The sequence below is a fragment of the Heteronotia binoei genome, chromosome 2 (genome assembly GCF_032191835.1).
Source record: "Heteronotia binoei isolate CCM8104 ecotype False Entrance Well chromosome 2, APGP_CSIRO_Hbin_v1, whole genome shotgun sequence".
Lineage (NCBI taxonomy): Eukaryota > Metazoa > Chordata > Lepidosauria > Squamata > Gekkonidae > Heteronotia > Heteronotia binoei.
In genome coordinates, this window is record NC_083224.1 from 171346802 (window position 1) to 171467281 (window position 120480).

The window sequence follows — 120480 nt, forward strand, 5'->3', positions numbered from 1 at the left end:
ACGAAGGGATAATTCCAGCCACCTTAAGGGAGTGTTGATGAGGCCCATCCTTAAGAAATCCTCCTTGGGCCCATGAAATGTATACAGTTGTTAGCTGGTTGCAAATAATAGGGGCAAAGCGCTTAAGCAAGAGGTAACAATGCAACTCCAAGTTTTCTTTGATAAAATAGATTATCTGGAACTAATTCAGACCATGAGCACAGTATATGCTTGTGGAGATTGCAGGGTGTCAATATTTTAAATAAATATGTTGTCATAGCTCATGACACTGTATGTGTGGGATGGAACTAGTCACCATGGGGATCCATTACAAGTTGAAACTGGGCCCAAAGGAATCAGGTTAGGGCACCATCTTCATCCATTCCATAGCCAAATCTTGTCATTTATTCTGGATATCCACTAGGCTTCCCAATCCCCAGGTCCCAGCGGGGGATCCCCCGGTTTTACAGGCTTCGCCCCTCCCCCAGCCAGCTGGCCGGCAGGGGAAGCCCCTCCCCCACAGCCATTATGCACCTCCATGAACAATTCCCATAGGGAATGATGGGGAATTGATCTGTGGGTATGGGGGGCTCTGGGGGGGCTGTTTTTTGTGGTAGAGACACCAAATTTTCAGTATAGCATCTAGTGCATCTCCCCAAAATACCCCCCAAGTTTCAAAAGGATTGGACTAGGGGGTCCAATTCTACGAGCCCCAAAAGAAGGTGCCCCTATCTTTCATTATTTTCTATGGAAGGAAGGCATTTTAAAAGGTGTGCTGTCCCTTTAAATGTGATGGCCAGAACTCCCTTGGAGTTCAATTCTGCTTATCACACCCTTGCTCCTGGCTCCGCCCCAAGGTCTCCTGGCTCCACCCCCAAAGTCTCCTGGCTCCACTCCCAAAGTCCCCAGATATTTCTTGAAGTGGACTTGGCAACCCTAATATCCACTGCTTTACCCAGACTAGATGAAAAGGTGAAACAGAGTTTTGTGTCATTCCAATACTTATGATATCTTAGCCCAAGTCTCCAGGCAAGCTGTCTTGGAGATTTCATGGAGATGTTAAATAGCACTAGAGGAAAATGAAACATTGGGGAACTCCATAGTATAAATACCACTGAGCATAACAATAGTCCCAATTTATTTCTGGAACTGATACTTCAGGCAGGAACAGGAAGAGGGGACCACTGCAGGGCTTCCCAGCCCTAAGTCCCAATTGACTAGGTGGTCCAAAGGAATGCTATGACTGAAAATCTAACAGAATCAGTAGGACTATATTCTATTGACAAATCAGCAAATTATTGCACCATTATACGGATATTGTCCTGTAATATTCTGGGCCTGGGTCATCCTGTTTGTGAGATATCTTCCGATTAGGTTCTCTCAAGAAGTGGAGGCCACTCACAAAGGTTGGCTTAATGCTTATCATGAAATGATAGCAATGCTGGGTCCTTCTCCATTTTTATTTCCTGCAACCCCTTGCTCCTCCCTCTCAGCTCTCTGTATCTATGTACACTTGTGCAGCTATCATTTTCTAAAATCTGTACTAAGTACACCAAACAATGAACATAGATGTGTGTACATGTGTGCGCATGCACACTTATCCATGCTGAATGCTGGTCTGATAGTTTGGCAGAGCCATTCTAAGCAGAGTTATACCCTTCTAAATCCATTGAAGCCAATGGGCTGAAGAAGGGTGTAAGTATATCTGGGATTACACTGTTGATCTCACAATCAAACAGAGCACAGTGTACCATATTATAGGCACATTTCCCGTCAAGGTCCCAAGAGTATGCTGTAAATCAGCTTAAAAGCTAAATTTTGCAACAACAGATAGAGCAGATAAACCCAAGAGAGAGAGAGACCTTTTATTCTGGAAGGCCAGACACAGTAAGCTTTCTAGGAGAGCACATTCTAGTCTTTCACTGGCAACACAGGAACATAAACACGCTGTCTCTCTTGTGACCTGAGTGCCGAAAAGAAGTAGTTCTATCCCACACAAGAAAAACACCCATCTATCTTTTGATGTATAAAACAAAAGAGCCCTTTCCTCCCCCTCTCAAACACACACACACAGAGTCCAGTGTATCTAACACAAACAACCATCTTGTTGCTTTGATTCCTTAAGAGGGAGGTAAGTCTTAAGAAAGAGGTCATAAAAATAGTTTGAGGATGCCATGAAAGAAGAGGCAGACTTCTAGAGACAGCTGTGAATCTAGGTGTGAATCTAGGGTTACCAGGTTGCCAGCTCCAGGTTAGAAAACTCCTGGAGATTTGGGAATGGAGCCTGGGAAGGGCAGGGACCTCCACAGGGTACAATACCATGGATTCCACCCTCCACACATCCATTTTCTTCAGATGAATCAATCTCTTTAGCTTGGAGATGAGCAGCAATTCGTGGGGAACCCCAGGTCCCACCTGGAGGCTGGCATCCCAAATGTGAATCTAAGACCCAGAGTTCCACTAATATCCCCCGGGACCTATTGGCCATGGCAAACAGCAGCTGGACCATTGCATAGGATCCAAGCAATAATTTCTATACTCTGTACTAGAAGGCTTACTTTGTATCATAATGAGGGAAAGAAAAAAAAGTCAGTCCATTTATATACTCAATTGACTTACTCTCTTGAGTCCTCCTTGGGGCACCTGGAGCGAATATGGATATGGCCTTTCCCCACTTACTGATCCTGTGTGCCTACCTCTTGTCCCAGTTCCAGCTGCTTATTTCCACAGATGGTCAGCAAAGCACACTCCTCTCATAACTTTCCTCCCAGGCTCACGGCCAACTTGTGCTCCTTCTCTGCAGAAGGCCATTCTCAGAGAAGTTCAGAGCATAGGTTAGGCAGCAACAGAGCATATCCCTGGAGACCCCCTTTGACTCCTCTTTGGCCCTGAGCCACTTGCTCTCTGGCCTGTGAGAGAGGCTCCCAGAGCTCAAAAGGACAGGATTAATGGCCCGAAGAGACCAGTTAGTTGTCCTGGTGAGCAAGCCAATGGAGAGTTTCTAAGTAGCTTCACCTCCTCTGTTTTCTGTCTATTTGCTGACTGTCTGAGAAGCACTAAGGCCTGAAATCTTTACACTACAGTGCACTGGATCAATTTCACCAAGGGGTTTCTGATTCCCCTTAATAGGAGTCAATCACCCTCATGGAGGCCATGAGTAAGTTTACTACATTCAGGTACCTCAGGCTTCTTTCTCACTGTGGTGGTAAACTGACATCACAGCCCATTCCATAGACTGCAGCTGGAGTCTCAGGTAGGGTTGCCAATCCCCAGGTGGGGGCAGGGTATCCCCCAGTTTGGAGGCCCTCCCCCCGCTTCAGGGTCATCAGAAAGCGGGGGGAGGGGAGGGAAATGTCTGCTGGGTACTCATTATTCCCTATGGAGACTTATTCCCATAGGAAATAATGGAGAATTGATCTGCAGGTATCTGGGGCTCTGTGGGCCGTTTTTTGAGGTAGAGGCACCAAATTTTCAGCATAGCATCCAGTGGCTCTCCCCAAAATACTCCCTGAGTTTCAAAAAGATTGGACCAGGGGGTGTAATTCTATGAGCCCCCAAAGAAGGTGACCCTATCCTTCATTATTTCCTATGGAAGGAAGGCACTGAAAAGGTGTGCGGTCCCTTGAAATGTGATGGCCAGAACTCCCTTTGTAGTTCAATTATGCTTGTCACAACTTTGCTCCTGGCTCCACCCCAATGTCTCCTGGCTCCACCCCCAAAGTCCCCAGATATTTCTTGATTTGGACTTGGCAACCCTAGTCTCAGGACTGAAAATTCCTTGATACAGAAAATTCTCCTCTATGTAAAAAAACTGACATTTCAAGGAGAAGGATTCTTGTTTAGGATATCTGGTGTGCTAGTTTTCTATGTTTTGGAGAAGTTTCCAGTATACAAGCTCCCTCTCCCACCGCGCAATCCAAAGTGGTATAGCCAAAGGAAGATTTGCCACTCAAGTTACAACTGGGCCAGAGGAGTGATTTCTCACAGAATTTCAGTCCTGAGCTATAGTCATAGCCAAGTTTTACCTACAGTATGTTATTGCTCAGATTGCAGGTATCCAAAGACTGGTCTACAGATAAAGCAAGATAATTCTGAAGTGGTAGGATGGATTTACAATTCAGCCTCTAGGGGGAGGAGGTTACATAGGGTTGCTAGCTAGCTCTGGGTTGGAAAATACTTGGGAAGTGTTGGACCCTGGGCAGGTGGGGTCTAGGAAAGTCCACTCTCTCCAGGCAGCCTTTTCTCTAGGAGAACTGATCTCTGTGGTCCGGAGATGTAATAGCGGGAGATCTCCAAGCCTCACCTGGAGGCGGCTGTCAACTCTAAATGCCTCTCCATGTCAAAACTACTCTTCCAGGGTTTTTTTTTTTTTTTAATTACAACCCTAACACTGCTCCTTTCCCCCTCCATCATAGAATGGCCCACCAGAAGGGGGTAGGCAGACCAGGAGGCTCCCAGTTGAAGGCCTGGCTAATCCTCACATGAAGCCATCTCCTGAGCTTCCTAACCTGAGTAGGCAGTGAGCTCAACCACTGTGGATTTCAAAGGGATAATTATTCCAATGCTGTGTGACATGGTTTAAAAATTCTGACTCTGCAGCTCTGTGAAGAACTGTGGTTTTCAATGCGCGCAGTCCCCAGGGCCAAGTTTTCTAGAACAACTGGCAAGTTTTCCAGGCAGTAGATACATGGCTGGCACACTCACATCCACATGCACACTCAAGAACCTCTAATTTGGAATCCCTTTGAGATTTGTTTGTTTACTCAGGGATGCTTTCATTCATTTTCCCACAAAGTCCAAGAGATTGCTAGGGACAAGTGCTGTCGACTGCTTGGGGGAATGAAATTCCCTTCTGTTTTCAACAACCTGATGAGATTGTTAGAAATCTGACCATAGCAGGGGCTCAAATCTAAACTAATCCCTATGAGATCCATATCCTCTTATAGTGGGGGTATTAATAGAGGTGTTAATAGATCCACTTTCCCCCCAATATTAGAAACCAGCTGTCCTCACAACTTGCTCCTTTATGGTTGGGGCATCTCTGTAGAGGTCAGTACATCTAATGCCAGGAAGCAGGGTTTGCCTCCACTTCAGTGATATCCTTACATGTAGCTTAGCTGTATTTTTTTTTTCATGGAAGAGGCATCCTTTCATAGCTTGAGGCATTAAAAGTTTAAGAATCATGAAAGGGGTTTGAGGGAGGCATCGAGTTCCATGGTGTACACATATAGCCCTTTCATGCTAGTGCTGCTTCTAGTTCTAGCAATGCTTCTGATAAACAGAGTAGCAGTCAGGGCTGGCTATGGTTGCCAGGTCCCTTGGACCTGCTGGTGGGGGGGGGGGGGGTGAAATGAACTTCTTGGGAGCGGGGAGGAATGTTGAAAATAAATGTAAGCATGTCAAGGATGTTGGCAGGGCCGGATTGCCCACTAGGCGAATTAGGTGATCACCTAGGGCACAGAATTGGACAGCACCCCCCCCCCCACACACACACACATCCAGAGTCTCTGGGAGGTGCGGGCTGTGGGCCTTTCTTCCTGCTTTTGCACCCTGGGGTGCACCCTGAGAAAATGAACAATAAATGAAGTAGATACCAACATAGATGCAAGTGTAGATGATGTCAAAAGGCCACTGAGAAGATCTACTAGAATAAGAAAACCATGGAAATGTGTGTGTGTTTTCCCCATGATAGCTTATAATTATTCCATAAACGAGATATGATGACGATATACTATGTTTAGCAAAACCTGATTTAATTCATATGAGGGTATTTGTTGTTGTTATGTTGGGGTGTATAAGAAAATTAGAAGAATCTGTTACCAGGATATAACTATCATCTTTATGTTCAAAAAAACCAATGCCTACCATGGTAACAGTAATTCTTTATTTGCAATCAGAGGTCATCTGTTCTTGGTAGTGGAAAGTGATGCCAAGTTGCAGCTAACTTACTGTGAGTGACCTAGCAGGGATTTCAAGGCAAGAGACCAGGAGAAGGGGGTTAGCCGTTGCCTTACTCTACACTGAACTGTCTTGGTGGTCTCCCACCCAAGTTCTAACCAGGGCTGATCGCGCATAGCTTCCAAGATATGACAAGATATGCTTCCAAGATATGACCTGGGCTAGCCATGTCAGGGCCATCTAGTATTAAAGATTAAAGAATATTTTTGAAATATTCAGCAATTTCCTCTGTGTTTATATTGATCTGCAGTCAGTACATAATGAATCTTCCTCCCTGAGGCACGACTCTGCCCCAGCTGACTGAACTGGTTTGTGGGAGAAAGGGGGAAAACTAGATTTGTTCCCTCTCAAATAGATTTGCCCTAATCTATCTACATAGTCCTTTTTTTCTTCTTCTTCTGTACCTTCATTATGCTACAGCAGGATAGTAGCATGCACCAAAGAGAAGGAAAACATGGAACTGCCTTATACAGAGTCAGACTACCTGGTCAAAACTGAGAGCCAATTTGGTGTGGTGGTTAAGAGCGGTGAACTCTAACCTGGAAAACTGGGCTTGATTGTCCACTCCTCCACATGCACCTGCTGGGTGATCTTGAGTCAGTCACAGTTCTCTCAGGGCTGTTTTCTCAAGAGCAGTTCTCTCATAGCTCTCAGCCCTACCCACTTCACAGGGTGTCCATTGTGGGGGGAGGAAGGGAGGGAGATTGTAAGCCACTCTGAGACTTCGAGTGAAGAAGATGGGGTTGGGGATGACATGGACTGGTCTTTAAGTCTGCATGTGAAGCAGATGTCTGTCACTGAGTTATAGTTCTTCATCACATGAAGCTGCCTTATTCTGAGTCAGGGTTCCCTTATTCTAAGTCAGGGTTCCCCCAGTGTGGGGAGGGGGGTTAGGGTTGCAAGATCCAGGTTGGGAAACTCCTGGAGATTTGGGGATGGAGCCTGGGGAGGACAGGGATCTCAGGGGTTATAATGCCATTTAGCCCACCCTCTAAAGTATCCATTTTCTCCAGGGAAACTGATCTCTGTAATCTGGAGATGAGCTTGAATTCTGGGGGAACCCTAGGCCCCACCTGAAGGCTGGCGTCCTTGTTAGTCATTCTAGGCCAATATTGTCTGCTTTCATTGGAAGTGGCTCTCCCGAGTATCAGATAGAAATCTTTCAAATCACCTGCTACTTGAGCGTTTTAACTATAGATGTGGAATTTGAACCTGGGATCCTTTTGCATAACAAGCAGATGCTCTACCTCTGAGCTGCATCATCTATACTGGTAACCAGCATCTTTAAGCCAATGGAACCCCCGAAACAGCATCCTATTGAGCTCATAATGCTTCTCTACAGAGAAGGTTATTTTGTTATCACACTGAATTGACCTTCGATAGTAGTAAGAGTAGTAAAATTTATTGCATGGCCATTGGCCATGTCAAGTTAAAAACAGCTTACACATTAAAACAACTCACAGCACTAGCATTTGAATTGAATTTAGATTATAGCGCCCTGAATTGCCCTACAATAAGAGTTCCATGTTTCATTCTTTCTTTAGAAAGAAACCTATCAAACAGCCTGTTTTATTGTATTGCCAAGCAAGGAGCAGTTTTGTAGAACATCTAATTCCTGGAAATTTGGATTGTGTGTGAAACGTTTTTAAGAAATTGTGCTTGAGACTTTGAGACTTGGCTTCTGTTTATTTCTTCAATACAATAGCCATAATTCAAACCGTCAGCTGATGCATATGAAACCAATGTTACTTTGGCACCGCTAGTGACAAGTTGTAGGAGTTCCTAGTGATAGTGCTTTTGTGAATGTTTGGGTCAGAGCTATCTCTGGGGACCACCCAGTTGGGGTCATTAAAATGTATTTATTTATGGCAAGTTATTACAGGTTTATGGGGTCATCCCTAATCATGTCATCAGCCCCTGGATGGCCACTTTTTCCTCTTTAAAAGTTTGTCCAGAAGTCTGAACTCTTGCATTAAATGAAACTGAGCACAATCCTATTCTGGTTTTCAAAAGCCACACAATGGAAAAGGTCACAGAAACAACAATGATGAACAAGAGTGATTTATGTTGAATTCCTTTGTGAAGAAGCTGGAAGCTCTGGAAAAAGCCATCTCGAGTCCCATGATTTGCAAAAAATAACCATATAATAGATGATAGCCTATGGAGCGTTCGTCTCTGCATTTTTCATGCTTCGCTAAAGCAGTTGCCTAACAAAACTACACAAAAGGACAAACACTGCAAAGAAGAGTGAGACACACTTTATTTAATGCTGGATTAAAGTGAAGTAAATATTTGGTCATCTTTCATCCATAGCTACAGCCACACAATCCATGTGAAATTCACAGCAAGAATTAGCGCACTCTAGCAAATAATACATGAATTTCCCTAAGGGCTCAAGCAAATTCCACCGGGACAACGCAAGTTTCACTAGGACCTTCCCGAGCATACCCCACCACCAGCCCTGTTGAAATGAACTGGAGACTCACTAAAGAGCAACACGCCCAAATTCAATGGGGGGAGGGTCTGTGCCCGAGAAGTTTTAAGTGGCCCCTGCCCAGAATGAGTATATATGAGCCTGTATCTGACACTGGAGAAATAAAATGAATACAACTACTACTATTATTGAATAATAAACATAGGATAAATAAACCACTTCACTGGACATTGAACTGTCATGATCCCACCATCTCTATAGCAGGTTCCAAATTATACATCTGGCATTCTTCTCTCTCTCATTCCTGAAAGAGTAAATGAAGTATGAGTAGATTGCTCAATGGCCCCTGATTAGAAAAGAAAGAATTTTGTTTGGCAGGGCTCCTGTGGCACAAAGAGGTTTAAAAGCACTGGAGGAATTGGAACACTATTGAAAGGTTACTTTGGTTGCATTTGCTGTAACAGAACTGAAGAATGATGCATGTTTTCAAATGCGAGTCAAGGTAGACCCCTTGACTGCTGATGGCAGTGCGATATGTCAGAAGTTTAACTTTGGTTTCCCCTTCCAAACCTGTCCTGCTTTCTGTTCTGGTGCCATGCAAAATGGTCTGTCAGTAGCCAAATCCATACACTGGAAGAATGCCACTGTGGTAATCCATAGCTCTGTCAGAAAGGCCCATCGCTAATTATCTGTCAAAACAAGGAAGAGGAAGGAGTTTCCCTTCACTACCTCCCAGCTCAATCAGGAGACACTCAACCCCATTGACGTGGAACAGTGATTCCCCAACATGACACCCATGGACACTATGGCGCCCATCAGTGCGTTTCCCAACACCCACTTGCTTTTCTTCCAAAGTATCTCATCTCCAAATCAAAGAGCCAGTCCTTGATTTCTTTCATGTCACTGGAATAGGAAGAGCCTGAGAGGCATCACCTTTCTCTCTGTAGGGATCACACACTTAGAAACAACTATCTCCATCATCAAAGGATGCTTGGCTTGGAGTCTCCCAACATTTTGAGAGTGAGCCTTCCTCTCAAGGCAGCAATGCTGTAGTTGGCTGCATCTCCCCCATGGCAGCCATTTTGTGGTGGCATCCACTACCTGTTCTCAAAATTCTGATAATGCCCACAGGTTCAACAAAATTCATGTGAAGAGTATTTTTGTTGCACACAATGATGTAGTTTGCAGGAAGCTGACCCAGGGAACATTTCACAATTCTGTCTTTACTGGTAACACCCATAGATCTTGAGAGAAACAGACCTGTACAGTTCTCAAGGCATGTGATCTTGAAACTATTCTCCATGGTTTCTCAACTATTGGTTCAGATCTGAAACTCTGAGTCAGTGCAGAGCTTACCATCCCTGCCACAGAGGTTGTGAAATGCTAGGACTTCTTGAAAATATATTATATCAGTGTCCCAAGCATGCAAAATAGTTACCAAGATGTGTTTTACTGCTCACTTTGGGGATCTTTTCCTGTTTGAATAGGGTTTGATCCCCCACTCCTCCACATGAAGCCAGATGGGTGACCTTGGGTCAGTAACAGTTCCTTCAGCCCTTCAAAAAAGGAAAGGAAAGGTCCCCTGTGCAAGCACCAGTCGTTTCCGACTCTGGGGTGACGTTGCTTTCACGTTTTCACAGCAGACTTTTTATGGGGTGGTTTGCCATTGCCTTTCCCAGTCTTTTACACTTTCCCCCCAGCTATAGCTATACTATAGCTATAGCTATACTCCTAGCTATACTACACCACTGCCATACGATATTAACAGTAATAATTATTAGGCACACTGCAGCCTTTCTTGGATGGATAATGGCTGGTTGACCCCACAATTCCTGATTCAGTTCTATTGAAAGCTCTGCTTTCTGTTTGGGATAGGAAAGACCTATCGGGGGGGGGGGGGGTTGCTATACAGAATGTTTGCCCCAAGCCCATTTCTCTCATATGTCTTTCCCCTCCAAATCTAAAGAGCCAAATGCAGGTTCTCAGGGCTTTTCTTGTAGAAAACACCCAGCAGGAACTCATTTGCATATTAGGCCACACTCCCTGATGTCATCATTGTTTCACACAGGGCTTTTCTTGTAGAAAAAACCCAGCAGGTACTCATTTGCATATTAGGCCACACACCCTGACACCAAGCTAGCTGGAACTGTGTCCCTGTGCATTTCTGCTCAAAAAAAGCCCTGGTTCTTCTGTAGACTCCATTGAATTGAATCGATCCCTGAAAGGAGAACCTTTTATCTATAGTCCCCTGGCTACAACTATTCCAGGGCTTCTTTAATTCAACACCATCCTACCTAGAGTGAGCCAGGCTCCTGAGTGACCATTGAGAATAATATAATAAATTGGTGGGGATGGGAGCTGGTTTTTATACCCCCCCCCCGCTTGTCTCTAACCTCAGAAGTCCCAAAGCAACTTACAGTCATATTCCCTTCCTCCCCCTACAACAGGCAACATGCGAGAGAGGTGGGGCTGAGAAAGTTCTGAAAGAACTGTGGCTAGCTCTAGAGTGCTTATTATGTTGCAGTAGACCCCAAAGCTCTGAGCTTTCTTCAGGAAACCATCATATGACATCTTGTCCATTGTTACAGAGGTGCCGTGGATGTCATTTGGGGGGGATATTAAAAAATAAATTAATCAGTCAAGTAATCTCTTCTTGGGAAAAAAATGCTTCAGCCATGCACTATATTTTTATACCGTTATCATGGAAACAAAGTGTAAATAGCCAGGAGTTATTTTTACTACTCTTATTAAAAAGTTCCTTGAGCCTTTTGTGTGTTTTGTTATGTTTCATGGCCTTCATGTTCAGCGAACTCCTCTTCCAGAACCAAATGTGAGAACGCTATTATCACCTCAGATGAAGATACAAAAGAGATCTTGTCTAAGTAGCACTTACATATGGTCCCGTCAGCAAAACTTGCTGACCAAACACAGGGAAAACCATCTTGATCACATATTGGCAGTTCCCGGAGTACTGTTTGTCCATCCCCCACCCCCACAGAAAAGGGTCCACAGTGGTAATTCAGACTTTCCCACCACATTTCTTTCAGCAAGTCCCCCATCCCCACCCCAGTATCAGGGGAAGGCTGCTGAAACAGGCTGAAACATTGGCCAAAACCAAGATTAATCAATCTTCCATTGTCAGATCTTTCATCAGAAAAGAATGAAAATAGCTTGGCCTACAGAGCAGTTGCGCTGGGAATTTCCTTTCACAATGTCTGCTTGAAAGGCCACATAGCACAGACCCATAATTAAGAGGAACACAAATTTGTTTATTAAGAAATTTAAGGACTCTTAATTGGAAAACATTCAGACTGATGGAGTTCTCCAACTCTTAGGTTTAGTACCTGAGTGTATTTAATAGTTTAAAATCTGTGCTTCTAAGCTATTTGGCTTCAACATGGGAATTCCTTTGCTTATTAGGCCACACACCCCTGATGTAGCCAATCCTCCAAGAGCTTACAGAGCTCTTATTACAGGGCCTACTGTAAGCTCTTGGAAGATTGGCTACATCAGGGGTGTGTGGACTGATATGCAGTTTCTGCTACAAAAAAAAGCCCTGAGCTTGACTATGGGTGGGCTCAGGGTAGAATCTGGAACTTAAAGGATGGTGCTTAGCTGGAAGATTATGGGGTTAGAGTCTGTTGAGACAGTGTGGAACTCAGCTGAGCCTGGTGCAGCATTCCTCAGTGAAATGGACAATGAGCAAAGAAGAAGAACTGGTTTTTATACCACCCCCCGCCCCGACTGGTCTCTACCCTCAGAAGTCCCAAAGCAACTTACAATCATATTCCCTTCCTCTTCCTACAAAAGGCAACATGTGAGAGAGGTGGAGCTGAGAAAGTACTGAGAGAACTATGGCTAGCTCAAGGCCACCTAGCAGGCTTCATGTGGAGGAGTGGGGAATCAGACCGGGTTCTCCAGGTTAGAGTCTGCCACTCTTAACCACTATACCACAGTGGCTCTCAAGTGCAGCATAGTGGTTATGAGAGCTATGCAACATGGCAGCATTCACATTTAGTTTACCTTGCCTGTAAAAAGGGATGAAAGTTGTAGTATTGGAAAGATGTAGTAGGTTGTAGCTGATGGGCATGTTGATTCTGGAGTGGAGTGTCATGGGCCAGTGAGCCAAAGTTCTCAAATCAATGGGGAAAACTCAAGCCTTGATCTCAAGCCTTTACTCAAGCCTTTGATCTCAAGATTTCACTCCTTCCCCTGGAAACACTGAGAAAAAGGAGGTGCTGACATTCACAACCCTATATGGAAGGGTTCCCTAAGGACATTCTCTTGCATGAAGATCCATTAAGATGAAGAACATGGTGCTACCTGTGCTTAAAGGAGGGGTGACCAACCTGACTGTGAGAATTATCAGATAAAAAGTTGTGTGACATGGAACACCTGTCAATGTGAAAGTGGCACTGATACAAAAGGCTTTTCGCAGAGGAGATAAGTCACATGAAGCCTTTTTCTGTAGCCAGCCTGAACCTGTGAGAGCTCCAAGTCCTCTTGGTGGGAAATGGCTCTTTTTGTAACTCAAAATAGAACTTAGTTCTACTCCCTTCAGACTCCACAGGGTGCAGCCAATGGGGCCACTAAGTAAATATTTTTAAGCATAAATTAAACTTGATTCAAATAAACCAAATGTATAAGAAAAATAGACCAGCCAGAGTTTGTATTTTCTTTTCATCCTGAATTTGAAAGGGTTTTGGCAACCGGTGTTTGCCAGTTTAATGCTTTTCACTTTTGAGTTCATTTTGTTATCTTATCAATTTGCCCAGATATTACAGATTGGGAAAACAGAAAATAAATAGCTTTACATTTAAAATATTCATTAAAAAAGGAAAAGAAAGAAAGGTTAGACGTACATTTCATACCCCAATCTTCTTTGCATCTGAAGTAACTCAGGATACAGGAACAAACCAAGGATGGGAGGAATGTTATGGAAAATGGGATAAGACTTGCCCAGATATGCATCACATGCACCCAAAACAGGTGCTATGTGTACAATTCCCTGTAAGCAGAATCCACCAGACAAAGGTGTGTGCACATAACCCCTTTCAGGTACCATTTGACTGTACCATTTGACTGCTTGGAACAACAAACTGGAGATTGTATTTACAGTGCAATCCCACACAGAATTACCCCATTCTAAATCCAATGAAGTCAATGGGCTTTAAAGGGTGTTACTCCGTTTAGGATTGCATTGTTCGTGTCTGTTTCCCTTGCTGAACAACTGATCAGTGCCAGTCAAAATACAGTACATCCCTGCATGTACAGAGAAAGCTGGGGAGAGAAATGCTATGTGATGATTGTTCCATTTGCACTGAAATCTCTTGGAATTCAGATCCATTAACTTCCATCAGCTCTTATTATATATATATTCCTTATCCATTTCAGTTTCACACAGAGGGAAAATTTCTAGACGATGGCGTTACTTGTATTCCAATAACATTTTTGTCATGGGATGAAAGATATGGGCTGAAAATATCGGTTTGGCAGGACTGCTATAGAGAGAGAGAGGGAATACAACAAGATATTGTTGCAAGGATTCCGATCTGAGAAGCAGAACACTGGGTGCATGACATTAGGCTGTGTGAAGACACTGGAGGCTATGCAGGGCCTTCAAGGAAATTATAACCTCAATACAGCAGCTAATGCACGAAACAAAAGCAGATAATGTGGCTGGGTTGCTAAACAAGTCACACTGTTTGGGCACAGATGTTTGACTTACTCTTCTCCCAGCCTCTGTCACCAAACGGGAGTGTTTTAGTAACTGTTATTTGGAGAAGGGTATCACTTGCACATCCTCTTCCCTTAACTCTGCCACTGCATGTTGGAGAAACATCAGCCACTGCCTGAGTAGCTGAAATGCTCTTCCTTCACCCTCTTGACAGTATGACAGGTCTGCCTGATGGTGGCCCTACTAACAGTGCAGTCCAACACAGAGTTGCACCCTTCTGTGTCCATTCAAATCAATGGGCTCAGGACAGAACTCTGTGTAGGATTGCACTGTTAGCCGAACACAACAAGAAGAGCTCAAAAAACCCCTTGGTTTTGCTCCCTGCTAGGCTTGCCAGCCTCCAGATGGGGTCTGGAGTTCTCATAGGGCTGCCAACCTTTAGGTGGAAGCTGGAGATCTCTTAGAATTGCAATTGACCTCCACACTCCATCGAACGCTTATTTATTTAAAATATTTATTCCACTTCTCCTGGAGAAAATGAGTGCTTTGGAAAATGGACTGCATGGCAATCTATACTACCAATGACCCTCCCCTCTCTAAATCCCATTCTCCCAGGCTCCACCCTCAAATCTTCAGATGTTTCCAAACCTGGCTGGAGTTGACAACTCCAAGTTCTCATGGAATTACAACTGATCTCCAGGCCACAAAGATCAGTCCCCTGGAGGAAATGGCGGCTTCTAAGGATGGGTTCTGTGGCATCACAACTGTATTGAGCTTTCTCCCTTCCCCAGTCTCTGCACCACCAGGCACTGCCCCCAAATCTTCAGGATTTTCACAAGCCAGAGATGGCAAACCTCTCTTCCTGCTTGGAACTATCAACACAAGGCATTTCTCGAGCACACGACTGGGGTAAAGGGACTCTCCAACTTGCTTCGAAAGTTCTTGGTGGGCCACTGGCCTGCAGATGGCCAGGAGGAAGCTGAACCCCAGCCATACTAAAAACCAGAGCTTTTTTTTTTAGCAGGAACACACAGGAACGCAGTTTCAGCTGGCTTGGTGTCAAGGGGAGTAACCTAATATGCAAATGAGTTCCTGCTAGGCTTTTGTGGAACAATAGTGATGTCAGGAGTGTGGCCTAATATGCAAATGAGTTCCTGCTGGGCTTTTCCTATCAAAAAAGCCCTGCAGGGTTGTGCCTGGGCTCAGGTAGGACCAGTGGCAACAGCATAAATAACATTTGCCAGCAGTGTTGGCCATGTCTGAGTTGAGCAGCCCCCGTAGAGCTTCCTGGCCCAGCAGCTGTATTTGGAACTAGTTGTATTAGGCTTGCTAGGTCCCTTCAGCCAGCAGCGGGGATAGAGTTGCCAGATTCAGATTGGAAAACTGCTGGAGATTTGAGATGCAGGCTAGGGAGGACAGCGAACTCAGTGGGATAAAATGGCATACAGTCCATCTTCCAAAGAATCCATTTGCTCTCTGCTGACTGGAAATGAGCTGTAATTCTGAGGGATCCCCAGATCTCACCTGGAGGCTGGCATCTCTCATACAGGCCTGTGCTAATTGATGGGGAGAGCAGGAATGGAGAGAGAACATTAAAAGGGAATCATCTGGAGTGGGAAATGCTCCAAAACAGTGAAGGCAGGACTTTTAACAACACAGCCCTTTGAGCTTTTATCAGCTACAATACATATATAAAGCAAGAGCAACTACCAAGATAAAAAAACAGAAACAAAACCGGTTATTTGGAGGAAGCAAGGGCCCTGCTTAGAGGTGGGTGTGCCAGTGCCTTGCACAGCTTTGCAGCATTGCTACTTGATTAACTCTTGATATATATCCGAGCGCACGTATCTGGGCAGGGAATCCTTCTCCATCAGTGTGAAGATTCTCTTCTGGGCCAGGTCAAAGGTACTCCCAGAGGGCTCCACCAAGTTCTTCTTAGTCACGGATTTGGTGAAGTGGTCAATGTTCACCTGGTTAAGAGGGAAGAAAAATTATACCCGTGGAAATCACATTTGCCATAGTCTCTCATCAGAGGGTGCCCACATATCTCTTACAGCAGAGCAAATTTGGAATTGGTAGCAACACCATACATAGATCCAGGGCTTTTTTTCCTGGAAAAAGAGATGCCAGAATTCTCAAGAGGGAAATGAAGGAGAAACACACAGAATTCTTTGAAAAAATATTATTTTCATGCAGGACTTTTTTTGTAGCAAGAACTCCTTTGCATATTAGGCTACACCCTGCTGTAGCCAATCCTCCAAGAGCTTACAGTAGACCCTGTAAGAAGAGCCCTGCAAGCTGCCGAAGGATTGGCTACATCAGGGGCATGTACCCTAATATGCAAAGGAGTTCCTGCTACCAAAAAAGCCCTGTTTCCATGCACTATGGATTTACCTCTACTTTAAAGCAGTTCCCAGACTTTAGACATGTCACCAACTTTCTCAGTTCTTTTTCGGGTCTTGCTTTTGGTGCCTAATGCCGAATTATGATCTTGAAGCAACCATGTTTTAACTTACTTTGTTGGATCAAGGACTGTCATGATCCCCTGGTGCCCCTCGTGAACTTTTAGACTTTTTTTCTTTTTAAAAAAATTGTTTCCACAAAGAGGTTCTGGATCTCCATTCCAGTGCATTCCCCCAGAAAAAAACCCCCTGCATAGATCCAGTCGGAGACTGCAAATGACAACTGCAGTATATACAGATCATCACACATTCAACATCTGGAACACAAATCTGAAATAGTTGAGCTTCTGGATGTGGCACTGAGAGGCTGGAGGAGGGCAAGGAGCCTTTAAGGGTCACAAAGGAGAGCATAGGTGAGAGCCATAGGCCATTGGCCCCAGGTATAGGTGGAAGGGCACAGGCTGGGAAGAAGTTGGCTGTTAGGGGATAGAGTCGTATGGTCAGGGGAGTGGGTGCCTTTTGGGTGGAGAAGTCCCCAAGCCCAGCAGGGTAGGAGCTTCACCTAGACTGCACAAGTGCTCGGCTGAAGTCTGGGGAAGATTTAAGGACAGCCATGGAGGGAAGTTGGGTGGTGCAAGGTGGGAACAACAAATGCCTAAAAATGTGAGAGACAAGGATGAGCACACAGGTTAGGAACGGGACAAGAGGTAGCCAGGAAAGGGAGTGCTATGTACTGCCCTGGGGAAGCCCTGCTAGCTATAAAAGTTCTTGAATAAGGAGTTTGTTCCTGCCACCTATCCTGTGTCCATGTTGTCCTCCTGTTGGGAATGGAGAGCCATCTGTGACCAAGCCTGGCGAAGTTGCCTGCCCTCTCCTTGCAAGTAGTGTATGGGAATGTGGAATGCAGCCTGGAGACTACACTGGGTATAAATATTGCCATTTGAGGTCTAAATTCCAGATGTTGATTTTTTGCTATAAGCAGACAGTAATAAACTAGATGAAGTAAACTGAAGCTGAATCTAGACATGATGGAGGTGTTTTTGGTCAATTCTTGGTCAGATCAAGAATCTGAACAATCAGAACTGTTCTAGATGGGGTTGCTTTGAAAGAACTTCATGTATTAGGGGTGCTGTTAGATCCATGCTTCCAACAGAAGACTGAGATCTCCATAACGCTTTGCATCTTTGCCCAGCTGGTTCACCAGTTAACAGCACTTCCTTAATAAACGTGGTCCAGCTATAATGACTTTGGCTGTCATCGCACCCCAGTTAGACAATTGCAATGTGGTCTGTGTGGAGCTGCCCTTGAAGTCAGTTGGGAAGTATCAACTAATGCACAATGCAACAGCAAGTTGACTGTGTGGCACAAATTTCAGAATATGTTATTTTACTAGTGCTAAAGAATTCACATTGGCTCTCTGGCTCTTCAAAACTCAAGGTAATGGTTATGTTGTTTAAAACCCTATGTGTTCTATGATAGGATATTGGAAATTCTTCCTGGTTCCTGTGGTCATCATCTGAAGCCTACTCATGTGACACCATTATCTGAAATAAGATGGTGTGAGATAGGCCATTTTCTGTACCTTGACTGTAAAACACCTTTCAAAACATATTCAGCTGGCAGTGAGTGTGCTAAATGTCTGTTGTCAACTAAAGATGTTATTTGTTTATTCAGACTCTCTGCCAGCTATTTGTAAAAATACAATTTTAACACATCATTCCTTGCAATATTATTTTTTTTAAATTCCTGTCAGCTGCATTAGGCATCTTTTGTGGAGAGAGCAAGATAGAAATTACAATAATGAACAAATAAAAAAATTGTTCCCACAGAGTTCTGCTTGCATATGGACTGGATTTGTATATGAGGTTGCCAATTTCAGGCTGGGAATTTCCTGGGTATTTGGGAGGTGAAGCCTGGGGGCCAGGGTTTGGGGCAAGGAGAGAGCTCAGCATAGGGTTTCAAGGTGCCTTACTTCTGCTGGTGAGGGGCTTTGGGGGGCATTCTGGGAGGTGGGGATGATGTTACATGACATCCCCAGCACTATGACATTACCCGGAAGTGATGTTATCATGCCAGAAATGTTACATGGGAAACTCTGGTATTTGAGTGAAACACTTATGGCTTTTTGCCTCAAAACCACAGAGTTTGCCGAAATACCAAAGCATCCCCAAGTGTGACAATATCACTCCCAGATGGTGTTGTGTCGGGGGTGGTACTTCTGGTTTTAATGGAAGTGGCCCAAAAACATCATTTGGGGGTAGGATTTCTCCCCAACAGCCAGCTGGCCAGCAGCAGAGAACACCTGCCCTAAATTGGGAGTTCCTCTGCCCAGACCTGAGATCCCTAACAAGGTACAATGCCATAGAGTCTATCCTCCAAAGCAGCTGTTTCCTCCAGGGGAACTGATATCTCTATTCTGGAGGTCAGTTGTAATTCAGGAAGATCAGCAGACCCCATCTGGAGATTGGCAACCCTATTTGTGTATAATAATTTGTGTATTTCCTTGCATGAGGGAGCCCTTGCTTGTTTGGTACTCAGTAGGTATGCTTGCGCTCTGCAGAGCTAGGGGTACAATAGTCCATTAAACTGGCTTGTGTGTTTTCCCTTTCATCACTACTCACTGACCTCTTTGGGAGCCTCACTTTGGATAAACTCTTCATAGATATTCTTGGCTTTCTCAGCCATTTTGGCTGGTGATTTGATTTTCTTATAATCTTCACAAGCGATCCAGAACTCAATGTTCTCCTCACTGAACTCAGACTGGAGAAAGTTCCGGAAGCTGGCAAGTCCATCTGCCGAGAAAATGAAAGTTCACCACTTTTAAATCATTCGTTGACCATGGTCCCATCAGATTAGAAATGCTTTGTTCTCCAGCATACAAAATGTAGCGTTCCCCAGAGCCATACAGAATAATCCAAACAACAGCAACAATATAATCTATTTCCTAAGAGCCAATAAAAGGGTCATAAAATACTAAATTAGCTTTCTGAGTTTCATGAACTTGACAGCTTCAAATGACTCCTGGCTTTACAATTTCAGAAGGGAGGCTGGCCACTTCTTCTTGTCCTGTTATGGATTTAGCGCAATCTGAACTCTTTTCCACTGGACACAAATTAATTTAGTCTACAAACAGAATCTTGAGATACCATCTTGGCTGTCACACTACACATGGGAAAGAATGTCTTTCATCCACAAGAACTCTGTGAAACTCAAAAGCTTGTTTGCTATTTGTGACTCTCAGTTGATCTTAATAAAAAAGGTGTGGCACTACTATTTTCCTAATAGATTGACACTGCTAGATTGACACTGATAGATTGATAGATGGATTCCTAATAGATTGACACTATTTTCCTAATAGATTGACACTCTCTCTCACTATTTTTGTATTTTTATGTGCATTGTGTGTGAGCGTGTGTGTGTGGTGCACCTGGAAGTCATGGCGACCTCTGGTAACTGACTTCTACTAGGGGCATGGAGGATATTCAGAGAAGTGGCTGAATAAGGCCTACCCCTGCCCCCAACTTCTGGTATTCCAAAGAGGTCACCCATCCAAGTGCTTGCCAGAATTGACCCTTACCACTTGGGATATTTTGGATCTGGAATATGAATTAAAGTCCTGAGGAAATCTCACCTCAAAAGGCTAGATTCGAGTCCAGCAGCACCTTAGGGACCAACAAGGTTTTCAGGGTAGGAGCTTTTGAGAGTCAGTCCTCCCATCGTCAGACATGAGTAGAAATGGAGATCTCCTGCAGAGCAACACAACTATTCTCCAAAACTACCATCTCAGAAAGGTTCGACTGGCTTACTTCATTGGCAAATGTCGATATTGTGAGGACCAAACTAGACATGACGCTTGCCACAAATCCCCAACCTGTTTCACCAAGTGGTGTGTCACTGGGGAACTATGGTTTCCAAGTGCACTGGGGCCCAATTCAGCCTTCCCACCTGAGCTGTTTTCCTGAGCCAACAAGGTCATGGGAGAGCCTCCTTCCACCACTGTAATGTAGCCCTTCACAGCCATTCTGGGTCCAGAGAACAGCACAAGGGGAGCCTGAAGTCCCTAATCCCCCATGCTATGCTGAATCAGGCCTCAGTGTGCTTGGGAACGTACATTCCTAACATCACAACCATCTATAAGTCAAGTTGGGGAAATCTGACCTGACTTGTGGCAGATACCACATCGGGTTTTGGCCCTAAGTATCATAGCCTCCTTTAGAGATGCCTTTGTTGTTTGAGGAGGCGCTTTGTGGCAACTGATGCAAAGTATGGATGCCCTGAGGTGCTGCTTCATGTCTCTAGCAGTTCTCCCTGACTGAGGAATTCCTGCATTGTGCAAGGAATTCCTGCATTGTGCTGCTTCATGTCTCTAGCAGGTTCTCCCTGACTGAGGAATTCCTGCATTGTGCAAGGGGCTGGACTAGATGACCCTGGAGATACCTTCCAACTCTATAATTCTATTATTCTAAGGACTGCAAGTCAGTGTTGGAGCATCCGCTTATATGCAGAAAGTGACAGGTTCAATTCACATATTTCTAGTTAAAAAACAAGTAGGAAGCAAGTGATGTGAAAGGCCATTACTGGAGAGCCGCTGTGAGTCAGAATACCTAATGGTAACCCAGACAGACCAGTGGCTCAGCTCTGTATGAGGCAGCTTCATATGCTCATAAATTAGCAATACCTAATCCTACTCCCTTAACATTTCACAGGGTTCCCTGAGAAGAATGACCTGATACAAACCTTCAGCTGGGGAAGCTCAAAAATGCTATAATGGAACAGTGATGCAAGTCACTTCCCTCCACACAGTTTCTTTCTGTTATCAAACGGCCCTCATTGCGAGAACCCGATTACATGGGATGTCTAGTTTGTTAGAGTTCTCCTCCTTTAAAAATGGAACCACATAACTTCGGGCGACTGCGCATTCACACCACTTAAGCTCCAGTTGATGCCATGTGATGGAAGGAAAGGAAAGGTCGCCTGTGCAAGCACCAGTTGTTTCTGACTCTGGGGTGATGCTTCTTTCACAATGTTTTCATGGCAGACTTTTTATGGGGTGGTTTGCTATTGCCTTCCCCAGTCATCTACACTTCCCCCCCAGCAAGCTGGAAGCAGAAGCTCAAACAGCCCTCTCCACTGTGTTATTGCAGCACATGGGAGGGGCTGTTGTTCAGTGGTAAGGCATCTATTTGGCATGCAAAAGGTCCCAGGTTCTACCCCTAATATCTTCAGTTAAAAGGACAAGGCAGTAGGGGAGGTGAAAGATCTCTGCCTGAGACCCTGGAGAGCTGCTGCCAATCTGAGTAGACAATGATGACTTTGATGAACCAAGGGTCTGATTCAGTATAAGGCAGTTTTACGAGTGTGTTCATCCCACACAGACACATACCCAGACACACACACACAAACCCTTCCCCAAACCCAACAACTGTTAAACCACTTGTAGTATGCAATATCAGCCTTTTTCAGTCATTATGTTTACCACGCAAATGGAGAGAACATGCTACATGCCGTGCTCTGAGATACATGCAATCATCATTTTAGTGGTTTAGCCTGCAACTGTTCTAACAGTCTACAGGGATGAATGCTAGTGGGAGAGATCCATAGCAGACTCACAAGGATTTTGAAGAAGTTTCTCCAGAGAGTTACGCCACTGCCAAGCTTCCTCAGGAGAAGGTCTGCAGAGACAAAGAAGAGGGGTGGGGAAAGAAAGTAAACCCTTAAAACAACAAAAACAGTGAAACAGAAGGCAGCCCCTGATGAAACACAGAGGACTTCTTTCAGTGCTTAAGTGTCTCCCCCTGAACTAGGGTTAAGAATAATATAACACTTCATGGACATTATTTTCTCATAATTATTACAACAATTATGTACGGTACATCAGCGTAGAGTTGGCCCTTATATGTGTGGTAATTATATTTGTGCTAATTTGGCCCTTATATTTGTGGTAATTGTGGGCATTTGCAAATTGCTCAGTAGGTAGTTTTAGCCAAAGAGGAGCAGTGGCTCAGCACAAGAGTATCTTCCTCGCATGCAGAACGTCACAGGTTCAGGCCCTGTTTGGTTTAAAGAACAAAGTAGGAGTCTAATAGTACCTGTAAGACCAACAAAGTTTTATTCAGAATGTAAGCTTTCGTATTCTGAATAAAACTTTGTTGGTCTTAAAGGTGCCACTAGACTCCTACTTTGTTCTGTTGCTAAATTTAGACCAACACAGCTGCCCACTTGGATCTTGCTTTAGTTGTTTTTCTTCCCCTCTTTCTGTTCCCAGTTTCTCAAGCTCCTCTGCCCATTTCAGCTCACACTGGCCGTTTTCCCACTCACCTTTTACTGGCGCCACGACCATCCTGACGCCGGCGAATCTGCCTGGATTTTGCATCAGAAGCTCCGGCGCTCCCAGAAGCGCCGGCTACTTCCGTCGCTAAGCCAGCGCAAACGGAAATCGCAAAGATGCAGGAAAACGTTTGCGCTGGCTTAGCGACGGAAAGCGCCGGCGCTTCTGGGAGCGCCAGCGCTTCTGTTGCGAAATCCAGGCAGATTCGCCGGCGTCAGGATGGTCGTGGCGCCAGTAAAAGGTGAGTGGGAAAACGGCCACTGTGTTATGTCTTGAAACATAAGCTGATGTACCACAAGCAATCGCTACAGAGGCGACCCCGCAGGTCCCCGGATGTAGCTCGCTAGATGCCCCGCCCATCAAGATCTGTGGCAGGAAGTTTGACTGGTCGGGATTGGACTGGTCAGACTGGGGGGCAGTTCCGGGGAATGTATATAAGCGGGACCGGTTAGACTGGGGGGCAGTTCCGGGGAATGTATATAAGCGGGACCCGGCCCGCGTGCTCCCTCTCTTGTAATGTACCACTGAATAAAGCATGTTGCCTTCAAACCGTCTCGCAACTCAGTACATTACACACTGCTTATCTCCTGAGCTTTCAGGGCAGGTGGGCATGACTGCCCTTGCAAGGACAGGAGCTTCTCTTCTGGCACCCTCTGCATCCTCTTTGTGCCAAGCAGATCAACTGGCCTCCATTTACTTATCCCCCCACCCCCTTATCTACAGTCTGCCTTTCAGATATAGAGGCAACGGAAAACACAATTTGAAACAAAAATTCCAGAAGAATGATGCTACTTGAAATCAGCCAGTGGAAATGCATCAACAAAGCCAGTAATAAAGCTCATTGTTTATTTCTTTTAAATGTAGAATTTAAAAGGATTGCTGTTGCCAGCACTGTCCTCAGTGACCCAAACGATCTGATTTCTGGAGGGCTGCTCACATCAACCGGCAGGATAAACAAGCTCTGTAGCAGCTGTGGAATTAAAGAGATGACCCAAAGCCAAACAGATATGTGCGTAGACTGAACTGCACATTACACTTGATGTGAGGCTGCTTCCTAAAATAGCATCCCTGAGGTGTTTTTTTTTAAAATTAAGATATTCATACCCCACTATTTCTTTTGTATCTCAGGCTTGTTTACAATCCCAAAATTAAAAGCAAATAAAATACAACCATGAAGAAGGAGAGGTGGTTTTTATACCCTGCTTTTCTTGACCTTAAGGCGTTTCAATTTAAAGCAGCTTACAATTGCCTTCCCTTCCTCACAGGCACCTTGTGAGGAGGGACTGAGAGAACTATGACTGGTCCAAGGTCACCCAGCAGGCTTTGTGTGAAGGAGAAGGGGGGAATCAAAATTACAGTCCCCCGCTTTTAAGCACTACACCACACTGATTTTCTTTAAAGATCCCATTAGCCCTCTACACAAAAGATCCCATTAGCCCTCTACACAAAAGCCTGCAGTCTGCACTCCATTAAAAGTCCTCACAAGTACAAAGGCTTTATCTTTCCTCCTAGAAGCTCCGATATGATGTCTACCCTCACTCTGCCAGGGAGGGTGCTCACTCCACAGTGTTTCAAATGGAGAAGGAGGTAGGTCTAACAGTGATGCCAGTAGGGTTGCCAGGCTCCAGGTGGGGCCTGGAGATCTCCTGCTTTAGAACTGATCTCTAGCTGATCTCCCTGGAGAAAATGGCTTTATTGAAGGATGGACTTCAATAAAGGACTCCTCTCCTCTTCCATCTAGGGTTGCCAATCCCCAGGTGGGGGCAGGGGATCCCCCGGTTTGGAGGCCCTCCCCCCGTGTCAGGGTCATCAGAAAGTGGGGGGAGGGGAGGGAAATGTCTGCTGGGAACTTTATTATTCCCTAGGGAGATTTATTCCCATAGAAAATAATGAAGAATCGATCCACGGGTATCTGGGGCTCTGGGGGCGAGGCTGTTTTTTGAGGTAGAGGCACCAAATTTTCAGTATAGCATCTAGTGCCTCTCCCCAAAGTACCCCCCAAGTTTCAAAAATTCTAATGAATGAGTTCCAATTCTATGAGCCCCCAAAGAAGGTGCCCCTATCCTTCAATATTTCCTATGGAAGGAAGGCATTGAAAAAGTGTGCCGTCCCTTTAAATGTGATGGCCAGAACTCCCTTTGGAATTCAATTATGCTTGTCACAGCCTTGATCTTGGCTCCACCCCTAATGTCTCCTGGCTCCACCCCCAAAGTCCCCAGATATTTCTTAAATTGGACTTGGCAACCCTACTCCCATCCCAAACCCCACCCTCTCCTGGACCCACCCCCAAAGTCTCCAGATATTTCCCAACACAGACTTGGCAATCCTAGATAGCAGCTTCCAGATGGGAACTGGGGATCCCCTGGAATTACAGCTCACAGAGATCTGTTCCCCTGGACCCAATGGATGTTTGGAGGGTGAATTCTATGGCATTGTACCCTACTGATATCCCTGTCCTCCCCAGGCTCTTTCCCCAAATCTCCAGGAGCTTCCCAACCTGGACCTGGCAACCTGACCTTCCCTCATCCCCTGTCAATAGCCAGGAGGGAACCTGTTAGCCGTAGCAGGAAATGATCCATCTCCATCCATATTCTCCATCTCCTGCCCAGTTATTCATTCTTTAACCAGAAGGTCAAAAAGGTTTCCTGTGTTCTTTCCCTGCTTTCAGAGCTGAGTCTGTCCTTCTCACAAACCCTTCTCAAGTTCCCATGGCCTATTCAGGATTGCAGTGAAAGATGCCCTTTGTCTCAGGCGAGGCAGGCCACAGCATTCTGACAGCAAAGTGGGTAATTACCTGACCTTAGGGACTTGAAATTAACTGATTTTTTTTTTTAAAAGAAAGAAAGCCATATATAGAAAAGGAAAAACGCATGAAGACACTATCACTCAAACTGGGGGGAGAAACAAGGCCCCAGGCATGTTTTGTGCTGACTCAAAAAGTTAAATGTGTGTCTCTGAGTCCATCCTCCCAAGCAGGGGTGGCCAAACTTGCTTAACGTAAGAGCCACATAGAATAACCGTCAGATATCTGAGAGCTGCAAGTCATGAACGTTAGATTTTGAGGGAAGGAAGGAAGGAAAATGGAGAGGGAGGAGGGAAGGAGAGGTTGAAAGAAAACAATTTTAAATGCCTTCTCCAAGCCAGCTGACAGAGCATGGGGGCTTCGAGAGCCACACAATGTGTGTGAAAGAGCCTCATGTGGCTCCTGAGCTGCACTTTGGCCACCCCTGCTCTAAAGCATTCATTTTATCCAGGGGAACTGATCTCTGTAGTTAGGAAATGAGCTGTAATTCCAGGAGATCCCCCAGGTCCTGGAGGACAGCATCCCTAGTACCATCTGATGAAGTGAAATCTGATCCACCTAGAATGAGCCCCATGAATGTCCTTTTTCATTATACACTCAAATTCACATATATTGCCCCCAAACGCTTGAGAGGGAGTAATGTAATTAAAAGTGTGTGTGAACTGTATTGGTTTTCAGCTAGCTGAACTAACTAGGCCGTGCCAATCATTTGTCAGGCATGTGTGCAGAAAGTGGCTTGAGGCTTCCAGGCAGAAGCTAGACTGCCATCTGTTGGAATTACCCTGGCTTTGAATTTCCAGCACTGAGCAGAGACTGGACAAGATGGCCTACAAAGCCCCTTCCAAGTCCAGAATGAAAAAGGATGTCAGAAGCAGTGCAGCCTGCTTCACTTTCCTACAGTTTCCTATCAAGAGATGATCTAGTTGGTACCTGAATAAGGGCTGAACTAGGTGACATGTATGACACAAGTTGGCTTGGAGTCCTCAAGTTGTGGGCCTTAGCCTGCAGTTCCACACAACACTGGGGACCTAATGTTCCCAAAATGTGCCAGGGCCTGATTCAGTTCAGGAGTGGGATATGGGGAGGAGGAGCTTCAGACTTCCTTCCCATTTTCCTGAGTTGAAACAGCCACAAAGAGGGCTTGTTCTTCCTGCTATGGGGCTCTACGTGTACTGACTGCAGCGTGTAGCATCTACCACAACAAGGCAATCAGGCCATTTCAGTTTAGGAAAATGACATAACAGGAGAGACTGAAGGCTGTCCTTCCCCCATGCCACACCTTCGAGGCAAATCAGGCCTGGAGCAGTGGAGCACTTGTGAATTTCAGTTCTCTGATGTTCGTTGTGACTGCAAGTCAGATCAGGGGATCCCCAACCCAACTCATGTCATATGTATCATCTGGTTGTGTCCTAAGATGAAAAGTTCCAGGTCTCAAATGTTAGCCATCCTTTCTGCAAACGGAGTTACACTTCCAAGGGAATAAGGGTGGGGGAGGGTGATCCTAAATCTTTGTCTTGTTACTAACTTTCAGACTCTATTTCCCATTTCTAAAACATACTCTTCAATGTTGTTTTGAAGACCACCAAGAAAAGGACCATCAGTCTTTAAAATAACAACAGTATGGCCCTTTGCAGAGGAAGATTTTCAGGGGTCCAGGATGGGGTTTCAATAAATGGACACAAATCTGACATCAGGAATTACAGAACTGAGAAACCTGTTGGAGAACACTTAAACCTTCCTAAGCATTCAGTGAGTGACCTCAAAGTAGCTGTTTTTCTGCAAAAGGAACTTCAAGAGCAGAATGGAGAGAGAAATTGCTGAATTACAAATTATCATGAAACTTGGAACAAACACCTTCCCGGGACTGAACAGGGATATTGGTTTTTTATCTCATTACATATGCTAAACCAACTCTCACTGAGTATAGCTGTGCACAGGGGTCATTTTGTAGAAATATAGGTGGTGGAGCTTATGCAGCTGCACATATATTCAATGGACAAGGAGGTGGAACTCTCAGAAGGAGGAGTGGAACTCTCAGAAAGGTTCAGGAGCTCTGCTCCTGTGAGCTCCCACTGAATCTGAGGCCTGGCTGTGCATCCTCAGTGTTCCAATGTATTTCTCTTTTAGAACAGTGTATCAGAATAATGTTTTTTTGTGTTGACATGCTCAAATGAGGGATGTGGGCTGTTTGTCTCATTACATATACTAAGCCACCTTCCACTATACTTTAATGCATCCTGTTTTTCTAATGGCTAACTTATATTATTTCTCTTTTAGAACAGTGTATCAGAATATTTGGGGGTTTTGTTTTTGTATTGACATACTCAAATGGGGGATATTGGCTGTCTGTCTTATTGCATATACTAACCCATCCTCTACTGTATTTTAATGTCTTCCTTTTTTTCTAATGGCAAACTATAAAGGATGTTCTAACCTCTTGAGAAACCATGCCCTTGATTTAAACTAACAAAGCCAGAATGTTACCTAGATTTATGGCACTTCGCACCTACAACAGTAGTCTGCTTTTTATCACCTTCCAGTGTTTTTTCAGCTCTGCTTTGTTCTAACACTAACAAACACAGATTCCTATTTGTGAGTCATTAAATCTGGTAAAAACATTCCCATGATTCAACATACCAGCTCACTGCCCACTTATATTAAGAATTGCTGCTTGCCATTCCCATTTTGTCTGATGAAGTCTGCTTAAGAGCATACGAAAGCTTACATTCTGTATAAAACTTAGTTGGTCTTAAAGGTACACTTGTCTACTGTTTTGTTCAATTGCCTATATAGTTATTCACATTACTTTTAATTATTTTTACCCTGGGCACTCAGCCTCAGTATCTTTAGAAAACTGAAAGGAGTCCTATGACACCTTAAAGACTGACTTTATTCTACTGTAAACGTTTGTGGATTAGAGACTTGAGCTGACCAAAATAAAACCGTGAACTTTAGTCCACAAAAGTTTACACTAGAAAAAAATCTTATTAGACTATTTATTTTTGCTGCAAAAGACTTACAAAGCTACTTTTCTGGAATGATACTCCTGAGGTATAGAAATCTGCCTCTCCATATAGAGTTGGCAGTTTGGGACTGGGAAATTAATCTACAATTTCTGGAGCAGAGGACAGTTATCTACTGAGAGAGTTTTGTCGACATCCTGAATGCACATGATTGGGTTTTCTGTTCTGGTCTGATTTGAATTTTCTGCATCTCTTTTTGCAATATTATGGTAGAAGGGTGTTGTTTTTGAAATCGTTCTTTAATATTGTGGAATAATTTGCAGAATATAGAAAGTTTTTTTCTAATTTGCTATCGAGGTTTGGTTTACACTGAGGCATTTGCTTTCTTTTTTTTTACTTTCATCATTCATATCCATGTTTCTCGCTTGGTTGCTTAACACCTAGAAGTTGGCAACCCTATTTCTGCATGACTTGCAAAATGAAGAACAAATTACAAAAAAACCCAGAAGAATAAATTATGAAACCGCAGACGATTCTGGCAGATATTTTCAGTTTGCTAAAAGCCGGATGCTGCAATTAGTACAACTGTTCCAAAGAGTACATACAGCCTTGCTTATATCAAGAGAAACTGTAGTCTCAGATATGATCTCCCTCCACAGAATAAATCACTCCAGCAGGTCTGGTGGAAAAAAACCCTTCCCAGCCAGCATCAGACGATGTGAGGCGACTGTTTCCCTTGCTACAAGAAGAACTGTTGCCTCACTCAGAACTGCTCATCCTAATTTGTCCCTAATAGCTGTCAAAAGGAATAGGGCAATATCCATCTAATGGTTGGTAAAACACAGCTAATAACAGCTGTGCTAGTCATAAGGCAATCTCCAGATCGACCTCTCTGCAAAGCAAAGCCTTCTCAAAATATAATTGGAAACAGATTCGAGGACAATAAAGCCCAGCTAAGACACCCCCCTCACACAATGAGCCCCCCCTTCCTTTTCCCTTCAGAGAATCAGATGCTGCTGGTGTTTGCTCTGTTCCAATTCCTGGAACTAATTTGCCTCCAGGACAGAGAGGGGACTGTTTTCTCACAGATATAAATGACAGTGATTAGATCAGCAGACCACAGCACTTTGCAAGGGGTCCAAGATGAGCACAGGTGGAACTGTCCTCTCGAATATTCGGCAGCAATTTGTTTCCCTGCAGTTGCTTTCATGCGCTGCTGCTGTCTCTCTCCTCTCCCCCATGCATCTTATGAGTTTCTTCTTTTATAAACCCTTTCTGCAATTTTACTCAGGAGTGGAGCTCTATGGTCAAATTTTTGAGCCAAGAATCCCGTGATAAGCACTGAAAATCATAAAATCAATTGAACAAATATTTTTGTTCCCCTCCCCTTTTTGTAAAATGAACTTAACTCCCTCATGGATCATTGAGATATTTAATTTCCAGATTCAATGCTCAGTTTAACAGTCTGTTAATTTCTGCATTAATCCACCAGTGGGACAGGATGGGATTATAACACACACATACAACCTCTGCTTGGCACATGTGGAAATGGATGTGAGCAAAAACCTTCAGAGCCAGTGTGATACGGTGGCTGGAATGATGGTTTTAGAGCAAGGAGATTTATAGATTCAAGCCATGCTCTCTCTCTCCCTCAAGCTAAATTATCTCAGAAGTTGCTGTATGAACAAAATGGGAGGGAAATAATCATCTGTGTTGCCCTGAGATCCTTGGGAGAAGCATAACAATATGCCATGTTTTCTTTGCTGGGTCTACAGTAGTCTAACACAAGAAAGGTTAATCACTTATGCTTTGTTTCCACATCTCTGTCTCCACGCCAAAAACAGCTTCAGCTGCTATTCTTCCACAAGCCGCTACTAAAGACATAGGTGCAAGACCAGTAAAATGACAGCAACCTGAGGCCTGATCACAAACCATACTTAAGGGGAACAAACATGTACCCTCAGGTAACCAGCTGTGCTTCCTAGTCTGTATGCATAGGTAAGTGGCCAGCACAGGCCTGCATAGAAAACCAGTGAAATCAGAATGCAGAAATGGTACCTATACTTTGTACCATGCAATCCTAGACAAAGGTACTTCCTTTTAAATAAGGGGTATCAAACTAATTTGTTACGAGGGCCAGATCTGACATAAATGAGACCTTGTTGGGCCGGGCCAGGTGTGCCATAAAATGTAATGCCAGGTAGTGGAGATATAAACTTTATAAAGGACAACACAATTAAAGATTTTTTAAAAACATAAAATAAAACATGCTTAAAAGATAGCAGTCTTGTAATATTCTGTTTATTTAACAAATGACGGTGAGTTGCTCAAGGGCCTGATTGGAGCCTTCTGGGGGCTTGGTCCAGCCAACCGGCCACACGTTTGACACCCCTGTTCTAAATCCATTAAAGTCTATAGTCCCTGGAGGAACAACTAACAGGGTGCAGAAGCCAAGGTTTTCCCAGATGTTTCCTCTAGCACTGGTATTCAGGTATTTGCTGCCCCTGAAGGCAGAGGTTCCCTTCAATCACCATGGCTGAAGGCCTCCATAAAATCTAATTTCAAGTAGGCAGTGTTGAAAAAGACAATACTCTGCATAGGAGTTTTTGCCCATCAGTGAAGACAACCTTGATCTGGCTGAACCAATAGTCTGACTCAGTATAAAGCAGCTTCATCTGTCAGGAAGTACAATTAATTCATGCATATCTGTCACAGAGAAGGCAAGATTTACAACCACAAAGATTATAGATAGACAAGTTTATTGCCATGGGAATATACTGAAGTGCATATCTTACTAGTGACTTCCTTAAAAGGCCTTCAAAAGGAAGAACAGTCAACTGGGCCTTAGTGCTTGTTGCAAGTAACTACTTCAAATATATATCTTTAAAAAGTCAATGGCTGCATTCTTACTTCTGAGCCTTTGCTGGCTTCTCCGGTTTCTCCGGGTAAGGGATGATCAGGTCAATAGCAGATTCGGGCTTCTGGAGGAGTGTGCCCAACTTGCTCTTGATCTCCTTGGCCCTGGAGGGAGAGAAAACATTTTAAGTGTGGTTTACTAATAGCTGGGTTGAGAAAAATACACCTTTTGAGCTATACTTATTTGAATATCTAAGCAGAACGTTTCCGTTTCCTGCCTCATAAATAATCAGTACCTCTGCTGAGACAACTTTGAAATATTTCCCTTGAGTTTATTTTATTCTGGTTCCAAAAAAGACCTTGTCCCTCACCACACAGTCTTCACCAACCTTCCTCCCCCCATCTTTGGTGGGACAAAATCATGTAATTTATGTACCACCTTCCTTTTTATTTTATAGAACAAATTTTGAGCCCATTAAGACCACCAAAAGTTTATTCAAGGTATATATACAGGCAGAGGCCTCCTCATTGGTGAACAGCAAATTAGCAAATAACTTAACAAAAATATTTTTGACATATGCAAAGATTAGACAGCAATTATAAACTAAGATTATAGGTTACAATATGTTTGGATTTAATTTCTAGGGAAATGGAGCAATAAATATTTCACAACAGGAGACTCATGTGTAAAAGTATCCTTCTTAATTGTTCAGAGTATTTCATCAGACAAGCCTTTTTTGGCATGTTCAGAGTAATGGGACTCTGTTGTTATACTCCATTCATCTCCTCTCGAGCATGGAGTTAGCTAAGAGCATCCCTTCCTTCGAGGTGAGGTGCAGTGTTATGTCAGAGAAACACATTCCAATAGTCATTGCATTACATTACATTCACTATTCCAACATACTATTCCAAAAAAGAAATATACTAAAATACAGAGGATGTTTAGCCCTTTTTAGTGAGAATACATAGGTAAGGATTGAATTAGTTTAGCATATGTAATGAGATAATAAACCAATATCCTTGTTAAGTCCTTGGGGGGGCATTGTTCTGAGTTTTGTAATAACTTTGTAATAACAGTAATTTCCCTTTCCAGTCTGCTCCTAATGTTCTTTTGCAATAATGTAATAAGGCACAGCTACAGAGGCTAGCTGTGAAGTTGGCAACCATAACATAAATACAACATTTTAAAAAATCCCTTCGGTCACAATGGTTTAGTCAAGCCACAAAAATGCCTGAAAACTAGAAACATTATATGTGTATGTGTGACAATCCCCAAATGCTAAAAATACTAGGTGAAGAAATTCCTTCATTCACACACAATAAAAACCAGTCTTACTAACAATAATTTATTTCTGTATCTAGTTAAAGCATTTATAGCCCATAATTCCACCAGAAAGACGCCAAAGACATCTATTAAACCATAAAAACCAGATTCACGTAGTATAAGAATATGGTTAAATAAATCAAACCTAATGTAACATACGTAAATTAAGCCAAAAAACCAAAAAGATATTATGAAGTATCAGCAAACTAAAAGTATGTACCCTCAAGGGACTGACCAAGAGAGAGATCTTGGGGTCGTGGTAGATAACTCACTGAAAATGTCAAGACAGTGTGCGTCTGCAATAAAAAAGGCCAACGCCATGCTGGGAATTATTAGGAAGGGAATTGAAAACAAATCAGCCAGTATCATAATGCCCCTGTATAAATCGATGGTGCGATCTCATTTGGAATACTGTGTACAATTCTGGTCACTGCACCTCAAAAAGGATATTATAGCATTGCAAAAAGTCCAGAAAAGAGCAACTAGAATGATAAAAGGTTTGGAACACTTTCCCTATGAAGAAAGGTTAAAATGCTTGGGGCTCTTTAGCTTGGAGAAACGTCGACTGCGGGGTGACATGATAGAGGTTTACAAGATTATGCATGGGATGGAGAAAATAGAGAAAGAAGTACCGTATTTTTCGCTCCATATACTTTTCTCCCTTTCTCACAATACAAGAAATCGTGGGTATTTGATGAAATTGCTGAGCAGTCAGGTTAAAACGGATAAAAGGAAGTACTTCTTCACCCAAAGTGTGATTAACATGTGGAATTCACTGCCACAGGAGGTGGTGGTGGCTACAAGCATAGCCAGCTTCAAGAGTGGGTTAGATAAAAATATGGAGCAGAGGTCCATCAGTGGCTATTAGACACATTGTGTGTGTGTGTGTGTGTATTGGCCACTGTGTGACACAGAGTGTTGGACTGGATGAGCCATTGGCCTGATTCAACATGGCTTCTCTTATGTTCTTTTGCCAGCTCTAGGTTGGGAAAAACCTGGAGATTTTCGAGGTGGAGGCTGGGGACAGTGTTGTTTGGGAGAGGAGGGACCTCAGCAGGGTATAATTCCATAGAGTCCACCCTCCAAAGCAGCCATTTGCTCCAGGGGAACTGTTCTTGGTTGTCTGGAAGTCAACTGAAATAGTAGGGGACCTCCAGATGCCACTGGGAGGCTGGCAACCCTGTAAGAAAAGAATGGAAGTTTTGTCTGTCCCCAGCATTTGTTGCTTAGAAATGTACTTCCTCTGTACACAAGGACTCTGTTTACCTACCCTGACTCTATAACAAAGATTTGCTATTAGGTATGTGCTGTGAGGAAAAATTCCTACTTCCACATGGATATATTCCTCCCATCTATGGGTGAGGGGGGGGAGACATTTTCTTTATGTTTGCAAGGAAGTTCTAACACATCCTTGTCAGAAAAAGAAGGGTTTTTGATTTGTCTTCTCTAGGAATTTCAAAGAATGTAATATATTAAAGACCCTTTGAAAAGTCTCCCCCATTAGTCACTAGCCCTCTCCTCAAGTCTTTCCCTTTTTCTCCCCTTTCATATACAGGAAGTCACACAGTTCTCAAGACTGACCGTTGTGTTCTTGACTTTTGGGGCCCGGGAGCCAAAGCCTTACTCATCCGTACAGCAGCAGCTGCTTAGGCCATTGCTATAATCAGTGGTTCCAAGAAATCCATTCACTTGACCTGGGAAAAGGCCTTTTTTATAGGCCAAAGGGTGGCTAAATCCCCATGCTCTCTTTTGACCGAGGTGTCTCTGGGGTAAGGAGAAGATTCAAATTCTAATTGTACAGGAATAGCGGAGCCAAACTGCACCTCCCCCCTCCCTTATATGAGAAAGAATCTCGTTTTCATCTTGGAAGACAGAGACAAACAGCAACAAAAGACTTCAAGCCAACAGGATTGTGGTATTTTAGCAGACAATAATAGGAATTTATTGTCCTTAAAAAAAATGCTTCTCTGACTATTTTTGCTTCACTGTGGGAGGTTCTCAGATCCGTCCTCTGAACATCAAGAGAAAAACTACTAGTAGAGTCTTCACAAGGATAATTAAACCTTTGTTCCCAGGGAGACAATAAAATCTTTTCGCTACTGTGCTAGTGTTCTCTGCAAAGGGACTGCTCATATGGAAAAGGAGTGTCTTGTGAAATACAAATTTGTTCTCAACCTCCAGGTGGGCCCCAGAGTTCTCCTGAGATTCCAGTGGATCTCCAGGTTACAGAGGACTGTTCCCCAGAGAACGTGATACCCTTAAAGGCCACACTCTATGGCATCACATCTCCACTCCCTCAACCTTCCGGACCGTTCTCTCCCTAGGCACTGCCCCCAAATCTCCAGGAATTTCCCAAACTGGAATTGGCAATCCCAGCTGGTAAAGGCTAGACACAGGCTTAACCTTGAACTATTTCTAAAACTAGGGATTGGCACAAACAACCCACCCCACACATCTGAGGTTGCCAGGTTGTTCTTGGCCAACGGAACGGGATACAGCAGTAGGGCTGCCAGCTCCAGGTTGGGAAACTCCTGGGGATTTGGGGATGGAGCCTGGGGAGGACAGGAACCTCAGTGGGGTAAAAAGCCATAGAGTTCACCCTTCAAAGCATCCATTTTCTCCAGAGGAACCTAATCCCTATTGTTTGGAGATGAGCTGTAATTCTGGGGAATCCCCAGATCGCATCTGGAGGCTGGCATCTCTATTTCCAGCTCCATTTATTCCTCCTTGAAAATTCTCAGATTTTATTTATCTGGCTAGAAAAAGATGTCCGCCCCCCCGCTTGCTGGAAAAAAAAAATCCTGTTAGGCAATTTGTAAAAAGGACACATCCAGATGCATAGTCCCAGGCTATAAGAAAGCAAGAACGTGTGAGCCTGTGCTCAGATCTGTTCTCTCTGCCTCTTTTAATGGTAAAGATCTAAGAGAACATGTTAATTTCTGTTCCTCACACTTTGGGATCTTAATGCTTTGAAGGTATGTATTTGCTTACTGGCTTCGTTTAAAACATTTCCCCCTTTCACTGAGGTTTCCAAACAATATTATAGCGCTGAGGTGGTGGCTCAGCCTTAGAGCACCCGCTTTCCATGTGGGAGGCCCTTGTTTCACCCTTGATTATCTTAAATCAGACAAAGGAAAAAAATGGGATTGACTGGTAGGTAGGATTCTTTTTTTGTTGTTCAGTCACACAGTTGAGTCTGACTCTTTGCAACCCCATGGACAAGGTCACACCAGGCCCTCTTTAATTCTTTAATTGAAGCTTAATGTGGGCGGTTGAACCTGTTTCATAGCATGGATTGTAGGGCTGCTACCCTCCAGGTAGGGCCTGTAGATCTCCTGGAATTATACCTTATCTCCAGGTGACAGAGATCAGTTCCCGTGGAGAAAATGACTGCTTTGGAGGGTGGACTCTATGGGCGTTATACACAGCTGAAATCCCTCCTCTCTCCAAACCTCACCCTCTGTTGGCTCCACTCCCAACATCTCCAGGAATTTAGCAACCTGGAGCAGGCAACCCAAATGGATAGAAATATTTTCAATAAACAAATAATATGTAAATGGCAGGGAGGTGAATAGCCTGGCGATTTGCTTCAGATGCAACTGTTATTTAAGGGACAGATTTAAAAGCTGGCAGGTGACGTGAAGAGTCGCTGGAGGGCTGCTTTCAATCTGAGTTGACAATACTGACCTGGACAGACCTTGAGCCTGACTCAGTAAAAAGCAGCTTCATCTCTTGCTCTGCACATAACATGCCCGGGGCTTTTTTTGAGCAGGAACACTATTCCGGCTGGCTTGGTGCCTGGGGGTGTGGCCTAATATGCAAATGAGTTACTGCTGGGCTTTTTCTACAAAAAATGGTGGTATCAGGGGTGTGTGGCCTAATATGCAAATTAGTTCACGTTGGGCTTTTTATAGAAAAAGAAAAAAAGCTCTGAACATGCCATCGTCACCACTGACTTCTGGCAACCACAAGAGGCTCTCCAGGCAAGTGAAAAGCAGAGGGAGCTTGGCATTGCCTTCCTCTATAGAGTCTGCCTTGGTGGTCTCCCATCCAAGTAGTAACCCTGCTTAGTTTCCAGGGCTTGATGAGACTGGGCTATATGTCACCTTCCCTCCTTGGCTGTTGTTACGTAAGATGAGTTATGAAAGAGGTAGTTCCTCAATGACATCTCCTTGCAAAAGCACAGCTCCTCTGCAATGAATCACTTGACACAATATAAGCTTTGCAAACTAATTAGAAATAATAACAATGAAGCCAGACTATGGTCTTACTGTTAGTAGCATAGCAATTGTGGATACAGCAAAAGTGTGTGAGAAGACTAGAATGTTTTCCTGGGGATTCCCAAGAAGCCAGCCAAGTAGATTGCACAGCTGGCTTCTATCTTGGGGTTGTGGTAGATAACTCACTGAAAATGTCAAGACAGTGTGCGTCTGCAATAAAAAAGGCCAACGCCATGCTGGGAATTATTAGGAAGGGAATTGAAAACAAATCAGCCAGTATCATAATGCCCCTGTATAAATCGATGGTGCGGTCTCATTTGGAGTACTGTGTGCAGTTCTGGTCGCCGCACCTCAAAAAGGATATTATAGCATTGGAGAAAGTCCAGAGAAGGGCAACTAGAATGATTAAAGGGCTGGAGCACTCTCCCTATGAAGAAAGGTTGAAACGCTTGGGACTCTTTAGCTTGGAGAAACGTCGACTGCGGGGTGACATGATAGAGGTTTACAAGATAATGCATGGGATGGAGAAAGTAGAGAAAGAAGTACTTTTCTCCCTTTCTCATAATACAAGAACTCGTGGGCATTCGATGAAATTGCTGAGCAGACAGGTTAAAACGGATAAAAGGAAGTACTTCTTCACCCAAAGGGTGATTAACATGTGGAATTCACTGCCACAGGAGGTGGTGGCGGCCACAAGTATAGCCACCTTCAAGAAGGGTTTAGATAAATATATGGAGCACAGGTCCATCAGTGGCTATTAGCCACAGTGTATGCGTGTATATAAAATTTTTTGCCGCTGTGTGACAGAGTGTTGGACTTGATGGGCCGTTGGCCTGATCCAACATGGCTTCTCTTATGTTCTTATGTTCTTATTATACCCACACTGTGGAAGCCCTGATTGGAACCCAGGAAATCACTCTGTTAGGTGGCTGAATAATCCTTGGAGAAAGGATAGTCAGACACCTTGGGAATTAAAGGGCTCTGTCATAACATGGTCCCTAAACAGAGGTGAGCCAATGTGGTGTACTGGGCAGAGTTACAAACTTGACCCTAGGATGGCAACTCAACCACAAATCTCAAGGGCCAAAGATGGAAGAAACTATGAGAGTGGTGCTTGGATCAGGGCCTTAGTACTGAAAGAGGAAGGTTAACCCTTCCCTCTCCCCCAAATACTATTTACCCCATAAGGAGAAATAGAAGGTAACCATTAATGTACTTCATAGAGCAGAGGTGTCAAACATGCGGCCCAGGGGGCCAAATCAGGCCCACAAGCAACTCACTGTCATCTGCTTCCTTCTCCCTCTCTTGCTTCTTTCTGCATCACAACTTGCTTTGCCAGGCTTGCTCAATCGCCCAGGAGCTACAGAGCAAAGCTCCTCCCTTGGGGAGGAAGTGGGGGAAGGACAGCTAGCTTTGCCAGGCTCTCTCAATTCCACAGCAGAGCTACTGAGCCAAGCCTCTCTTCCTTCTGTTGGCTGAGGCTCAACAAGCCAGTGAGGTGGATTAGGCTGTGTGTTTGTCTGTGTCCTTTATAAAGTTTATATCTCTCCTACCTGGCATTACATTTTATGAAAAAAATCTCTGAACACGCCATCGTCACCACTGCCCAACAAGGTAAAGATCTGGCCCTCATAACAAATGAGTTCAACACTTCTGTGTAGGGCATATTGCAATGGGTGGGGGCACAGATCTGCAGTAGAAACAGTGTGATGGGAAAATCTGCCTCTTTCACAGCTGCAGTTGAACCCCCTCCCTTTAAAAACACAAGTCAAGAGATCTGAGCTTTTGCTTTCTCCTCCTCCTATTTAAAAGGTCTGATATGGAGGAGGAGGAGAAAGCAAAAGCATTGAGTCACAAAAGACTCATCAGGGCTTTTTTTGTAACAGAAACTCCTTTGCATATTAGGCCACATACCCCTGATGTAGCTAATCCTCCTGGAGCTTACAGTAGGCCCTGTAGTAAGAGCCCTGTAAGCTCTTGGAGGATTGGCTACATCAGGTGTGTGTGGCCTAATATGCAAAGGAGTTCCTGCTACAAAAAAAGCCGTGCGACTCATAATGAATGGTAGCAACCCAATTCACCGAGCATTCCAGGCAAGAGACATGCGAAGACGGTTCCACAATTGCCTTCCTCCCCATGGCAGCCCCAATCTTCCTTGGTGGTCTCCCATCCAAGTACTCATCATGGTTGACCCTTCTTAGCTCCCAAGCTCCAGTGAGCTTGGGGAAGCTGGGCTAGTCATGCTGCTAGGTTTTAGTAAAGGCAGTATTAAAGCCAGAGTCCTAAATCTCCTTAAAAGATTTTTCCAAAACAGTTCCCCTCCTGTGCAAATATTAAAGACCCAAAAGCACAGGAATGCAGTTCTAAGCGAGATCCCACCTTCGTGTCAGTCTACTCCACATTTCCTTGGTCATACAGAAGATAAAGTGCTGGGGCCCAGGGACCAAGCGTCCTGGCTTGAGATGCCCTTGTGAGGGCTAGTTCTACAGCCAAGAAACTGCTTGGGGTGGCATAAATGAGGAAGGTGCTGATGTACCAGCTCACACCTGGACACCAGTATTGCAGGTGGGAATAAATATCTCCAGGAGGCTCAAGTACTCAAGAAGGAGCTTTTCTTCCTCTCCTGTAATACTGGAACCTGGAGTCACCCACTAAAGCTGAAGGGTGGGAGATTCAGGATAGACAAAAGGAAGTATTTCTCTGCACTGTATATGGTTAATTTATGCAACTTGGCTTTAAAAGAGGAGTGGACAAATTCATGGAGGTCTGGACTAGCCATGGGTACTAATCATGAGGGATATCTGCTCCAGTGCCAGAGGAATAGTAGAGTTGGAAGGGACCTCCAGGCTCATCTAGTCCAACCCCCTGTAAGCAGGAAATTCACATGCCTTTCATATCAGTTGCAGGGAAGCAGGGCTAAGAGGATGCTGTTGCAGTCATCCTACTGGCGAGCTTCCTAGAGGTAGCTGGTTGGCTACTGTATGAACAGAAAGCTGGACTAGGTGGGCCTTTGGTCTGATCCTTTGGTCTGGGTTCTTATAACCCAGGAGTACGGTTATGTGCTCTGAGTTGAGAAATATCTGGAGATTTGGGGGTGGAGCCTGGGGAGGGCAGGGATTTGGGCAGGGCTTTTTTTGGAGCAGGAACTCCTTTGCATATTAGGTTACACCCCCCTGATGTAGCCAGTCCTCCAAGAATTTACTGTAAGCTCTTGGAGGACTGGCTACATCAGGAGGGTGTACAGTAGCAAACTGGGTCTAAAAATATTGGTTGCCAGGAGACATAGGGGGCCCACCCACAACTATAAGGCTATCATTTAATTTTTGTAAGAAATAAATAAAATTTTCAAAAAATACATGTGGAAGAAAGGTACAATTAAAACTTTTGCGAAATAAATATATATATATTAGTAATTACAGTGTACATGTATTGTACATAACATTGGCAATATACAATAGATACTAAATGTAAATACAGATTGCATTTTCTCCAGGGGAGTTGATTTCTGCCAGCTGGAAATCAGTTCTAAAAGTGGGAGATCCCCAGGCCCCACCTGGAAGCTGGCAACCCTAAACACAATGTAAATTTTAGTGGCATTACAATAATAATAATGGAACTTCTATTATATTTTCAATCTACTAAAAGCGTCATTAACATTTTTAACATACTGCCTATTGTTTAAGAGGGGCCCACTTGCCATCGGGCAAGCTGACACCCTGGCCAGTCCGCCACTGGGGGTGTAGCCTAATATGCAAAGGAGTCCCTGCTACAAAAAAAGCCCTAATTTTGAGAGGGGAAGAATCTCAGTGAGGGTGTAACTCCATAAAGTCCACCCTCCAAATGATTTTCTCAAGGGAAACTGACCTTGATCTTCTGGAAATCAAATGTAATTGCAGGAGATCTCCAGGTGCCACCTGGAAGTTGGGAACCCTCCCTGGGAGGGAATGGGTATACCTTGCTTGAGATGACAAAATACCCTGGTCATGACCCTGCATGCCTTATAATGATACAGTGAATTAGATGGGAAGGAAAAGGGAAAACTCTGGGTTATTGAAGGTACAGAGACCGAGCAGCAGCCTCCCTAGCAGCTCTTTCCCAAACTAATTGCCATGTCTAAAGCTGGGAAATGGTGCAACTCAGAGGTGGAATTCTTGCAGGAACTCCTTTGAATATTAGACCACACACCCCTGATGGAGCCAATCCTCCAAGAGCTTATAAAAAAGAGCCTTGTAAGCAGTGTCCTCTCTAAACTGAGTTAGAATGAGCTAGCTCACAGTTTTTTAACCTCCAGCTCATACGTTTCTGTCTTGGCTCAGGAAAAACGAGCCCAGAGCACAATAATTTAACTCACAATTTTAATGCCAGTAACTCACAGCTTTAATACCAGTAGCTCACAAAGGAGAATTTTTGCTTACAAGACTCGGCAACTTAGAGGGAACATTGCTTGTAAGCCTTTTTTTTTAAAGGAGTTATTTTTAATTCAGTAAGAAACCTGAGGGCAAGGAGATGGCAGGAAAGAAATGCTTGTTTTTTAAAATTTATATATATTAGAAGACACTGAAGAAAGGGAACATACCTCCAGGTATTTACACAGATTGAATTTGTGCTCTTGGTTTACACTGTACACTACAAACATGTATGTTTAAGAAATCCAAATACCTTCGTATAAACAGGGCTTTTTTGTAGAAAACCCTCAGCAGGAACTCATTTGCATATTAGGCCACATCTCCTGATGCTACCATTGTTTCACAAAGCCCAGCAGGAACTCATTTACATATTAGGTCATACCCTCTGACGCCAAGCCAGCTGGAACTGCGTTCCTGTGAGTTCCCACTCAAAAAAAGCCCTGGGTATAAACCTTGTGGTAATATCCTAATTTATAAGCAGCTAAAGTAGTTAGATCCTGTCCACTGATGTATGGATGGATAATTTTTGTTTTTCCCAGACTGCAGTATCAATATACCCACAAAGCAGAACTTGTAAGAGTCAGCATTTATGCTCTATTTGTTGTAACATTCCAGGCAGTCTGGACATAGCAGGGCATTAAGACAAAGAGTTCAAGAGCTTTTCTTTGCTCTTTAATGTTAGGACTTGTGAGGTTACTATTTGCCACTTATGAAAGAAGCATTTGTGTTCTTGTGATAACAAGATTTTTAGTAAAGCTAACCTAATCCTTTGAAGGAAAAACAGGCTTAAGGTCAAACTAGACATACCAAGGGAACTCAAATACATTTAATTGTGTATATGTGAGAGTGTGTTTTGTACATAACATAGAGGTAAAGGTTGCCAGACCCTTGGTCCTGCCAGGGGATCCCCCAGTCTTCAGGGCTCCAATCCACCAGCCGCAGCTGGCCGGCAAGAGAAACACCACCCCCAAATAGGGACATCGTCATACTACATCCCTGATGCAATGATGCCACTCGAAAGGGACCTCATCATGTCACCAACACTGCATGATGACACTCTGGATTTTGGGCAAACTGGTTTTGTAGCAAAAGAAATCATAGAGGCTGCTACCCTCAAAACCTAGAGCGTTGCTTGTGACATCAGCAACACCATGTGTACAAAGCGTGCACAGCAGAAGACTCCCAGACAGGGTCCAGGATCCACCCCACCCCACCCTGCCTATAAGCTGCAAGGTAGGACCTGGAAACCATATTTAAAGCAGTTGAGCACAATGAGGTAACACAAGGAAGAGGAGAGTTTTTAGTGCCTCTTTACCTGCAAGCTCCACTTCTGTCTTTAAAAAAATAGACCCTGGTGCCTTATGCAAGAACAGATGGATGCATAGAGAAGACACACTGATCCTTCCATCCCATCTGGTTTTGCACTTGGATAGAGAGGTGTTTGCCACGTATGTATTTGTGTTTAGGGCCCTGTTTTTGTTGATTCTATCCTGTAATTTCATCAGAGTGCTTCTGCTGTCATGGCCAATGAGTTATAAAACTTATCTCCACTACCACCACCACTTAAGCTTTCTCTCATTACAGCCTCACCAGGGACTTACAAAGATTGCATATTGCTGGTGAAGCTGGAATGAAGGGCCAGCACCAGTGGGTTAACAGAGAGCTGGAGCTTAGGCAAGGGAAGGAACAGAACTGGCTCTGGGAAGCATTAATCCTTGATCCTAGTTCTACGGCCAACCAGAAGCAGTCATTTGGACCACCTCTTTCCTCGAGGTCTGTAAAAGGCAAATAGAATGCACATGCCACTGGGGATCTCCCAGAATTACAACAAATCTCCAAACAACAGAGATCAGTTCCTCTGGAGAAAATGGTTGATTGGGAGCAAGTATTCTATGGCATTATACTGTGCTGAGGTCCCTCCCATACCCAAACACTGGCTTTTGTAGGTTTCACTCCCAGTCCCAGATCCTCAGGTAGTTACCAAGCAGGCGTTGGCAACTATAGGTCTGGAGATCTTCCAGGATTGTAGCTGATGTCCAGATGACAAGTTCCCTTCGAGAAAGTGGCTCCTTTGGAAGGCGACTCTTTATGGCATTATGCCTCACTGGAGTCCCTCTCCTCCCCAAACCCTGCCCCTTGTAGGTTCTACCTCCCAAAGCTCTAGGCATTTTCCAGTTGGGAGTTGGCAATCCTATGCCACTCTGCTTCAGTTGAGAGTTGCAAAGAGAGGAGATTCAGCCTTTTACCTCTGTTCAGTTTTGCTCATAAAGATCAGGCTCCTGGAGCCAGTTGTAGCATTTTAAAGGGGGGAAAGATGGGTTTGTTAAGGATACTTCTTTTTTCTCCTTAAGAAGAGTTGGTTTAGTGGTATAGTGGTAGCAAACTCTAATCCAGTTTGGTGTAGCGGTTAAGTGAGTGGACTCTTATTTGGGAGAACCAGGTTTGATTCCCCACTCCTCCACATGTACCTGCTGGAATGACCTTGGGTCAGTCATAACTCTGTCAGAAGCTGTTCTACTCAAGCCCCCATTCTACGGCTCAGCCCCCACCTACCTCACAGGGGGACTGTTGTGGGGAAGGGAAAGGAGATTGTAAGCTGCTCTAAGACTCCTTCAGGTAGTGAAGGGCAGGGTATAAATCCAATCTCTCCTTCTTCTTCTTCTTCTAATCTGGGGGGTTGGGTTTGATTCACCACTCCTCCACGTGAATCCAGCTAGGTGATCTTGGGCCAGTCACGGTTCTCTCAGAACTCCCTCAGCCCTAACTACCTCATAAGGCATCTGCTGTGGGGAGAGAAAGGGAAGGAGATTGGAAGCTGCTTTGAGACTTCCTAAGGTAGAGAAAAGTCATGGGGTATAAAAACCAACTCTTCTTTAAAATGATAACCACAGCACAGGAAGGAAGTCCAGTTTTGATTGCAAAGTGAGGAATAAAAGGCTAAGCCCCCTATCCCTTCTTTGGGTGTCCCCTACTTGAAGTTGTGTGAAGTTGTGTGGATTTCACAGTTTGCCATTTACAGGCAAATAGAAGCCTTGATGAGGTAGCAAACCTGTATCTAACAGGCCTATGCCACACCACTTGTGCACTAGAAAAACAAATGTTCCTATTTTTTACCCAGCAAATCCTGAAAAGTATGCGTGCTGGTTCAGAAATCCATCCAAATATGCATCAGCAGTTTGAAAGCCTGACAAAGCCAAAGCAGGGATTGTGCAAATAAACTGGCAAGCATTTTTTCCCACCACTTCAGCTGAATCTACCGTAATCCTCTTCCTTCCAACAACAATGCAAAACAGAAGCCCTTATTCAATTAACTTCTCCTCCAAACTATTACTGATAGACTTCCTCACAGAGGGGTCGGGGGGACCACTGTGTTAAATAATAATCCTTTAACATCTTTATAGAGCTTTTTGGATCTCAAAAATGTTTCCTGCACTTTATCTCAGTAACCCTTAAAACAAACTTGCGTGGTATTAAGATGACTTAAAAGAAGCTTCCTGTGTGATTTATGGAAGTCTTCATCTCTCGTATGCATTTAAGGTTTGGCTGTCTGGCGTTTGAATAGTGGTGCCACATCCCAGAAAGAGACCGTTTGGACGCTGAAGCAGACAGAGAAACATCAGACACCTGTTTGTTTTGCCTTCTCAAGGCAAAGAGGTTGGCCTTTGTTTTCAGCTAGGACTTCTGGGGGTTAGTCATCTTGACTACCTATAAAAGTCTTTTCATAATTATCTGTTTTATTCATTTAGGGCAAATTTATCCCACTTTGCTTCAAGGAGCTCAGGACATTGTTCTGTGCTCTTCCATATTATCCTCACACCAGCCCTGTGAGGTGGGTTAGGATGAGAGAGCAGGAACTCCTTTGCATATTAGGCTGATGTAGTCAATCCTCCACGAGCTTACAGGGCTCTTCGTACAGGGCCTACAGTAAGCTCTTGGAGGATTGGCTACATCATGGGGGTGTAGCCTAATATGCAAAGGAGTTCCTGATACAAAAAAAGCTCTATGAGAGAGAATAAGCAGCTTGAGGTCATCCAGCAAGCTCCATGGCAGAGCAAGGGATTTGAACTGGGCTCTCCCAGATCATAGACTAGTGTTCTAATCATTTTGCCACAAAGCATTTAGGTTGCAAAGTATTTAGGTTGCTATGCAATTCATTCTCACTTCTCAACTATTGACCTGAGTATCACTACCCTTTCCTTCTCTTTAGATAGATCCAGGTGGGCAGCTGTGTTGATCTGAAGCAGTAGAGCAAAGTAGGAGTCAAGTAGCACCTTTAAGACCAACAAATCATGCACACTTCTTCAGACGAGGAATCCAGTACAGTGAACAGAGCTACATATAGCTGGTAAGCAGTGGTTTAGAATGCAAAATGGTTTGTTCTACTTTTAGAAAAAAGTTTTCAAATGCAACACGGTTCCCAATGATGCTTTCATATGACCATTCTCTCCAACTGCATCCCTCTGACAAGACTGTTTCTCTACTAGTGCGTTAGATCCCACACAGCTTGCACATCCCTCAGGGTGCTACTTTATTCTCTTGTGGAAGATCATGGCGAGATGCCATTCTGACCAATTAAACACACTCATTTGGTGGGTACACAAGAGAGAGCTTTTTCCATGGCAGCTCCACAGTTATGGAGCAATCTCCTTGGTCCCCTCATTGTTATCTACAGGAGGCAGCTGAAGACAGTTTTATTTACACATTGTGATTCTTATGCTTTTATTATGATCCTGTAATATATTTTTGCCTGTAACCCACCCTGAGCCTGCCTTGGCGGGATGTGCAGGATACAAATCCCATCAAATAAAATAAAAATAATAAATTTGGGACTGCATCGTGATTGACTTAGGCCGTTTTCGCACTCACGTTTTACTGGCGCCACGACCCTCCTGACGCCGGCGAATCTGCATGGATTTCGCACCAGAAGCGCCGGCGCACCCAGAAGCGCCGGCTACTTCCGTCGCTAAGCCAGCGCAAACGGAAATCGCAAAGATGCAGGAAAACGTTTGCGCTGGCTTAGCGACGGAAGTAGCCGGCGCTTCTGGGTGCGAAATCCATGCAGATTCGCCGGCGTCAGGAGGGTCGTGGCGCCAGTAAAACGTGAGTGCGAAAACACCCTTAGCGTTTGTTGTTGGCAGTCCTAATTAAATTTTTTAAATTGTAACTTTTATGAGTTTTATAATAGTGTTCTTCTTGTGTTATTTATGTTTTATTTATATTGCAAGTCACCGTGAGTTTCAAAAGCAGCAAATAAATGTTTTAAATAAATAAACAGAGCTGAGAGAGCAGCCGCTAAAGAAAAGCAGCTGTTTTATACTCTGCTCTTCTCTACCCAAAGGAGACTCAGAGCAGCTTACAACCTCCTTCCCTTTCTCTCCCCACAACAGATAACCTGTGAGGTAGGTGGGGGTTAAGAGAACTCTGAGAGAACAGCTCTGTGAGAAGTATGACAGACCAACAAGGTCACATTAGCAGCTGCATGTAGAGGAGTGGGGAATCAAAACCCAGTTCTCCAGATTAGAGTCCTCTGCCCTTAACAACTACGCTGCAACTGAGGGGCACGCGCTGATGGCAGAACTACGTGAGGAATTGTTGCTGTTTCCATATGAAGTGGTATGGTGAGGATGATTTAAAGCTTATCCCTCCTCCTTACCCCCTTCACTTTGCCTTTTAAATACTTTTTTTTTCCTTCCAAGATCAGGGATAAATTTCACAGGAGGGGGGTGGAACCCATCTTTGAACAAGTAGTTTGTGGTGGAAACCCATCTTGGTGTAGCAGTTAAAATGTTAGACTGAAATCTGGGACACCTGGGTTCAAACTCCCCTCCCTCCCATTAAATAACCCTGCATAGGATCGCCCTGTTAGATTGCAGTCCTAGGAACACTTACGTCGACGCAAACTTCCCTTAGCTGAGCAATGCTCTGACATCTGAGAAAATATGCTTAGTATTATGCTCTGTTAATGTCTCTCCTCCTGTTTCCATGAAGTTTGAAACCATCCAGACCTGAAACACCAGGCACACAATCTAGGAATTTCTCCTGTACAAACCTCATAGAATCTTTGCGTTTGCCCAATTCCCATTCATTCCAAGGGGTCTTTTCTTAAACCCTCAGGATACACAGGCTATTCCCTCATTCCATGTATCCTTTGGCTGCATCTCCTTCGGAGCCCACTGCTGTGATACTGCCCTTCAACCCCCATTCATTTCCCTTCTTCTCACCTCTCCAGGCATGTGTGGGGCAAAGCAGCTAATCCTTTGCACATTTTGCCGGTTGGTTGGTGACGATGTCCTGTCCTCGGTGCCAAGCAGACAGCGTGGGGGGAAAGGCTGTGGCTCTGTGTCTGAAGCTGCCTGCCTCTCTTCAGTAATATATAAAGAGGCTGCCTTGAATTCTGGCCAGCCCCTTTGGCCAATCACATCCAACTTAGTATTTCAGAGATGAGGAGCAATAGCCAGACAGGCAGAGACCTTCTGAAGAGACTGAGGAGGCCTTCCCGCACACTGATGTGTGTGTGTTGTACAAATCAGCTTCTGTTGACTCATCCCCTCACTGACATGGGCTAGACGAATCTCAGAATGGACCCACTGGTGGTGAGGGTGGCGGGGTAGTGTTGTCAAATCCAGGCTGGGAAACTGCTGGAATTTGGGATGGAGCCTGGGGAAAACAGTGGAGTGCAGTGCCACAGAGTCCACCCTCCAAAGCATCCATTTTCTCCAGGGGAACTGAGCTCTGTAGTCTGGAGGTGAGCTATAATTCTAGGGGATCCCCAGGACCCACCTGGAGGCTGGCATTCCTAAGGCAGGGTTATCAGCTTCAGGCTAGTCTTGTCCATTATTTATGGCGTCTGTGGGCAAAATTAGCAGGATCCTTCCAGGTTTGTCGCAACTCACATAATTTTAAGTATTAAACACAGACTTCTGGGGAAAATAGGGGTACCTGTCTTGGGCACATCTGGAAACAGGGAACAAAGATCATGTTATGTACAGATAATTTTTAAAGTAACACTGGGTTTGATCCCAGCAATCTCTTCTGCTAGCAGAAGGCATGCCCATTAGTTGCACGGAACTTCCCTGCCTCCTGTGCCCCCATCGAAGCCCACTGACCTCCCCAATATGCTAGTTCTGAGGGATATTTGTTCATAACAATCAGCATCTGCCCTTACATACCCTCCCTCAGCGACTACTTTCATGGTCCCATTTGCTCACTGTGGGGACAATGTGGCTCAGTGTTCAGAGAAGGACTGGGATTGATCTGAAATTTAAATCACAATGCCAGTCCAGCTGTGATGCTTACTGGGTGATCCTGGTTAATCACTCTCCTGGCTAACATGACAGGGTTGTTGTAAATATATACCAGGGAAGGGGCAACCATATCTACGCTTCCACCAGGCTATTGGTTGAGGGCAGCGACTGGCAATAACATGGCTGGCATCCTCCTGCCCCCTCTTCCTTTTCTTTCTCTCCTCCTCCTTATCTTGCATGTGAGGTGGCTACACGGTTCAGAACTGGGTAAAGGTTAACTCTATTATTCTACTCAAAAATGTTTCCTGCTAAACGTTAGGAAGAATTTCCAAACAGAGCAGTTCCTCAGTGGAGCAGGCTTCCTCAGGAGGTGGTGGGCTCTCCTCCTTTGGAAGTTTTTAAACAGAATGCTGATTCTGTGAACTTAAAAAGGTAAAGGTAGTACCTGTGTAAGCACCAGTTGTTTCCGACTCTGGGGTAACATTGCTTTCACAGCAGACTTTTTACGGGATGGTTTGCCATTGCCTTCCCCAGTCATCTACACTTTCTCCCCAGCAAGCTGGGTACTCATTTTACTGACTTTGGAAGGATGGAAGGCTGAGTCAACCTCGAGCTGGCTACCTGAACCCAGCTTCTGCCGGGATCGAACTCAGGTCATGAGCAGAGAAGCTCAAACTGCAGTACTGCAGCGTATCTCTCTGTGACATTGGGCTCTTTCTGTGAACTTAGGGGGAGGTATTTGTGAATTTCTTGCATTGTGCAGGGGGTTGGACTAGATGACCCTGGAGGTCCCTTCCAACTCTATAATTCTATTAATGCCATCTGGGGATTAGTTTTAACTCTGTAATGTTAAATTGCTTGCATATTAACTAGTCATTATGATATATTTATGTATTCTTTTATTGAGGTAAATCACCCACAGCTTTGTGTATTCAGGAACTGGGCGATTCATAAATCTGAAGTATAAATAAAATATAAATAAAGAAATACTGTTCTGAGGTCCTTAGAAGAAGGGTAGGATACAAATGGTAGAATACAGCATGCCTCAAAATAGCCTTGAAGCAAGAAGTTTATCTCAAGGTTACGTGTGGTGGAGAAGTGGGGAAGAAGGGTGACGAGCCCTGTCCCACGTCATTATCTTGCTCAGTATAGTTTTTCACGTGCTTTCTTTTCAACACACCCAATATTCTATTCTTACTGGCTTTATTCGGTTTTAAAATGATAAACAACACATCATTCCAATGGAATCTTCCATAATTTTTCTCTGTCTTCGTGTATATTTCCATCGGAATAAACCAAGCATGCAAATGTGGGACAGCAACCATCAATAACAACCACCATTTTGCATTCCTGTCTTATTCGTTGATGCTTTGCTGCTGGAATTGTGTACATTCATCCCAGGGCAGGAACAAAAGTACAGCCGTCACTCACTTTGCCAGCGCAGTGATTCAGCCTCAGAAAGCTGTCCAGTGGGGAAGGGGACCAAAGCCACTGGTGTGTGGCCATGAATCAGTGGCACAGCATCTGCTTTGCATGAAGAAGATCTCAGATTCAAATTTGAGTCTCATCCTTTTGAGCTCAAAAGCAGCAGTATCCTGTTCCCAGCAGAATGTGTGCCCTGGAACATGTGAAATATTTTATACAGCTGAAGACATTTTTCCTTTCATCAAGGTTATTTTGTTGGAAAGACATTTTATCTAACTCGGATGCCTTTTGAACAATGGTGAACCCAGACAGGGGTTTGTGAAAAGCAACCACATTATTTAAAAAAAAAAAAAGCCAATTAATGCCAAATGCCATAGGGTTACAAAGCAAGACTCAAAGAGTTGCTGTTAGAGATCCGTTATCATTGTGGGATTTGTCCTGTCATGGTTCTTCAGGGCATAGTCTTATCTCCCATGCTATTCAATTTCTATGTTATATCTCCCTTAGGAGAAATCATTTGTAGTTTTAGAGCTGAACGTCATCAGTCTGCTGACAGTATGCTGTATGCTCTATATCTCCCTTTCCAAATCTCCTGGGGAGGCATTTGAGATCTTGAGCCACTACAATTCAATTCTTCTATTTGACTGCTGTGGTTAAATGGCTGAGAGTGAACAAATGGAAACTTAATCCAGACGAGACAGAGGTAACTGGTCAGAACGCCCCAAATCTTGAAGGGCAGCATGCTCCTTGTTTTTGATAGGATTCAGCTGACCCTCACTGATTCAGTCAAAAGCTTAGGCATTATACTGAATCCAGCTTTACTGCCAGAGGAGCAAATGTAGCCATTGATGGGGAGTGGGATGCTTACTTCCAACTTAGTTTAGCCTGATAGATGCCCCCCTACTTTTACTTGGTTGACTGGGCCACCTGGATCCATGCCACAGTAACATAGGTTTGCCAGGTCCTAGATCAGGGGTGGCGAAACTGCGGCTCATGAGCCACATGTGGCTCTTTTACACATATTGTGTGGCTCTCGAAGCCCTACTACCCCATTGGCTGGCTTTAAATCACTTCGCCAAGCCAGCTGGCAGCTTCAAGAATGCATTTAAAGTTGCTTTCTTTCCACCTCTCCTCAATCTTCTTTCCTTCCTTCCCTCAAACATCTGATGTTCATGTCTTGCAGCTCTCAAACATCTGATGTTTATTCTATGTGGCTCTTATATTAAGAGGGGATGGAAGGAGCTTTCCAGGAGTAGAGGGACATGGCGACATTGCCACATGTGGCATCCCTTATATGACATCGCACAAAAGTGACTGTGCTGTTCACACTACTTCAGAATTCCAAAGGTGCCCACAGGCTCAAAAAGGCTGGGGATCCTTGCATTACATAATCGGAGTCTCAGTGCGAAAGGTGGACTATAACATAAATAATAATGTCAGTATTATGGTCCCCATATGGGTTGAGCCAGAATGAGTTTGCAGCAGAGGCAAAACTGTCTACCCAAGCTCAAACGGCTTTGAGCAAGGCATGGTCACTCTGTTTTAGATCCCCTCCAGTGCACTGATAAGGCCGCCTACAAACACGTTTTCTGAGATTAAGCTCCACTGAATAGAGCAGAGATTGTTTCTCAGCAAATTCACGAGACTGCAGGAAATACACTCAGCGGTGCTTGTTTGTGAATTAGGGCAGAGATGAAAGATGACGTTGTAAATTACAGGCAGACTAAATACTTCCATGTGCCTGAAGACGGGCTGTTCTTCTGTTGTACGAACTCTTGCAGCTCGGGATGCTTTTCTGCTGCCTCCTTGTAATGAAAAATCCAGCTGTCGCTTCAGAGACGGCATTGGCTATCTGTCAGTTTCCCAGACATATCAGCATGCTCTGACTCCAGATTGACAAACAAGTTACCTTGTGTCATCTTTCTCTCATTTTTTATGAGTTAAACCACACTAGGACACCATCACCTTCCCATGTACAGCTTCTCTTTCAGCCCCTCTTTTTTAAAAAATCTGCCTTTAAAAGATTGGTTTTTGCTAGGCATCTAACAATCTAATGCACCTGATCTTCAGGATTGGTTACTGAAAGTAAAGGAAATAAATATTCTAGTGAAGTTGACTGCTTACCAAAAAACCCAAGGATATAGTTTAGCATGTGATTCAAACAATGGAATTGTTAATTGTTAATTGGCAAGTAGGTTTATATGTAATGTTAGTCTTTTTTTATAAGATACACTCTCCTCTGTTTTGAGATAAGGTAAATGATGTACTGTATCGTACTGTATTGCATGCTAGACCCGCACTTTTGTTTTATAGGTATTTTATATGTTATACATGCTGAAATTTTCAGTATTAATTTTAAAAAAAAATTTAAAGAGCTATGCCACCCAAACTACATATATTTGAACATAATCCCTCCCTGAAATATCTCCTGAGTAAGCCCCCGATGAAAAATACACATTTTGTGAAAAGACACCTGTACCTTTATCACTATTACTCTTCCTAACCAGCTTGGGGGTGGGGGGTGGGAAGCAAAGGAAGGACTGAGGAGCAACTCTTACTCAAAAGCAAATCTCATTTTATTCAATGGGGTTTAATCCCAAGAAAGTGTTTTTTCCATCTGGTGTAGTGGTTTAAAGTGTCAGACTAGGTCCTGACCTGGATAGCCCAAGTAAGCCCGACCCTGTTAGATTTCGGAAGCTAAGCAGGGCCAACCCTGGCAAGTACTTGGAAGGGAGACCTCCTTGAAATACCAGGAGTGGGAGGCAGAGACAGGCTGTATCAAGCCACTTCTCTGAATGTCCTCCATGCCCCAGCAGGGGTCATCAGAAGTCGCCATGACCTCCAGGCATGCACGCACACAAAAATACCAAACAAAAGTGTTAAGAGAGATGCAGGTTCAAATGCCTACTCTGCCATGGAAGCTCACTGCGTGACCTTGCGCCAGTCACACACTCTTAGGCTAATGGAACTCACTGACTTTTTATGAGGACAAAATAGAGAACAATGCAAAAGCCACTTTGGGTCCCCACTGTGGAGAAAGGCAGAGTATAAATGAACTAAAAATAGCTATTTAGGATTGAAAACAGAGTTTCTCAAGTAAAGAGAGTCTTAGGACCAAACTACATAATGCTTCTTCCTCAGGCTTGCCACAGGGGCCAGGCAGTCAAGGATAGCTGCAAGTTTCCCATGGGAACTCCATTTAGAATCACCACAGGGGCCTGATTCTGGTCAGTACTGCAGTACAAGGGAAGGAAGGGCTTCCGCCTTCCCCAAGCTGCTTTTCCTGACCCAAAACAATATCAACAGCATTATTTGCCCGTCAGTGGGCTTTATGGCCATGAATTTACTGCATATGTGCCCCCCCCACTAGGCAACTAATGCCCCCCCTCCCTCATTCTGGATCAGGAAATTAGCTGGGGGAGGCACGAGCACTACCTTCTTTCCATGTCACAGACCCAACTAGAATCAGGCCCCTGCGGCAATTCTAAATGGAGTTCCTTTGAGGAACTTGCACCACTGGCTCCAAGTCCCTGTGGCAACGCTGACAACAACAACAACAACGAAATTTTATTTATATCCCGCCCTCCCCGCCGGAGCAGGCTCAGGGCGGCTAACAACACAATTCAAGTTCAGCTATACAGATAGATAAAATTACAGTTAAACAACATGAACATTTAATTAAAAATCTGCTTAAGTTTTAAAATTAAATTAAATTAAATTAAATTATTAAAAGTGCTAATGCTATGTTTACTTTATGTTTGCTTTTATGATGGCGGTTTCCTTAGCAATTTCCATTTTCATCAGCGAAAGCCAGTCGGAAGAGGAAGGTCTTGCAGGCCCTGCGGAACTGTTCAAGGTCCCGCAGGGCCCGCATTTCCTCTGGAAGTTGGTTCCATAGGCTCGGAGCTATAGAGGAGAAGGCCCGATTGCGGGTACATTGCAACTTCACCTCTCTCGGTCTGGGAATAGTCAACAGGTTTTTCCTGGCTGACCTCAGTGCTCTCTGGGGTTCATATGGGGAGAGACGGTCCCTAAGGTAGACAGGTCCTCGACCACATAGGGCTTTAAAAGTAATGACCAGCACTTTGTAACGGACCCGGTATATAACTGGCAGCCAGTGCATTTCGCGCAGCCCAGGCTGTATGTGTTCCCATTTAGGAAGCCCTAACAACAGTCTGGCCGCTGCATTCTGCACCAGCTGCAGCTTCCGGGTTCGGTACAGAGGCAGCCCCATGTAGAGGGCATTACAGTAATCCAGTCTCGAGGTGACCGTTGCATGAAGCACCATTGCCAGATCTTGGCGCTCTACGAAGGGAGCCAACTGCTTTGCCCGCCTTAGATGGAAAAAAGCTGACTTGGCAGTGGCTGCAATCTGGGCCTCCATTGATAGTGCAGGCTCCAGTAAAACTCCCAGGCTCCTAACCCGGTGTGCCGCTTTTAGCGGCGCCCCGTCGAAGACAGGGAGAGGTACTTCCCTTCCCCGAGTGCCCTGACCTAGACAGAGGACTTCTGTCTTCGCTGGATTCAATTTCAGCCCACTCCTCCTCAACCAAGTTGCCAAATCCTGCAGGGCCCGGTCTAAATTCTCTGGGACGCAGTCAGGCCGGCCGTCCATTAGCAGATAGAGTTGGGTGTCATCAGCATATTGATGGCACCCAAGTCCATGTCTCCTGGCGATCTGGGCAAGGGGGCGCATATAGATATTAAATAACATTGGTGAGAGAACTGCCCCGAGGCACTCCACAATCCAGTGTGCGCCTCTGGGACCGCTCGCCCCCAATTGCCACCCTTTGTCCCCGATCCTCGAGGAAGGAGAGCCATTGTAAGGCAGACCCCCTCACCCCTACGTCGGCGAGGCGGCGGGTCAGTAGCCGATGGTTGACCGTGTCGAACGCAGCCGACAGGTCCAACAACATCAGTACCGCCACACCGCCCCAATCCAGATGCCATTGAAGATCATCTACCAGGGCGACCAGTACTGTCTCCGTCCCATAACCTGGGCGAAAGCCGGATTGGCAAGGGTCTAGGATGGAAGCGTCATCCAGAAAGCTCTGCAACCGTGACGCCACTGCCCTCTCTATGATTTTACCTAAAAACGGTAAATTAGAGACCGGCCGGTAGTTTGCCAATTCAGCCGGGTCTGCTGTACTTTTTTTCAAGAGGGGACGGACCAAAGCCTCTTTTAGAGATGATGGAAAACGCCCCTCCAAGAGGGATCTATTTATGATGTCCCGTAAAGGACATTCAAGCTCCCTCAGGCAGGATTTAATTAGCTAGGAGGGGCATGGGTCCAAATCACAAGTTGTAGGGCGCGCAGGAGAGGATTCCGTCAACTTCCTCCAGGCTGAGCGGGTCGAAGTGATCCAGGGTTAAATTGGAAGACAGGCACGGGGCCTCGGGCTCATATACTGTATCCAAGGTGATGGGCAGGTCCTGGCGGAGCGACGTGATTTTGTCTGCAAAAAATTTCGCAAAAGCCTCACAGCCTATTTCCAATTCTCTAATGTTTGGTCTGCCTTGGGGCAGTGTGGTTAAGTGTCCAATTATTTTAAACAATTGTGCCGGGCGCGAATTTGCAGATGCTGAGGAAGGCATAAGATGTCCTATTCAAGACTGTCCTATTCAAGAAACAAACTATAGCTGCAATCCAAAATACACTTTGGCCCTTAGACACACAAATCACAGGAGTCTGCCTTATACTGCATCAGACCCTGCTTCCATAAAAATCGGTATTATCTACACAGACTGGCAGCAGCACTCCAGGGCCTCAGGTGGGGGTCCTTCCCATCACCTCCTACCTGGTCCTTTATTGACTGGAGATGCTGTCGAGGATTGAACCTGGGATCTTCTACATGACAAGCAGAGGCTCTTCTACTGAGCCACAACCCATCTTTCACATGTGCACTGCTTCCCTGCGGTACAGTCCTGCACAACTGTGCATTGTTTATTAAATTTGATTCTGAGCAGCCCTCCCCTGCCAAGGCATATTAGGCCACACACCCCTAATGTAGAAGAAGAAATTGGATTTATATCGCGCCCTATACTCTAAATCTCAGAGCGGTCATAATCTCCTTTACCTTCCCCACCACCACCACAACAGACACACTGTGAGATGGGTGGGGCTGAGAGAGCTCTTGCAGCAGCTGCCCTTTCAAGGACAACTTCTATGAGAGCTATGGCTGACCCAAGGCCATTCCAGCAGCTGCAAGTGGAGGACTGGGGAATCACACTCAGTTCTCCCAGATAAGAGTCCATACACTTAATCACTACACCAAACTGGCTCTCCTCCAGTCCTCCTGGAGCTTACAGTAGGCCCTGTACTAAGAGCCCTGTAAACTCTTGGAGGATTGGCTACATCAGGGGGTGTGGCCTAATATTGCAAGGAGTTCCTGCTATAAAAAAAAAGCCCTGGTAATTCACAGTCTGTAACAAAGCAATTTAAAACCATAAAAACACAGTAACAAACTAAGAGGCAGCAATGAAAATTTCAGAAGTGCTAACTGCCTCACAGTAGGGGGTGGGGTGGGGGGACAGGAATGGAAGTGCCAGAAGGATGCCACTGTTTTGCTGTCCTCAGCCAAATGCCTGGCGGAACATCTCTACCTTACTAGCCCAGTGGAACTGCATCATGTCCTGCTGGACACGGATGTTATTCAGCAGAGTGTCCCACCAGGTTGGAGCCAGGGCAGAAGATATCCCTCAGGCTGGGGACCACTGACAGATTTTTATCTACCAAGCACAATGCTCTTCTGGGGGTATACTGGGAGGGGATCCCAGAGGTACATGATACTGTAATGCATGAAAGATACTATATGATGAAAGTACTACATGATTGTATCATACTAATGATAGTATGAATGATACTATAAAGCAGGGTGTCGAACTCATTTGTTATGAGGGCCGGATCTGACATAAATGAGACTTTGCCAGGCTGGGCCAATGTAGTGTCAGGTAGCAGAAATATAAACTTTATAAAAGACACAAACACAAAGCTTAAAATAAAACATGCTTAAAACATTAGCACTTGTTGGTCTTAAAGGTGCTTTCTTTGTATCTCTCCCATGCAATCCAGGTTCTCTCAACGGCACAGCAGAGCTACTGAGCCAAGCCTCTCCTTCCATTGGCTGAGGCTCCTCTCCCTCCTACTCCCCTGGGGAAGAAAGGAAGGAGCCAGAGCTTCCTTTGAAGCAAGCTATCCTCCTCCCCTTCCTCCCCAAGGGAAGAGCCTCCGCCAATGGAGAAAATAGAGGATTTGCTCTGTAGCTCCTGTTTGATTGAGCAAGCTTAGTAAAGCAAATTGTGATGCAGAAGGAAGCAAGAGAGAGGGAGAAGGAAGCAGATGACAGCCAGTTGCTCAGGGGCCTGATAGGAACCATCTGGGGGCCCTATTCAGCCCCTGGGCTGCATGTTTGATACCCCTGCTATAAAGCATAACCCAGGTGTGTTTTTTTTTTCAGACGTTTTGAAATGTCAAAAATCTACTGACAAACCTAAAAAAAGAAAGAAAATTTTATGAAAATTGCCTTGCGGCTGAGTTTATTGACATGGAATAAGATGTTGCCCATTTGCTATAAATCTGCAACACAAACTAAAACACTTCTTTGCTGAGCGCATGTTTACTGCCAAGGCAGCCAGGGCTTTGGTTCAAATGCTGTAACCCTAATAACTGGCAACTGGGCAGGGTAGTACTGGAACTGGTTGCTTGCTGACCGCAATCCTTAATGCTTGTCCAACAACAACAGAAACAAAGCAACGACACAGTCTTTCACTCTTGTTAAAGGCCAACACCCCAATGAAGCAGTGTCGTCCTTAAGGAAAACTGTGAACCATGGTTGGGGGAGGTTTGCCATGTGGCTTTATGGTAACAAACACAATGCCCTCCTGCATCTCAAGCCATATTTCCATAGGAAAGACATCCATGTTTCCACTGGGAAATGCCAACACAGCTATGCAAAGTCCAGACGCCCTACTAGGCAGCTCCAAGAAATACTGCTGTGGGCCTCAGCACATCAGGAGCCCTTCCTTTGCCGCCAAGTGCTGCCGGTGGATTTTATCTTGCTGCAGCTCTTCATGGTTCGGGTGCCAGAGCTTCAAGATGATTCTTTCAATATTGAGAGCGTAGATGGTGTGAGCAGGGATCACTTCTCGGTGGATCTACGGGGAACGTACACATGGAGGAATTCTTGTTAGCAACAAATCTGGGGCTTAAAAAAAAAATCCCAACATCTCCACACTTAATCCTTTACTTCTTACACTTTGTCATCTTCTGTTGTTCTAGTGGGTGATAAAGCTTTTCAGGAAGCAGTGACAGTATTGAGGGGCACTGAGGGAAAAAAAAGAGGCTGCCCTGGTTGCCAAGGCAACCAAAGTGATGCTCCCTGCCTAGTCAGCCAATCCAGGTTGCTGTAGTAACCCAGACTGAGGCCTCACTGTTGCTCTGAGGAGTTACCTCCAGGCTCACCAAACATCCCTCAAGTCGGAGTCTCCCCCTGCTCTCCCCCAGCTGAGGTGTGGTGTCATGTCACCCCACCCCCAGCACAGAAACAGCAAAGAAAGGAGGAGGTTCGATTTTTGACAATAGTTGAACGTTGGAGGAAGTATACATGAACTATATACTTTCTTTTTAACTTTCTTTTGACAAGGACTAAAGGATTATAATGAAGATGAATTACCGTATAATTATTATATATGGTTTTTTATTTCCTTTTTATCTTGTAAGATTTTTTTAATGAAGATTCTTTATTTGAAAAAATTACCTTTTAGTTTTAGCAATTTACTTAAAATACACCGTTGGAGGTCATGAAAAGGGGGGGGGGGAGAAAAATGTAATGTTTTTGTATGAATTTTTAATAATTGATGATGAGTATTATTGCAAGATATTACAGGATAATAAAATTGTTATAGACGAGGAAAGGAGGAGGTAGACCAGGGGTAACCAAATTGCAACTTGAAAGCCACATGTGGGTCTTTCACACATATTGTGTGGCTCCTGAAGCCTCCACCACCCTGTTGGCCAGCATAGAGAAGGTGTTTCTCTCTTTAAATAACTTCTCCAAGCCAAGCCAGTTGGCAGCTTGGGGAATGCATTTAAAGTTGCTTTCTTTCCACCTCTTCCTCCCCACATCTATTTGTTTTCCTTCCTTCCTTCCAGCTCTCAAACATCTGACGTTCATGTCTCGCGGCTCTCAAACATCTGTTTATTCTATGTGGCTCCTATGTTAAGCAAGTTTGGCCACCCCTGGGGTAGACAATAAGAGACTGGTGAAAGAAACAGCTTGCATCAGGAATGGTGTGGGGAGAGATGGAATAAACAGCTAACCAGGGATGGGGCTGCATGTGTGAGAATTTATCGGCCATCGTGCCATGCATGTAATAGGATCTTTTAAAACCAAATTTCCAATATGTGGCTCTTGGTCTTTCCTCTGGATTAAAACTGGAGGCGAACCTTGCTCGTACTCTCAAAAAGACACTTTTCCAGTCAGCACTCAGGATAAAGTCAGGCATCCACCTTGCAACAGTGGTACTATCTCCCTGCATCCCATCTCCCCCTCTGGCTACATAAGAATATAAGAGAAGCCATGTTGGATCAGGCCAATGGCCCATCCAGTCCAACACTCTGGGTCACACAGTGGCCAAAAAAACCCCCAAGTGCCATCAGGAGGTCCACCAGTGGGGCCAGGACACTAGAAGCCCTCCCAAGCACCCAGAATACAGAGCATCACTGCCGCAGACAGAGAGTCCCAACGATAAGCTGTGACTCATAGCCACTGATGGACCTCTACTCCATCTGTTTATCCAGTTCCCTCTTGAAGCTGTCTATGCTTGTAACCGCCACCACTTCCTTACTCACAGTAAGGATTCAGGGATGGCATCATGCTTCCCATGTTTCCTTCACGCCTGTCAACCACAGCATAGGCTGAGTCAGGGTATCACATTCCCTTGTCCTTATATAAGAAAAGAGCATGTGTGTGTGTGTGTGGGGGGGGAATTAATGCTGTACAAGACCCCTCCATTCTGAAGGGCACAGGGAACTGCAGAGACATTTTTTCAAGGCAGATTGCAACCCCTCTCAGGGTATTCGGCTTTGCAAAAACTGTACCAGGCACGAGACTCTGCATCCCCAATCCACACTCACATTTTTTTCCACAGAAAAATGGCAGGCTCATTTGTAAAACCCTGTCAGATCTGAAGTGCATGCAGTGGTCTGCTCTCCTGGAGCTGTAGGAGGAAACTACTTTGCCCATTAAACTTAGATCTAAAACAGGAGCTTGGTTAACAGTCACAGGAAAAAGGGAAGTTTGTGTGGCGCACGCTGACGAAAAAGAAGGGGATGATGAAGATGACTTTCCAGGGAGGATGTTGAGACTGGGTTCTTTGCTAGAAGACACCTCCCTTCAGAAGAAGCTAGCCAGCAGGACAGGAAAACTACCTGCAACGCCTCAAAAAGGTCATACATGTTCACAGGTGGCAGAGAGGCCGGTGCGGTATCCCCAGAACAGGCTAGGAGGAGGGCGGCCTGCTGCTCAGCATCGTCAGGAGGAGGGTGGGAAGCCACGTTCTGACCAGGAGGAGGTGCTAAGCAGGTTGGAGGGCTAGAAAGAGAGAGAGGAGGAACGGGAGGGAAATGACCCAACATTATATTTTGCAAAGGCAAACGTGCGGGTTTGACTCTTCACCTTCAAGGGTAGATTTGGGCTTTGCCCAGATTCTAGACGTGTACATTTATAATTCAAAGCCTTTATAAAAACCAGATTTTGTCTGAACCACTTCCAAATCAGTGAGGGACAAATTAATCACCTTGCTATTTAAGCCTCCTGTAATTATTCAGGGTCCATTTACCCAACCTAATTTCCTGTCAGATAATGGCCATTAAAGCTTGGAAGCTTGGCTTTAGGAGGCGGGTCATTACAGAATAAGCTTTTATCTGCCACTCTTCATATGATTAGCTGCTAAATGAGAAGCAAGATGAGACTTTTACTGACAACTATTTTAATGCTGTAACCTGCACTGCCACAATTAACAGTAAGAAAAGACAGTGTTAGTGCATTGGACAAAGCCCTGTAGTAAGTTTTCTTCTACTGCTGGAGAAAAGACGAAGGACTAACCCTCAAACTGCTCAGTATATCCCTGAGAAGCACCAGACCAGCATGCCAAAGTTGTCACAAACCAAAACCTTAAATAGGTCTCACCTCTGAGTGCCTAACTATACAGTACTTCAAAAGAGCAGTTGCCTGGAATTCTAATCCCTGCTGGGGCACCAATGAGGTATTTCCTTACCATTCCGTTAAATTGTTGTAAGCGACAATGCTGTTCTTCAGATAAGGCTGAGGATTGACGTTGCTTCCAAAGGCATACTTGAAGTGACCGTCCCTCAGGCGGTAGGCCTTTCTCCTGGATATTACTGACGCAAGGATATCCTTGAGATGCTTCTGCAGAGATGAAGCCAAACATGCTGGCATGAGGGCAAAAAGGAACAGCAGGGGCTTGTGGGTGGATACTCTTAGCGAGGGGCAAAACAGACACACAGGGCACTGAGATTCCAGACACCAAGGGCCAACCTAGGTGTAATGGGGAGCCATGTTTAGTTATTCACATGTCTGTCTCGATCATGCGCAAAGCAGAGGGCGAGCAGCTTAAAATTACACAGAGGCTTATAGGTGAACGTAGATACCCTTCCCCCTTCTTGCTTCCTGCTTTGAGACCAGGCTGGGACAAAAGTTCCAGAAGCAATGGATGGAGAGGAGAAGAAAAGACAGGTGGGTCCAGATGTGTTGATACAAAAACTAGGCCCTTTACCCTCCACATCTGATTTGAATGCAGCAGATATTTGAACAGCAAGCTCAGATGCTTTTTTCCTCATACAGACTGGTCATGAGCTTTTCAAATCCTTGATACAAACCAGGGCCCTCGATGCCCATGCAAAGGTCTTTTCCCAAGAGTCTAAGCAAAGCTCATGGGGAAGGAAAACAGAAAGGACTGGGGTAATCCCTGGGGAGTCTGGGTATGCATGGAAGCCCTGTAGACCTTTCTATATGCAAACTTGCAAAGTACCAACTACTATCCTATCTAGAAACCTCTTTAAAAAACAAACATCCCCCTTACCGCTCCCCCCTCCTTCAGATTTTCAGAAATTCAAGCCTTTGCATCCAAATCAGGCTTCAGTTTATTTTACTTTGCAAAACACCATATTAGGTCCTTTATGAACAACAACAAAACCCCACAAATCACATTTGTGAGATTTGCAAAAAGAAAAATACATATTTGTAAAAAGGAACAGCCTGTTTTGATCTTACACTGGGAAAATAACCCTTAATATCATACACACCCAACGAGGGGGGCTCTGTGACATGGGTGTCTGTTTTGCTCCTCAAAGCCTCCTTTGGCAGGGATGGCAAACTGCGGCTCAGGAGCCACATGTGGCGCTTTCACACATTGCCAAAGCTGTGGTGCTTTCACATATTGTGTGGCTCTCAAAGCCCCCACCACCCTGTTGGCCAGCTTGGAGACAGCACTTCTCTCTTTAAATCACTACTCCAAGCCAAGCCAGCTAATGGCTTGGAGAATGCATTTAAAGTTAAGGTTGCTTGCTTTCCACCTTTCCTCCCTCCATCTATTTTCTTTCTTTCCTTCCTTCCGGCTCTCAAACATCTGATATTCATGTCTCATGGCTCTCAAACATCTGATATTTATTCTATGTAGCTTTTATGTTAGGCAAGTTTGGCCACCCATGCTATAAGGAGACTGCAGCCCAGAAGTTGCCTCTCTTGCTCCACACAGCACAGTGAGGGGCTTAGGGTTTTGGGGGTTTTGCCTGCAGCACCACCAGAGCCACACCAACAACTGCCCATTCTGGATCTCTCACCTCCACAGCATAGACAACGACCGTTACCGCCTCTTCAGTGACATTATCCAGGCCGTTCTCGTAAGCGGTGACAATCATCCGCCCCTCCAGCTGGCCCCAGGTGGGAAGCATCATAGTGTGCGAACACAGCTTCAGGTCATCATCTTCTTGGGGGTCCTTGGCCATAAACTGTGGGGCTCCCGATAATGGATTCTGTGGCTGGAACCGGTGCTGTAAAATGTCAGCCAATGGGTTTTGGTTATCTAGCTGGCTGCAACACTAAGATATGGCTGTATATTATATGGAGAATATCACCTGCCACGTTCCCAAGGCTTCAGGTAGATTGAAAAACAAACAATTTTTTTAAAAAAACCCTTACAGCCAAACTCCCAGCGGCAAAGAGCAGGAAGTGTGGGGAAATAAGCTACCATCACAAGCTGGTAAATCATGATAATGGACAAGATCTCAACACCACTGGAAAGTACTGAAAACCACAATTATACTTCTAATTTCTTAGAAAAATAGCTTCCCACTATTTCATATGCAGCATCAATGAAAAAAAATCTAAATTTTAAACAACACACATAGTTTTCTTGGATGTTCAATTTAAAATACTGTAATGCATGACAATGCAACATACTCTTGTCAAGAACATAACTGTAAGCTCTCAAGTTCCATCTGTACAATAAAGCCAACAATCCACGTCTTTGTAAAATAAATAGTGTTCCTTGCTTCAGGATGCTCTATGGTTGTATATGCATTACCATTTAAAATTCAAAAATAAAAAGGGAGAGGGGAAAAAAAATTATTTCATTTAACAAATCAATTATTTCATTTAACAAATCAATGGAGAAAGTAGAGAAAGAAGTACTTTTCTCCCTTTCTCACAATACAAGAACTCCTGGGCATTCGATGAAATTGCTGAGCAGTCAGGTTAAAACGGATAAAAGGAAGTACTTCTTCACCCAAAGGGTGATTAACATGTGGAATTCACTGCCACAGGAGGTGGTGGCGGCCACAAGCATGGCCACCTTCAAGAGGGGTTTAGATAAAAATATGGAGCACAGGTCCATCAGTGGCTATTAGCCACAGTGTATGTGTGTATATAAAAATTTTTGCCACTGTGTGACACAGAGTGTTGGACTGGATGGGCCATTGGCCTGATCCAACATGGCTTCTCTTATGTTCTTAATCCCAGGGGACGTAGATCACATTATTCAGGGCTATGTGTAGACTGTTTCTCCTCCGAAATACAGAAAAAGCAAAAGAAGTAGTTGTAGGTGTGCAAGTCACCAAGGAGGAGTCTAGGAGGGAACCCCTTATTTCATGCTGCAGCATGAAATAAGGGGATCCCTTGGTCCGAGGCCACTGAACACCACAGTAGTATAATAGAGAAATGTCAGCAGGGCTTTTTTTGAGCAGGAATGCAGTTACAGCTTGCTTGGCATCATGGGGTGTGGTATAATATACAAATGAGTTCCTGCTGGGCTTTGTCTACAAAAAAGCCCCGAATAACAGCAAATTTGCACTACACGTGACAGAGTTGAGAAGCTTTGTGCTACATCACCTCGGGTGGAATGTCATGTCCTAGGAAACAGGGCTGCTGTGAAAATGGAAGACTTATGTCCCATTTCCCTCTACTTCCTCTGTAATGTACACCACAATTTATCGCCTTTCCCAGATTACTGGTGCTGGTGGAAAGTGCCATCAAGTCACAGCCAGTTTATGGCAACCCTGTAGGGTTTTCAAGAAAAGAGACATTCAGACCTGACCTGGATAGTCCGGGCAAGCCCGATCTTGGAAGCTAAGCAGGGCCAACTCTGGCAAGTACTTGAATGTGAGACCTCCTTGGAATACCACAGTCAGGAGGCCAGGGCAGGCTCTATTCAATCATCTCCCTGAATATCCTCCAGGCCCCCAGTAGGGGTCAGTCACCAGAAGTCACCATAACTTCCAGGTGCATGCACACACTCACAAGTGCACACACTCACATGTGCACACACTCACACACACGGACATATAAATACAAAAAAATACCAAGAAATAATAGAGACATTGAGGTGGTTTGCCATTGCCTTTTTCTGCATCATGACCCTGGTATTCCTTGGACATTGCCTATCTATTTACTAACCAGGGCCAAACCTGCTTAGTTGCTAGGTCAGCGCCTCAGATCATGATATCGTGTCATTTCTGCCTTTCTGCTCCACATCCTTGGTGCCAAACCAGAGTATACAAGAGTAGTGGAGCATGAAACTCAGTGGGTAGGATCTAGCCTGTTTTTTCACTCAGTCTCACCAGATCCTCTGTTTTCTCCAGCCCCCACCTCACATGCCTTGGGTCCCATTATCTCCAGCAGAGGTTTTTTGGTGGTCAAAGGGAACACTCCTCCCTTTTTCACTCCTGGAAAAGGTGGCTGGATCCAGCCCAACATGTAAACGTTCTGCTCCCTGGGCTCAGTTTACCGATTCCCTGTTTCCAACGCATTTGAGAAAGGACACAGTCTTTCTTAACGCACACACACTTACATCAAACTTCTGTCGAGCAGAAGAAAACTTCTTCTTCCCTTTGGGCTTGCCAGGTTTTGTTGCAGAACCTCCTGTCCACGGCAGAGAGCCAGCACCCTCTGGAAACAAGAAAGGAGAAAACAGCCCAATTCAGACTCAGCAAGGATAGCACTGCATTCATATGAAACATTAAAATAAAACTTGCACCAAAGAGCTCTTAAATACCCCTCATGTCCTGGTCAATTTCAGGTCAATTTCTAAGCCAGAGGTTCCTTATGCAGAGGCAGATGTGTTTTTTTTTAAATCATGCCAGCAGCCTCTTGGCCATCTTACAAATCACGGTTTGGGACTTCCCCACACTTGTAATGCCATTTTGATTTTGACAAGAGGGCTGCTCAAGCAAAATTAAAGCACTACTTGCAGATCTCTGAAACACAACCATTGCTTTGAGACTGTGCTTTCTGGAGAAGACTCCGTTTTTTACTGTGTGTTTATATCACATACTTCAGCAGGGCCCTGAAAAGACTGCAAGATGCTGAAAAACAACATCCTTTAAAACTGCACATGGACAGCTCATAGAGATTCATGAGTAATGTGTCATGCATTTCATTTTTTAAAGAAACATGCAGAAGCTGTCCAGTTTAAAAATGTGCATGCTGTCACCAAGAGCAACCAGCACAACCCTATGGGCCCCATTCCTTGCATTTCATTTGAACGGTACACAATACGGTCCATGTCACAGCTGGTACGCTAAAAACCTCAAAAATGTAGTTGTGCTGCCCTGCAGGGCTACAGTTAGTAGATCTTGCACAAATGCTGAGTGTACCTTTAAAAATAGGTGTTTGTAAATTGTATGTTGCAGCAGTATGCCATCTGATATCGTTTTCCCCTTGTCATTCCTTTTCCCTCTCTGTTATTGCTTGCCCCCATTTTTTTCTTGGTGTTCTTAAGAGGTACTCATGCTTGCAACACTAGGAAAAAGCTACAGTCTTTTCACCAGATTTTTCTCAGAAGCTTCAGCACTTCACCTGCCAAATTTCTAATTTTTTTTACTATTCCTAATCCATCATAAGAAGCCCCGTGCTGCAGAGTGGTAAACTGCAGTATTGCAGTCCAAGCTCTGCTCACGACCTGAGTTCGATCCTGGCGGAAGCCGGGTTCAGGTAGCAAGCTCAAGGTTGACTCAGCCCTCCATCCTTCCGAGGTCGGTAAAATGAGTATCCAGCTTTGCTGGGGGTAACGTGTAGATGACTGGGGAAGGCAATGGCAAACCACCCTGTAAAAAATCTGCCCTGAAAACATCGTGATGTGACATCACCCCAGAATCAGAAACAACTGGTGCTTGTACAGACTACCTTTACCGTTTTAATCCATCATATTTAGAAGAAGATAGAAGATATTGGATTTATATCCCGCCCTCCACTCCGAAGAGTCTCAGAGCGGCTCACAATCTCCTTTACCTTCCTCCCCCACAACAGACACCCTGTGAGGTGGGTGGGGCTGGAGAAGGCTCTCACAGCAGCTGCCCTTTCAAGGACAACCTCTGCCAGAGCTATGGCTGACCCAAAGCCATGCTAGCAGGTGCAAGTGGAGGAGTGGGGAATCAAACCCGGTCCTCCCAGATAAGAGTCCGCACACTTAACCACTACACCAAACTGGCTTATTTGTAATAAGAACTGTTAATTTGTTTGGACACTAGGCTTAATTGCATGTTAAAATTATGAATAAAGTTTAATTTATAAGGAAGTGTCATGTTGACTGTCTTGCAAACGAGGTCATACCTCAGGGCCAAGAACAGTAGTCCACATGAGGCCAGTCTGCACCAGAGTTGGTCTGATTCGGCATGCCTCTTCTTATGTTTGAATGACACAGGATTGTTTGAAGTTAGAGCTGCAACTAGAGCAGCCCTCAAGTACTTTACACAGAGGTCCCCAACCTTTTCTGAGTCTGAGGGCACCACTGAAAGTCGAACATAGATTAGTGGGCGTAACTACAAAATAGGCATCGGGGGAGACAAAGTCAATCACACTTAGGAAGTCCAAGTGCAGAGGTGAAGAGGGGTGATTTAAAAAGACACTGGGAAAGAGGAGAAAGAAAGAATAAAGCCAACACTCTGGCAGCAGCTGCAACTGAATCTACGTTATAATAATCTGCACATCCAATCAGATCCCCAAAGGCCAATCAGAAGCCCCAATGGGCAAGAGACCCACCTGGCCTCATGCACTTTCTAAAAACACTTGGTGAGCACCAGGAAAGTTGTTGACAGGTGTGAGGGTACCAAGGGGTATCATGTTGGAGATCCCTGACTTAAAACAAACCCCAAAGAACTATAATTCACCATTTGTTTCTGTCCTATGCTTGTGCAGTGCCACAACGTATAACCTGCTTCCCCCTGTTCCATCTTAGCTTTGTATTTTACCTTTTGTCCCTTTGCCTTTTACCTGGCTCTTTGCTGCTTAGTCACTCCTTGTTTATTTAAATGAGGCCAAAGGAGTACATAAAAGATGCTTCTTGGGTTTCAATTTATTCCTCTCTCATTTCCTTATCTATTAAGCTTTATACACACAGATTACGTGGCCCTACCAAACCACACGTGTTAAAACACATAGAATCTGGAACAGCGAGAAAAAGGACTGGGAGGGGCTGCACAAAAAGGCCAAACACCTATCTTTGCAAGACTCAACAAGCAGGGAAGCGGCACCTCGGAAAGAGATTTCAGCTACTGAAGGTCATCCTGACTGCTGCAGAGAGAAATCTCCTCTCTGTCAGAGTTATCTGCATTTTGCTTAGTGAGTGCAAGGCTGCCAGAACTGATGAGCCCCAAACAAGGCCCGTTTATCATGCAGTACTTGGCAGATGCAACAATGGGCACAATAACAGAGAGGACAAAACAAAGTTGTCAAGGGACATCAGGGTGCCTGGCAAGCTCTGGAGCGTTCTGCTTCCATGGGGGCAGAGATAAACTTCAAAACATGAACATAATGTCATCGAAAGGTTGTTGCGTGACGTGAATGGCAAGAGACACGCATGTATTTTGGTCTTCAAACCACACTCGGTAGCTTGCTATCATCACTGTGTACCTAGAATTTAAACATGCATTTTAAAAAGTAACACAGAATTATGCGAGAGAGCTTTTTATAAAGAGAACAGGATTGCAAACTATGAAATTTTAAGTTCTCCCCACTTTGTTTATTTTATACATTACATGAACATATGAAGCTGCCTTATACTGAATCAGACCCTTGGTCCATCAAAGTCAGTATTGTCTTCTCAGACTGGCAGTGGCTCTCCAGGGTCTCAAGCTGAGGTTTTTCACACCTATTTGCCTGGACCCTTTTTTGGAGATGCCAGGGATTGAACCTAGGACCTTCTGCTTCCCAAGCAGATGCTCTACCACTGAGCCACTGTCCCTCCCCTAAAGACCTTCTGTTGCCCTATTTCACCAATTGTTCCAAAGGGCCCTTTTATCAAGGGATGAGGGTCATCATCAATGTTCCCTCTAAGCTGCAGAGTCTTGTGAGCAAAAATTCTACTTTGTGAGCTACTGGCATTAAAGTTGTGAGCTGCTGCACAAATTAGTTTGCTCTAGGGCCATTTTTCCTGAGCCGAGACAAAAATGTGAGCTGGAGGCTAAAAAATTGTGAGCTAGCTCACACTAACTCAGCTTAGAGGGAACACTGGTCATCATTAACCTCTGTGAATTTTTAGGCAATTTTTATTCCTTTGTTTGCTGCATATACCATACTGTTTTGCACTACAATGGGTAGCTGTGTTAGTCTGCCTGTAGCAGTAGAAGAGAGTCCAGTAGCGCCACAAAAAAACAGGTGTGGCAGAGTATGAGTTTTCCTGAGTCACTGCTCACTTCTTCAGATTCTGTGTTGCATTGTTTCTGATTTTTTAATCCAGTTTTCTTTCACTGCTTGTTGTATGTATTATACTATTTTATTGGCACAGCATATTCTTTAGAACATTACTATAATTTTGTAATCCCATTTACTGCACTGCTGACAGTGTATGTAATGTTCTGGGTGCAGTGTTTTTAATTGTGTAATCCAGTTTAGTAAAAAAAAGGCAGACTATAAGTGAAGTAAATTGTTAAGCAAATAAATAAAAATATATTTTATATGGGAAACTGCACTGATCAATTTAAATAAACAGGACTGGTCTCTATCTTCCCTTCCCTGTGCATCTCTTGTAAAATGCTTGGGGGAAACATAGATATTGCTGTGTGGCTATATAGATGTTGTCCATGCTGAATCATAATAGACATTAACCCTTCGCTCTTGGGAACCCTACTGTAGATGGAATTGACATGCAAGCGTCTAACTGCAGGGATACATGCACCTGTGATGAAGGAGGTACAGGAGGACTATTCCTAGAAGCCTGTCAGTACACAGTCTTGAGGGAATGTTAATGCATTTGGTTGGATGATGTAACTTCTGTGTTCTCATTCTTACCACTGCAGGGTGTTAATCAGCACCTCTACTGATAAATGTGGAGAACTGTGTTAGTCAGCTACATCACTGTTAGTAGGTGGTAAATTAGTTTAAAGGAACTCTGTGAGAGTGCTTAGCATTGTTGTGATGTTGCCGATTGTTCCTTCTGCTATTACTGTGTTCCTGACTTTGCTCCCTGGGTGGGGGGTGGGGCACAGTATCCCAATCACAAAATACCGGCATAGCTGTGCTAAAGCTTCTGCCCGGCCCTCCATTGCAGAAGACTTGCCTGGCATCAAGTCCATGCAGGACCTACTGAGAACCCTGTAGAAGTTGGTGTCCCAGTTGGAGAGCTGGTTTGATGTAGTGGTTAAGTGTGCGGACTCTTATCTGGGAGAACCGGGTTTGATTCCCCACTCCTCCACTTGCACCTGCTAGCATGGCCTTGGGTCAGCCATAGCTCTGGCAGAGGTTGTCCTTGAAAGGGCAGCTGCTGTGAGAGCCCTCTCCAGCCCCACCCACCTCACAGGGTGACTGTTGTGGGGGAGGAAGGTAAAGGAGATTGTGAGCCGCTCTGAGACTCTTCAGAGTGGAGGGCGGGATATAAATCCAATATCATCTTCTTCTTCTCTTGCCATAGGTAAACCCATGAAAAATGGGTATTACCTTCTGTGTTGTGAGAAATACCTCTGACAAGCTGACATTGGTCAGCCCAGCTCTTAACAGTCTCCTGTATTTGGCAACAGAGGCAGCACCAGCCAAAGTTCTCCCACCATCCCAAACCCAGTATACAAGCAGGGAGAGCAGAGAAGGCACCCCACCTTGCTGTGCTTTAGTATGATAATAAATTCCATTCATCCATGTCTGAACATGAAAAATGGCTCATTCCAGGTGCAGATTCCCTGTTTTATTTTCCCATTTGCCCCAATTCACTTTCCCAGGGCACAACTACCTCTGATGTTGCAGTTTACCAACAGCAATCCCAAGACCCCTGCCAAGGTTAGAAGATTAGCATCCAGGCTGTAGCAAAGGTTGCTCTGAAAAGAAAAGCAGCTCTGCTTGTTCCTGAGGGCCAGACAATATACACAAAGGACAGGTCTATCAGTGGCTGCTAGCCATGAGGACTGAGGGGAACTGACACTAAACCTCTAAATCCCAGAGCCAGGAGATAACATCAGGGGAAGGTCTTGGCCTCTATGGCCCTCCAGAGGAAATTGTTGGCCACTGTATGAGATAAGATGCTGGACTAGATGGACCACTAGTGTGGTACTGCAGTTCTTCGTATGTTCTTGCCTAACCATATTTAAGTGACAGTAATAAAGATACTATAGCATGGGGTAATACTGAGGAACTCACAGCTAAATTCCCAGGTACTTAGAAAGCTTAGCCATGGCCAAAGGCACAAGCCCTCAGCCATCCAGTACCTCTCAATGAACCAGCAATTAATTCCTGACCTGCTCAAGCCATATTGTTGGCTTTCTCCTGGTTTATTTACATTGTGTTTGTTGTTGGTGTTGTACACCACTTCATGTCTCATTGGGAGGAAAAGCAAGATACAGATACTTAAATAAATGCTCATAAAGCATTACCAGTAGAACACGCCTAAGATGAGCATACCTCAGCTATATCTCTGAGTTCAGATGTTTCAGAATTTTTATAGTTGACTTACCGGGTGCAGAAACCAAGATTTGGCATCGTGTGAGAATAGCCAAGAGGAAATCATTGTGCGAATGGACTGCCAAAAGGAAGGGGAAAAGAGAACAAAGCAGAAGTAACTAGGAAGTAGCCTTGCAATCATTTTAGTGTTTGTATCAGTACTGCAAAATGGCATGGGCTGTTTAGGTAAGCATGTCATGTAATAATACTTACTTGTGTATGAATTATTACTGTAAAATAATGCACCTGCATACAATGTATGTTCAGTAATTTTTTTATTCTATGCAAAAGCGAAGAATTGGATCCTGGACATATTTCAGCATCCTGAGAATCTCAGCTTTCATTTTCTAAAAAGCCCTTCAGGCTGCTATAAAAATACACTTGGGAATGCATCAGTAATGCCCAGAGAAATCTCTGAAATGGTGGTAGTGGTAGGGAACTAAATAAAGCCTTCATTAGTCACTGTGTAATTTCACTTTCCCCATTCCCATGACCTGCCATAGCATTTTAGAGAGGGCAGTTGTAGTCTGACATTTGGCTGACAGCACAGTAATCCCCAATCTCAGTTATGTACATTTATTGAAGGGAATGCAGAATACAGGCAAAAAAACTCGGAGGTGCCTTTTCTTACCATTGTCTTGTGTGAGGAGTCTTCGAGCTTCCAGGTCAAACTCTTCTTTGCTGATCTTTTGCTTAAACCACAACTTTAAGTTAGCCCAGTATCTGTACAAAGCATAAACAGGCATGTAAGTGATAAGCTCTTCCTATCAAAATCTATCCTTTTTCTCTTAAAGGGCCCATCATGTCATTTCCTAGAATACAATGAAAGGAACTGCAAAGATTGTCTATTCCAGGTTCAGGGAGAAGACCGACTTCAATGAGAGAGCTGATTTCAGCTTGACCACAAGTATTTGGGCTCCCCTATGACTTGGAGCATTTCTTATCACCAGAAGTGGAATTCTAGCAGGAGCTCCTTTGCATATTAGGCCACACCCCCTGATGTAGCCAATCCACCAAGAGCTTACAAGGCTCTTTTTTGTAAACTCTTGGAGGATTGGCAATACCTGGTATAGCCTACTCTGACTGGCAGCAGCTCTCCAGGTATAGGTTTTTCCATCACCTATTACCTGCTCTTTTTAACAGGAGATGGAACCAGAGGCCTTCTGTATGCAAAGTAGTTGCTCTACCACAGGGCCACAGCACACTATTTAAACTGTCCTATACTGTCCTTGGGCTCTGCTAGATTTGATTTGGGAAATACCTAGAGATTTTACTTTACTTTACTTTACTTTATTCGATTTATATCCCGCCCTACCCCACCAAGGTGGGCTCAGGGCGGCTTACAACAATAAAAGCTAACAGAGGTCGATTTAAATACGATTAAAATTATACAATAAAATACATAAAAACCTAAAAATACATAAAACTCACATCGATATACACTATGCTACTATTCCTTAAATCAGTCCTTCAAATTTCCAATATTCAGTAATCTGATGTTTAAGATTTAATATTCAGGCATTCTGCTCACAGTTAATTATATGCCAACCGGAAGAGGGTTGTTTTACAGGCCCTGCGGAACTGTTCAAGGTTCCGCAGGGCCCTCACCTCCTCCGGGAGCTGATTCCACCAACAGGGAGCTGCAATCGAGAAGGCCCTGTCCCTGGTCGCTTTCAGACGGGCCTCCTTTGGCCCAGGGATTGTAAGGAGGTTCTGAGACCCCGACCTCAGCACTCTCTAGGGGACATGTGGGGAGAGACGGTCCCTAAGGTAGGCAGGTCCCAGACCATAAAGGGCTTTAAAGGTCATAACCAGCACCTTGTACCGAACTCGGTATGTTATCGGCAGCCAGTGCAGTCCCCGAAGTCCCGGCTGGATGTGCTCCCGTCTAGGGAGCCCTAACAACAGCCGGGCAGCGGCATTCTGCACTAGCTGCAACTCCCGGGTTCGGCACAAGGGCAGCCCCATGTAGAGGGCATTGCAGTAATCCAGCCTCGAGGTGACCGTTGCATGGATCACTGTTGCCAGGTCGTCGCCCTCCAGGAAAGGGGCCAACTGCCTTGCCCGCCTAAGATGAAAAAATGTGGACTTGGCAGTGGCTGCTATCTGGGCCTCCATAGTTAGGGTAGGCTCCAGTAGCACCCCCAGGCTCCTAACCCTGTGCGCCGCTGACAGAGGCACACCGTCGAGGGCCGGTAAGGGAATCTCCCTCCCCGGACCACGGCGACCCAGGCAAAGGACCTCTGTCTTCGTCGGATTTAGCTTCAGCCCGCTCAGCCTGAGCCATCTAGACACGGCCTGCAATGCCAGGTCCAGGTTTTCTGGGACACAGGCAGGCCGGCCGTCCATAAGTAGATAGAGATGGGTGTCATCAGCGTACTGGTGGCAGCCCAGCCCATATCTCCGGGCAATCTGGGTAAGAGGGCGCATATAGATGTTAAACAACATCGGGGATAGAACTGCTCCCTGAGGAACCCCGCAATCCAGCGGGTATCTCTGGGAAAATTCACCCCCAATCGCCACTCTTTGTCCCCGACCTTTGAGGAAAGAGGTAAGCCATTGTAAAGCCCACCCCTGAATCCCCACGTCGGCAAGACGGCAAGTCAGCAACCGATGGTCGACCGTGTCGAACGCTGCCGACAGGTCTAACAGCATCAGTACCGCCGAGCCGCCTCGGTCCAGATGCCGCTGGAGATCATCCACCAGGGCGACCAGCACTGTCTCCGTCCCATGACCCGGGCGGAAGCCCGACTGATGGGAGTCAAGGACGGAAGCATCCTCCAGGAAACTCTGTAGTTGCAACGCCACTGCCCTCTCAATGAGTTTACCCAAAAAGGGTAAATTCGAGACCGGCCGATAGTGTGCCAATTCGGCCGGATTCAGTGTTGGTTTTTTTAAGAGGGGGCGGACCACTGCCTCCTTAAGAGGTGTTGGAAATTGCCCTTCCATCAGGGATCTATTTATGATATCCCGTATAGGATACCTAAGCTCCCTCTGGCAAGATTTAATAAGCCAGGAGGGGCAAGGGTCCGAATTGCAAGTTGTAGGGCGTGCAGACAAGAGGATCCTGTCAACTTCCTCCAAGCTGAGAGCGCCGAAACCATCCAGAATACAATCTGAAGACAGGCAAGGAGCCTCGGGTTCGGATACTGTCTCCAATATGGCAGGGGTGTCGCGGCGGAGCGACGCGACTTTATCTGCAAAAAATTTCGCAAAAGCCTCACAGCCTATTTCCAATTGACTAACGTTTGGGCTGCCCTGTGGCAGCGTTATAAGAGTCCGAATTATGTTGAACAATTGTGCCGGGCGCGAAGTTGCAGATGCAATCTTAGCTGCAAAGTATGTTTTCTTTGCGGCTTTGACTGCCATCTCATAGGACTTCATACACTCTCTATAAGATGTTCTAGTCGCTTCGTCTCGAGTACACCGCCATTGCCTCTTTAGTCGTCTGAGTCCTCGCTTTAATTGCCGCAACTCCTGGTTATACCAGGGTGCTAGCTTTAGGCGAGGGCGCAGAGGACGTCTAGGTGCAGTCTCATCGATGGCCCTGGAGAGCCTATCATTCCAGGACTCCACCAGGTCATCGAGGGAGTTGCCAGAGGGCCAGGGATCCCGTAGAGCCATCTGGAACCGTTCGGGGTCCATCTGGCTCCGCGGGCGAGCTAAAATAGGCTCGCTGCCTAAACGGGCTTTGGGTGGGATATTCATACGAGCCTTAAGGGCATAGTGGTCCGACCATGGCACTGTCTGAGCAGTAATATCGTCCACTAAAATTCCCGCCGCGAAGATCAGGTCTAACATGTGCCCCGCCTGGTGAGTAGGCGTTGTAACAAACTGGGAGAGTCCTAGCGTCGCCATGGATGACACTAGGTCCATCGCCTGACTAGAGGACATGTCATCGGCATGGACATTGAAGTCGTCCAGGATCAAAAGCCTTGGGTACTCCAATGCCCAGCCTGCTACGGCCTCCATCAGGGATGGTAAGGCGCCGGCTGGTGCGTTAGGCGGTCGGTACACCAGCCAAACCGCCAACCCCTCCCCAACGTGTTCTACTGAGGGCCTAAGAACACAGCCTGACACTAGAGAGCAGGGCACATAACATGATTTACAAGGCTAGCCGAAGATTTGCAGGTGTATGCTCCTACAAGTCCCAAGAATGGAGTCAGTAGCCGTGTGGCCTGTTCACCCTCAGGGCCTGCCTGTCAGTTATCCCCCACGGTGAGGTCGGGTAGGAGAAGTAGGCTCTCCACTCTAGTAATGAATGGTCAGGTGCTTCCTATATCTCTCCAAGTCAAAATGCAACTTTTAGGATTTAATGTGAGATCACTTATCTTCAGAAACTCAGATGTGTTGTACTGACAAATGACCTTACTTTGGGGGATCATGGAGTGTAACATTTAGCTGCAACCAGTTCTAAGTGAGCCATCACTTGGGGACTGGCAAACTCCATCCTCCAGTTTAAAAAGAAAAAATCCTGCAAGCCTGAAGTCTGTCTGTCCCTGATCTATACCCAAACCCATTGTTCAATGGCTTGTTCCTGTACCTTTGCTCCATCCTTAGAAATGATCTTTCCACAAATAGTTTCGGGAAAATAATTCCTATGGCTTCTATTATTAACTTATTACATTGTCCATCTGATACTAGTACTTAATTCCCAAGACCGATTTAACTTCATATCATTTAAATGTGGATATTCAAGTGCAAACTATTGTGTAAAACAGGGGACATTAAGCTTAGCTGCTCTTGCAGAAGTGAGGGGAGGGAGTCAGTTACAAAAATCCCTGTCTTTCTTTTTTACATCTTCATCCTTATTATAATCTTGCAAGACATTTTACAAATAATTTGTCGGACCCCATGTGTTGCTTTGTTTGTACACATGGTACTTCTGCTTGCCTGAGATTTCTGACTATTATCCTTCCCACTGCATACCCTCTCTACAACATTCACAAAGGGCCTCTTACCCCCCGCCTCCCACAGCAGGAAGTTCCATTCCACAAACATTGCTATGGTCACAGCATGCAAGACCCAATCAATGTCTCTAAAATAGAGCTATCCCAGCTTACAGTAATGGGTCACTTTTTCATTGGCTATTTCAGGAGGAATTAGAAATCTGAAAGGATCAGAGGATACTTCACCTCTCTGGTGTTACCAAATTTAGAATCCTAGTGTTTAATGACAACCTTCTGCTCATAGCAGCAGCAATTATGTCATTAGTGTGGCTAAACTGCCAGCAGGGGGAACTCATGTTCTCTGCATGATCCCATCTGTATTTTGCAGATGATACACCTAAAATGAGAACAAGGAATCTAGTCTTAAAAAGAAGAGAGGAAGGGTCTTTTATCTTAGAATGCCATTTCCACCTTGGATCCAGATCAGACGTTCAAAATAAACAAATGTCAGCACTTTCAAATCAACTTATACCGGCGTCACTTTCAAACTGTACAAAACTCAGGCTATCGACAAAACTGTTTGAATTTTTGTTCTGTTTATTGGAAATAAACTTTCTTTAGTATTTATAAATCCTTATGTTTATGAGATAACAGAACCGGTGTAGCGTAGCAGGTATAATGTCAGACTGGGATCTGGAATACCCAGGTACAAATCCCTGCTGTGAGTTGGGACGCTTTCTGGCACTCTCAATCTAAACTTCCTTACAGGGTTGTTGTGAAGATAAAACGGAGAACACTGTAAGCCACACTGGGTCCCCAATGAGGAAAAAGGGCTGGCTGAGATACTGAGAAACATGTTGTGAGACCCCTCACAAAACTATAGTTCCCAGGGTAGGAGACACAGGATCACATCTCTTAAGCTAGTTAAAGCTTGTAATGCAGACCATGGGTGTCTCTCACCTATTCCTAACTTTCCCTCCTTCACACCATCTATTCACCTTTGCCTGCCTGTTCTCACTCTCTTTTCCATACTCTCCCTACATCATTCACTTTACTATAATCACAGTAATCTTTCTCCAAAATGTCCATCCTAGCCCTTTAAAGCTGCCAGAGAAAGCCAAAATAGGCATGCATTTCAAGGGAAAAGAGCACAGTGGCAACTCATAATCAGTGTTCCCTCTAAGCCGAGTTAGTGTGAGCTAGCTCACAGTTTTTTAGCCTCCAACTCACACTATTTTGTCCTAGCTGAGGAAAAATGGCCCCACAGCTAATTTATGCAGTAGCTCACAACTTTAATACTAGTAGCTCACAAAGTAGAATTTTATTCACAAGACTCCATGGCTTTAAAAAAGTATTGCTCATAATATGAGTAAAATCTTTTAATACTTGTAGTCACTCTAGAGAATAATCCACACTAGTTTGTACATTTTTTTCTCTACTATATGAGTTTAAATTCTGCCACTTTGTTTTCTAGTGAAGGCTTTTCAGTTTTGGTAACCAATGTTTGTTTTGTAGAATTCAACAAACAAAACATGATTTTACCCAAAATCCATACTCTTAAAATTGGGAGTGTCTCATTCTTTGTCACTGTGCAATCTTAGTTACACCAGTCCAAGCCCAATGAAATCAACAGCAAGTTCTGGTACAATTTATGCAAGGCCACACCAGCCAATGAACTGAAAGTGATGGACACCTTGGCAAAACTCTGCACATGGGATTTACTGTGCAATCTTACCTGGGGTGGGGAGGGAAAGATGAAAGAAATATATTTGTGTGTGTGACTATTGCAGCGGTGGCCAAACTGTGGCTCAGGAGCCACATGTGGCTCTTTCACACATATTGTGTGGCTCTCCAAGCTAGCAGGAAGCGTTTAAAGTTAAAGTTGCTTTCTTTCCGTCTCTCCCTCCACCCATCCATTTGCCTGCTTTCCTTCCTTGTCTTGCGGCTCTCAAACATCTGACGTTCATGTCTTGCAGCTCTCAAACATCTGGCATTGATTCTATGTGGCTCCTATGTTAAGCAAGTTTGGCCACCTCTGAACTAGAGCCACGGCATCAGATGGAGGAAGGGTAGTGCTCATTCACCAAATACGTAGATGCATGCACATATACGCGCGTATGGAGATGTATACATACCCGGGTATATATGCATCTATGTACATGCTGACTGCTACCCTTCCTCCACCTGGCTCCATGCACACATTTTAAAAATGCAGCCTATTTTTCAGTCTTGATGTGCCTCGATTTTTGCCAGATCAGAGCCAGCGTCAGCTCGGGGCGGGAGAGGCCTCGGCCCTCAAGAGCAGCGTCCCGGGGCATGGAAAAATTAAGACCGAGGCTCAAGAGGCCTAGCTAGCCTTTTCTCTCTTCACCCGTCGGAGGGGAGGAGAGGAGGGAGAAGGGGCCCGACCATCACTCACTGCTTCACATTCTCGCCCAGCGCTTCACTCAGGTTCTTCTTGGCCACCTCCAGCTCGCTCACGTAAGTCGCCATGGCAGAACCGCCCGCCTCGCCTCAATCGCTAACACCGTCAACCTCAAGAGCAAACCTGACCGGCGCTGTGTTGTTTGTTTCACAGCTCCCGCCCGTACAGGAATTCAGAGGAAGTGAGGCTGACCATGTGACGGCTCGTCGCCCTTAGTCCTCTTTTTTCCCCTTCCCACGTGACGCGTCTCAGGCCTTCGCTCTCTTGGGGGAATGGAGGCTAGAGGGAGTTGTTAAAAGAGGGAACGAGACCAGGCAACAGCCTTCCTTGGAAAAATAAAACGCTCTTTCACGGAACACGTTATTAATTTATCTAAGCCAGGGGTGTCGAACTCATTTGTTATGAGGGAGGATCAGACCTAAATGAGACTTTGTTGGGCCATGTCATGTGGGTACTTATTTTAAAGGTTTATGCCTCTGCTACCTAATCTTAAAGGACACAAAAACGAATAAAATAATTAAAATGAAACTTAAAATAAAACATGATTAAAGCATTAGCACTTGTTGGCCCTAAAGGTGTTTGCTTTGTATTTCTTTCATGAAATCTCTCCCATGGAATCCAGGGAACTGGGCAAAAGGAAGCTCTAGCTCTTTCCTTACCTCCCCCCCCCCGCCTCCGGGGGCAAGAAGGGGGAGGAGCATCAACCAATGGAGAAAATTGAGGTTTTGCTCTGTAGCTCCTGTGCAATTGAGCAAGCCTTGCAAAGCAAGCTGAGATGCAGAAGGAAGCGAGAGAGGGAGAAGGAAGCAGATGACAGCTAGTTGCTCAGGGGCTTGATAGGAGCCCTCTGGGGACCTGATTCTGCCCCGGGCCACTTATTTGACAGCCCTGATCTAAGTCATTGCCACAAGCTTCAGTGCGTTGAAAGAAGTCCAGTGGCAGTCTCTTGTGCCATTGTGTGTCTATTGCTGTCTGTTCCTAGTGTGTAATTTCTGCATGCAATAAAAGAGTTACTTTGCATTCCTCGTTGAGTACCCTGGGAGGCTGAAATGTTCTCCAGGCGGTTGCTTGATGTCAGGTTTGCATCCATTTATCCTTTGGCATAGCGTTTGACCTATTAGCTGTTTTATTGGAATGGAATTTTAGAAACAGATTGAAACAGGAGATTGCTGAATCACAAATCATTACAACACTCAGGACAATAGAACCCCCAGGGCTTAACAGAGATATTGGCTTCTTATCTCACTGCACATGCTATATCACTTAGTTCTCGCTAATACTCAGAAGTAAACTTTATTGGAACAATGGCCATTGGCCCCTTAGCATGACCAAAGACTCAGAAGCAAATTAACAGGGTGGGGGCTTGATCTGATCCTGTAAGAACAGCAGTACTTTAAAGAAAATCAGTCCTGACTTACTTTTGGCTATAGTTGAAGCCACAACCTGATATAAAAGTACCCTTGTGCCCTCATCAGAGAAGACGACAAGGTCACAGGTAGACCTCCACCCCAATATGAAAACAGTTCCTCGCCAGCAGGTCTGTGCTGTAGGCCCACCGCTACTGTTCCTATTAAGACAGGCAAAATCCAAACAACCTGGACAAAGTCTCATCCGAGACAACATGGAGGAGAAAAGCCAGCAGCCAGAGGCACCTTGCAGAGATATATTAGGGGAGGGGCTGTGGTTCAGTGGAAGAGCCCGTTTTGCAAGCAAAAGGTCCCAGATTCAATCCTCAGCATCTCCAGTTAAAAAGGACCAGCCAGTAGGTGATCTGAAAGATAGCTACATAAGACCACTGCCAATCTTAGCAGTCAATACAGATCTAGATGGACAAATGGTTTCAGTATAAGGCACCTTCACTTTGCACATATAAAACGGGTGTGACCAGAAGCATGAGCTGAAAAGCTCTTTAAACTGTGGTCCCCTTAACCAGAGGTTTTGGATGAACCAACCACTGAATTCCAGGACTGGCTGAGATATAGGTTGTTTGGGTTGTTGATTTATAGATTGTATTTTTGCATTGTTGTAAGATGCCATGTGGATGGAGGTACTGACTTACAAGCTTGCACTGCTTTGCTGGGATATCACATTTTTCCATGTTCTCAAGCCAAAATGTTTCATGGCCTAGAAAAGGGAAGGTGCTGGCACCTCCATCGTTGGACCATTCACATGCCATACCAATGGCACATGGATGCATCTTCTGAACACTGCAACATCATTGGTGATAGCTGCACAACAGGGCTTTTTTTTTTGCAGCAGCAGGAACTCCTTTGCATATTAGGCCACACACCCCTGATGTAGCCAATCCGCCTGGAGCTTACAGCAGGCCCTGTAAGAAGAGTCCTGTAAGCTCTTGGAGGATTGGCTACATCAGGGGTGTGTGGCCTAATATGCAAAGGAGTTCCCACACTAGAGTGTTCTTTGAAACTCCTGCACAACTTCTTTGGGGCCGATAGCCACAAATAGATTTAGTTGTGCATTCCAGTGGCCGTTGGATGTAATTCTTTCTACATTTATGGGATCACCCAATTTGAGCTGCTGCAACCACCACAGCTTACTTTCTGGTGAACGTGCACTGAGGTTCATAGCGCCTTTCCCCTCCCCAGTTTTTTTTGTTTTTAAAGCATGCAGTCTTATGCACACTTATCTGGAATTTACAGTACAACCCAATATAGTTACATTGATTCAAAATGATGTAACTCTGTTTAGAACTGCACTTGAACAAAGCAGGAGTCAAGTGGCACATTTAAGACCAGCCAAGTTTTATTTAGAACGTAAGCTTTCGTGTGCTCTGTAAGCACACTTCATCAGACGAGGGGATCAGGTATTGTGGGTGGAATACATGCAGTTTGTTGATTAAGAGGGCAAACTAACTGATCACTTGGTCACATAAAACAGTGTGGCTTGGCCATTTGGTCTGGATAGCCATAAAAGGTAAGAAAATTCCCTGCCAAATGGTGTTTCTGCAAATCTAGGTAAATCACAAAAGGATATATATATCCTAGTTGTAGTCCACCCAATCTACTTATTATCGCACTTGTTCAGTATCACTGCTTTTATTACAGGCTAAACAGGCACCCAGGGTGGCATCTTCAAGGAAGGTGGAAATTTCCGGAAGCTCCACCCCTTCCCTATAAAGTCACGCCCCCAAGCTCTGCAAGAGCTTGTCTCTTTCGCTTTTGTATTCAGGTGGTGTGATTGTATTTTTTCCGCGCTGCTATCATGCCGGGCCTCCTGCTAGGGGACGAAGCTCCCAACTTCGAAGCAGAGACCACCCAGGGCCGGATCCGCTTCCACGAGTTCCTGGGAAACTCGTAAGTAGTAGTAATAATGACGATAATTGTGCCAGGGCCTTTCCCGCCGCCAACTTGGGCAAGCAGTGCCTTACTTCTTTTCCGAAGGGGGTGGGTTGGCGGACAGGGTTTAGGGTCTCCGTGATCTTGCTGCAGAAAAGGGGCGACCTTTGGAATCTCTTCCTTAGGAGATAAGGTCGAAGCATATGGCGCCTCTTTCTGTTAGCTCGCCTCCCTCCCAAGACTAAAAGGGGTGTGTGATGGTGGCTTAAAAAACTGCATAGTGCGGGGAAGCGGCTGGAAGAACATCTCGAGCAAAACGTAGGATTGATAGGCTGTAGATGTAGGGCAGGCAAAACAAAACGTTCTTCCCACAGTGCATGCTATAGGGATGGCCACTCGTTAGGTTCAGCTGTTTACTTGATAACTTTTGTTAAATTATTTTGTATCAGCCTAACTCATAGGGTCGTTGTGAAACTAGAATGGTTGATGGGAGAACAGCCCTTAGCTTTTTGGAAGAAGGGAGGGATAAAAAAAATGGTTTACTGGAATAGAAGGGAAGCATGAAAATGACTGCAATCTGACCCAGGGCATGGTGCTATGCTGTAGAAATATTTTTTACCTCTGGGTCCCCTACTCACACTATAAAATGACACACACTTTGCTTCAGAAAAGTCTTAAGTAGCTGAACTTGAAGATCCCAAAAGAGAATGTATATAAGAAGTTTGAATTTGGAACAAATTTTGTTTGTCCCAAATAGTAATAATTATATGGAGTGAAACAGCATTCTGGATTCTGTAGTAGTTTACCAGTGGTGTAAGTATTGGGCAAAACAAATGGAAAGCCAAGGGATATGAAATAACATTGGAGAATTGTGCAAACCATACTTGAGTAAAATGAAGTCCTGCTCCAGAGATGCCAACGCAGAATTCGTAAAATAGAGCCGCCTTGAGGAGCCCCTCACAGAAGGGGGCAAACTGCTAAATGCAGAATTGGTTTAGGTCTCCCAAACAGATACTAGTGTGACCTTCTATCCCAGGGGTGGCCAAATGTAATGTAAGAGCCACGTAGAATAAATGTCAAATGTTTGAGAGCCTCAAGACATGAATGTCTGATGTTTGAGAGCCGGAAGAAAGGAAAAAAGATGGAGGGGGAAAAGGAGAGATGGAATAAATGGAGGAGGAAGATCTGGTGGAACATTTGCTTCTAAGCAACTTTAAATGTGTTCTCCAAGCTGCAAGCTGGCTTGGCTGGGAGAAGTGATTTAAAGAGACAAATGTCTTCTCCAAGCCAGCCAATGGGATGGTGGGGGCTTCAAGAGCCACACAATATGTGTGAAAGTGCCACATGTGGCTCCAGAGCCGCAGTTTGGCCACCCCTGCTCCAAACTGTAGTTGTGCTGCCCTGCAGGGTTACAGTTAGTGAATCTTCTGTAAATGCTGAGTGTACCTTTATGAACAGGTGTCTGTAATGTTGCAACAGTATGCCATCTGATATTGTTTCCCCCTTGTCATTTCTTTTCCTTGCCCCCTAACAGCATTTTCCCCTCTGTGTTCTTAAGAGATACTCGTGCTTGCAACACTAGGAAAAGAAGAAGACTGCAGATTTATACCCCGCCCTTCTCTCTGAATCAGAGACTCAGAGTGGCTTACAATCTCCTATATATTCTCCCCCCACAACAGACACCCTGTAAGGTGGGTGGGGCTGAGAGGGCTCTCACAGCAGCTGCCCTTTCAAGGACAACTCCTGTGATAGCTATGGCTAACCCAAGGCCATTCCAGCAGGTGCAAGTGGAGGAGTGGGGAATCAAACCTGGTTCTCCCGGATAAGAGTCCACGCACTTAACCATTACACCAAACTGGCTCTCCTACAACTATAGTCTTTCAGTTTGGCCACACCTGTTCTAGCCACTATACCATGCTAGTTCTCTTATGGTCTTCATAAGACTTCCTCTTTAAAAAAAAAAAAAAGCATGCATGCATGACCCTTAGTTCTGCAAATCATGTATTCTGTTAGGGTTGCCTCTCCATAACCAAACCTTTGAAGGTTGGAAGAGATTTCAGTTAATATGTGCTCATGGACTCTTAATGTGACCAAGGTCTCCAGTGAGCCACCTTGTTGCACACAGCCTGATTGCATGTAGCAAAGCTAACGAAGGAACAGCATAGACTCACCAGTTTAATTTTTAATCTGCATTGGTGTCCATCTGCAGTATGCTATTGCCAACCCATCTACACGTTATTTCATTATATCTGGTTGGTTGTAAGATTTGCATCCATGCAGACGCCAGTTTTAGAATTGCTTTATTACCAAGACAAGGTCTGCTAGGATGAAATTGTGCAACTTGACTGAACGGCCCCTGCAGGAGCCTCTCTTCTGCCACGGGGGTATGAGATGTACCCAGCTGGATCAGGTCCAAAGTTACTAACTCTCGGTGAGAAGTTAACCTCTTCAGCCTTGCTGCACCACTTCCGTGAAGAAACAAGAACTTTTGCTGCATGCTGCCAGGAGAGTCATGTAAGGATTTGATAGTTGTCTCTGGCAACAAAACTGTAGTGCGTGCATTTCTTTTTAAAGACTCTTCTTTAGATAAAGGACTCCAGGTTTTTCCTGCTCCATTGTGTAGCCTAATGAGACCAAATGTAAGACATTTTAAAGTGTGGATACAGAATGATCACAAGTATGCTAAAAAAAAAAAAGTTACTTTTTGGTTACAGAAAAAAAGAATCATGGAGCAAAGAGAAATTAAAATGAATGCTAAAAGTGATCTTTTGTTCCTAGGTCTAAAACTTATACCTCTGTGATAGTGAATTAAAATATAGGCAGAATAGTCTTAATTGCCCGATACTTCAGTTTCCATCTTTTTGCTGGAAAGACTCAAAGCTGTCTTTCCAGCTATTAGGTCAGCTTTTGGCTTCTGTTAAAATTTCTCTTCAGAAATTCTGAGGGTATTTCTCACATTCCAAACAAACCCCATACACAGGGAAGGCTTACCCTCCTTTAAGCATCAGCAACTTCTCCCTTGCTGTCTGTGGTCCAGTGCCTGGCCACCAAAGCAATTTAAAAGAATTTAGCCATCTAAAATGGCGTGAAGCCACTACTGGACTAGGCAATCCTGTTCCCCATGTCTTTTCAAGTGCTGGGGAGGGGGGTGTTGTTTGCTTGTACTGCATCACAGGCTCGATGAGGATTGGACCCTTGCAGCAAATAGCCAAGCTCTTCTTTAAAATTGCATCCATTTCCACAGGTTGGGCTCATGGGCGTCGTGATGTCTAGTTTAGCTGTGTGTCTGCTGCTGATGTGGTTGCCCTGAATCTGGAACAGAACTGATTGTTCTGTTTGACTGCCTAACATTAATATCTGAACTGCTGACAGAAAACTATCTTTATCCAGCTAGGAAAGGTGCAGTAAACCAGCCTCTGAGCATTAGCAGGATACAAATTAAAAATTATTCCTCCAAGTGTGTAGCTTTTACATAAGTGGCCTGAGGGAAGAGGTTTCAATTCACTACACTTGGTAGGCACATGGCACATATTGGTAAAGTGCTCGTAAGAAGAGTTACTTTGTTGGAATCCATTCATGCAGAAAGCTAATACATTAGTAATAAAATATGAAACTGTCCCATTTATGCCTCTGGCAGATCTCAAGATGAACCTTCAACAACCAAATTCTCAGGATTGGTTCTGATCATTTAACTCCAGCCAAGTGTGTATTCCCTGCTCTTACAAACCTGTTCTTTGGAGTCGTTATAGTTAACAAATTGTACTTACTTCATCCAGCATCTTCCCTCCACACCCAGTGATTGCAGAAATGTATTTGCAGTGGGAAGTTCCTACACTCACGAGTGGCATAATAAAGTCCAGGACCTCTCACCCATCTCATAAGTGGTACATTAACATTAGAGTAGAATTCCACCCAAGGTTTGCTGTTCTGAAGGATCCTTTGAAGTGCCTGTGATTGGGTGGCTATCCACTGTATCTTCAAGAACATTTGCTTCATACTCACTATTCTCTTTAGATGTGTTTTAAAACAAAGGAGGGAACATATAATTTAGGGGGGCGTCTGCCTTCCTGTCTTTTCAGCAAGACTGCATAACACTAGTTCTAGAGAGCTTTTGGGGCAGCCGGACCTGTGGGTGGCATAAGGTGATTTTTTAATGCCTTGTTTTATGCAGTTGTGTTTACATTGTTGCTACCTGTCTTGGGTCATGAGATGGTCAGGAGAAAGGCAGGCTTATATTTAAATAATAACAGTGGTGTCCAGGGAAGGCACTAAAAAGACACATGAGAGGCTTGAAACTCATAAAACACAATCACTTGCCTGGCAGCAAAGTGCTTTTTAAATACCCGTATTTTTCGGTCCATTGGACGCTCCGGACCATTAGACACAGGTGCCTGGCTGGGAGACAAGTGGCAAGATCGCTCCCTCCGCCCCCATCGCAAACCCAGCACTTTGCAGGGAGCGATCTCGCCGCTTGTCTCCCAGCCAGGCACGCAGGCACAGAGGAAGCACCCGCCCCCTCTGCAAACCCAGCACTTTGCAAAGCGCTGGGCTGTGGAGGGGGTGGCGTGCTTTCCCCCTGCCTGCCTGCCTGGCTTCAGCTCTTACAGCAAGCGCCGGGATCACTCCACTCTGCGATCCCAGCGCTTGCTGTAAGAGCAGCTGAAGCCAGGCAGAGCGCTGGGCTGTGGAGGGGGCGGCGTGCTTTCCCCCTGCCTGCCTGGCTTCAGCTGCTCTTACAGCAAGCGCTGGGATCGCTCCCTCCACCCTGCAATCCCAGCGCTTGCTGTAAGAGCAGCTGAAGCCAGGCAGAGGAAGCACCCGCCCCTCCACAAACCCAGCGCTTCGCGAGCGCCGGCTGTGGAGGGGGCGGCGTGCTTTCTCCCTGCTTGCCTGCCTGGCTTCAGCGCTGATGCTTAAAGCAAGCGCTGGGATCGTAGGGCGGAGGGAGCGATCCTGGCACTTGCTGTAAGCGTCAGAGCTGGAGCCAGGCAGGCAGGCGCGGGGAAGTGCCGGGATGGAGGCAGCGGATCCCCACCCCCCCGGAGGAAGGTATGTATGGTACCTTCGCTCCATAAGACGCACACACTTTTTACCCCACTTTTTTTGGGGGGGAAGGTGTGTCTTATGGTGCGAAAAATACGGTAAGTTACCCTGAAGCTTATATAGATTACACTTTTCTCTTACTGTTTCATAAATCTGGAGACGTAAAAGAAACTTGCAAAACCACACATCCAGCAGCACTGCTGTCTCTGGCTTGGCTCGGTGTGTTGGATACATCCCGGAATTGGCAAGTCTATTCCTCTGCCTTCAGGCAGGCTCCTTCACACCTTACAGGTTCTTCTGTGGAGTTTTGTCTGCTAGAAGCAGAGAGGAAGCTTTGGGGTAAAGGCTCCTGCAGTGTGCATTGCTCCCGATGGCTCGGGCAGGTTGAACCAAGTGGCTGTTGAAGGCATCCCTCAAAACAAGCAGTCTGACCTGAGGGAGATTCCTTTTTTTGGTCCGAAATACTTGTTGACAGTGTCATTGGTAAGCAGCTGGATTCTGTTGTTCCCCTTTCAGTCTCTTTTTAAAAGGCCTTGTTGGTATATGTTGATCTCAGATGTCTTTATGATAGCTCCTAGAGGAAGGGGCTGTAGGACAAATACCCAAATTCTAGGGTCAGGATTGAATAGATCAGTGGGCCAATTAAATAGATCAATTAAAACACCAGGTTAAATTCTTAGAGATACATAACTCTTTTGTTGAAACAACTGAAATTCTCTGCTTCCGCAATTGTTCAGAGTCTGAGAATTTTATACCATCAGGTCTCCAGCCAACATTTATAAGCTATCAAACTCGTATCATTAGGACGTGTGAACGTATAAAACTGTTTAATGCTGTGACTCCTCATCTGTCAAGGTCACTGTTGTCTGCTTTGACCATCAGCAGCTCTCTGGGGTCTTGGATCAAAGTCTTAGATATCACCTGCTACATCTTTTATGCTGGAGATGGAATTTGGCACCTTCTGTATGCAAACAGGTGCTCTACTTTGAGCCGTGGCCCCTCCAGATCTTGTAAGCCAGCATTGCCTTCAAGTTCAAAGTGGATCAGAGTCACTTACGACCTTTACTTCTAATGCCAAGCATCTGGCAGTGAGTTTATAATAAAAAAAAAAAACACCTTTAGTGCAAACAGTGTGTGAAGGAGCAAGCAGCCCCTGGGCTGGGTTAGGAGTGCTATAATGCTTCTTCAAGGGTTGTAGAGAATTCTAATTGGAGCCAGTGTATTTATGATTTAAGACTACTGAGTCACTCGCAACCAAGCAGTTTACTGGAGGCTTTAAAAGTCAGTCATTTCTCAGTTTACAATGAGGAAACATGACAGTGGACTTTGTAATGTCTTAAAGCTCCAGTTCCTCAGGAAGAAAACCTTTAGAATACAAACTTCTTGCACTGTATACAAAGAACATAGCTGTCTGAATAATTGCAACCCTCCTGAGAAGATGCAGAAGAACTTATTTCCAGATCTTTCATTCAGAGAGTTGTTTGTTCATTTTGAATTGCAGCACTAACTGGCTTAATAAATATTTGCTTTCTTTTATGGCCAAGGCATGACATCATAGCCTTGTAGTTAAGCATTAAAGTACGTTCCCAAGGCAATCAACTGTTGCAAAGCCATGATAGTCATAGAGCAAAGGGCAGGGTTCTGTCGGCTGGCATGCCTTCATGGGGGATCAAATCATAACGGGTTTCCTGCAGGTGCAACAGAATTGCAGATAGGTGAATGATACACTTGGCAAGTATATTTGTCACCCTGGCACAGTTGTTAGAGTGTTGGTTTTGGATCAGGTGCCATGAAACTCACTGGCTAACCTCTTGGACCCTACATTCTCATCCTGACCCCTCTCAAAAGGTCATGAGGGGGGGGTAAAATAGGACAGAACCAGGTATGCGTCCGTGAGCTTCTTGGGACGAAGGATTAATAGATCTGCTGAGAAGAGCTCTATATATGTAGTGTAGTTTCTACTTTTTGGTTGTATCTACTGGATTGCTCTGTGGTAACTCCAGAGCAGCTAGAGTATGCACTACCCAACAACTCTCATTTTAATGCCACTAATGGAGTCACATCTGAGCTGGGGGAATTAATATTGCATTTTTAAAATGTTGCAAGCTATGTGGAAAACTTTCTGGTAGAAAAGTGGGATCTAAATTTCAGTAACACAAGCACCTGCCAGTCCTGGAGCATGAAAACAGCCCTGCAGTGTTGTGAAATGTGAACTGAGGCCAAGGCTGAAATAAAAGACATCATGGTCAACCGCACCATTTGCAAACCACAGTTGGGATGAAGTTTGGCATACTGTGGCATCAGAATGCAGACCACCCCAACCAGCCATAGTTTGTTGATGGGAAGTAGATCTGGATTCTAAACCATAGGTGGTACCTAGTTTGTTAACAAGTTGAGTGTTGTGGTTTGTCGTGTTGTGGGAATGCAGAAATCCCAGTTTCTTCAGCAACACAAGGGAGTTAGGATAGCACCTGGGGATTCTGCTTGGAGGAAAAGAGGCAAGCCACTGACTAATCAGATTTACAAACAAGATGTGGTCTTTTTATGGGTATGGAAGGTAAATGAGGGCTTGTGCAATGAACATCTGGCTTAAACATGTTTTTCCTATCTTCATAGCTCTCCCTTCTTATTGGCAGTAGGCAGTTGGTGTTCTCTTAAAAACCTAGGCTCTGATAGCCCCCTGGATTTCAGTGTTCTGTTGAAACTTTTTGTGTTGACACTTTTGCCTCACTGCAGCATTGCAGAAACTGCAGAGAGCTCAGAAGATAGTTTCTTGTGACATTGCACAACTGTGCAGACAATTTATGAATAAACATTGCAGGTAGAAGGGAGCCATTTGTTAAGGGAGAAGTATATTGCTTAGGATAGTAATGGTTGCATCATATGGCAGCTAGTACTCTTGGACCCAGAGTAAATGGTTATTTGAAGAGACTGGACTTGTGGGAGGAAATTCTTTAGTGTGTAGTTTTTGTACTGTTCTAATGTAAGAAAGCAGGTATTCAGCTATTACCAGAGAAATATGTGTTGCAACTCCCAATTGAGCACAGCTGCTCTTCTCCATTGCTAGCATCTATCTTCTGTGATGTCTTTCCAGCATAGAGAGTGGAAACAACCTGAATATTGCCTATTTGCAGGTCAAAGAATTTTGTGACGACACCTGGCCTCTGAGTTACCCTAGCTGATGCTAGGATTGAGTTAAAAATCTTAAACATGTGCATAAAATCCAATAGTGTTCTGTTTGGGAAGTCTTTTGAAACATCCTCTGAATAACATTTCTTTCTTAATTTGGGATGTAAAGCCTGGATCCTGCAGGGATACATCCAGTGACGGAAGAGAATCTTCAGAGATCTGTCAGTGGAGTAGATGTTTCTCATCTCCCCCTTATAGCAGGAGCCCCAAACGTCTGCTGAAATACTATTCCTGGGGAAACAAGGGGGATCCTCAGGAACAGCATTGAAGGGGGAGAATAGATAGAAATTCCCCTCCCCTTTCCTACTGTGGAAATCCAACCAATTGCTGGTAATTATTTATGTAATGTTAGAATTTGCAGAATCATGTCTAAGAGGGCCCTACCTTGTTGGGGAGCATGACAATACAGGGTGTTTTCAGCCTTAAGATTTTAAGATTAACACAGGGAAATCTCAAGAGGCATATATATAATACTGATTTGATTACTTACCTAAATATAGTAATCCAGCCTTTATGGTGACAGACGGTATTGAAGTTAGCTGTACTGTATAATCTGGGATTAAGCATTGCTAGGTGTGATGTGTGCCAAACAGGAGATGTCGTTTTTGCACAAAAGGCACTGGGAGGACCCGTGCTATTGTGAAAGGTGGATTTGAATGGCATGTGAGTGCTTCTGAAAGACACAGAATGTGGAGTGACTAGTTTTGAAGGCTGGAGGCAATGCTGGCCAAAGACCGTAATGTCATCTCTCTTGGCACTGTGTGATAACAGGTCGAAAGGTGATGTCCAGAGATTGAACTCTAAAGTTTAAGATAAAATGAAAGGGAGAGGGAGAGTTTTTCAAGTGGGTGGGTACCAAAATAAAGTTAACTTTAAAAGTACAGGAAGCAAAGGAGATGTTAATTTAAGAACATAAGAGAAGCCATGTTGGATCAGGCGAATGGCCCATCCAGTCCAACACTCGGTGTCACACAGTGGCCAAAAAAACCCAGGTGCCATCAGAAGGTCCATCAGTGGGGCCAGGACATTTTCTAAATGTGAGGAGACATTTACACTATTCAGCTGAATTTGATCTCCTTTTTATCTTGTGCTTCCTCCACGGAGCTGGTGACTGGCCAGTGACTTTCATGGGCAGAGTGAGGATCTGAACCCATGGCCTGTCTGCTCCAATTTCAGCGTACCGCACTGGCTCGTCAGTTCTTTTAAAAAATGATTAAAATATACTGTGTTTCACTGCTATGACAATATGTTCGTTTTTCTTTCAGATGGGGCATTCTGTTTTCTCATCCACGGGACTTCACTCCAGTCTGCACCACAGAGCTTGGCCGAGCAGCAAAGCTGGCACCAGAATTTGCCAAGCGTAACATTAAAATGATAGCCCTCTCCATAGATGACGTCAAAGACCATCTCTCTTGGAGCAAGGTATTAGGGGACTGAAATGGTGGCATGGTGAACAAAAAGGGTGCCTGCCTGGCACCTGTTCCCACTGAGTTCCAGTCTTTTGAATTGCCAACATAACTAAAATAACACTGAATTTACTGGCTTGGCTCTGGTTTGTAAAAACCTTTGGTGAGCATTCTTAGCGTGGGCAAGGTTCTTTATTAGGTGTGGTGAAAGAACAGGATGAGTTTTAATGCTTACAGAATGTTGTCACTGTATAAAAGTTTAGTGAAACTGAGTGCAGTCTGCTGCTTCTGCAGTTTTTTCGTGCATTTTGAGTAAGACAGTGCGGGCTAAATTCTTTTAATGGGAGTGGCTAATGAGCAACAGCACTAATTTGATTGGACTGTTCAGTATTTGTCATCTTTTCTGTAGCTCCAGAAGAGGAGCTGTTCAGATCTCCTGGCAATAAAGTGAAGACAGCAGTGGCTTAATTCAGACATCACACCAAACCCTGTTGGCTGTTAGCAGTAGGCTATTGAGGGCAGAGGTGTTAATGGTGAACATACACTTTAGATCACATCCCTGCTGTTCTGCAAAGGCAAGGAGCTTGTTTAAGAGTGCCAACCTCATTGCAAGTTTTTAAAGAGCTGCTAGACTGTATTCAGTTTGCATATTTGGCATTTAGGTAGAATAATTTGTACTTTCACGGGCAGAGTGGATGGATGGGTATATTTCTAGTTCAGCAGCATAAAATCATTGCCTTCAAATAAAGTCCTTTGTAGCTTTATATGTTGGTTTTAAAGTGGGGTTGAAAACCGAATGATGACTTGTTAGCCTCTTTTACTGTCATTCTGTTGAGCATACCTCTATAACCATGCTGACTAGCAATGTGATTTTTCTCCAGTGAGTAATTCAGCAAGAGGTCATCTTGCTTCAGAGTTTCGTCTTCATCCCAAGCAGTATTCTGTTGTCAACTATATGGAATCACACATCTTCAGAGTAATTTTCAAAATTGCAGTCTTCATTTCCAGTTTAAGACATTTTTTAAAAATGCAGTATCATTCCTACATCTGCATGAGCACTGTAACGTCGCATAGTAGTACTCTTGTTTTCTAGTTTCTCATAACATTAACTATCCACTTACGTCAACTCCCATTGTTTGGATGGGCGTTAACAGGCAGTGTGCAAAATACTCTGATCTCTTTTCACTTGCTGGTGGATGGTAAGAGAGAAACTCTGCTGCCTTGTGGTCTCTATGAATGCTGGGTGATGAGGACCAAACCCACAGCTGAAATCCTATGAACACAATGCAAGGTGGTAACTGAACTGCATCCAGCCGCAGCAGTTCTGTGCTGCAGGAAAAGCATTTTCACTGTTTGTTTTAGTTATCGTGAGGCTTAAGGGTTTGGGAGGGGCTGACAGGAGAATATGATCCGAAAATACCACTCACAGACAATGTTCTAAGCCACTTCGAGTCCCAACTTGGGAGAGAAATAAATGCAAACGCAAGATTGACAAACCCGTTGAGTCTTAAATACAACATCAAAATGAAAATGTCCTAGGGAAAATGTGTACTTCCAAAACTAAATTTTAGAATTTATTCTGATGGAATTTTTTCATGGGGTTACACATAAATGGTTTTCTATGCACGAAGTGTTTTCTTTTGAAGTTGACTTGGTTTTGTAGACCTGCGTATTTGCAGAAAGTAGATGCAAGTTCTTAATTTAGATCATGGTTAAAGAATGTATAAATATTTGTTTATTTCAGCTGGCCACAACAGATGAACTATAGGGAATGGAAGCTGAAAGTGTTTTTAATGCCTTGCATAAAACGTGCAAATGCTTCTAAATCTGCATACTTTCATCTTCCACCCCATTGCTGTCTGCTTCAGCATCCCCAAACCCTTTCCTCCTTCCCACCAGGCCACACACACATTCTATCATTCACTGTAGTAGGAGAATGGGGCACTGGAGAAGGGAATTGCAACATTCCTGTGTAATGTTAGAAGCAGTTAAAACCAAAAAAGGTACTCCCATCATAGGAAAAATATAACGGACGTCTTTGTAAACGTTGCCACATCCTGATCTGTCCTTGGACTCTCAACTGCTGACCACTTCAACTGTACTGTTTTTGATGAAGCAGATAACAAAGGCTAGTTTTCTGGAGCTTCAGTTGTAGCCTAATGGTTCACTTACCTGGAGGAATTCAAGCTTTTCTGCTGGAGACGGAGTCTTGCCCACCTGCATTAACCATGAGATATATTAGTCTTGGACTGTAATGTGTGAAAGGAAGCATATACTTATTTTGAGTATACCTGGTTTGATATAAGCAGGGTTTTTATTGTAGCATGAACTCCTTTGCATATTAAGCCATACACCCCTGATGTAGCTAGTCCTCCAAGAGCTTACAATAGGCCCTGTACTAAGAGCTCTGTAAGCCCTTGGAAGATTGGCTACATCGGGGGGGGTGGGGGGGGTGGCCTAATATGCAAAGGAGTTCCTGCTGCAAAAAAAGCACTGCACATATATATATAAAAACATTCAGAGTGCTTCCAGTATGTGGAGTGCTTTTGGGTTGCCAGCCTCTTCCACTTTTACAACTGGTCTCCAGCTGGCAGAGATCAGCTCCCCTGGAGAAAATGACTGCTTTGAAGGGTGGACTCTTCGGCACTGTACCATGCTGAGGCCCCTCCCCTCCCCAAACCTCACCCTCTCCTGGATCTACCCCCAAAGTCTCTTGGTATTTTCCAACACAGACCAGGTAACCCTGATCCATAGGCTTCGGTCCTGTTCTATTCTCAACAGAGCTTTCCTATGGCAAATCCTTTCGTTGGTGGAAAGCTCTTTTACCAGTGGAAACTGAGCCACAAGAATACAAAACATTACCCTTGTGCCCTCCTAACAGGGTTGTAAATTAGACTGGTGGTATCATCACATGGCGGGTAAAAGAGAAAGAGGCTACTTCAAGTGAGCCAAACTATGCCTTCTTTTGTGGCTGAGGCAAAATCTGAACCAGGGGCCTCCTGAATTAGAGCTCCTTCAGTTAGCTTCTGTGGTGAATTAGACATGTAGTTTGGATCTGCTTCCTTAGAAGCAGACATCACAGAGTTCAATGGAACTCACTCCCAACTTCAGATCTAGTTCTCAGCGAATGGCAAGTTTGTGTCTGGGCTGTACATCGTCAGGTGAGCCTCACACAACTGAATTAATCTTTTTTTTTTTTTTTAAAGAAAAGCCTTTACATAGAAAACTGGCAGGTAGAAGGGGTTGGGGGAGTAGGGGGTTCTGGGCCAGTCTTTTCCATGGCAGCTAAATTTTAAAGTCAGCAGACTCTATGTGATCGTGCATAGGGATGGGCACAAACTGAACCACAAAGCAAAATTCATGATATTGTTCTGTTTGTGCATTGTGAACCAAATTTTGTGACGGCTCTACCATCACAAACTTCCACAAACTTTTAAAGCAGTTTGTGACAGTTCATGGATAAATCAGAAAGCAGGGGGTTTAAAGGGACAGAGTCCCTTTAAACCCTTGCTTTCTGTTCCCCAGGAAAGCCACAAAAACAGCTCAGTGGGGGGGGGGGGAGCTTGCTCCCTGTTGCTCAGCTGTTTTTCAGGCTTTCTGCAAACCCCATTTAAAGGGGCTGCGGTCCCTTGCAACAGGGCTTGTGGGGCCATGAACTGGTTCAGTTCACAAACCTCCTGGTCAAGTTTGGTTTGTGGTTTGGTTCATGGTTCAGCCATAACCCGACACGAACCACAGTTTTCTGGTTTGTAAGCATCTTTAATCGCATCCTTAAAATGTTGCAGTGCAGACAAAAGTTTGTTTGCTTAGTGAGAGGCTGAACTTAGGGTCCTATGGGAAAAGCAGAGGTGATATAGCATTCTTTTATGGAAGAAGTTGCCCAAGAATGTATTCTCACTTGTTTTCAAGTCTTCTACTACAGATAAAGAGCTACTTCAAGAAATTAGGAAGTAAATGATGTCACAATTTTGGGCTCCTGTATTCCTTTAGGTTTAATTTCTCCAGGGAACCCTTAACCATTGCAGAGGACTTCAGGGGTATCTGGCCTCACGATCATTCTGTGTGAACAGAGCTCACATCCTAGAGCATTGTGTTTATTGTACATTGCATTGAAAAAAGAGGTAGCCATGGAATCCTGCTCCTTCCAGAATAATCGAGTTGAGCATGGATGCAGGGTGCTATTCTAATTAAAGAACAAATGGGCTGTCACTCTCTACAGGCACTGAATCTAATGTGGAGAGTCAATATGACCTCAAGTAAAAGCAGCACTATGTGCAAAGAGAACTGTGTGGTCAGTGTGGTATTTTAATGAGTGAAACAAGAGTTCTCTGGACCATTGAACATCTATTGGCTAGCAATATCGGTCTCCTCACTTCTTACCTGCCCATTACCCTTTTTTGTAAATTTTGGTTACTGTCAACAGACTCTTGAGGTCTATGGCAAACCTTTTACGCATATGTGGTGTCTATAAAGAGAACAGTTGCACACCATTAGAGCATTATGATGAAAAATGAATATATGTGGAACTTTTTGGAACTGATTTAGCTATTGCTGGAACAAATTATGACCTGTTGGGTTTTCTGAGGTTCTTACTACTGGGGGAGAATAATTTGGAAAACATTATTGTGTAAAGATACTATTTCCTTTCAAACTGGATGGAGAAGGCAATATTTCACAAAAGGCGCAAATCTTGCCCTATTCTTTTGCAACAGTGGATACCACATTATCGAGATACTTAATGTATAATTTAGCATATTATTAAATAAGTGTACTTTAGCATATTGGTAATGAAGACAATGATCTCCCCCCCCCCCATAGGATATCAATGCCTACAATAAGGATGAGCCCACAGAGAAGCTGCCCTTTCCAATAATTGCAGACTCTAAGCGGGAACTTTCTGTTCAGTTGGGGATGCTGGATCCAGATGAGAGAGACAAAGAAGGCATGCCTTTGACTGCTCGTGTTGTAAGTATCTGAGTTCCTTGAGCTTTGTTTTTCTGCAAGTTGAAGTCAGGGTTCTATTAATTCACACCTCCTTTTATCCTTCCCATGTTCTGTTGCCACAATCAGTGACAATTTAGCATTACCATGGTAGAGAGAGATGCCAGAGTGAAACAGTATGGATACCCACATGAAGTAGACTAAATGGCTATTCAGTCCAGTAGTGGACCACTCAGATTTGCTTGTAGACAGAGGGTAGTATATCTCTCTCCTCATTGGTTTTAGGTGAGCAGCTTTTCAGATAATAGCTCAGTTGTGGGCTCCTGGGAAACACTTCAGCAAGACACTGTCGGTTTCCTTGCTTGTAAAATGTATATAACTACTTAGATGGCTTGCAAGGATGAATAGGGGAATGTAATAGCCTACCTATAGCTTCCCAGGGATCAGGCAGGCTATAAACGAACGAAAAAAAAGAGTAGAGTAACTCTGTCCAGCATCCTTATAAAGTACATTATAATAGAAACTGGGGGAGAGAGCCTGAGATTGTTAACGCAAGCTGGTAGCATATAAAAGCTACATTCTAGTTTAAGAAGACTGACCTAATGAGTCCATGGACAGATTGCCATCTAACTTTTCCTGGTCACTGAGAGGCAATGACTAGAAGATTTCTTGTGTCTGTCTGTGATTTGCCAATCTGGCCCTCTGTGTTTTGTGGGTGCTCAAGACAAGAGATGCAGTTTACTAAGACATTTGCACAAGCCCCACTGAAATGAACAGAGGAATTATTGCTAGTGCATTTTCAGTTTTTAGTATCTTCTACCGGGAACAGCTGGTGCCTTTCAGGGGCATCTGAAATCCCTTTGAGATACTTTTTGCTCCAGTTATCTTAAGATGTTTCTCTACTCTGATGCTGATGTATCAGCAAAAGAATCTTGTCTCCTTGCCAGGGCACATAATTTTTGCCAGAAGACTGTTAAAGTGGAAGCCTGAACACAGCAGTTACTGTAGAGTTACCTCCATTAGAAAAGAAAAACAGTGCCTGAAATGTACTTGTTCCTTGCCCTGGAAAAACAACTGTGCTAAAAAGACAGACTGAAAACTCGAAAGGAAAACCGCTAGGACAGGACTGATCGTAAAAGGAGCCAGTATGGTGACATGCCGGGTTTTCATTGTGTGGCTTTGCTTTTTAGGTATTTGTATTTGGTCCTGACAAGAAACTCAAACTCTCTATCCTCTACCCAGCGACCACTGGAAGAAACTTTGATGAGATTCTAAGAGTCATTGATTCCCTGCAGCTGACAGCTGCAAAGAAAGTTGCCACCCCGGTTGACTGGAAGGTAGATACTGTGTTCTTTAAGCCTCCTAACAGCACAGGCCTAATCCACAGAGTATACCACTGCGTGGGCTTTTACTGTTAATCTCTTTTAAAGGTTATTCTGTAGTTTGCTCAATAAAACTGCTGTCAAAGAACAGCATGGTCCTAAATGTATGCACTGTGGATAGTGTATCTATCCACTGCTTCTGAGAAATAGCCTCCAGGTCAGATAGAACAAATTATACCTTGTATGGTTGAGATCGTTTTGGCCCCAAGACTTCTAATCATTCACTTTACCAGATAAAACTGCAGGTAGCCTGGCCCCAAGCCAGTGGGATGGGCTTCTTACCCATTTAAAGTTTGAGAATAGGTTGAGATCGTAGCGGCCCCAACAAACTATACTTGTAAAGCAAGGGAGGTTAGCGGCGGGTCTCATGACTCTTATGCAGATAAGTGGCGCAACTGCTCTGGGAGCTGACTGAATCATTGGTGTTAATGAAGAATAGTTATTAGCCCTTGCATTGAGAAAATGAAGATTAAAAATATGACCATATTTAGTTTGGTGGATTTTTAGCTGCAGAGGCTTTAGTGTGGGCATGCTGTAGCAATCAGTGTAAAAACTTGTAGCTGGGAGGATGATACTTTCCCCTTTCAGAAAAAGTAACAGGCATTCATGGACTACAAGTTCTAGGCTTCTAATGTAAAATATGAAATGGATTATTGAAAGTTCTGTATGTGCAGCTATTCTAGATGAGCCTTACTGCTTACTAAAGTTTTTATTTCACTTCTTTTTGAGCCTGGGAATGAAGTAATGGTAATTCCAAGCCTGTCAGATGAAGAGGCCAAAAAGCTGTTTCCGGGTGGAGTTTGCACTAAAGAACTCCCATCAGGGAAGAAATACCTTCGTTACACCTCTCATCCAAAATAAAACAACAGCTGTGAAGAGTGGTTGAACAAACCAGAAAGTTGATCACGGGGGCTTTTTTAGAACAAATGATATAACTGCTTTGTGTGAAAATGTTTAAGGATGTGAAGGCATTTTTTTTTTTTTAGTTTCTCCTTGGAACATGGTAGCTGGTGAAGTTTCAGCTAGCTATCAGGTAAAGGCTGCTTCTCATCTATGTGATCAGCTGTCTGGGTTTGGGCTGTGAGCAGAGTCTGCAATAATGTACTAATGGGCAGTTAATTATTTACTTTCAACCCTTCAGCTTTCTGTTCTTCAGTCGCATAATCCGGTGCCTCCTCGGCATTACAAATTTGTGAATGGAAGCTAAATTCTGTTGCTGCCAAAATTCCTGATTAAGTAGAGAAGAATCTCAATGTTGTTCAAATATAGTCATGCACTTTTAAAAAAAAAAAAAAAGACTGAGGGTTCTTGGGTACAGTTCACCAGATGAAAGTGCATTTTTCCCACAGTGGGAAGTTTGTTCCAGTAACCATGTGCCTTTATTGCAAAGAAATGAACCTTATTACAAAGAAGTGAACCTACTGTATTAGTTAAAAGCTGTAATGAAAAGCTGGTGTTCGTTATGCCGATGATGTATTGGAGATGTGAAGCAGATTAGCTTTACTGAACAAACATTTAACAACTTTTTCTGTATCTTTGTCTTTTTGGTCATGATCCTTCACTCAGAAAATAAAATTAGCAACTAAGATGCCTGCTATTCCTGTGTCTTCTATTTGCTTATGCTCATGAACGAGCCACTGTGCATCTTAAATTGTATATCTGTGTACAGTGTACAGTTGCTTAAATTAAGGGAACCAAGTACAGGATGGAAATCCTACAAGTCATCTAACTGAAAAAGGAGCCCTAGGAATTTCAAAAACCACAGTATGCGCCTCCTTCACACAGTGAACTGCAACACTGCATTGCTTTGGGATGTTATTTTGCACCATCTGTTGGCATAAAACGTTTTTTATTTATTTATTTATTTATTTATTTGATGGACTTATATCCCGCCCTTCTCACCGAAGTGTCTCAGGGCGGCTCACAACACAATGATTCATACAGTTCCATTTAAACATTTACAGATACAATAAAAGCATAGTTAATAAAACAAGATAAAATAAAGCCAGCGGTCTATAAGAGCATTTTGTTCCATCCAAAGATGTTCCATCCAAAGTATCAGTTAAGTGTTATAGGCCTGCCGGAAGAGGGCTGTCTTGCAGGCCCTGCGGAACTGCCCTAAGTCCCGCAGGGCCCGCACCTCCTCCGGCAGCTGGTTCCACCAGTAAGGTGCCGCTGTTGAGAAGGCCCGATCCCTGGTGGATTTTAGGCGGGCCTCCTTTGGCCCAGGGACTACCAGCAGATTTTGTGAGCCGGAATGTAGTACTCTCTGGGGAACGTGTGGGGAGAGACGGTCCCTAAGGTAGGCAGGTCCTAGGCCATACAGGGCTTTAAAGGTAATGACCAACACCTTGTACTGGACTCGGAATGTTACTGGCAGCCAGTGCAGATCCCGGAGCCCCGGCCGAATGTGCTCCCATCTTGGGAGCCCTAATAGCAGCCGGGCAGCAGCGTTCTGCACCAACTGCAGTTTCCGGGTCCGGCACAAGGGTAGCCCCATGTAGAGGGCATTACAGTAGTCCAGCCTCGAGGTGACCGTAGCACTTTTCTGAAGTGCTGTGTTTGCTTGAGCTACCTGCTGAAACAACTTGAGATATTTTGGGCTGTGTGGCACCGCCAGGGCCCACTTTAAACATGTGTCTTGATAGATTCAGGTGGGCAGCCGTGTTGGTCTGAAACAGCAGAACAAAGTTGGAGTCCAATAAAGTTTTATTCAAGGTATACAGTTCTTCAAGTGTGTTTGCACACAAAAGCTTATACTTTGAATAAAACTTGGTTCTCTTAAAGGTTTTTATACCCCACGTTTTTTCTACCATAAGGCGTCTCAATGTGACTTAATCGCCTTCCTTTCTTCTCCCCACAACAGGCACTTTTGTGAGGGGGGGGGTGAGAGAGTTCTGAGAGAACTGTGACTAACCTAAGGTCACATGGCAGGCTTCATGTGGGGGAATGGGGAATCAAACCCCGCTCTCCAGATTAGAGTCCTTAACCGCTATACCACACTGGCTGAAGTGTGCAAGGAGGGGATATAATCTATGTTGCATCTCGGCAAGAAGTGCCTGAGGCAGATTGACAGGGAGCTACTGTAATGGGAATGGGGGAAGGAAGAAACTAATCTTTGGAGTTTTTTAAATTCTGTAAACGGCTATCAGGACTTTATGATCAAAGTGAGAGATAAAATAGTTATGCTTCCTCTAACTTTCTTTGCAAAAGCAGAAGCATGATATGAGCTGGGTATAGCACCATAAACTGTCCACACTACAGAAATCTGTTGGGTAAGAAATCCATAGGATTTGTTAATCGGTATACTATCTGCATTAATCCCCTGGTATTCAGCAGTGTATAAACAGATATACTCTTTTTGGCATTTGTATGTTTTTAGAGAGCACAGAGCGGTAAAGGTGCAGTACTGCAGTCGGAGCCCTCTGCTCACGACCTGAGTTCGATCCCAGCGGAAGCTGATTCAGGTAGCCGGCTCGAGGTTGACTCAGTCTTCCATCCTTCCGAGGTCGGAAGGATGGGGGGGAAGTGTAGATGACTGGGGAAGGCAATGGCAAACCACTCTGGAAAAAGGCTGCGGTGAAAACGTGAAAGCAATGTCACCCCAGAGTCAAAACGACTGGTGCTTGCACAGGAACTACCTTTACCCTTTTTTTTTAGAGCTGTTGGGGCAAAATGAAATTTCTATATGGAAAAATTGTTTTCTGTGGAGAAAGTTAGGGAAGTTCAATATCTCAAACTTCCAGATAACACTGGGGGAACAGTTTCTCCGAAGAGCTGACAAATACCTGATGGATCTTGATTCTTATGTAATGTACATTGGTTTCTTTATAGCAAGAATTGGGTTTGGTGGGGGTGGTTGGTATTTTTGGTCTCTCATTCCCAAGACAGAAAAATCACAAGGCCAGCTAATTGGAAAATGTGGAAGAACAAGAACTGAATCCAGCAGTTATGTTACCAACAAGATTTCCGGAGTATACACTTTCAAGAGTCAAAGCTTCTCTCTGGAAATCTTGATAATCTTTAAAGTGCTACTAGAGTAAAATCTTGCTCTTTTACTGCAGACCAACAAGGTTTCTGTCTTCATGGAGAACTGGTAAAACCGATTAGTTCAAGTTTCCAGTATTTTTCTCTTCTGTAAATCCTTTGTTTGCTTTGTTGATGATCTCCCTAGTTTTTATGTAGCCTAGGCCACAGCCAGCAAAGAACACCTAACCATTCAAACCCTATTTAAATATTCCAAGCCTGCAATGGAAGGGGGTTGGGGATCAGCTCAAAGGTATCGTATAACAGATAAGCAAGTTTCCCCCCCCCCCCCCTGTAACATCTCACAAATGTTAATTTGTTTATGTTGGCGGTAATTCCTTCCTCCCATTAAACACTTCAGACTCCGGGTTCTTTTATCTTTTTACACTTACGTGAAAAACATTTCAGCTGTGGGAATGTCAAATACACGCCTATAATGGAAAGAGATGGTAACTGTGTAGGTCATTCAAATCGGTCTGGTCCCAGTGTTGAGGGCTGAGCTGCACATTCAGTGTAGTTCTGTGATCCCTTCTAGGACAGTTTACAGAGTGTAGTTGCTGAGCCTGTGATTTAAGGGGAAGATCGGCACAGGCAGACTATGCTCTTTCCCCTAGCTTCACTTTCCTGCTGGAAACAGTTCGCATCATGTTTTTGATTGGGAAAAACTTAAGTGTAAGAATTCCCCATTGGGTTAAATGTTTACAGAATGTATTTTCCAAAGAAGAAGAGTTGGTTTTATACCCCGCCCTTCACTACCTGAAGCAGTCTCAGAGCGACTTATAATCTCCTTCTCTTCCTCTCCCCACAACAGACAACCTGTGAGGTAGGCGAGACTGAGAGAGTTCTCAGAGAAGTGTGACTAAACCAAGGTCACCCAGCTGCTGCATGTAGAACTGGGGAATCAAACCTGGCCCTTCAGATTAGAACGAACCTCTCTTAACAACTACACCAAGCTTGCTCAAGTATGGGGGGGGGGAGTATACTCCCCCCCAAAAAAATTAGTTTGGCAGTTTAAAGGGGCAAATGTGTCGTTACAGACTGCTTCCAAAATCGTGGTTTATATAGGATTTGGATTCAAGGGAAAAGAGTACAGACAGGAAGACTGATCATGACAACTGATGACTACAAGCTATTCACTACATGAACAAGTTTTAAAGCAATTTAATTCTGAGAAGACATACGTTCTTCACTTGAATGAAAGTCCCATAAATATGAATGTCCCGTCCCCCCCCCCCCCCCCCGATTAGCTGGATAATTTCCAGAAGGTTGCCTTCTGTGGCCATAATGAAAAGGGTCCCATGACACCATAATCCCTTGTGAGTCAGAGCCTACTTAATCAGATGCACTAACATTCAGATGAGTTGGGGCTGCACCCACAAGACAACTATTCCCTGTTGAATTCGCAGTGGCAAATGGGGCATCTGCACAATCAGCTGAGCAGCAACTTCCCACCCCACTGCAACAATCTGGCAACTTCCCCTCCTCATTCCTTTCCAAGCAATCTGGACAAAAATGGCATACACCCTTCCCTTTATACAAGCTGCAGCTTTTTTTTTTAATCCAAAAGCTTTAGAAATTAAGCGCGTTGATAGATAATGTAAATATAGTATGCTTTTAAGACATGGGCTCCATGCATAATAAATTAATACATGTTTTTGGAGTTATTTCATTAAATATGTGAATTACCATTATGTCTATAAATCATTAAAAAAAACCCAAAACCCTGATTTTATATTAGGAATTCTCAGTTTGTCCCTTCCAATGTTAATAAATATGGAGCAAAATTAGCAGTTCTAGTGGTAAATTCCCTTTTCTTTAATCCTGGTCAGGAAACAGACAAGCTATAAGAAAGAAGGAGCAAACAATTAAGTTTGCTGCAAAAAAAAAGGTTCATGGTTGTGAAATTCCTGGGTATTTGGGGGTGTAGCCTATGGAGAGCAGGATTTGAGGAGAGAGACCTCAGCAGGGTGTAGTGCCGTAAACCCATCCTCTGAAGTAGCCATTTTCTCCAGGGGAATTGATCTGAGATCAGCTGTGATTCTAGGAGATTCCCCAGGCCCCACCAGGGGCTTGGCAACCCTCTTCATGATAGAAGGACTAAGAAGTAGTGACTAGTTCGCCTTGTTAAGCTCCTGCAACAGCTATGTTAAAACTTCAGCATCTCCTGGAATTCAGTAAAGCAAGTACAAGAAAACATGAGCTGTGTTCTGGAAGAATTTCTGTGCTTCCTATAGTGAGTGCCAATACCTCCATAAAGCCTGCCCTGTAGTATAGATGTCTGGATACAAAACTATAATTTTAAACTGTCTTCTAAGGCAGGGATCCCCAACCCCTGGGCAGAGAAACAGAGGCACCGCACCACTCCTTTTCCCGTCCAGGTCCCAGGCGGACAAAAAAGGCAGCATAGCCTCACTCCGAAGCACCACCTCTTTCATTCACCCAGGTAGGCAGAAGGGGCAGTGACCTTTGCCTACCCCTCATTTAAAGACCCCCATGGGAGGGCAGGGATGGGGTGTGGGCGTGGGCAAAGCCTGTGGCAGCAAAAACCCCAGCACCCCCACCCCCATCAGTCTGTGGAAAAATTGCCTTCCACAAAACCGGTACCTGGTACCAAAAAGCTTATTAAGGTATTCCTCACGGAGAAGATCAGTATTGGCAGACAAGTACCCATTCCTCACTAGAAGTTGCTCTGCCCCCAGGTGTCTGCTTTCCTCAGATCAAGTGATCAATTCCCCCACCAATTGCTACACAGATGCATTGTGATCTGCAGCTCCCTCCAATTTCCCTCACAGCTTCCTGCTCTGTTTTTTTAATATATATTTGGAAGTTGCAAGGGAAACTGGAGGGAGTCACGAATCAAAATGCGGCTGTGCAGTGACTAGTGGAGAATTGATCACTTGATCCAAGGAAAGCAGAAGCCTAGGGGCAGAGCAACTGCTAGTGAGGAATCAGACAAGCCTTCCTTAAAGATGCTTCTCTGCCATTGCTGATCTCACTGTGCAATATGCAACAGCAGAGGGTCCTGAGTGTGCTCTAGAATTGCACTTTCTGTTCACACAGGAGGACTGATGAGGCCATGCTTCAGAAGCTCCTACAATGAGCTGGGATTTCATATCCAATGCTAAGAGGGTATTTCTTGATAGACTTTGGTAGACAGGAAACGTTCCTCGAAAGCAATACATTTAAAAAACACTGAGACAGTAGCTTCTTCCAGTCCCAAAGTACTCACGGGGAGTAGCCAGTTTTGTAAAGATGGGAAGCATGATATCCTCTAGCTGCTGCTTTTGATCCAGGAAGTCTTGCATGGTAGGTTCCTTAGTATTTTCAAGCCAATCTGTTTTGGCCTGGCAGGCCTTGTGAGATGTGCTCTGCACAGACAGCATGAGAGGAGAGAATGAGAGTGATGGGTATACAATAAATTACAGTTGGCTTCATAGCCAGTCAGAATGTAAGGAACAAAAGCATGAGAAGGTCCATGCACTCCAGATTTTGCTGCACTCTGCCCTAGCAGGGTCCTCAAAACTGAGTTGGACTACTGGTCCATCTAGCTCAGTATTTAATCTAACTGGTAGTGACTCTACAGGGTTGCAGGTGAGAAACGTACTACCTGACATCTGCTACCCAAGATAACTGGAGATGGTGGGGATCAAACCTGGAACCTTCCATATGCAAAACATGTGCAGGCCACCTCCCCCCCCCCCCCGCCAGCGTGCTCAGAGGAGTGACACTAGTCTCGACCTTACCTGCTTCTGCAGGCATCGTAGTAGACCGTTCTCTTAATAGCAGGAAGAGGCTTCGCTCACCCCTCCCTTCTGGAATAGGAAGGGAGGGGGGAGCGAAGCTTTCTGTTTTCTATTAAGAGAGAGCACTCTACTGATGCCTGCTGAAGCAGGTAAGCACAAGGCCAGCATCACTCCTCTGAGCACGCCTGGGGGAGGAAGGTGGCCTGCCTGTCACCACCTAATTGCCACCCTAAGCCGGCAACTGCAGCAATTAGGCATTTATCTTGGGTGTGGGGTGTGGGGGGGGAGAGCCAAATGCCTAATTTGCCTCGTGGGCAGGCCAGCCCTGTGAGTGTACTTGTATTGTGTTTGGGGTTTTTTTTTACCTCTAGTGCTCATAAATAAACTGGAGACACAGCCATGAAATATCAAAGTCACCACTAGAGGGAGCAAAACATGCAAAAAAAGGGGGGGAATGACATACAGTAATTCAGGCACATATACAAGGAAATAGGGGGAGTTGGAAAAACACATGATGACAGGATTACCTTCCATTTGACTCTCCTTCCCCTCCCCCTCCCAAGGGTTGCACAGCCTCTCACTGTCTGATGCTGCTTAATGACTGCCTACTCTCCTAGGTAGGGATTTACTGGGATGTCTAGAGGTCTGAACTAGAGGCTGTCAATCACAAGGTAATAGGGAGGGAAGAGCAGGAGGAAAGTGGAAGGAAGCAAGAAAGAGAAGGGAAAGCAAAGCTGGAGTTGGCAGGAGAGGAGAGATTTCCCTTCCCTGTGTGTCCTTGGCTGGTCCCACACTCATGGTTTTTAACAATATTTTGTCTCTTTTTTATTGATTTTTACTATTATCACACCTAAAAACTAACATAGCAAGCAGGTCTCATGAATCCCACCTCCTCCCACTTGCCTAATATATCTTATTAGTGGAGAAGGAGAGAGAGAGAGAGAGAAAGTAGGGCAGGAGGGTAGGTTAGGAGAGAAAACTGCAACATTATAGATTATCCATCTCTCTTCTATGTTTGTATAAAGCTTGCCACTAAATGCTACTGTGTGGCACAGGAACAGCCAAGTTACTTTCTATATACTAAAAGAAAAACATTTTTCACTGTTAGCCAAGCATTCTGTACTATACCTTGTCTTCTTTATTAAGCCTTCCCTGAACCTTCTCAGGATCTGTAATTGTTGCCTGGATTTGAGCGATAAACAGTCTTAAGTTTTGTTTAGCTTCTGAAAAATAAAAAGGGGGGGGGGGAATAGCTGAAAGATCTAGAAAGTCACTGTAGCACCAATCCTAAGCAAATCTGATTTTATTCAATGGGGCTCTCAGAAGTGGACCATAAACAAACTCTATAGGAGAAAGCAACCGTAACATCCAACAAAGTGGATGAGATTACTAGTTGGCTTTCGCCCATGGTTGCAGAGCCGGGTGTGTAATAATGATGCTGGAAACCGGTTGTGTGTAGCGCTGAAGTTTAGCATCAGGTCATCCATGACAGAAAAGTGCATCTCAATGGAAGCCACCACAACCCCAGAGGGAAGCCTGCCAGTGGGATCTTAGCCTGTGTTAGCAAACAAATGTAAGGGTTTTAAAACCAGGCTCTGAAACAAAGGAAAGCTAACAATGGAATAATCCTTCTACCTAAAATTGAATATGCACCATATGTCTATTAAACTAAATTGTTTAATTAATTTGTTTCGTATATTTGGATACCTTTTATTTTTACTTGTCCCTTTCTTGTTAGATATGGGTTTATTTATTTATTTATTTAGGATTTATATCCCTCCCTTCCCACAAGTGGCTCAGGGCGGCTTCCAAAAATTGGTCAACATAAAATTAAACACTTTTAAATATATAGGCAATTAAATATTTAAAACAGTTAAAACCTTAAAACCAATAAACATTCCAGTTACATATAAAACAGACGTCTGGTAAGCTACATTGAGTTCTCATCTTAGCTAGGTGTAGGCTAACCGGAATATGTCCATATTGTCGTTCATTTCCAAGTTAAAGTCTCCACCCATAACTACAGTGCTAATAACAAAGAGCACTAAAGCATCCAGCTCTTTACAGAATCCCCCACCACCCTATCAGCCAGCTTGGAGAAGACATTTCTCTCTTTAAATCACTTCTCAAAGCCAAGCCAGCTGGCGGCCTGAAGAATGCATTTAGAAGTTGAAGCTGCTTTCTCTCCACCTTTCTCTTCCTCCCGTCTATTTGCCTTCCTTCCTGCCCGCTTGTCTGCCTTCAAACCTCTGACATTCATGTCTTTCAGCTCTCAAACATCTGATGTATATTCCATGTGGTTCTTACATTAAGCAAGTTTGGCCACCCCTGGTTAATACTGTTAACATTGATAGAAAAAAAATCTTTATTTAGATTCATAGAGTTAAATGGAGGCATACAGGCCATCTAGTCCAACCCCCCCACTCAATGCAGGATCGCCCTATAGAATACCTGACAAGTGTTTGTCCAGCCGCTGCTTAAAGATTGCCAGTTAGGGGCAGATCACCACTTCCCTCAGTAGCTGATTCCACTGTTGAACAACTCTCACTGTACAAAAGTTTTTCCTAATATCCAGTCAACACCTTCCCACCCTTAATTTAAAGCCATTATTGCGAGTCTTCTGCTGCCAACAGGAGCAGCTCCCTGCCCTCCTCCAAATGACAGCCCTTCAAAGACTTATATAGAGCAATTGTGTCCCCTCTCAACTTCCTCTTCTCCAGACTGAGCATTCCCAAGTCTCTCAGCCTTTCCTCATAGGGCTTGGTCTCCAGGCCCCTGATCATCCCCATCACTTTCCTCTGAACCTGCTTCATTCTGTCCACATCCTTCTTGAAGGGAAGCCTCCAGAACTGCACACAATATTCCAGGTGCAGCCTGACCAATGCAGTGTACAGCAGAACTATGACATCTTGCGATCTGGCTGTTATGCCTCGTTGATACACTCCAGACGGTATTTGCCTTCTTTGTTGCTGGATCACACTTGCTGCCCATATTTAACTTATGGTCCACCTGTACCCCAACATCTTGTTCACACACACTGCTACCCAGAAGTGTATCCCCCATCCAGTATGTGTGTTTCTCATTTTTGTTACCGAGATGTAGAACTCAGCACTTATCGTTAAATTGCATCCCGTTCATTTCTGACCACTTTTCGAGCATCTTCAGATGTCATTGAATTCTAACTAGAGGATTTGCTGCTTCTCCCAATTTGTTGTCATCTGCAAATTAGCCCCTCACAACCTCATCCAGATCACTGATAAAAATATTGAAAAGTGCCAGGCCCAAAACTCAGCCCTGTGGCACCCCAATGGACACCTCCCCCCATTTAAATGAAATGCCATTGTCATTGCCAACTACTTTTTGAGTGTGGTTCTCCAACCAGTTCCCTATCCATCTAACTATCCTACAGTCTAGTCCACATTCCTCTAGTTTACCCATCAGAACATCAAGGGAAACCCTGTCAAAAGCTTTGAGAGGAAAACATCAACAGCATTCCCTTGATCCAGTAAGCTCATCACTCGATCAAAGAAGGAAATGGGGTTTGTCTGGCAGGACCTGTTGGGCACAAATCTGTGCTGACTCTCCCAGATCACCAAGTTATCCTTTAGGTGCTTGCAAACAGATCCCTTTAAAATCTGCTCCAGTATCTTCCTTGGGACAGAGGTCAGACTGACTGGCCTGTAGTTTCCTGGGTCATCCCTCCTCCCTTTTTTGAAGACTGGGATGACATTCTCCAGTCTTGTGGCACGTCTCCCATCCTTCAAGAAGTCTGGAAGATGACTGACAAAGGCTCTGCAAGCTCTCTAGAAAGTTCTTTGAACACTCTTGGGTACATACCATCTGGCCCAGGGGATTCATACTCATTCAGCGCAGCCCAGGTGCTTCTCAACGACCACTCTGTCCATATCAACCAGCAGCCAGACACCATGCCTTCCCTACTACCATCTCTAGATGAGCCTATACTCTTCTTCAGGGAAAAAACTGAAGCAAAATAGGCATTAAGCCTTTCTGTTTTTTCTCTGTCCTCTGTCAGAGTTTCTCCATTTTCACACAATAGTGGGCGCAATGCCTCTTTTATCTTGCATTTGCTCCTCACATATATGAAGATTTTCTTCTTGTAGCAAGCCTCCCTAGCCAACTTTAGTTCCCCGTGAGCTTTGGTCTCTCTGATGGCCAACATTTTATGCATTTTAATGTCATTGCAAAGAAGATATTTAAGCATTAACTTATGAGAAATATTGTTTTACAATATCTTCAGCTTCCTGAGTTGTTCGGGCCATTTGAGCTATCTTAAGTAAAGTCTGAAGAGAAACCCCCAGCTATAGACAATATCACTGTTTTTTTTAACCTCTATTAGGAACCTTAAACAATGATTCTTTTGCAATGTAAGCTATCTGGGAAAACTTGACTGGTATTGTTGCTAATTAATAATGGGTCTTGTCTTAATTTGCTTACAATCAATTCCTTAATTACCATTCAAAGGTTATGATAATATTGCAACATATCTGCCTATTTCATGCAATCTTAGAGTTTACTCTGTAAGCTCTTGCAATTTTAACTTCTTCTTCGAAGTCAGACCCTACTGTTCTAGGAAACAAGTTTTCCAGGTATACAGTCAAATCATCTCCTACCTCATACTCCTTAACCACTCCCATTTTTAGTGAGGTTCTCCATAATTTATTGTTTAATTCCTCCACCTTATCTTCTGATCTTGTATCATCATTTCTTAAGATATTGCCTCATTTAGAGTACACAGAGTCAATCATCTCAATTTCTGATTTGAGTTGATTAATTTGGATTTGTTGCTATTTTACTTCACGCAAGTTCATGCAAAAAAATGTAAACAGCGTTTTCAAAAGTGAGTACAGGGTTCAAGTCTCAGCAATGCTCTGTATTTTTCCCCCTGCCTGCTATATTACACTTTGCATGTTGAGAAATAGTTTGCAGTCCTTAACGACATCATAGATGATTTCTTATGACAATCTGGAGCTCCTTTATGACATCATATGGTCCTCCTTCAGTTAGTGGGCTGATGGCCTTGCCTACATTCAGACCTCACCAGCCCTCAAGCTGGGAGCTTTATCATAATGGAAGGATTTATTTGACTGGAATATCTTTACGATAATCAAAATAGACTTCAAAAGGCCATTTGCAGCAGTACCTACCCAAGGACAACCAATGTACGGGAGAGATTTCTTACCGAAAAACCATCGAAACCATGTCTCTGCAAAGCCCTTGGCAGGTTTTTCTCTTGTGGATTGTCTTCTTGTTCCAAGATGTTGATACCTGTGAGCGGCCATCTTGGACAAGAGTTGGCTGGGATATGACCCTGCAGGATCTGATGCAAATGTCCGAAGAACAATCTAGTGGCATACACAGCTCGGTGTGTCAGCTCTGCCACGAGTTTCTGAACATAGGACTATCCAAAGAGTGCCTGTATGTTCTAAATGCAAGCTGCAAGGTGGCGCTCTGTATAGCTGTGGTTTTATCTTTATTCTATCTTTTACCCAGTCTGCAAATAGCAAGGCGAAAGGTAAGATGTGTAGCTGTTGTGTAATGAAGAAAACAGTCTGCTCTCAACTAGTCTGTTTCATGGCGCCTGATTTTCACTGGAGAGAAAATAATTTATTTTTAAAATCACCCTGGCTGCCTCATAGGATGGACCCTGATTGGGGGGTGCGGAGGGGGACACTACCTCAAAATAGGAATATGGATTTGAGATGGAGGCTAGAGAATAAGCCCTGAGTAACATACAATATCTAGGACAGTATCGACACTACACCACCCCACTCCCAAGTATGCTGGTAATTGTCGTTTCCTGAACTTCTGAAAATTCTGGCAATCCTTTGCCAAGTCTCTCAATTTCCCTCAAAGGATCATGGGAGTCATACTTTGATGAGATGATGAGAACTCTGTTGGAGCTCTTGTTCTAGTAGCAGAGCTCTATTGACAGTATTTTCCAATCCAAAGAATAAAGCAGTTAAAGCCCCTTCTTTCTTATCTGCGTGCCAGACAAAAGCTTAACTGATTTATTACCCATCAAGCTGTTAAAAAAAAAACCAGTATAAAAAAGGAATTCTGATTAATCCCCGTTGAATGTCATTATTCGAGGGGGTGCGGGAAGAGTTAACTAATTTTGCTTCCCCCCCCCCCTCTTTCTGGTCAGGGCTTGATCCAGGCACCGGTACTTCCAGCCGCTATCAAAACTACTAGTGAAGACACCGTCAACACAGAAAAGATGCTCTTCAGATTGGTGACTAACACCTCCAAAATGATGAAGTACATGAAACATGTTGCCCACTATTACAGGAAAGAAACTAGACACCATAAATTTAGCAGAAGGAAAAAAGCCGACGACAGCGACGATGACCAGCTCTTCCCTGTTTGCTCCCACCATCACAGCTCCAGTGGGGACAGTGCCACGCATGGAATCTAAACAACAGCGCATGAAAAGGCTCTCGCTTCTTTTCCTATAATCTTTGTAATTCTGCCCTTAAGCCAACCAACAGGAAGGTAGATGACACAAGCCAGAAGGTGCTCAGCATGGTCCAAAAAGGATTCTGTGAAAAGGGCATGAAAAAAGGGCTATTAAATTTTTTTTTAAGTCAAGCCAAAGCAATTTGCATTGAAAATATCAATAATTAAAAGACTATATTTGGTGGACAACACCAGTGAAAATATGGCATTGCCTATGTGTGTGTTAAGTGCTGTCAAGTTGCTTCTGACCTCTGGTGAACCTATGAATGAATGACCTTCAAAAGGTCCTACTGTTAACAGCCTTGCTCAGGCCTTGCAAACTGAGGGCCGTGGCTTCCTTGACTGAGGCAATTCAGCTTGTGTTAGGGCTTCCTCTTTTCCTGCTGCCTTCAACTTTTCTTCTTGTCTTGTCTTCTCGTAATGTGACCAAAGTACAATAGCCTCAGCTTGGCCAATTTAGCTTCTAGGAAGAAGAGTTCAGATTTGATTTGATCTGGAACCCACTTATTTGTCTTTTTGGCAGTCCACAGTATTTCTAAAACTCTCCTCCAATACCACATTTCAAAGGAATCAACATTCTTCCTGTCAGCTTTCTTCATTGTCCAACTTTCACACCCATACATAATGGGGAATACAATGGCATGAATAACTTTATTCTTGGTCACCAGCAAAGCATCCTTACCCTTAAGAATCTTTTCTAGCTCCTTCATGACTATCCTTTATAGCACGGGTGGCCGACAGTAGCTCTCCAGATGTTTTCTTGCCTACAACTCCCATCAGCCCCAGCCAGCATGGCCAATGGCTGGGGCTGATGGGAGTTGTAGGCAAAAAAACATCTGGAGAGCTACCGTTGGCCACCCCTGCTTTACAGCGTCGATCTGCTCTTGGTTTAAGTCTCCGTTTTGGATTATGATGAAGCCAAGAATAGGGTTGCCAAGTCTGGCTCAAGAAATATCTGAGGACTTTGCGGGTGGAGCCAGGAGACTTTGGAGGTGGAGCCAGGAGCAAGGTTGTGACAAGCATGATTGAATGCTGAAGGGAGTTCTGGCCATCACATTTAAAGGGATTGTGCTCCTTTTTAAAGCCCTTCCCTTCACTGGAAATGATGGAGGATGGGGGCACATTCTTTTGTGACTCAGAGAACTGGTCCCCCTGATCCAAACGTTTTTGAAACTTGGTTGTTGTTTTTAGGAGAAGCACTAGATGCTATGCTGAAAATTTGGTGCCTATCAGTGTTCCCTCTAAGCTGAGTTACTGTGAGCTAGCTCACAGTTTTTTAGCCTCTGGCTCACACATTTTTGTCTTAGTTCAGGAAAAATGGCCCCAGAGCAAACCAATTTGTTCAGTAACTCACAACTTTAATGCCAGCAGCTCACAAAGTAAAATTGTTGCTCACAAGACTCGACAGCTTAGAGGGAGTATTGGTTCCTCAAAAAACAGGCCCCAGATACCCACAGATCAATTCTCCCTTATGCCCTGTGGGGACCAGTCTCCGTAGGGTATAATGGAGTGCTCAGTGGACATTTCCCTTCTCACCCCTACTTTCTGATGACCCTGAAGCAGGAGAAGGGCCTTTCTTGTGGAACAGATCTCTTGTTCATCCTTTTTTGTTGTTCTCTTCTATTTTTTAACACTCATCATTGTAATAGTTCTCTTTGTCTCTCTGTGCAAGTTGCTGGAATGCTGCATTTGGACTTCTGATTCTATTTCTGTCACCTTTAGCTTTGATTCTTATCTGTCTTTAGCAATTTTAAGAGTTTAATCAGTCATGCATCAAGGCTTTTAATTTATTTTGGCTATAGGAATAGTCTTTGTGCATTCTTCCTTTATGGTATCTCAAGTTTCAACCCATAGTTCTTCTGATGCACATTTACTTGAACTTAGAAATGTGAATTTGTTCTTTATGTAGTCTTCAAACACTTCAGGAATGATGTTTAGATTGTATTTTAGCACTATAAATACCTTGGTGTTTTTCTTCAAGTTTTATTCTATTCTTCAAAAGTAACTTTTCCTTTCCTTTGTCCAATAAAAGCTCTGTAACGCAATGCCTTGAGCAGTATAACAATCAGAAATATCATTTATAATCTCTATATATTTCCCCAAAGACAAAATAAATTGCAACATCCAAGGTTATATTAGGATTTTGATAGGAGAGTAGACTTGGATTAAAATCTTTGAAATTCACAAGTCATGGAAGGAAGGATAAAATGGCAACTTAGATTAGAACACAGAGGACATTCTGATAAAATATGAGAAATGGTACCTATTTTACCAAGGGAGCAAGAGCAAATTCTGTCAAAGTAGGGAAGATACCAAAAGCGGCCTCTCGCAAGCACTGTTGAATGGGCATTCATTCTAACAAGAATAAAAGCCTTGACCAAGTGCAGTCAGATGATTAGCACAGGAGGGAAAAGAATCAGGAGGAAGTATTCCAAAACTTGTAAAGAACAAACTTTTTAAGCATGAAGAATAGAACTATTGTAATCAAGCTGCCTAATCCATTTTTAAATTGCAGTTGTTGATTCAGCAAGCCCCAGTTCCTTGATAGATTCATTGGTAAAGCCAATAGCCAACAGTTTCTTGTCCATGATCCTAAGCCATGATGATTTATAAGAATCCTCCTTCAGTAAGGCCAGAAAGCCATCGACTCAGAAAAGTAACTTTAAGCACAGATGAAATGCAAGTACCCATGCCCTAGCCTCCAATGATGGCTGACCAAATTCAGTATGCAAAGTCCCATCAGCAGTGTGGTATATTTAGCAGCTTTCTAAGAAAGTAGTGAAGTCAACAATAGGGATGGGCGTGGACTAGAAAAATGGAGGCTCGTGGAGGTTCATGGCATTGCTCAAAAGTAATTTGTTCTACTACAGAATAATTCTACTGTTGTTCTACTATTGCAGCTGCTGGAATGGCCTTGGGTCAGCCATAGCTCTCATAGGAGTTGTCCTTGAAAGGGCAGCTGCTGTAAGAGCTCTCTCAACCCCACCTATCTCACAGGGTGTCTATTGTGGTGGGGTGGGGAGGTAAAGGAGATTGTGACCACTCTGAGATTCAGAGTATAGGGTGGGATATAAATCCAGTATCTTCTTCTCATAATCGAACACTGATACAGAGCAGGGGTAAGGCAGCCTTTATGACCCAAGTGCCATTAAAATATGTATACTTGTGAAGATATCAATGGGCCAACAAACAAAAGTGTGTGTAGAGGAGGAGAGATTTGGGTTGTACCTGGCTAAACACACTAGAGCAGTATAAGCTCCAGGAGCATCAACAACATCTCAAGAACTTGTCTCAAGCTCATGGGTGGAGATCCAGTCCTGCATGCTGAACAAAACAGATTGGTGTGTTGGGGATTGCTTACCCTGATCATTCAATGAGCAATGGGATGGGATGAGAGAGTAGGGAATCAAGTTTTTGTGTTTAAATGGTAAAGGTATTTTTTTTTTAATCTTAAACAAAGTATTTAAAAGTTCCATTACTTGCAACCCTTGCCATTTCCGCTTGCAAACTTAGCTCTGGGTTCTGCACATTGCAGGCCAAGTTTCATTTCTGAGTGAAGATATTATTGCCTGTGCTTTCTTCACATTTCAAAAATAAAGTGGCTTGCTATTGCATTTAAGTCCTTAAAAATAATCTGAGCTGTATGCACTTTAGATACGGCTGTATTAGAAATGTTACACAGCGTCCTGACCTGGATAACTCAGACAAGCCTGATCTAGTTAGATCTTGGAAGCTAAGTGGGGTCAACTCTGGTAAGTCCTTTGATGGGAGACCTCCTTGAAATAGCAACAGTCGGGAGGACAGGGGCTGGCTTTATTCAGCCACCTCTCTGAATATCCACCAGGTCCCCAGTAGGGGTCAGTCACCAGAAGTAGCCATGACTTCCAGGTAGAAATATACACACACACACAAATACAAAAATTAAAAAGATATATACAGTATTACAGGACGAGACACAGTATTATCTGGATGCTGCTGTTATGTCTTTTTTCTATTCTCTTCCTACCTATCCACCTACTTCTTGTTGCATTTCTTACTCTATTCTAATTATGGCCTGCATAAAGACTGTGGAGCCATTTATTCACAGTACTTCCTGAAGTTATTGAACAAAGCAGGAGTCAAGTCACACCTTTAAAACCAACTAAGTTTTATTCAGAACGTAAGCTTTCGTGTGCTAAAAACACACTTCTTCAGACAAGGGGATCAGGTATAGTGGGGTTTTAGCACACCAAGCTTACATTCTGAATAAAACTTATTTGATCTTAAAGGTGCCACTTGGCTCCTGCTTTGTTCAGCTGTATCAGACCAACACGCCTGCCCACTTGGATCTATCTTCTTGACGTTAGGGACTGCCAGGGACTGCCAAAAACCTTGCCTACTCCTGTGCAGCTGGACTTGTACCAAGCAGCCTGTGATGTGGAGCTTTTCACACCAGGGATGTCAACCCAATTGCCTGCTCATGTCTGCAGATGAAACAGCTGTTAAAGACACAGAAGCAGGGGACCTATTTAAAAAAACCCAGAAACTGCTACTCCCACTCTATTTTCTGTGGAAGCTGCTGAAATCCAAATCCAAAATACTGTAAAACAGAGCAAAAGAGTCAAGAAGCCATGCTACTTACAGACCTTTGTAGGAGTATATGCAGAAATGATACCATGGGTTTGGTTGGTGGTGATGGAAAGTGCCATCAAGTTGCAGCTGACTTATGGTGACCCTAGGGTTTTCAAGACAAGAGACGTTCAGAGGTGGTTTACCACTGCATGCCTCCACATCAGGACCTTGGTGGTCTCCCATCCAAATATTAACCAGGGTCGACCTAGCTTAGCTTCTGAAATCTGACGAGATTGGGCTAGCCTGATTAAAATGGCTTAATATTTGGTTGAGATGTTTACAATGTGATTGAAGTGACAGCAATCATGTCACTTCCAGGCATACTATGAATCTTGTAACAACTAGTCTCACTAGAACGTGCCTCTAATTCTCATGAATAGCCTGGAGCTGGATTTACAAGCTAAGTAGAGGACTGCTAGAAACAGTGCAGTAAGATAATGTTATTATTGTAAATAATTGACCAGGTAAGGATATAAAGGGCTGGAGAAAGACTCGAGTGTTTGTGGCCAAGATGGAAAGAATGCAACCTTAAGTTTCTTGGATTCAAGCCCAGCATCAATTAATTACAGTATATCAAAAGGATCTTCAGGCAGTTCAAATTTTTGATTGTGTGTGTTGACACCTGTTTAGGATCATGAGTTAGATCAGACCGATGTTTCAAACAAACTCAGGAGTTACAGATCTTACCTGCCCAGTCCAAGAAGTCAACACACTCCGTCTGTTCATACCGGAAAGCAATATCTCTAGCCTTTTCACCCCGAAAGGTTGTTGCATATATGTCAGCGTCCAGTTCTACAAGAGTTTTCAAAGTTTCCAGTTGGCCCCAGGCAGCAGCACAATGGAGGAGAGAATAACCTATGGGGGATAAGCCAAATCACTATATAAATCTTTAAATCTTGCTGCATTGCCTGTCTAGCCCAAAGGGGGTTACAAACATGACCATAAGGTCCAGCAAGATGATTAAAAACAGAGAACCATAATTAAGGCCCTTTGCGCCCAGGGGCAGGCATATCTTTGGGACTGCCTCTCCCCATATGAGCCTCCCTCCTCCAGGCCCTGAGGTCTGTGGCACATCTTCTTGTGAATCCTGTCCTAAGGACACCTGACTGGCCCCAACGAGGGTCAGGGCCTTTTTGGTCCTGGCCCCTACCTGATGGAATGAGCTCCCACTGGAGATCCAGGCCCTACTGAGGTTTCGCAAAGCCTGCAAGATGGAGCTCTTCCACCAGGCTTTTAAATCACCAGAGGGGCATCCCTTAGATACCTATTGGCTCCCCATTATTTCACCTTTATGGTGATTGAGTTGTTTGATTGTCACCAGCCTATACGCTATTGTTTTGCCACCATATCTGAGATATTGAATTACCTTCAATTTTGTTTTATATGTTTTTATGCTGTAAATTTCAGCTCGTACTATGTATTGAAACTGCTGTTGTGAGCTGCCCTAAGCTCGTTTGCAGGATAGGGCGGGATATAAATCCAAAAATTAAATTAAATTAAAAATATGGAGTCATGAGCTCCCCAGAAGGCACCACCAGCACAACTGGTAGTCATAAAAAGTATGATTACTATCTAGATTAGGACATATGCCATCAAGATATTTATTTATTTATTTAAACCAAGCCTTTACACATTTTCTTTGGCCCTAGAAGTCAGCTCAAAAATTTAGGAATCAGAGTCCTATGTCAACTTCATGTATATGTGACCATATTTTTAAACTATTGCTACTTCAAAAAGATCAGGTGGGGGGGTCTTAAGTAATATTTTTCATTTGATAGTCAGATAGTCATTGCTCATACGTTTAAACATTTTATTCTCCAAATTTGTAATAACGCAATTGCAGAACAATGATAATAAACATCAAAAATTTTAAATGACCTTTTGGGTTGGCTAGAAATTGAAAATCAGTAATAAGTCCCTCCCACCCCCGCAAAGAACAGATAATTCACAACCTGTGAGGTGGGTGGGGCTGAGAGGACTCTCACAGCAGCTTCCCTTTCAAGGATAACCTCTGCCAGAGCTATGGCTGACCCAAGGCCATTCCAGCAGGTGCATGTGGAGGAGTGGGGAATCAAACCCAGTTCTCCCAGATAAGAGTCCGCATATTTAACCACTACACCGAACTGGCTCTAATGTAGTGACAGGCTTCACAATATCTTTAGCCTTCACAATACCGACATAAAACCTTTGGCCAACAACCCTGCCCCAGAAATGTTGTCAGTTACGTACCTCTGGCTGTCTTATCCTTTAGGTCCACCCCACATTTTGCCAATGTCCGAATAACATCGCTCTGCCCAGCCATGCAAGTTGTATAGAGCAGATCCCTCCCTACGATATCCTTTTCCATCAGTAACTCCGCGGCCTTTTCATGATCAGGATCTTCTGGGTCATCAAAAATCTGTTGTACCCCTTCTACGTTCCCAGTCAAAGCAGCCTTCAGGAGAGGGTTGGAAATTACTGGTTCCTCTTGAGGCCCTGAATCTTCAAGTGTGCTTGCTTCCACTGAGCCTGATGACTCTTTCTCTTCTACCAGTTCCATTTCTTTCCAAACAATCTGAGAAGACAGAAGGAACATGGAGTCTCTTTAAGCATTAAATCAGGGGTATCCAATTCATTTGTTACGAGGGCCGGATTTTACACAAATGGGATTTTGTGAGACTGAGCCATGTGTATCATAAAATGTAATGTCAGGTGGTGAAGATATAAACTTTATAAAGGATACAGATAATCACAATTAAAGATATTTTTTTTACTTACAGTACAAACATGCTTAAAACTTTTGTGATATTTTGTTTAACATGAAAAAGTGGGGGAATAGTGGGATTTGGCGATGCAATTTTTAAAGTAAAACATCAGGAAAAAGCACCAGGATCATAGCAGAAGCTAAAAATATATATATACAATGCTCTGAGCCTAGGAAAACATGAAATGGCTAGGCACTGCAAGTTTCTCCCCACCCCCATCTACTCAGAATGGCAATAGCTCTCCAGTGTAATATCCCCCTTTGGCTGTGGGTTCCCAGGTTAGAGTACTCACTAGACACCAGTTTTCGGGTCCATTCAGCAGAGACAAGCTGGCTCAAAACATCAACCCTTTATTTGCAAGGATTCATATAATGCTGCAAAAGTGAAACTGCTTTAGCTCCATTCTATTGAAATGCACTGTAGCACAGACAGTTGCAAGTAAAACACGGAACAGATTTTCCATTGAGGTCTCTGGGCCCAGATAGATCAGTCTATCTGGGTGCAGAGACCTTAACGGAAAACCCATTCCACATCTTCTTTGCAGCTTTGGAAACCCAGATGAGTTTGCGGCTGAAGCAGGCACATCTATGAATATAAATTGGCATGGCATATGCAAATTTTGCGCAAACGTTGTTCTCTTTTCTAGTCACTCTAGGCCTGGTTAGGCTCCCATCAAGGATGGTATGTCAAGAAGTAAAGTTGTAGTTCAGGAAAATTATATGAGTTGTAAGTTAGGAATGTACACACTTATTTAGTCCCATTTTTACCCTGTTCATCTTCCAAGGAGCTCAGGGCATCAGTTCCCTCCCTCCCCTCCTCCATTGTGTCAACCCCGTGAGGTAGGCTAGGCTG

The 120480-nt window shown here is 44.3% G+C and overlaps 4 protein-coding genes across 5 annotated transcripts; 1 reads left to right on the forward strand and 3 right to left on the reverse strand.

The window, feature by feature from the left end:
- Window positions 1-13043: 13043 nt before the first annotated feature.
- LOC132566930 (regulator of G-protein signaling 5-like) lies at window positions 13044-47773 on the reverse strand. Its single transcript, XM_060232451.1, has 5 exons — window positions 47572-47773; window positions 31455-31565; window positions 22061-22122; window positions 19076-19242; window positions 13044-16018 (listed from the first exon to the last, which is right to left on the reverse strand). Exons 1-5 carry the CDS (start codon window positions 47613-47615, stop codon window positions 15857-15859), a joined length of 546 nt encoding a protein of 181 aa, XP_060088434.1. The 5' UTR covers window positions 47616-47773; the 3' UTR covers window positions 13044-15856.
- Window positions 47774-57527: 9754 nt separating this feature from the next.
- Window positions 57528-79035, reverse strand: TADA1 (transcriptional adaptor 1). The gene is made up of 8 exons (XM_060232452.1): window positions 78765-79035; window positions 72088-72179; window positions 71470-71535; window positions 65386-65483; window positions 62882-63091; window positions 61297-61448; window positions 60449-60611; window positions 57528-58173 (listed from the first exon to the last, which is right to left on the reverse strand). The coding sequence occupies exons 1-8, from the start codon at window positions 78836-78838 to the stop codon at window positions 58021-58023; spliced, it is 1008 nt and encodes a 335-aa protein (XP_060088435.1). The 5' UTR covers window positions 78839-79035; the 3' UTR covers window positions 57528-58020.
- A 2800-nt stretch (window positions 79036-81835) lies between these two features.
- PRDX6 (peroxiredoxin 6) lies at window positions 81836-99613 on the forward strand. The gene is made up of 5 exons (XM_060232456.1): window positions 81836-82084; window positions 91564-91720; window positions 96523-96669; window positions 97836-97982; window positions 98757-99613. Exons 1-5 carry the CDS (start codon window positions 81993-81995, stop codon window positions 98886-98888), a joined length of 675 nt encoding a protein of 224 aa, XP_060088439.1. The 5' UTR covers window positions 81836-81992; the 3' UTR covers window positions 98889-99613.
- On the reverse strand, window positions 84364-119445 carry ANKRD45 (ankyrin repeat domain 45). 2 transcript variants are annotated; one of them, XM_060232455.1, is made up of 6 exons: window positions 119114-119445; window positions 117572-117739; window positions 106925-107019; window positions 105283-105421; window positions 93877-93921; window positions 84364-84690 (listed from the first exon to the last, which is right to left on the reverse strand). In XM_060232455.1, the coding sequence occupies exons 1-5, from the start codon at window positions 119421-119423 to the stop codon at window positions 93887-93889; spliced, it is 747 nt and encodes a 248-aa protein (XP_060088438.1). In that variant the 5' UTR covers window positions 119424-119445; the 3' UTR covers window positions 84364-84690; window positions 93877-93886. The 2 variants fall into 2 exon arrangements, with proteins under 2 accessions (XP_060088438.1, XP_060088437.1); XM_060232454.1 differs by lacking the exons at window positions 84364-84690; window positions 93877-93921 and having other exon boundaries at window positions 105236-105421.
- Between the last annotated feature and the right edge of the window lie 1035 nt (window positions 119446-120480).

Bases quoted from the DNA above. Each gene is read 5' to 3' on its own strand.
- LOC132566930 (XM_060232451.1), bottom strand. From the start codon at position 47,615: ATGTGCAAAGGATTAGCTGCTTTGCCCCACACATGCCTGGAGAG. The intron at 19,243-22,060 runs GTGAGTCTGCTA...TTTTCTCGGCAG, and splicing joins GAAACTTCTTCAAAATCCTT to ATGGACTTGCCAGCTTCCGG. The intron at 16,019-19,075 runs GTCAGTGAGTAG...CCTCTTAACCAG, and splicing joins AAAGTGAGGCTCCCAAAGAG to GTGAACATTGACCACTTCAC.
- TADA1 (XM_060232452.1), bottom strand. From the start codon at position 78,838: ATGGCGACTTACGTGAGCGAGCTGGAGGTGGCCAAGAAGAACCTGAGT. The intron at 63,092-65,385 runs GTAAGTGTGTGT...GACATTTTACAG, and splicing joins CTGCTCGACAGAAGTTTGAT to CACCGGTTCCAGCCACAGAA. The intron at 58,174-60,448 runs GTAGTTTTCCTG...CGTTCCCCGTAG, and splicing joins ACCTTTTTGAGGCGTTGCAG to ATCCACCGAGAAGTGATCCC.
- PRDX6 (XM_060232456.1), top strand. From the start codon at position 81,993: ATGCCGGGCCTCCTGCTAGGGGACGAAGCTCCCAACTTCGAAGCAGAG. The intron at 96,670-97,835 runs GTAAGTATCTGA...TTTGCTTTTTAG, and splicing joins TGCCTTTGACTGCTCGTGTT to GTATTTGTATTTGGTCCTGA. The intron at 97,983-98,756 runs GTAGATACTGTG...CTTCTTTTTGAG, and splicing joins CCACCCCGGTTGACTGGAAG to CCTGGGAATGAAGTAATGGT.
- ANKRD45 (XM_060232454.1), bottom strand. From the start codon at position 119,423: ATGGAACTGGTAGAAGAGAAAGAGTCATCAGGCTCAGTGGAAGCAAGC. The intron at 117,740-119,113 runs GTACGTAACTGA...TATCCCCCATAG, and splicing joins AAAGGATAAGACAGCCAGAG to GTTATTCTCTCCTCCATTGT. The intron at 105,422-106,924 runs GTATAGTACAGA...CTGTCTGTGCAG, and splicing joins GGCTTAATAAAGAAGACAAG to AGCACATCTCACAAGGCCTG.